General features: G+C 41.5%; 6 protein-coding genes across 13 annotated transcripts; 3 read left to right on the top strand and 3 right to left on the bottom strand.

The window, feature by feature from the left end:
• Nucleotides 1-20165: 20165 nt before the first annotated feature.
• Nucleotides 20166-28740, top strand: LOC105358325. Of its 5 annotated transcripts, none has more exons than XM_023966370.1 (13): nt 20166-21088; nt 23689-23811; nt 24498-24751; nt 24853-24945; nt 25199-25321; nt 25432-25509; nt 25588-25635; nt 25719-25844; nt 25932-26102; nt 26196-27650; nt 27936-28108; nt 28193-28407; nt 28562-28740. In XM_023966370.1, exons 1-10 carry the CDS (start codon nt 20941-20943, stop codon nt 26673-26675), a joined length of 1644 nt encoding a protein of 547 aa, XP_023822138.1. In that variant the 5' UTR covers nt 20166-20940; the 3' UTR covers nt 26676-27650; nt 27936-28108; nt 28193-28407; nt 28562-28740. The 5 variants fall into 5 exon arrangements, with proteins under 5 accessions (XP_023822138.1, XP_023822136.1, XP_023822135.1 ...); XM_023966368.1 differs by having other exon boundaries at nt 25932-27100; nt 27472-27650; XM_023966367.1 differs by having other exon boundaries at nt 25932-27650.
• Nucleotides 28741-29659: 919 nt separating this feature from the next.
• LOC105354335 lies at nt 29660-33148 on the bottom strand. Of its 2 annotated transcripts, none has more exons than XM_020704028.2 (4): nt 31927-33148; nt 30983-31218; nt 30695-30879; nt 29660-30547 (listed from the first exon to the last, which is right to left on the bottom strand). In XM_020704028.2, the coding sequence occupies exons 1-4, from the start codon at nt 32180-32182 to the stop codon at nt 29776-29778; spliced, it is 1449 nt and encodes a 482-aa protein (XP_020559687.1). In that variant the 5' UTR covers nt 32183-33148; the 3' UTR covers nt 29660-29775. The 2 variants fall into 2 exon arrangements, with proteins under 2 accessions (XP_020559687.1, XP_020559698.1); XM_020704039.2 differs by having other exon boundaries at nt 33024-33145.
• Nucleotides 33149-36718: 3570 nt separating this feature from the next.
• On the top strand, nt 36719-38230 carry LOC105354466 (myosin heavy chain, striated muscle-like). Its single transcript, XM_020707261.2, has one exon. It carries the CDS (start codon nt 36877-36879, stop codon nt 37966-37968), a length of 1092 nt encoding a protein of 363 aa, XP_020562920.2. The 5' UTR covers nt 36719-36876; the 3' UTR covers nt 37969-38230.
• A 10398-nt stretch (nt 38231-48628) lies between these two features.
• LOC101159074 (complement C1q subcomponent subunit C) lies at nt 48629-50468 on the top strand. The gene is made up of 3 exons (XM_004065942.3): nt 48629-48861; nt 48956-49084; nt 49252-50468. The coding sequence occupies exons 1-3, from the start codon at nt 48666-48668 to the stop codon at nt 49524-49526; spliced, it is 600 nt and encodes a 199-aa protein (XP_004065990.1). The 5' UTR covers nt 48629-48665; the 3' UTR covers nt 49527-50468.
• A 537-nt stretch (nt 50469-51005) lies between these two features.
• On the bottom strand, nt 51006-75854 carry LOC105353653 (titin-like). Of its 2 annotated transcripts, none has more exons than XM_023966359.1 (21): nt 75391-75854; nt 69872-70089; nt 69587-69783; nt 69432-69495; nt 69282-69358; nt 67548-67605; nt 67400-67476; nt 65357-67015; nt 65098-65158; nt 64947-65005; nt 64736-64867; nt 64094-64210; nt 63531-63594; nt 63420-63460; nt 62106-62198; nt 54649-54718; nt 54541-54572; nt 54388-54459; nt 54194-54286; nt 52800-52889; nt 51006-52718 (listed from the first exon to the last, which is right to left on the bottom strand). In XM_023966359.1, exons 1-21 carry the CDS (start codon nt 75522-75524, stop codon nt 52668-52670), a joined length of 3459 nt encoding a protein of 1152 aa, XP_023822127.1. In that variant the 5' UTR covers nt 75525-75854; the 3' UTR covers nt 51006-52667. The 2 variants fall into 2 exon arrangements, with proteins under 2 accessions (XP_023822127.1, XP_023822128.1); XM_023966360.1 differs by having other exon boundaries at nt 64947-65002.
• Nucleotides 75855-79378: 3524 nt separating this feature from the next.
• LOC101164100 (E3 ubiquitin-protein ligase TRIM39-like) lies at nt 79379-100402 on the bottom strand. Of its 2 annotated transcripts, XM_023966362.1 has the most exons (12): nt 100143-100402; nt 86873-87066; nt 86586-86782; nt 86433-86496; nt 86283-86359; nt 84777-84834; nt 84641-84705; nt 82230-82325; nt 81793-82026; nt 80965-81112; nt 80863-80889; nt 79379-80783 (listed from the first exon to the last, which is right to left on the bottom strand). In XM_023966362.1, exons 2-12 carry the CDS (start codon nt 87060-87062, stop codon nt 80251-80253), a joined length of 1689 nt encoding a protein of 562 aa, XP_023822130.1. In that variant the 5' UTR covers nt 87063-87066; nt 100143-100402; the 3' UTR covers nt 79379-80250. The 2 variants fall into 2 exon arrangements, with proteins under 2 accessions (XP_023822130.1, XP_023822131.1); XM_023966363.1 differs by lacking the exons at nt 84641-84705; nt 84777-84834 and having other exon boundaries at nt 100143-100397.
• Between the last annotated feature and the right edge of the window lie 28149 nt (nt 100403-128551).

The raw sequence follows: 128551 nt of genomic DNA, 5'->3' as shown, positions 1-128551 counted from the left end.
CTCGGACACAGGGTCAGGGCCGGTCTTCGTTTCCACGCGCAGATATATTATCAAAATGGAGGAACGCATCAACAAAAAAATGGTAAGTTAATGAAAAGAAAACTCTTGTTGTGATTATTGCTCGCCTTTCCACAACAATTATTCCGTTACACTGCAGATGAGGCTGTTATTTCGTATTTACAATGTTTTTTTCCTGCCGTTCTAATTACGTGGTTGAGGTTTTAGACGAAGCTAGTTTAGTTAGTTTAGCTTGCGGCTCTCAGTTTCTGTCAAGATATTTATGTCTTCCAATGTCGGTAAAACTTTTTTTGTTTGTTTATTTCACCTGTATTATTTCTGTATTTATATAGAGACACTTTACAGTTTTAGTCGACGACGACAATCCAACGCTGAAAAAACAAAACAACGTTTTCCATTGTCCATTTTTCTGTTTCAAGAACGTTGCAGAGCCCGCTGTGGCCCTACACATGGAAACCCATTCTTCCGTGAAACACAAAGGTACATCTAGGCTGTGTCCAAATTCCCACCCTAATCCCTAAAAACTTTAGTGCGGGACTATGTATATGTACTGCCCTGGATTTTGTAAATTAAAATCTAATTGTCATGAGCGTTTTGCACGACGTGGTCTTCCGATATTTCTTAAAAAACCACAAGATCTGGACTGCTCAAACCTGGATTAAATTATAATTTAGAGAGTAAATAATACATTAAACACAGTTTCTGATTTAACTTCAGTGTCGTCCTTAGTCTTATGAATGTGAAGAGTGTAAGACAGAAATAAATAATATTTTCCTATCATTCCTCATTTAGAATTCACAGTCATCAAGTGTGGCTTAGGATGCCAACGTACATCCCACTTTCACTGTTGCTATTGTCCAGCAACATTGGTCAATAGGTCACAGTTTTTAAAGCATTTGGGAGCGCCTCAAGAAGAAACACTTAGATGGAAACCAGAGGCCAGAACAGTGGCTCCATCGCAGCACCCTCTGGCACCAAAACGGCACTCAGAGCCCCCATCACTGCAAAAAAATTAAAGGAAAGCTGTAAGGCGCACACAGTTACTTGTCCTCATTGCAAAACTGATTAAAAAAATGAATAAAAAATAACCTGAAAATGCATTGCAGGAGGAAACACACAGAGCATTTTGAGTCAGTTTCCCAAGAAAGATTTTTAGCCAGTTAATGTGTGGATGTAAAAAATGGTGTTTGCTGTTGAGAAATCATTCTGTGGTCCATCAAAGCCTGTACATGTTGTGAAGAAATCCTGGGGGGTGAGTCATAAAATTGTGTGTGAGGTTGACCAGTGCCAGCTCAATAGGGACTTTCCCCACAGAAGCGGAATGCTATCCTATGAGTGCCACCATGTCAGATCTCTACAGTAATGCTCTCGAGCTGACAACCAACATGTCACTCTATCTGAGGAGACATTGGAAAGGATGGTAGAGCAGAAATGGTTTGGGGAAGAGCGGAAGGCCAGTCTGCTGAGGGTGTGCCCCTTTCGGTGCAGCTGACTGTGGGTGGTCCACCATCAAAAATTCATATCTCTGTCTTTGAGCCAAAAATCTCATATTATAGTAGATTGGGCCGATTGATAGTTGCATGTGACAGAAAACAAAACAGCTGGCATTGTTCATGCTCTAAAGCAAGACAGTCCTGCAATCATGAAGCCATTGCAAAATGGCACCTCTTTGTCACAAATGGGGAGTTGTTTCAGAAGGTGAAAAGTACTGTACTTATTTGATCATCAAATTTCCATCAACTACTTTCAATTGTGATAGTGATAAGTTTCTCTACATATTAGGAATGTTATTGTTGTTGTTTTTTTGTTTTTGTTTTTTACCTATTGAAGAAATTCCTTTGGACCACTGATGTAAACATTATATATTGGGTCTGTTGTCTTACAGGTGGATGGGCTGTGATCACATGTCCGTGTGGAGTTGTGTACTCGGTGAAGTTCAACCTTCGAGCGGAGAGTCCACGTCACGTTTGTTGACACGTTGCTGTCTTGGAAGCACTTCCCTAATGTTGTAGTCTATGACTATGCACGGGGACTGGCATTGCATGCTAACAGCAGGCAGCCAGGAATATTTGGACTGTTTCACGGAAGGTTACTGGATCCAACCCCACACAACATCCAGCGGGTCTTAGAGGGCAAGGTTCTTGTAAACATGCCGTGGCTGAGAAGTGCACAGATGCCAGCTGACAAGGATGGACACAGTCTCACTGGATCTTCACAGCACTTTGCTTTAAATTATGTTTTCCATCAAGGCAACAGCAAAGACCAAACAGACGCTCTAAGGAAACTTGAGCTTGTGCCTGAGCTTGCGGGACTTGTCAACAGCCAGTGTGTGCAGTAGCTGTTCTCAAGAATGAGGAAAAATAACTATTTTCTAAACATGACAACCCCATCAACCCATATATTTCTTCAAAGAAAATATACTACATCACTACAATATGGCAAAAAACCAAAAGGGTATGGTCCAGTACGGCTGCATTGTTCCTTTGGCAGTGAAGATGCAAACTGACATCCATGGGAGGGTTGTCTTTGGAATGCTATTTTATTAAATGTTCATGTACTTTTGTTTAAATTTTTTCCTCATCTCAATTTACACAAACATTTTTTTTAAATTTTGTAGCTCCTGCCCGGGCTGGGACGCAAAAAGGAACCTCTGGCAGTGACCAAGAGGAAGAACCACCTCAGGAGCCTCGGGAGTGTCAGTAATTGTTATTTACATATTGAACAGACAAAGATGAAATTTTATAACTAATTTCCATTTCAATGTTATTTTTAGTAAACACCATAAACGAGCAGAAGGATGTCACCAGTATCCATGGATTGTTAGCTGAGATTGCATACTGGGGTCAGAAACTTGTTGAGGAACAGGAACTAATGGTAGAGTACACCTGCGGTTAACATCCACACATGCCTCCAACACGTTGGCAAGCTTTCCAACAAATGGCCGTGTACTAATAGAGGCTTTTTATTGTAACCCTATCCTGAGTGTTTTACGGACTTCACTTTTATCGTTTTGATTATTTTTTTTATTTATTTGTTTATGTTAAAAGACATGGCGAGTTTTGCAGTGCCCTTGAAAATTTTCTTGAAATTCTCTGATAAATTAGACATCTTTAGTGCTTAAAAATTCAATTCTGGTTATACAGCGGGGAAATAAGTATTGAACACATCAACATTTCTCTCAAAAAACATATTTCTAATCGAGCTATTGACATGAAATTTTCACCAGATGTCGGCATCAACCCAAGTAATGCACACATAGAAAGAAATCCAAACATTTATGTCCATAAATGAAGTTATGTGTAATAAAGTGAAATGGCACAGGGAATAAGTATTGAACACATGAAGAAAAGGAGGGGTAAAAAGGTCTGGCAAGCCAAGAAAGCAGCTGGAGTTTGTCACTATTCAGAAGGTTAACCTGCCCCCTATCAGTGCAAAGTAATATCAGCTGCTATAGTCCTGATTGATGCCTTTTAAAAAGGCTTCTCACCAGCAAGGTGTTAGACAAGAAGCATTGCATGATGGGTAAAAGCAAAGAGCTGTCCAAAGACCTACGCAACCTTATTGTTGCAAAACACACTGAAGGCATTGGTTACAGGCACATTTCTAAACTTCTGAAAGTTCCAGTGAGTACCATCATCCGGAAGTGAAAAGAACACGGCATTACCATAAACCTGCCACGGCCAGGTGCTCCTTGCAAGATTTCAGACAGAGGAGTCAGAACAATCATCAGAAGGGTTCTCCAACAGCCCAGGACCACTCGTGGAGAGCTTCAGAAAGACCTGGAATCAGCAGGTACCATTGTTTCAAAGAAAACAATAAGTAATGCACTCAACCGCCATGGCCTCCATGCACGCACACCACGCAAGACTCCATTTTTCAAGAAGAAGCATGTTGAAGCTCGTTTGGAGTTTGCGACACAACATTTGGATAAACCCATGACATTCTGGTAGAAGATACTCTGGTCAGATGAGACCAAAATTGAACTCTTCGGATGTCATAAGACACAACATGTTTGGAGGAAAAATGGCACCGCACATCACCCCCAAAACACCATACCAACAGTCATGTTTGGAGGTGGGAGCATCATGGTGTGGGGCTGTTTTCAGCATGTGGTACTGGTAGACTTCATATCATTGAAGGAATAATGACTGGAGAAAAGTATCGAGACATTCTTGATCAGAATCTGCTGTCATCTACCAGGCTGCTGAAGATGAAAAGAGGGTGGATGTTTTCAGCAAGACAACAATCCCAAGCACACAGCCAAGGTAACACTCAACTGGTTGAAGAAAAAGAAAATAAAGCTGCTAGAATGGCCCAGTCAATCACCAGACTTGAATCCAATTGAAAATCTTTGGAAAGAACTGAAGATCCGTGTTCACAGAAGAGACCCCCGGAACCTTGAAGATTTGAAGGCAGTTTGTGTGGATGAATGGGCCCAAATCACACCTGAGCAATGTATTCCACTGGTTTCTCCATGCAGGAGGCATCTTGAGGCTGTAATCACCAACAAAGGTTTTTGCACTAAGTATTAAATAAATTTCAGTAAGCGTGTTCAATACTTATTCCCTGTGCCATTTCACTTTATTACACATAACTTCATTTATGGACATAAATGTTTGGATTTCTTTCTATGTGTGCATTACTTGGGTTGATGCCGACATCTGGTGAAAATTTCATGTCAATAGCTCGATTATAAATTTGTTTTTTGAGAGAAATGTTGACGTGTTCAATACTTATTTTCCCTGCTGTAACTTACACAGGTTATAGCTTTTAAAGAGTTTTCTTTTTTTTCCTCCACTAGTTGAACCAGGTCCTGGATAAGAACAAGAGTCCAAGAGACCACATTGCAATGGTGGACAACACGATTTTGACTCATTCTGACTTTTGGAGTCTGGGATTAGAACAGGATGTTGATGGGATGGTAGGCATAGAGAATACGGTGTCATAATTATTCATAAAAAATATTACAGTGTTTTAAATTACAACCCCTGTGTAATGTGCTCTACTAGATCCTCAACAGTTGTCTCAAGGTCATTGAGAAGGTACTTAAGCTCTTTCACGAATTTAAATTATTATCATTGATTGTAGCTGTGAAGATGAAAATCACTATTTGTCCATTACAGAGAGTGGAGCATGTTTTTGCTGCTTACAGTCATGTCACTGCCACTTGGTTCCCAACAATATCAGCAAACCCGATGGAGAACCTTCCAGTAAAACTCTTGTTTTTGTAAGTCAATACTGAATTGGATATTTTAACAATGTTTTGCTATTGTTGTTTTTTTACAGGACAATGCAGCCAGTCTCCAGTGGATCATCATCCCTGTCTTTGTTCCTGGGCACTGGATCCTCTGTATAAGCACATTTGTAATTTTTTTACTTATTGATCCAAACAATATAAAAGAAATAGGTATGCTTTTAACATTTAAAAGCTACTGAGGCCACAGGCAAGAGAGATTTTCTATCTAGATCCCCTAAGTTGCAGCGGTTGGAGAGATGAGAGTAGAGCACATCCAATCAGGTTTCTGGAGCGCCGGGCAATTTCTGTTCTGGACAGTGGTAGTTCAGTTTTAAACCACTTGCCTTTTTTTTTTTAAGATTTATGGTTCTGTGTTAATTGTTTAATATAAATATATATATTTATTAGGCATGCACAATAAAGTGTAAATTGTTTTTGCGAAAACAGGATTTGCAACACGCATATTGCAAAGTCGTTAGATATTGCAATAAATGGTTCCTTAAATGTGCTAAAACTATCTTATGGCAGCTTGAAGTATTTAATGAATATCGTGCATATTGTGAAGCCCTACTAATAATTTTTACTCATTGAATCGATTGAAGCAGAACCATAGATCCCGTTTGAGTTGGGCAGTTCTGATTAGGGGTGTGTATTGGCAAGAGTCTGACGCCCTGCGATACGATACGTATCCCGATATTTTACCAAAACGTGTTTTCTGTTTTTTTAAATATGACTTTGAAAAAACTCAACCTGAATTTTAATGTCTTCCACTGTAATAACATGGTCAAATTGGGTTTAATGATCACAATGTTAAGCACTGCAATTGTATCTCATATATAAGTTGCGTTTACCAAAGCAAATTCATAGTGCTTTTATTTTGGTAAGTTAAAATATAGAAAGGGAACAGTCAACATTGTCTGATTTAAAAAGATATATATATATTTTTTCAGTGTAAGAAAAAACAAAGAATGAATGAGTCTTAACCAATAAGTTTCTATTGGGGAAATAAAATGCTGTTTATTTTCAGCATTAATGTAGCTTTTCTAGTGCTTTTAAACGGTTCAGGAGCCTGAATGGTGCTTTAAAAATAAAGGGTGGGGGACACACTGATTCTTTCCAGAAACAATAAACTGTGATGATGAGGCAGCATGACAGAACGAAGGAAAGTTGCTTTTAATGTGACAAAAAAGGGGCTTTGTTTACATATCTGCTCTGTTGCACCTGCAGCCACGCTTCTCACACACGGAAGTAAACTGGTAAAGCTGATCACCACAACGTCAGCCTTTTTCAGAGCATTGTACACATCCCTCTGATCCATCAGGTCCCTAAACTAGAATCCATTGCTTTGAGGTTCTGCAGAACTTAAGCCCGCTTTGCTAGCATGTTAGCAGATGCTAAGCGCATTAGCCTATTAGCTGCTGCCGTCCTTCATTGTCTATCTTATTTATCTGAGCTGCTAAAAAGCACAGAAATCCACGGTTTCATATCTTACTGGCAGCAACATGGCCCAGAGTTTCTGTTTGGTATCCATTCAAGTAAAAACGAAGTAGTTCATGTCTCATAACAACAAAACTGCCTCTGGCTGCCGTCTTCCTGTTGTTTAGTGCAGAGTAGAGCTGCTCAAAGAGGCTCCGTGTGCTCTGCTGCCAACTAGCGGTCGGAGGGTGAAGTGGACAACTACAGTCAGACACTGAAGGACGCTCAGAAATAATTAAATGCATATCGATCTGGGAGCATTTTGAATCGATACAAGTATTGCCAAATGACGTATTGCGATATATTGCTGAATCGATTTTTTCTTACACCCCTTGTTCTGATTGAGCCCGATTAAATAAATGACTTCAGTTCCCACCTTTTCCTGAGTTCGCTTCAATTGCAGTTCTTGTGTAAATATATGAAAATGCTGCACCTTTATTTTCTTATGTTACACTGTGCTTTTTTCCAGACACATTGCACACCTCCTCTCCCCTGGACCCTGGAGGACACTTCTGGAGGCAGAAATGATGTTCCAGTTTGATTTGTCATTGCATTAGCTAAAATTTTCTATTTGCTTACTATCCTTTAATCAAAACTTTTGTTCCCACACCCCCAGGGTCTGGCAAATCAAGGGTGCTCAAATAACCTTGTCGTGTTTGTCATAATGGTCAGACCATGTCTGTTCAAAAACAAATAAATGTTTAGAAATGACCATGGTCATTAAATGTTCCCCTCAATAAAGATCAATTCAACATATACCTAACTTTATTACAATGTCAATAATCAAGTTGCATATGTTGCTCTTACCAGTGCTTCCTCTCCTTGAGAAGCATTAAAAAGTGAAAACAAGAATTAAGGTTAACATTTATTTATTTTGTAAGTGACCATGGTATATAAAGATAACATTGAGAAATGTCACATGGATTCTACACTGACCAAATATATAAACGCAACACTTTTGTTATTGCTCCCATTTTTTTATGGTATGAACTCAAAGATGTGAAACATTTTCCACATACACAAAATAACCAGTTACCTGAAATATTGTTCACAAATCTGTCTAAATCTGTGATAGTGAGCACTTCTCCTTTCCCAAGACAATCCATCCGACCTCGCAGGTGAGCCATATCAAGATGCTGATTAGACAGCATGGTTATTGCACAGGTGTGCCTTAGACTGGCCACAAGAATAGGCCACTCTGAAATCTTCTATGCATGCTTTCATTGTCTGATAGATTATTTAGGTTACCTGAGATGCCCCTTCAAATATAGTATAATATTGTATTTATTATAAATGTTTAGGAGATGGGATGTCCAGGATCTTTCTTTAGTGTCATTTTTATCTTTTCATTGTCATTCTATTCTCTTTGTAGGGGAATGTGACATGACAACTAGCAGTGGGACAGGAAGGAATGTATGGATCCTTCTGAACTCACCGTTTGTGCATCTCCAGTATCTACTCTAAGAATTACTTTTTTTTCTGTGCAGGAAGAAGATGCCTTGCAACACGGCACCATTGAGGCAGGCAAATGGTGCAAGTTGCAGACCTTTAAAGGAAGATGTTCCCTCCCTGATGTTTTGAAGGTGGATGAAGGAGAACAGGAGATACTTAAAGAGCACAAAACCTGCTCCCTCATGAGGGAAGATGACGAGAGAATGATGGAACTGATGGAGCTTTTTGTTTTTTCTTTTCAGTTTTTCTGTGACTTTGAAGCATTTTGTGCAGAAATCATGGACAATCAAAAATTAAAGGTTTGTGTGTGTTTTGAAGAACACTAAATCAGTGTCTGCTGTTTTTAAAAAAATTTTTTTTGGTCTATATTTGTATATGTATAATGCTATAATGACTGTAGCATTACATTCATTCATCTTATATTCCGTTTCATTCCTTTTGGGGTCACCGGGCTGCTGGAGCGTATCCTGGCCACTACCTGGTGAAGGCAGGGGAAATCCTGGACAGCTCGCCAGCCTGTCGCATTACCACAATCACACACCCGCACACACTCACATCACACCTATGAACACTTTACAGTGACCAATTTACCTATTAAGAGGGTTTTTGGACGGTGGGAGGAAGGCCCGGAGAAAACCCACAAATGCATGTCTAGCAAGAGGTCAGGGGTTTTACTTTCCATGTTTAACCCACCTGAGACTATACACTCCTTGAGTTGTGTGAGACTGAGCATAAATACACAACAGTTATTACACAATGTCTGTGGGTTAACATTCCACAGCATGTTCACATTCCACAGCGTTTCAGCATTCCGCGATGTTGAGCAATTCTGCAGGCTGCTGCCAGGGATATGCAGGCTGATGACAACATCTATTTAGAGAATTAAGTGTGAATAGTCAATTTGAAATTAACTAACCTCCCAAAAAAGAAAATAAAAAAGTACATGTTGAGCCTTAATTGAATTAACTCCCTAATCTGGTATGAGGCATATTGCACATGGAACAGGCATAGAGTGGGCTGAGCTCAACGTGGGCAGAGTAAAATGTTGAGCTCCGCCCGTTCCGCAGGCTGCAGCCAGGGATAGTTGCCAAAGACTACTACAGAGAGGGCGCAAGTTTCAGTGTCGTGCAGCAGAGGGCGCCGTGTAACATTTAAAATGAAACCTTCAGATGTAGTGGCGGTCACGTGCACGTTGGGTCTGCTGTCGGAGCCGGCAGAGCGGGGAATTGTGGGATACAATCCCCTTTGCCTTCTCTGGTCAAAATGGGGTTGAGCACAGGTTTTTCTTTTGCCCATGTGCCCTTTCATGTGGCTGTTTTATGTTGTTTCACCCTTAGTTATTTCATCCTGTTGTGTTTACTTCTTTTTTTCCACCATAAGTGTGGGGAGCAAAGGATGATCACTATGGTGCAATCTACAATGTTATGTGGTTCAAAATAAAAGCTCAACATTTTATCTTGTTTCTCTGCTAATGCAATGTAGCATTGACTGCCTGAAAAAATACCCCGTTGGGTAACGGCCCATATTGTCTATACGAAAAATCGCATCTGTTAACAACTATGCAATAATTCATAATATGGCACATGAATATTAGGCGTATGATAATGTTAATTCCTCAAAAAAGAAAAAAGAAACAAAGCTGTATTGTGATCCATCCACTCATCTCTGAGTATTCCTCTAAAAACCTGTGCTCTGAGCACCAGCCCCTCCCAATCCCAGAAAATGAAAAGGTTATCACATTGTGACATCACAAAATTGGGAAACCGCTCCTTCCAGGAGGAGTCTGCACTGCCAGCACCACCTCTAGGCTAAAACAAATTGATGGGTGTTCATGATTAAAAAGTTATTTATAATTGACTTTACATATTAAAATTGCATTATTTTTTGTGTGGAAGATTTGTTCTTTGTTAATTACTAATTAAGTTTTAAAAAGAGAAGAAAAACAACAAGAGGTAAATGTACATTTCTAAAGTTACCAGGAATAGAATCAGGGTTTACTGATGTCATAGATATCAAATGACATTGGTGATCTTATGTAATGATGATGTCAGAGCACATGATGCTAGTTTATGTCATCATGTAATCATATGACATCAGTGATCTTATGTAATGATGATGTCAGAGCACATGATGCTATTTATGTCATCATATGACTTCATACGACATCAAATGATTTCATATGACATCATGCAGATTGGGCACTCTAGTCCAGAAATACATCTCAGACTTCTAGTCAAAACATTCGCTGTGGTCGAAGACATCAAAGGTCATTGCTTTAGAAAGAGTAGTTTGAAAACGCACTTGGAGCACATTCTTTGCAGGGACTAAAAGCTTTTGTTTCGGAAACTTTCTGTAAACTCAGTCATTTCACAGTTATTTTAAACCGAACGAGTGGTAAAAATGCCCCGTGAAACCAAGGCAAACAGGCGCAAAAATCCAAGCCCAAAACTCAGTGAGGTTCTGGAGGAACTCAACACGCTGAAAAAGGCCCACGAAAACCTCATCCAGGACAAAAAAGTCCAGGGTCTTTCTACCAAGGTGGTAGCTCTTGAGCGTGAAAATGCTCAATTGAAGAAAGAACTGGAAGAACTTGCTGTTCCAACTGACACCAAAGAGTTGAGAGAGAAATTCAAAAACTTAAAAGAAGAGAAAGATCAGACGAGTGAAGAACACTTGACCCTGAAACAGGCCAACCTTGACATGGTCTGGGAACTTGAAGAGTGCAAGGCCGTGTTGGTCCAACAAATGGACATCAATGACAAAAATGAAGCCTGCATCAAAAAGCTGAAACAGCAGATTAAAGATTTCAAAGAGCAGAAGGTTGCAAAGGGAGGAAAAGGACCCAAACCAGACAACAATCAAGCCTTTGAGGACCTTAAAAGAAAATATCAAGAGTCTCAAGAAGAAAATGAAGAATTAAAGGCAGAATATCAAGTTCTGGTTGATGAATTTGGAGATTTGGAGAAAGAAAAGGCTGACTTAAACAAGAAACTGGAGGTCTCTGCTCAGCATGAATCCACTATCGCTGAGCTAAAACAGCAACTGAAGACACATGAGGAGGAGAAAAAGGCACTCCTTGAATTGGTCAAACTAAAGGAAAAAGAAACTGAAGATGCAAAAGGGGAGTTGGAAGAACTGAAGGCAAACAAAGAGAAGACATCAGCCTCTGTACAGACTGACTCTGATGCTGAAGAGAAGAAAACAGTCTCTGTACAGACTGATCCTCAAGAAATCCAAGAGGAACTTTCTGTCGAGATCCTTGAAAGCAGGGAGAAAAAAGAACAACAGGCTGAAGTAGAAGTGAAACCAAAGAAAGGAAAGAAGGTCAAGAGGTTTTCCTTCACCAAATTTTGCCGCAGATTGTTTTGCTTGAAAAAGTAAAGCAAGCGACTGCGCAGAATTCAAAAAAGGGGCTGCATGGTTAAATTGGCATTTTCTTTCCATGCAAGTGGGGTTTTCTCTGGGTGCTCTAGTTTCCCCCCACAATCAAAAAAATACATTAGGACTGTACAACAATCACTGCTAAAAGGACTTCAACATCTGCTACATCCTCTTCTAGATCAAATAAACGGACTTGAACCATTTCCAAAAAAAACGGGCTGCATGGTTACATTGGCGTTTTCTTTCCATGCATGCGTGGGGTTTTCTCTGGGTGCTCTAGTTTCCCCCCACACACACACACAAAAAGTGAAAATCAAGATTCTTAGACGTAATGACACAAGACACTGGTAATATCCAGGAAAACATTAAAACAGATTTTAATAACGTTTATTTTTTGAATAACAAAAGTGTTTATTTCAAGTCATTTATTAAAACTGTATTAGGTTTTCCATGTATGTATAAAAATGTATATAATGTGCAATAACTAGATAGTTTTTAGTTTGTAATAAAAAAAAATTCAAAAAAATAAAATAAAATAAAAAACAAAAAAACATATATATAATCCAGCCTCAGAGAGTCACAAACCTGTGTACTTTCTGTGATGGTCCCAAGCCCATAGAAATGGAGAGGGTATATATGCTGGTTGGACTACAGGCTTTGTGTTGCCTTCCATGTTCAGTCAAAAGGCACTGGTAGACGGTACTTTGGCTTCAGCTAGACAGGGTTCAACTCCCTGCAGTGTCCTTGAAAATTCTTTGACTTTGCCATGAAACATCAAAGTAAGTAGTCCTCCAAAAAAGATTATTCTAAAGTTTTAAACATTATTATATGTTTATAAAGAATTGTTTAGGGATTGAAGGATATGGCAATTTTAAATGTATATCATGTAAATGTATTCTTTTTTTTAACTCAATTGCTTGCATTGGTTTGTATTATGATTGTACCAACGTGACACTTTTTTCCCCCTCAAGTGTCAGAAATGAGGATGCAGCTGCTGTTCCTGGAATTGCCTTGTCATGTGAAACCAGATTGTGCTCCAGTTGAAAAATGCTTTAACCATTAACAGGCTGATGACAACATCTATTTAGAAAATTAAGTGTGAATAGTCAATTTGAATCTAACTAATCTTCCAAAATAAAAAATAAAAAAATTACATGTTAAGCCCTAATTGAATTAACTCCCTAATCTAGTATGAGGCAAGATTGCACATGGAACAGGCATAGAGTGGGCTGAGCTCAACGTGGGCAGGGTTAAATGTTGAGCTCCGCCCGATCCGCAGGCTGCAGCCAGGGATAGTGATTAAGCCGCTCAACGTCGTAGAATGCTTGAACGCTGTGGAATGTGAACACGCTGTGGAATGTTAACCCCGCCCACATTGAGCCCGTGCATTCCTCGTCGTCAGTGCAGTTGTGATTGCAGAAAAGGGGAGGAATCAGTGGAGCATATTTTGTGTCATTGTGAATTGTATGGTGAATAAAGAAGACAGCTTTCTCAGTGGTTGAACGGCTGAGTTTGAAGAAGTTCTTTGAATAGTGCAATGGTAGGTTTTTTGAGCAGAACAGATTATTAAGGAGAATATTCTAGTTTTTTTTGTTTTTATTTTGCTAGGTAGTCCCCCACTTCGACCCATACTCCAACACAATGGGTGGCGGTAATGCAACTCGTCGTTGTTGCCGCCCGCCATTTTAACTACAAGAAGAAGAAGCTTAATTCGGACACAGGGTCAGGGCCGGTCTTCGTTTCCACGCGCAGAGATATTATCAAAATGGAGGAACGCATCAACAAAAAAACGGTAAGTTAATGAAAAGAAAACTCTTGTTGTGATTATTGCTCGCCTTTCCACCACAATGATTCCGTTACACTGCAGATGAGGCTGTTATTTCGTATTTACAATGTTTTTTTCCTGCCGTTCTAATTACGTGGTTGAGGTTTTAGACGAAGCTAGTTTAGATAGTTTAGCTTGCGGCTCTCAGTTTCTGTCAAGATATTTGTGTCTTCCAATGTCGGTAAAACTTTGTTTATTTCACCTGTATTATTTCTGTATTTATATAGAGACACTTTACAGTTTTAGTCGACGACGACAATCCAACGCCGAAAAAACAAAACAACGTTTTCCATTGTCCATTTTTCTGTTTCAAGAACGATGCAGAGCCCGCTGTGGCCCTACACATGGAAACCCATTCTTCCGTGAAACACAAAGGTACATCTAGGCTGTGTCCAAATTCCCACCCTAATCCCTAAAAACTTTAGTGCGGGACTATGTATATGTACTGCCCTGGATTTTGTAAATTAAAATCTAATTGTTATGAGCGTTTTCCACGACGTTGTCTTCCGATATTTCTTAAAAAACCACAAGATCTGGACTGCTCAAACCTGGATTAAATTATAATTTAGATAGTAAATAATACATTAAACACCTTAGTCTATAGACTAGTCCTTAGTCTTATGAATGTGAAGAGTGTAAGACAGAAATAAATAATATTTTCCTATCATTCCTCATTTAGAATTCAGTCATCAAGTGTGGCTTAGGATGCCAACTTACATCCCACTTTCACTGTTGCTATTGTCCAGCAACATTGGTCGATAGGTCCAGTTTTTAAAGCATTTGGGAGCGCCTCAAGAAGAAACACTTAGATGGAAACCAGAGGCCAGAACAGTGGCTCCATCGCAGCACCCTCTGGCACCAAAACGGCACTCAGAGCCCCCATCACTGCAAAAAAATTAAAGGAAAGCTGTAAGGCGCAAACAGTTACTTTTCCTCATTGCAAATCTGATTAAAAAATAAATAAAAAATAACGTCAAAATGCATTGCAGGAGGAAACACACAGCATTTTGAGTCAGTTTCCCAAGAAAGATTTTTAGCCAGTCAATGTGTGGATGTAAAAAATGTTGTGTTTTCTGTTGAGAAATCATTCTGTGATCCATCAAAGCCTGTACATGTTGTGAAGAAATCCTGGGGGGTGAGTCATAAACTTGTGTGTGAGGTTTACCAGTGCCAGCTCAATAGGGACTTTGCCCACAGAAGCGGAATGCTATCCTATGAGTGCCACCATGTCAGATCTCTACAGTACTGCCCACGAGCCGACAACCAACATGTCACTCTGAGGAGAAATTGGAAAGGATGGTAGAGCAGAAATGGTTTGGGGAAGAGCGGAAGGCCAGTCTGCTGAGGGTGTGCCCCTTTCGGTGCAGCTGACTGTGGGTGGTCCACCATTAAAAATTCATATCTCTGTCTTTGAGCCAAAATCACATATTATAGTAGATTGGGCCGATTGATAGTTGCATATGACAGAAAACAAAACAGCTGGCATTGTTCATGCTCTAAAGCAAGACAGTCCTGCAATCATGAAGCCATTGTATATGGCACCTCTTTGTCACAAATGGGGAGTTGTTTCAGAAGGTGAAAAGTACTGAGGCAGAGTTACCTGACCAATCTCAGGATTCCAGCGAAAATTCAAGCTGCAGCACATTCAGTTATCCACCAAATGACAAGTCCATCTTAAAAATGCTCAATTACCTTTTGACAAACAAAAAGTTGGTGGGAAGAACCCTTTCATTGTGCCCCCAAGCTATCATCACTGGTCACCATGGATTGGCCCACACACCAGACAGTCTAATTCAGTCCTAAACACTGAATATGAAAAAATTAAAATAGCCAAGGATTCCAACTAAGAGGAATATGACCTTATTAACGAAGAGCGTCTATCTGATGAACCTTTAAACTTAAAGGTAAATTAATATCTGTGAAATCCACCTGCTGACCAAAAATTATTATGATGTGTTTACCAGATTCTTGACAATAACTACTGTCTTTTCAACACAGGTTCAGGAAGTGAGGGCACTTTGTAAACAGTGTGGTGTAGACAGCAAAGGCTCCAAAATGGATCTTGTCCTTAGACTGTGGGAGAAGATGTCTAATAGGTCCAACTACAACAAAGTGTTTGAGAAGGTGCCTCTGGTATGTTGAAGAAAAGCTTATTTGATCATCAAATTTCCATCAACTACTTTCAATTGTGATAGTGATAAGTTTCTCTACATATTAGGAATGTTATTGTTGTTGTTTTTTTTTACCTATTGAAGAAATTCCTTTGGACCACTGATGTAAACATTATATATTGGGTCTGTTGTCTTACAGGTGGATGGGCTGTGATCACATGTCCGTGTGGAGTTGTGTACTCGGTGAAGTTCAACCTTCGAGCGGAGAGTCCACGTCACGTTTGTTGACACGTTGCTGTCTTGGAAGCACTTCCCTAATGTTGTAGTCTATGACTATGCACGGGGACTGGCATTGCATGCTAACAGCAGGCAGCCAGGAATATTTGGACTGTTTCATGGAAGGTTACTGGATCCAACCCCACACAACATCCAGCGGGTCTTAGAGGGCAAGGTTCTTGTAAACATGCCGTGGCTGAGAAGTGCACAGATGCCAGCTGACAAGGATGGACACAGTCTCACTGGATCCTCACAGCACTTTGCTTTAAATTATGTTTTCCATTAAGGCAACAGCAAAGACCAAACAGACGCTCTAAGGAAACTTGAGCTTGTGCCTGAGCTTGCTGGACTTGTCAACAGCCAGTGTGTGGAGCAGCTGTTCTCAAGAATGAGGAAAAATAACTATTTTCTAAACATGACAACCCCATCAACCCATATATTTCTTCAAAGAAAATATACTACATCACTACAATATGGCAAAAAACCAAAAGGCTATGGTCCAGTACGGCCTCATTGTTCCTTTGGCTGTGAAGATGCAAACTGACATCCATGGGAGGGTTGTCTTTGGAATGCTTTTTTATTAAATGTTCATGTACTTTTGTTTAAATTTTTCCTCATCTCAATTTACACAAACATTTTTTTTACATTTTTGTAGCTCCTGCCCGGGCTGGGACGCAAAAAGGAACCTCTGGCAGTGACCAAGAGGAAGAACCACCTCAGGAGCCTCGGGAGTGTCAGTAATTGTTATTTACTGTACAGACAAAGATGAAATTTTATAACTAATTTCCATTTCATTGTTATTTTTAGTAAACACCATAAACGAGCAGAAGGATGTCACCAGTATCCATGGATTGTTACCTGACATTGCATACTGGGGTCAGAAACTTGTTGAGGAACAGGAACTAATGGTAGAGTACACCTGCGGTTAACATCCACACACGCCTCCAACACGTAGGCAAGCTTTCCAACAAATGGCCGTGTACTAATAGAGGCTTTTTATTGTAACCATATCCTGAGTGTTTTGCGGACTTCACTTTTATCGTTTTGATTATTTTTTTTATTTATTTGTTTGTGTTAAAAGACATGGCGAGTTTTGCAGTGCCCTTGAAAATTTTCTTGTAATTCTCTGATAAATTAGACATCTTTAGTGCTTAAAAATTCAATTCTGGTTATACAGCGGTGAAAATAAGTATTGAACACGTCAACATTTCTCTCAAAAAACATATTTCTAATCGAGCTATTGACACGAAATTTTCACCAGATGTCGGCATCAACCCAAGTAATGCACACATAGAAAGAAATCCAAACATTTATGTCCATAAATGAAGTTATGTGTAATAAAGTGAAATGGCACAGGGAATAAGTATTGAACACATGAAGAAAAGGAGGGGTAAAAAGGTCTGGCAAGCCAAGAAAGCAGCTGGAGTTTGTCAGTATTCAGAAGGTTAACCTGCCCCGTATCAGTGCAAAGTAATATCTACTGCTATAGTCCTGATTGATGCCTTTTAAAAAGGCTTCTCACCAGCAAGGTGTTAGACAAGAAGCATTGCATGATGGGTAAAAGCAAAGAGCTGTCCAAAGACCTACGCAACCTTATTGTTGCAAACGCACTAAAGGCATTGGTTACAGGCGCATTTCCAAACTTCTGAAAATTCCAGTGAGTACCATTGGGGCCATCATCCGGAAGTGGAAAGAACACGGCATTACCATAAACCTGCCACGGCCAGGTGCTCCTTGCAATATTTCAGACAGAGGAGTCAGAAAAATCATCAGAAGGGTTCTCCAACAGCCCAGGACCACTCGTGGAGAGCTTCAGAAAGACCTGGAATCAGCAGGTACCATTGTTTCAAAGAAAACAATAAGTAATGCACTCAACCGCCATGGCCTCCATGCAGGCACACCAAGCAAGACTCCATTTTTCAAGAAGAAGCATGTTGAAGCTCGTTTGGAGTTTGCGACACAACATTTGGATAAACCCATGACATTCTGGGAGAAGATACTCTGGTCAGATGAGACCAAAATTGAACTCTTCGGATGTCATAAGACACAACATGTTTGGAGGAAAAATGGCACCGCACATCACCCCCAAAATACCACATCAACAGTCAAGTTTGGAGGTGGGAGCATCATGGTGTGGGGCTGTTTTCAGCATGTGGTACTGGTAGACTTCACATCATTGAAGGAATAATGACTGGAGAAAAGTATCGAGACATTCTTGATCAGAATCTGCTGTCATCTACCAGGCTGCTGAAGATGAAAAGAGGGTGGATGTTTTCAGCAAGACAACGATCCCAAGCACACAGCCAAGGTAACACTCAACTGGTTGAAGAAAAAGAAAATAGAGCTGCTAGAATGGCCCAGTCAATCACCAGACTTGAATCCAATTGAAAATCTTTGGAAAGAACTGAAGATCCGTGTTCACAGAAGAGACCCCCGGAACCTTGAAGATTTGAAGGCAGTTTGTGTGGATGAATGGGCCCAAATCACACCTGAGCAATGTATTCCACTGGTTTCTCCATGCAGGAGGCATCTTGAGGCTGTAATCACCAACAAAGGTTTTTGCACTAAGTATTAAATAAATTTCAGTAAGCGTGTTCAATACTTATTCCCTGTGCCATTTCACTTTATTACACATAACTTCATTTATGGACATAAATGTTTGGATTTCTTTCTATGTGTGCATTACTTGGGTTGATGCCGACATCTGGTGAAAATTTCATGTCAATAGCTCGATTATAAATTTGTTTTTTGAGAGAAATGTTGATGTGTTCAATACTTATTTTCCCTGCTGTAACTTACACAGGTTATAGCTTTTAAAGAGTTTTCTTTTTTTTCCTCCACTAGTTGAACCAGGTCCTGGATAAGAACAAGAGTCCAAGAGACCACATTGCAATGGTGGACAACACGATTTTGACTCATTCTGACTTTTGGAGTCTGGGATTAGAACAGGATGTTGATGGGATGGTAGGCATAGAGAATACGGTGTCATAATTATTCATAAAAAATATTACAGTGTTTTAAATTACAACCCCTGTGTAATGTGCTCTACTAGATCCTCAACAGTTGTCTCAAGGTCATTGAGAAGGTACTTAAGCTCTTTCACGAATTTAAATTATTATCATTGATTGTAGCTGTGAAGATGAAAATCACTCTTTGTCCATTACAGAGAGTGGAGCATGTTTTTGCTGCTTACAGTCATGTCACTGCCACTTGGTTCCCAACAATATCAGCAAACCCGATGGAGAACCTTCCAGTAAAACTCTTGTTTTTGTAAGTCAATACTGAATTGGATATTTTAACAATGTTTTGCTATTGTTGTTTTTTTACAGGACAATGCAGCCAGTCTCCAGTGGATCATCATCCCTGTCTTTGTTCCTGGGCACTGGATCCTCTGTATAAGCACATTTGTAATTTCTTTACTTATTAATCCAAACAATATAAAAGAAATAGGTATGCTTTTAACATTTAAAAGCTACTGAGGCCACAGGCAAGAGAGATTTTCTATCTAGATCCCCTAAGTTGCAGCGGTTGGAGAGATGAGAGTAGAGCACATCCAATCAGGTTTCTGGAGCGCCGGGCAATTTCTGTTCTGGACAGTGGTAGTTCAGTTTGAAACCACTTGCCTTTTTTTTTTTAAGATTTATGGTTCTGTGTTAATTGTTTAATATAAATATATATATTTATTAGGCATGCACAATAAAGTGTAAATTGTTTTTGCGAAAACAGGATTTGCAACACGCATATTGCAAAGTCGTTAGATATTGCAATAAATGGTTCCTTAAATGTGCTAAAACTATCTTATGGCAGCTTGAAGTATTTAATGAATATCGTGCATATTGTGAAGCCCTACTAATAATTTTTACTCATTGAATCGATTGAAGCAGAACCATAGATCCCGTTTGAGTTGGGCAGTTCTGATTAGGGGTGTGTATTGGCAAGAGTCTGACGCCCTGCGATACGATACGTATCCCGATATTTTACCAAAACGTGTTTTCTGTTTTTTTAAATATGACTTTGAAAAAACTCAACCTGAATTTTAATGTCTTCCACTGTAATAACATGGTCAAATTGGGTTTAATGATCACAATGTTAAGCACTGCAATTGTATCTCATATATAAGTTGCGTTTACCAAAGCAAATTCATAGTGCTTTTATTTTGGTAAGTTAAAATATAGAAAGGGAACAGTCAACATTGTCTGATTTAAAAAGATATATATATATTTTTTCAGTGTAAGAAAAAACAAAGAATGAATGAGTCTTAACCAATAAGTTTCTATTGGGGAAATAAAATGCTGTTTATTTTCAGCATTAATGTAGCTTTTCTAGTGCTTTTAAACGGTTCAGGAGCCTGAATGGTGCTTTAAAAATAAAGGGTGGGGGACACACTGATTCTATGGCAGGCCATTTTAACATTAAAAGGCTAGACTGGATGTGTGTTGCAGATATCTTTATTTGAGTTTTGCCTAGTCAAAAAGAACATTTCAGATATCCGCAACTACATTCTTCCTATCCGTAATCGTAATTTTAGATATCCTCAAAGATATTATTCCTAGGACAAATGACATCACTTTCACCATTCATTTGTATGGGGTTTACAATTACAGATATCTACAATTCAGTTGCAGATATCCACTTCATGAATTACGGATATCTGTAACTGAATTGTAGATATCTGTAATTCAAGTTTCAGATATCTACATTTTCATTCTTACTAGTCAAAACTCAAGTTAAAGATATCTTTAATTCAAGTCAATTTCAGATATCTACATGTTCCTTTTCAGATATCTTAAATTAAGTTTTGACTAGGCGAAATGACGTTGTAGATATCTGTAACTGGAATTATGACTAGTCAAAATGACGTTGTAGATATCTCAAACTGGAGTTAGGGATAGTCATAATTTAATTGTAGATATCTATAATCAAGTTACAGATATCTTGAAATGAAATTTGAATAGAGATATCTGAAACTTGAGATATCTGTAATGTTCATTTAGGATAGTCAAAATGTAATTACAGATATCTTGAATTAGAGTTTTGACTAGGCGAAATGACGTCACAGATATCTGTATGCAAATTAGGTCCGCATCGCACTTTAGGGGAGGAGCAGAGCGTGTTGTTGTAATCATTCAAATCGCACCTGCTTGTAGTTAGCACTGATTAGCACCATGTCGGAGCAGCCAGCAGTCGAAACTGTTTTTAATCGTCTTTTCAATGCTGCAGCACGTGCTAGACAGGAGCTGGCGGCAAGTAATGATTCAACCTTACTTTCCACAACAAGACGACTATTTCGCCGGCGAATACATCTTGTTCGAGGTAATTTTCTTTTCACATCATTTGCTAATGTGCTATATCCGAAGTTCGGGGAAACGTTACTTGTTTAATAACTTAGCAAAGCAGTTGTCAAAATGCTTATAGGGTCTCTTTGTGAATGTACTGGAGTCAGACGTTCATTTAAAATGATATTATTATTCATTGACGACAAAAACTGTTAGACTGTCTTCACGGTGACGGTCTATGGCGATTTCTTTTCAACGTACGTTCGCAAAACAAATGTTGGAGGTGAGTACAATTGTTGTTCAGAATTTCTCTCCGTTCAAAAACAATTAGTTATGGTGGAAATTATGCAGCGATTAAGTAAGGGTAATGGCTGACGAAGTGTGCGTTATTACTTTTTTCGCGTCGGACGGTTGCCTCCGCGAAGTGCGTTAAAAAAGTAATAACGCACACTTACGCCATTAACCCACTTACCATGGTCATACATTTCTCTATCTAATTTATTTGTATTTATGCCTAATTACCATTATTTAGTTCAGTTTTGCTCAAACATATTATTGACATTAATTAAGTATTTGACGACGCTGAATTTGGCTTCCGATTCACAGCTTCCGATTCGCGAGGGCACTAAAGGAACATTCCGCTGCAGTTTTCGCACTAAAACCACCCTAAAACCGGGTCCTGTTCAAAAACCACTGGACCTGGACTGCTCAAACCTGGATTAAATTATGCATTAGATACTAAGGAATACATTAAATACAGTTTCTGATTTGTGAAACCTTCCTCTGATTTGTGAAAATCTGAAATAGATTGATTTTTATCGCATTTTACGCACTGAGTCCACCTTAGACCAGGTCCTGTTCAAAAACCGCAGGACCTGGACTGCTCAAATCTGGATTAAATAATAATTTAGATAGTAAAGAACACGTTAAACCCAGTTTCTGATTTGTGAAACCTTCCTCTGATTTGTGAAAATGTGAAATAGGTTGATTTTTAATCGCATTTTCCGCACTGAGTCCACTTCAGGCCGGGTCCTGTTCAAACACCGCTGTGGGAAATAGTATCATTTCATCGAATTTTATGCAATGTAAGGATATTGGGGACAAGGGAAGGACAACTTTAAGCAAAACACCATAACAGGAACTTTAAAGTAAATCAGAAAACAAACCAAGAAATATTGAACAAAAAAACAAAACTTAAGTCAGGGGTACATGCTAACCATGACCATATATTTGTCCAATCTGACATCTGTTTCCCAGTTTCTTTTGTATGTTGAGATTTTGAGACTCAGTGCGTAAAATGCTATAAAAATCAACCTATTTCACATTTTCACAAATCAGAGGAAGGTTTCACAAATCAGAAACTGTGTTTAATGTGTTCTTTACTATCTTAATTATAATTTAATCCAGGTTTGAGCAGTCCAGGTCCAGTGGTTTTTGAACAGGACCTAGTCTAAGGTGGACTCTGGGCGTAAAATGCTGTAAAAATCAATCTATTTCACATTTTCACAAATCAGAGGAAGGTTTCACAAATCAGAAACTGTATTTAATGTATTCCTTAGTATCTAATGCATAATTTAATCCAGGTTTGAGCAGTCCAGGTCCAGTGGTTTTTGAACAGGACCTAGTCCGAAGTGGACTCAGTGCGTAAAATGCGATAAAAAATCAACCTATTTCAGATTTTCACAAATCAGAGGAAGGTTTCACAAATCAGAAACTGTGTTTAATGTGTTCTTTAGTATCTAATGTATAATTTAATCCAGGTTTGAGCAGTCCAGGTCCAGCGGTTTTTGAACAGGACCCGGTTTTGGGTGATCTTAATGCGAAAAATGCAGCGGAATGTTTCTTTAGTGCCTTCGCGAATCGGAAGCTGTGAATCGGAAGCCAACTTCAGCGTCGTAAGTATTTGGTGGTTTGGACCCACACTCCCTTAAAAAATGTTTACAATGTTTAATTTCGTGTGTGTTTTTAATATTTCCCAGATTACTAAGTATTGGTGTTAAATATTGATGTATTATGTTATAGAAAGATAGTTTAAAGCAGATCCCATATTTTGATATAATGATGGTTTGAGAAAACCGTGTTTCTAAAGCAGAAATCGTTCAAATAAATGAGGTACTTTCATAGAATATCAGTTATTGGTGTTCTTTTTGCTATTTGGGGCTTTGATGTAATAATATTTGAGCAATTGTATGTTTTGCAGCTTTTAGGAAAAGCTTAGATTGAAGGATTGTGTTACTTAAATTCTCTTTTAAGAAGTCAAACTAGGGGTTTGAATGACAAATCATGATGCTCCAATTAGTCTTAGTTTCTTGATTAAGAAGTGAATAACTAGCTGCCAGAATGTAACAGAATGCATCTACGACCATGTATTTTTAAAAAATTTCGCTCCACGCCCGTCATATTGCTCAAAGAAAAGTTCAGGGATTTTTTTTCCTTGCCTGACTTTCATCACTGTTAAAGATCAGCTTCCATGACAAAATAAAATGGAAAGTTTCATAGTCTCGTACATTTAAAATAACAAGAATATCGTGCATGTCAGCATCATTAATAAAGTGTATTAGTGTGAATCTCTCTCATAGACGCACAGGCACAATTTATCCAAGAATCACTGCTGACCATTATGTATTTGTTTTACAGAAGGATCTGGTGGCCGCAGGGAAAACCCTATTTGGCAGGCAAAACTTTTCCTCCTTCCAGGGCCAGATAATGGTTTTCTGCCCCCCACAACAGTACTTGAGGAACTGGCAAAACATGGATTAGGTAAACATGAGATTGAAGCAGATTAGAATTATTTACTTTTACACCTTATTATCTAACCATCTTGCAAAGAAAGCTATAGAATGAGCTGCTTTGGATTTTATGTTCGCTTGAGCCTGTATGGTCCGATTTGTTATACTGTATATATTGGCAAACATTTGAATATATTAATACACTTAGCATTTGTTTTAAAGAAATATTGCAGAGAAGTTTACTTTTTGATGCATTTCCATAAGTTTCCATGTAGCCATTTTAATAGTTACACCTATGCAATACTTTCTCATGCCAAGGCATCACTTTGAAAGTGTCCAGGAATACTTCCATATGAATCCTTTTGCATCATCTATCGGAAGTTAGTCAATGGTGGTTACGGTTAGTGTGAGGATCTGGGCGGTGCATTCAGACACTAAGCTACACCATATATTGTATGTTAATGTTCTTTCACATATGGTCAAATGTGTGATGGGTGTGTGAGTGAGACCAGGTTCTTTCTTCTGTCATATGTTATGCAATTTTCTTTGGAGTGTAGGGTTAATTTAGTTTCAAAGCTGTAAACTTGGTAGAAACACAAATGATTTTAGGTTAACTGTAGAAGTCACTCAGCTCTACTTTTGGGGTTTGGCAACACTGTGATTTGTTACTTTGCCACTAGGAACTGATTATACTGATGTTTACACTTCCATTTTTAGGAAAACCTGTGCACGAGTCAATGGAGGCCGGACGCACCAACTCAAAGATTGGGTTAAACTGGAGTTTATCTGAATTAAACAACTTTGTTTGCCAAAGCTACCCTCGCATCAGTTTAAATTTGGTAGGCTTTGAATTGGCAAGGACCGGCAAAGGACGCAAGATCCAGAAATTGCAAGTTAGTTCTGTGAAGGAACTTAAAGCTGTTGTTGGCAAAAGCAGGCTTTACATCGTGCCACGAGCCACTGTGTTGCAGGTATGGAAGTATACACAGGGATTTAAATCACACTGCAATCATATAAATGTGTTCTCTGTAATGTCTATACCTATAACTGAAGTTACCCTCTCTATGCTCAGGTAACATCACCACCCTCTGCCATGTCCCTGAAGTCATTCGCACCACTCGCAGCTCCAGCAGTAGATGAGACCTCTCAAGTGGTTTCAGATCAGGTCCATATTAAAATGATTGCATATCTAATGGATTTTATGTCTACTATGCATAGATATAGATATAGATATAAATATAGATATAGATATAGATATATATACACACACATATATATACACATACATGTATGTATGTATGTATATATATATATGTTTACTACTTATAGATATTTTCTAATGATTTATTTTGTTGCCACTATGAGTGTGTGTTCTCTGGCTGAAGGTGAAAACATTTGGATTTTCTGTGTACAACCAGGTGGCATCCACATCCTCTGCCATATCCATAAATTCATTCCCACCACTCTCAATTGCTCTGGTACAAGATGAGACCGGGCCTGTGGCTGAGAGTACCCAAGCTCAAAGTGTGGTTGCAAATCAGGTAACCGATTTTGTCACTGTATAGAATGAATAGTATTTATCCATTTTATGTGCCTGTAGCCTACTATTTAATGGTGATTTCTGAGCGATGCCTTTTTTTTTCTACTTTAGGCTCTCCAAGAATGGCGAGCAATACGTGCACAGCAAGACCAAGACTATAATACAAGTTTGTTGGTGGATGAGGAGAAGGTAATGCTTCCAAGTTTTACGTATGATTTATATTCTCGTACATAATGTATGCATACCTTTAATGTGGTATTTTAATAGGAGAGGAAGAAACTAGTCTATCAGGCTTGTGAGGAAAGACGTCAAAAGGTTTGTCTATAATAAATTAGTTTGATAAACTAGAGGAAGGGTGGGTTTTTTTTGTTTGTTTTTTAAATGAGATCGCATTTCAGGCTATTGAGGCAAGACGTCAGCGAATGTCTGCATGTGAGGAACCCTCAGATGGGGTGTTGATCAAATTTAAATATCCAAATGGACACACCAATATGAGGAAATTTCGTTTGTCAGAGCCAATCCAGGTGATGTGTGTTCAGCTTAAGAAAATATCTAGTGTCTTCTCAGTGGTTCAATGGGTTATAAAACTTGACTGTTTCACATCTTTTTAGATCTTGTTTGACTTTGTGGGACAAGATGATATTGCCAGTGAAATCTTTGTGGTGCAAGAAGCTGCATCATCAAGATCAGTTGGGAGCAGTTCCTCTGGGTCAATAATGGATTATGGTATTACAGCATCCTCAACTCTATATGTGCTTTGGTTTTCAAATAAGGATGTACAGGTAAATGTGTTGCATTTTTATTTCCTGACTCAAATGAAAACTGAATGTGTTTTCATTTGTGCAAGCTCATGTATTCTGCATGTTTGTCTTCAGGAAATTCTCTCAGATCAACAAACTGGAGCTTATGCCCTACACCCTACATCTCACAGTCAGTCATCACTCCCTGAGACCTCCACCCAGCCAAGTCTCTCTGAGCCCTGCGACCGCTCTCTGCTGCCTGAGCCCTGCGACCGCTCTCTGCTGCCTGAGCCCTCCACCCAGCCAAGTCTCTCTGAGCCCTTCGACCGCTCTCTGCTGCCTGAGCCCTGCGACCGCTCTCTGCTGCCTGAGCCCTGCGACCGCTCTCTGCTGCCTGAGCCCTGCGACCGCTCTCTGCTGCCTGAGCCCTCCACCCAGCCACTGCTCACTCTGTTCTCACAACCACCAGAAATCCTGACTCTTTATGATGAACCATCACCTTCTCCTTCTTCTGTCCAAGAACCAATCATTATTCTTGATGAGCAAGATGAGTCTGTTTCACAAAATCAATCACGTGTATCAACACATCACATCGGAGGACCTGTGGATGAGTGAGTTTTTCTCATTAAGTTGATTTTATATTTTTCTAGTGTATGTAGATGTTTTTTCTATATCATTTTACATTTAATCAGGTGGTAAAATAAAATGCATTAACTTCTTTGTTTGCAGAATTGATCTACAGACCATATTGAAAAAAATGGTCAGCAAAGTTGATGAGAGATTCTGTCCAACAAGCAACCAAATAAATGTGTGCAGGGATAATGTTTTACTTTGTAGCCTGCGGGCATTCAAGCGTAGGTTCTTCAACCCTGAAGCAAAATTGGATGTTGTGTTTGTGGATGAAGATGACAATGGTGAAGGGGCAGTTGATGAAGGTGGCCCGACTAGAGAGTACCTAAGGCTGTTGATGAGGGCCGTCCACCAGTCAAATATTTTTGAGGGACACGAGAAAGACCGGCAGTTGTCTCTTGATACTCAAGGTAGGGAAGCCCAAATTCTTAGGACTGTACTCCTTCAACTGGCACAATTCTAGAAATGTATATCACTGAAACATGATTGCTCCTTTATTTCTCCTCTGATTTGTTTGTTCTGATTGTTTTTTTATGTATTGGGCAGGTTTCTTCATTTGTTTATTGTCTTTTTAGTTATTTTGCCATGAATTTGTTAACTCTTGGTTAGGATTTTTCCATGATTCTTCATTTCTTTAATGTACTGAATCACCTTTTTGAAGCATGGTTTGAAAGGTGCAATAAAGTTGTAGTAGCACTATTATTAATCAGAGCATTTGAAGGTGTTAAATGAACAAGCATTACAGCAGAGCAAGATTTGACTGTTCTTTCTTTCATTTTAGCTTTGCAGACTAAACTGTACATGTGGGTGGCAAAAATGATTGCTGTGTGTGTGGTCCATGGAGGAGTCGGTCCACATTTCTTTTCCGAAAGACTTTTCAATCAAATCTGTGGGATACCAACCCCCCCGGCCACGGTGGATGAAGTTGGTGACCATGCTTTCAGGGAACAGTTAATAAAAGTAAGCAGGGAAAAGTTGTTATACATTGAATAGACAGTACAGTGAAACAGCCTTATTTTCTATGATTTATGAATGGCTTCAAACGTGTGCAGGTTACCTGCACCACTTGGCCTTCAGCCTCATGGCTGTGGCCGAACCATAGCCGTTAGGATATCCATGAACATTCTCATGAACACCAGTGCTTTATTGCTTAAACATCTCATTTATAGAGGGAAGGTATCTTTACAAGCCACTCACTATCTTTTTTCTCTTTTTTTTTTGTTTTCCCTGCGTCTTTCTTTTTAGATACAGGAAGCAACAACAGTCCGAGAGGCGAACGGTGCAATTGCAGAGGCAGCAGATAGTCTCAGCATTATAGGTGCCTTAAGACATGTGTCCAGCATGGAGGAGAAGGACTCCCTTGTCCAGTCAGCTGCAGACTTCTTCGTCAATGGAAGATTGGCGACTGCCCTGGACCAGTAAGTGCCTCACCTGTCTTACCTGTCTGAAAAATTAAACTCATTTGTACAGGACGATTCACACATTCTAAAATGTTTGTATAGGTTTGTTGAGGGGTTAAAAACACTTGGTTTACTGGACGAGCTGAGGAAGAATCCGGCAGTGTTCTACAATATGTTTGTCAGTGAGGAGATTCCACTGCAGGCGAAGGACCTATGCACTTTATTTGATGTGGACTTCTCTGTGCAAGGCAGCAACAGGAGAGACCGAGAAAACATGACAATATGCTTTTGGCGTGACTGGTTAATTGATATTGAAGGTATGCTATTTATTATTTGTTATAATAACACTGAGGCTTTTGTGGTCCCCTGTCAGTGTGCCCATTGCTCCAAAGTAACGCATACCAAAGGTTAGGGCTAGACGTTGTGGCCTAAACATAAAATCCGGTTTCTCACCACTTTCTTGTGTTACAGAAGGAGAATGCAGTCCAGTCACCCTAGAGAAGGTATTGGAGTTTACATCTGGAGCTTCAACAGTGCCTCCACTGGGATTTCCACACCGTCCACAAATTCAGTTCCTTCATGAGGGCAACAGAATCTTCCCAGAAGCAAATACTTGTATTATTGTACTCCGCCTGCCACTGCACTCTTCCTATGAAGCCTTCAAACAACACATGATTGAGGGAATTTTGCAAGCTCCAACCTTTGGACTTGCATGATGTCACAGTGTGTAAAACATAGATCCACAACTTGGATCTGTTTTTGTCTGTTGAAGCAGGTCACTTCAACAAAAATGTAGGAACAGTAATCCTGTTCATTTTCCATGAGTAACAGTTCAATTCAGTTGATTGAATATTGAGCTTTTTGAGCTAGCTCAAACTTGTCTAGTTTTTTTTGTCTTTAAATTATTTTTAAGTTATGTTTATATATCTTATTTTTTTTGAAGATGTATTTTTTCTTTAGATTATACGAGACACATATTGGGCTTATGGTTCATGGTTACTATGAGAACACTGAGGTTGATCTAACGAATTAGATATCCTTTATTAACAAACTGTAATTATTTGGCTTATAATTTGGTAAGTTTGAAATCACTCATAACAGCCAGTATGTTTGGTTAATGTACAACGGTGAGTACAGAGAAGGCAAACAAAGTCTGGCTGGATGTCAACCTCAACTGTTGTCACAGTAACCTGTCCCCATCTCCACTCAGTCTGTTCCCACTTGTGGATTGAAGTTAGGGTGTTTTTGGCAGTTAAACCTCTCTCCTCAACTGTTAATCTAAAATTCTCATTCAAACCATTAAACATTGTTCTTCATACATTACCAGTTTATTCATCTTTTTTATTAATCTTTTCAATCCAATTTTTCATATATAAAGTTTTGTTCAATTTCAATCTCATTGAAAAGGAGATGAGATGCTTTTCCACTTTTTCTACAAATTGGAAAACAATGGAAGTAGAAAGGAATCATACAAATATTGTCAGCCAACAGTACTACAAAAAAAACAAACACAAAACATAATACAGCACCAAAAGTGTGCTAAATTTAGCACACCTAGCATTAGCTCCATCAGCTGCACTGCCTATACCACCTTATTTTAACAGAAAATCAAACTTCAAAGCAGTCTTTCACTCCTGGATCACATATGCAGCCAATGAACTTTTGTCTCTGGGCTTGGAATTCAACTATACCTGTGTTTGCAAAATACTGATAATAGCAGTACAGCAAGCCTGATATTTTAACTTTAGATCCGAAAGGTGTTGGATTGCATTGTGTACAGATGTCTGTTGTTGCTGAGTGAGGATGAGTTGAGGTGGCTCTACATGAACAGCTGGGAACTCTTCCTCAAGTGGAGGCAGTGTTTGAATTCCATACTGCGCTAGGATGGCATCAATGTTTTGGTCGCTGTAAGGATTTTCCCCAAACACATTGTTGACAGCTGTGCTGTCTGTTGCAATGTTTTTGAGCATGCCCTCTGTCCAGAGTTGAGATGGTGTGCGATTATTTTCTGTTCGCAACGGGTGGAAGTTCCAGGCCTGTCTAAACTGCTCCAGTCTTTTTTGAATTTCAGGAAGATAAACAATCTGCAGTGAAAGTCTGTGGACATTATCATCTGGGTTTAGAACCTCTGAATCCTCTAAGGAGTAGAACATGAGGTAAAAGTGCTGCAACACATGCAGAAATACATCACGCCAAAGGCGTTCAATTCTCTGGTTGTGAACTGATCGTCCGGTTATGAACCCTCTGTGTTCAAGTCCTTGAACTAGATGCATGAAAAAAGCAACGAGGACGTTTTCACCACCATGGTCAGATCTGACTCTTGATGGTAGGGCATAGAGGCATGTTGCTTTCAAAAACTGGGAAAGCACTGTTGTGGCACGATTGTCTGTGCTGCAGTTGAGGTAAGTAATCAGACGGGAGTATCCATCAATTGCACCATGAATCACAAAACCCCATCTAGAAAGAAAGGTTACAAAACATATATTACTAGAAGATTATAATACTATTGACAGTAGTCTGGAAACAATATAGCTGTAAACTTTTTCTACTTGCTGAAGGTATTTTCAAAATATAAAAAAATATGACAAGTATAGTAATAATAACCTTATGAGACGCATGTTCCCATCAATGTGCCACAAACTATTGGGGTAAGGTACATGATAAACACGTCTTGCAACTGTCTGGCTCCATCTCCTTGCAGCAGCAGTAGGATTGACCCGTGTCAACATCTCACGCACCCTGGACCGTGTAACAAGCACACCCTGTGCACGCAACAGGGCTCTGATCATCTGCAACAGATTTGTCAAAATATCTAAATTGGCATGATATTCCCAGAACAATAGCACACAAATGTGAATGAAATACAGCCTAAAGATGAAGACCTCCAATTACCTCATTTCCAGAATTAGGATATTGGCTCTGAAGTTGCCTAACATGTTGTTCTAGTTCCCCATCATTTATTGCAGACAGCATACTTCTAACAGGTAAACCCAACAACTTCGACTTCTTGTACAAAAATGATGAGGAGCATCCCAGGATTTCAGCGATTTTTGAAATTGTATGGCCTTGCTTCAGCAGAAATTCAATCTGTTCTCGGGAAACATCAATGGCTGGTCGGCCTCTTCTCCCTACAAAAAGAAAAAGTAAACTAAGTTGAAGCCTTTAAGCAGCAGTGGACTGTTTATTTTTTTAATGTATCATCATACTAATTCTCATACATGCACTAAAATAAAATATTGTTAATGAATAAAATAGATACACTGGAAATGGAGAGACTTGTGGAAATGCAAATATTTATTGCTGTGACCAGTGGACATAAGAGTGGTGTAAGACCAACACATTTAATGATTGCACATATTAATAAATCTAAATAATTATTTCTAGTTAGTATAGCCATAAATGCACGGCACTGTTGTTTTATTCATTAAGCACAAATAAAAGACTGACAATGCCAAATGTTCAGTTTTCTGATAATATCATTCACATATATAAGTGTGGCATTACATTATATAACAATTGTATTAATATTATTATAAAAATAACAATAGAGTCGCTAAATGTAAGTAAATGGTGGTCTAATTATTTTATGGTTTCTATACTGTTTTTGGCAGAAGAATATATGATAACATGGCCCATGTTAAATGATCATATATTCTTCTACATAAAAAAGTTATTAAATGGACTAAAACATAAATAAAACGTAGAGTGGTCTGGGTTGAAACATTCCGCGTAAAGTGAAACATTCACGTGTTTCGCTGAAAACCTTATTTGCTAAAAACGGCCGGACTTCCCCTTTAAATTTAATGCGTATAAAACATGAATACAGTGAGACTCACCTGAACTAACGCGCCTGACAGAGAAACTTCTGTCTTCCCCAGCATGGAAATTTGCGTCTATTATAGTTTTCAGTTGAGCCAAACTGCTTTTGAGTTCATTATTCGTGTCTGGTGACAGCAAATGTTCAATTCTTCCGAGATTTCTTTCACAGTTTTCAATAGAACGACGTTCTCTCTCTCCACAAATCCCCTGTGTGAGGGCTCGTTGAATTTCATGCCATTTTCTGGTGTTTTTTTCGATTACAGCCAACGCCATGACTGCTTCTTTCTGCCTCTGTTCATAGAAATAAGGACGTGATTATCCCCTTCCCATAAGGGAAATTGCGTATTTATGGATATCCTCAATAGAGCAACGTCATGCACAAACATTTACACTAGGGATGATGACGTTTGAGATATCTTTACTTTGCATTCTGCCTAGGCAAAACTGAATTACAGATATCTACAATTGTCATTTAAGATGTGTGACGAGTTGAATGTCGTTTTTCAATGACGTCATTGCAGATATCTGTAATTCAGTTTTGACTAGGCAAAACTGAATTATAGATATCTCTATCGGTCGTTTCGACTAGTCACAATTACGTTACAGATATCTTGAATTACAATTCCAACTATCCAAAATGTAATTACGACTAGTGAGAAATACGTTGCTGATATCTACAATGTTCATTCCGGATAGTCAAACTTAGCCTTTTAATGTTAAAATGGCCTGCCATACTGATTCTTTCCAGAAACAATAAACTGTGATGATGAGGCAGCATGACAGAACGAAGGAAAGTTGCTTTAATGTGACAAAAAAGGGGCTTTGTTTACATATCTGCTCTGTTGCACCTGCAGCCACGCTTCTCACACACGGAAGTAAACTGGTAAAGCTGATCACCACAACGTCAGCCTTTTTCAGAGCATTGTACACATCCCTCTGATCCATCAGGTCCCTAAACTAGAATCCATTGCTTTGAGGTTCTGCAGAAGCCCGCTTTGCTAGCATGTTAGCAGATGCTAAGCGCATTAGCCTATTAGCTGCTGCCGTGCTTCATTGTCTATCTTATTTATCTGAGCTGCTAAAAAGCACAGAAATCCACGGTTTCATATCTTACTGGCAGCAACATGGCCCAGAGTTTCTGTTTGGTATCCATTCAAGTAAAAACGAAGTAGTTCATGTCTCATAACAACAAAACTGCCTCTGGCTGCCGTCTTCCTGTTGTTTAGTGCAGAGTAGAGCTGCTCAAAGAGGCTCCGTGTGCTCCGCTGCCAACTAGCGGTCGGAGGGTGAAGTGGACAACTACAGTCAGACACTGAAGGACGCTCAGAAATAATTAAATGCATATCGATCTGGGAGCATTTTGAATCGATACAAGTATTGCCAAATGACGTATTGCGATATATTGCTGAATCGATTTTTTCTTACACCCCTTGTTCTGATTGAGCCCGATTAAATAAATGACTTCAGTTCCCACCTTTTCCTGAGTTCGCTTCAATTGCAGTTCTTGTGTAAATATATGAAAATGCTGCACCTTTATTTTCTTCTGTTACACTGTGCTTTTTTCCAGACACATTGCACACCTCCTCTCCCCTGGACCCTGGAGGACACTTCTGGAGACAGAAATGATGTTCCAGTTTGATTTGTCATTGCATTAGCTAAAATTTTCTATTTGCTTACTATCCTTTAATCAAAACTTTTGTTCCCACACCCCCAGGGTCTGGCATATCAAGGGTGCTCAAATAAACTTGTCGTGTTTGTCATAATGGTCAGACCATGTCTGTTCAAAAACAAATAAATGTTTAGAAATGACCATGGTCATTTAATGTTCCCCTCAATAAAGATCAATTCAACATATACCTAACTTTATTACAATGTCAATAATCAAGTTGCATATGTTGCTCTTACCAGTGCTTCCTCTCCTTGAGAAGCATTAAAAAGTGAAAACAAGAATTAAGGTTAACATTTATTTATTTTGTAAGTGACCATGGTATATAAAGATAACATTGAGAAATGTCACATGGATTCTACACTGACCAAATATATAAACGCAACACTTTTGTTATTGCTCCCATTTTTTTATGGTATGAACTCAAAGATGTGAAACATTTTCCACATACACAAAATAACCAGTTACCTGAAATATTGTTCACAAATCTGTCTAAATCTTTGATAGTGAGCACTTCTCCTTTCCCAAGACAATCCATCCGACCTCGCAGGTGAGCCATATCAAGATGCTGATTAGACAGCATGGTTATTGCACAGGTGTGCCTTAGACTGGCCACAAGAATAGGCCACTCTGAAATCTTCTCTGCATGCTTTCATTGTCTGATAGATTATTTAGGTTACTTGAGATGCCCCTTCAAATATAGTATAATATTGTATTTATTATAAAAGTTTAGGAGATGGGATTTCCAGGATCTTTCTTTAGTGTCATTTTTATCTTTTCATTGTCATTCTATTCTCTTTGTAGGGGAAGGTGACATGACAACTATAGTTGTCATGTCACCTTCCCCTAGCAGTGGGGACAGGAAGGAAAGTATGGATCTTTTTGAACTCACCGTTTGTGCATCTTCAGTATCTACTCTAAGAATTACGGTACCTTTTTTTCTGTGCAAGAAGAAGATGCCTTGCAACACGGCACCATTGAGGCAGGCAAATGGTGCAAGTTGCAGACCTTTAAAGGAAGATGTTCCCTCCCTGATGTTTTGAAGGTGGATGAAGGAGAACAGGAGATACTTAAAGAGCACAAAACCTGCTCCCTCATGAGGGAAGATGACGAGAGAATGATGGAACTGATGGAGCTTTTTGTTTTTTCTTTTCAGTTTTTCTGTGACTTTGAAGCATTTTGTTCAAAAAATCATGGACAATCAAAAATTAAAGGTTTGTGTGTGTTTTGAAGAACACTAAATCAGTGTCTGCTGTTTTAAAAAAAATGTTTTTTGGTCTATATTTGTATATGTATAATGCTATAATGACTGTAGCATTACATTCATTCATCTTATATTCCGTTTCATTCCTTTTGGGGTCACCGGGCTGCTGGAGCGTATCCTGGCCACTACCTGGTGAAGGCAGGAGAAATCCTGGACAGCTCGCCAGCCTGTCGCATTACCACAATCATACACACATTCACATCACACCTATGAACACTTTACAGTGACCAATTTACCTATTAAGAGTGTTTTTGGACGGTGGGAGGAAGGCCCGGATAAAACCCACACATGCATGTCTAGCAAGAGGTCAGGGGTTTTACTTTCCATGTTTAACCCACCTGAGACATTACACTCCTTGAGTTGTGTGAGACTGAGCATAAATACACAACAGTTATTACACAATGTCTGTGGGTTAACTTCCACAGCATGTTCACATTCCACAGCGTTTCAGCATTCCGCGATGTTGAGCAATTCTGCAGGCTGCTGCCAGGGATATGCAGGCTGATGACAACATCTATTTAGAGAATTAAGTGTGAATAGTCAATTTGAAATTAACTAACCTCCCAAAAAAGAAAATAAAAAAGTACATGTTGAGCCTTAATTGAATTAACTCCCTAATCTGGTATGAGGCATATTGCACATGGAACAGGCATAGAGTGGGCTGAGCTCAACGTGGGCAGAGTAAAATGTTGAGCTCCGCCCGTTCCGCAGGCTGCAGCCAGGGATAGTTGCCAAAGAGTACTGACGAGAGGGCGCAAGTTTCAGTGTCGTGCAGCAGAGGGCGCCGTGTAACATTTAAAATGAAACCTTCAGATGTAGTGGCGGTCACGTGCACGTTGGGTCTGCTGTCGGAGCCGGCAGAGCGGGGAATTGTGGGATACAATCCCCTTTGCCTTCTCTGGTCAAAATGGGGTTGAGCACAGGTTTTTCTTTTGCCCATGTGCCCTTTCATGTGGCTGTTTTATGTTGTTTCACCCTTAGTTATTTCATCCTGTTGTGTTTACTTCTTTTTTTCCACCATAAGTGTGGGGAGCAAAGGATGATCACTATGGTGCAATCTACAATGTTATGTGGTTCAAAATAAAAGCTCAACATTTTATCTTGTTTCTCTGCTTATGCAATGTAGCATTGACTGCCTGAAAAAATACCCCGTTGGGTAACGGCCCATATTGTCTATACGAAAAATCGCATCTGTTAACAACTATGCAATAATTCATAATATGGCACATGAATATTAGGCGTATGATAATGTTAATTCCTCAAAAAACAAAAAAAAAACAAAGCTGTATTGTGATCCATCCACTCATCTCTGAGTATTCCTCTAAAAACCTGTGCTCTGAGCACCAGCCCCTCCCAATCCCAGAAAATGAAAAGGTTCTCACATTGTGACATCACAAAATTGGGAAACCGCTCCTTGCAGGAGGAGTCTGCACTGCCAGCACCACCTCCAGGCTAAAACAAATTTATGGGTGTTCATGATTAAAAACTTATTCATAATTGACTTTACATATTAAAATTGCATTATTTTTTGTAAGGAAGATTTGTTCTATGTTAATTACTAATTAAGTTTTAAAAAAAGAAGAAAAACAACAAGAGGTAAATGTATACAATTCTAAAGTTACCACGAATAGAATCAGGGTTTACTGATGTCATAGATTTCAAATGACATCAGTGATCTTATGTAATGATGATGTCAGAGCAAATGATGCTAGTTTAGGTCATCATGTAATCATATGACATCAGTGATCTTATGTAATGATGATGTCAGAGCACATGATACTAGTTTATGCCATCATACGACATCAAATGATTTCATATGACATCATGCAGATTGGGCACTCTAGTCCAGAAATACATCTCAGACTTCTAGTCAAAACATTCGCTGTGGTCGAAGAGATCAAAGGTCATTGCTCTCGAAAGAGTAGTTTGAAAACGCACTTGGAGCACATTCTTCGCAGGGACAAAAAGCTTTTGTTTCTGAAACTTTCTGTAAACTCTGTCATTTCACAGTTATTTTAAACCGAACGACTGGTAAAAATGCCCCGTGAAACCAAGGCAAACAGGCGCAAAAATCCAAGCCCAAAACTCAGTGAGGTTCTGGAGGAGCTCAACACGCTGAAAAAGGCCCACGAAAACCTCATCCAGGACAAAAAAGGCCAGGGTCTTTCTACCAAGGTGGTAGCTCTTGAGCGTGAAAATGCTCAATTGAAGAAAGAACTGGAAGAACTTGCTGTTTCAACTGACACCAAAGAGTTGAGAGAGAAATTCAAAAACTTAAAAGAAGAGAAATATCAGACGAGTGAAGAACACTTGACCCTGAAACAGGCCAACCTTGACATGGTCTGGGAACTTGAAGAGTGCAAGGCCGTGTTGGTCCAACAAATGGACATCAATGACAAAAATGAAGCTTGCATCAAAAAGCTGAAACAGCAGCTTAAAGATTTCAAAGAGCAGAAGGCTGCAAAGGGAGGCAAAGGACCCAAACCAGACAACAATCAAGCCTTTGAGGACCTTAAAAGAAAATATCAAGAGTCTCAAGAAGAAAATGAAGAATTAAAGGCAGAATATCAAGTTCTGGTTGATGAATTTGGAGATTTGGAGAAAGAAAAGGCTGACTTAAACAAGAAACTGGAGGTCTCTGCTCAGCATGAATCCACTATCGCTGAGCTGAAACAGCAACTGAAGACACATGAGGAGGAAAAAAAGGCACTCCTTGAATTGGTCAAACTAAAGGAAAAAGAAACTGAAGATGCAAAAGGGGAGTTGGAAGAACTGAAGGCAAACAAAGAGAAGACATCAGCCTCTGTACAGACTGACTCTGTGAATCAGGAATGCATCACCAAAGAGGGAGAAACCACAAATCCCATAGATCAGACTGTGAAAAAGACAACAGAGGTTGAAAAAACAAACTCTCCTGACACAGAAAATGATGGAAGGGCTGAAAAGGAGAGTGATGGAATAAAGGAAGATCCTCAAGAAATCCAAGAGGAACTTTCTGTCAAGAACCTTGAAAGCAGGGAGAAAACAGAACAACAGGTTGAAGTAGAAGTGAAATCAAAGAAAGGAAAGAAGGTCAAGAGGTTTTCCTTCACCAAATTCTGCCGCAGATTGTTTTGCTTGAAAAAGTAAAGCAAGCGACTGCGCAGAATTCAAAAAAGGGGCTGCATGGTTAAATTGGCGTTTTCTTTCCATGCATGCGTGGGGTTTTCTCTGGGTGCTCTAGTTTCCCCCCACAATCAAAAAAATACATTAGGACTGTACAACAATCACTGCTAAAAGGACTTCAACATCTGCTACATCCTCTTCTAGATCAAATAAACGGACTTGAACCATTTCCAAAAAAAACGGGCTGCATGGTTAAATTGGCGTTTTCTTTCCATGCATGCGTGGGGTTTTCTCTGGGTGCTCCAGTCCCCCCCCCCCCCCCCCCCCCACACACACACACACACAAAAAGGGAAAATCAAGATTCTTAGACGTAATGACACAAGACACTGGTAATATCCAGGAAAACATTAAAACAGATTTTAATAACATGTATTTTTTGAATAAATTCTACAAAAGTGTTTATTTCAAGTCATTTATTAAAACTGTATTAGGTTTTATTTCCATGTATGTATAAAAATGTATATAATGTTCAATAACTAGATAGTTTTTAGTTTGTAATAAAAAATGTGTTTTCAAAAAAATAAAAAAACAAAAATAAAAAAAAAAAACTAAAAAAAAAACATATATATAACCCAGCCTCAGATAGTCACAAACTTGTGTACTTTCTGTGATGGTCCCAAGCCCATAGAAATGGAGAGGGGATATATGCTGGTTGGACTACAGGCTTTTTGTTGCCTTCCATGTTCAGTCAAAAAAGCAAAGGCAATGGTAGATGGTACTCTGGCTTCAGCTAGACGGGGTTCAACTCCCTGCAGTGTCCTTGAAAATTCTTTGACTTTGACATGAAACATTAAAGTAAATATTACTCCAAAAAGATTATTCTAAAGTTTTAAATGTTATTATACGTTGATAAAGAATTGTTTAGGGATTGAAGAATATAGCAATTTTAAATGTATATCTTGTAAATGTATTCTTTTTTGTTTTACTCAATTGCTTGAATTGGTTTTCAATATGATTGTACCAACGTGACACTTTTTTCCCCCTCAAGTGTCAGAAATGAGGATGCAGCTGCTGTTCCTGGAATTGTCTTTTCATGTGAAACCAGATTGTGCTCCAGTTGAAAAATGCTTTAACCACTAACAGGCTGATGACAACATCTATTTAGAAAATTAAGTATGAATTGTCAATTTGAATCAAACTAACCTCCCAAAAAAGAAAACAAATCCCATACGAGCCATATTTATAAATGGCTTGTGAATATGAACCCCTATTTGGTCACGCTCTAGATTGGGGCGCTCCAAAATACTCAAACTGTGAACAAGAACACAATTATTACATGTATTATTATCTTATAAGGTATTTGTATAAAATTGCAAATGCTAACAAATACTTTATAAAGGATTAACAAATACTAGTAAATGTCTTTATAATCTGATTAATACCACATTACTCATGCTAATTAATGTCTAAATGACTAAAATGACAATTATTACGTTCGGGTCGGGTCGGGCTGGGCTTCTCTCTCGCTGACTTTTTAAATAAATATATGTTTATCAAAATGTATACTAGAACGATGTGTGGATACTAAACTAAGGAATACTTGTTATAAATAAATAATTTGGTAAAAACAGAGAAGGCGCTGTAAAGTAATTGCTATATAACTACTACTAAACAGGAAGCGCAGAGGCAGAGCTAAGGCGCACTTTGCGCACGTGTCGTGAATGTAATCTTCACTCCGCAAGTCCGCATCTATTTTGTTTAGGTATCCCCGACATGGAGCAGCAAGAAGTCAAGGATAAACTTAAGACAGGGGAACGGAAAAGGCAAACACGCACTGCCGCAGTTGCAGGATTTCTCCGCGTAATTAAGCGAGTGCGCATCAAGATCTCTCTTTCACTCTCTTTTTCTGGCCTGTTATTCTGTGTTCCAGCGTTATTTCGTTGTGCAAATGCAATTATCATGATCATAAAAATATGTAGATTATTTTAAGAAATCTTGTGTTTTTTTTCTGCCAAAAATACTATGGGATTAATTGAAATTTCGGGTTTGCTTCGAGCTCAGGCCTGCAAATCAATTTAATTGGTCGGGTTCAGGCTGGGTTCGGCTTTAATGCCCGCTGGCCTGTGTCGGGTCGGGCTGGATTTTTTAGCCCCGATCTTACCTCTACTATGGGCCACAGTATCAAAGGCTTTAGAGAGGTCGATGAAGAGGGCGGCACAGTGGTGTTTGTCATCCAGGGATTCAGATATGTCATTTAAAACTTTAAGAGCTGCGGTTGGCTGGCTTAAAATATTATTTGAAATGAGAAATTCTTTTAATTGTACACTTATAAGACCTTCCAAAACTTTTGCCAAAATGGGTAACTTGGAAATTGGTCTATAGTTATTCAAATTTGTTGGGTCACCGCCTTTAAGTAGCGGTAACACATAAGCCGATTTCCATACATGCGGAATGGTGTTCGTGGACAAAGACAAATTAAATAAATAGCTCAGTGGAAGTGCAATAGAGTCTGCTGCAGCTTTTATAAAATATGGTTCTAGATCATCAGGACCAGCAGATTTAGTAGGATCAAGGAGTTTAAAGGCTTTTGAGACTTCTAAAGATGTGAAGGGGGAAAATGAGAAATTATGTGTTAAGTCTTTGTGATTCACAGGGAGGGAGTACTCAGATGAGTGTTTTATAGAATTAAATAATGATCCAGAAGAAACAAAATGCTCATTAAAACATGAAAGCATCTCTGTCTTGTCTATTATATTACAAGTGTTTTTCATTATACTTGAAGGGAGCTCAACACCTGAATTATTTTCTTTTAGGGCCTTAACTATCTTCCAAAACTTTGAGGGATTATTTAAATTTTCTGTGGTATTTTTAAAAAAATGGTCAGATTTCACATTTCGAATTGCAGTAGTGCAAGCATTACTTAGTTTTCTGAATGCCAGCCAGTTAGATGCATTATCAAAATGTCTTGCTTTTGCCTATGGTACATTCCTTTCATGTAGCTGGTTAGCCAGATCTGAGCTAAACCACGGATTATTACGACCTTTCACTTTATAGTGCCGGATAGGAGCATGTTTATCAAGATTTTTGTAAATTCATTATGGAAATAACTTCAGGCCATTTCAACATTATCAATTTCCATCATCGTTTGCCAGTTAAATTCATTTAGATCCTGACAAAAGGATTGTTCACAAAATTGCTAGACAGTGCGCTTTATGATAATGTGTGGTTTGGTTTTGGGCATTTTTGTGTTTCTCGAAGTAGCAATGATACAGTAATCACTTATATCATTTGCAAATACAGCAGCAGTTGAATACTTTTAGGGAGAATTTGTAAGAATCAAATCAATTAGCAAGGATTTCTCCGGAAATTTGGGGTTAGGTCAAGTAGGATCATTTACTAATTGAAACAGGTTCAAAGAATCACAGTAAGATTTAAAATCATCAGAAACAGGTTGCAACCAGTTCCAGTTTAAATCCCCAATTATCACAACTTCATTATATTTTAAGGAAGACAGCAGTTCCATTAAAGAGGGAAGAGCGGAGCTATCAGCAGAGGGTGCTCTATAGCAACCAACTAAGGTAATATGCAGAGAATCAGAGATCTCTTGATCAAGAGCTAAAAGTTAGAATTTCTTTGACATTGATGTTTGCATAAGAACTTTTGTATTAAGTCTAGTTTTGATATATATGGCTATACCTCCACCTCTTTTGGTATGGTCAGCCCTAAAAACATTATAACCAATGATATGTATGTCAAAGTCAGTTATTGACTTGTTTAACCATGGTTCAGGAAACAACACTTACATCTGTTTCAGTTGATATTGCCCAAATGCGTATCATATCCATTTTAGGCAATAAACTCCTTACATTGAGATGAATGAATCCAAGACCATTACGAGATTTAAAATCTTCAGGAGTACTAAAAATAGGACTATCTGGTCCAGGGTTTGGTGGAATATTCTCGGAGATTAACAACAATAAAAAGATGAGGCGTCTTTGAAGTTGTGGTTTCTTAGATACTGAATTTGAAGGTCCTAGAGAGGGGAACATTTTTAAGAAGGCTATAGAGTTTATAGTAAAATTCTTCTGGAGAGCCAATACACAGCTGAAGTGCAGTAGTTCATTTGGATTGTCTGAGAGACACACAGGCGAGTAAGCATTATAACATTCATGAATAAAAGTTTTTGTTCCAGCATGAAATATGTAACGGGGTGATTCTTTTTTCCTACCTTTACAATTTGGTTTTTTAAATCTTTTTTGTTTTATTGATCCTGGTTGTGCAACCTAAAACTCCAAGGGCCCTTGAATGGCTCATGGCAAATCTGGTGATGAGTCACAGGTGTGTGTGATCAAGGTGGGTTGGAGTTTTGATCCTTTAAAAAGGATGAACAGCTGGACTTGGGGCGGAAAAAAAGAGGCGCACCACAAGAGCTGCACAAGCAGTGTTGGAATACCAGCGATGGGAGCCACACGCGTGGTGTTTTGGAGCACCAGGACGGAGGCTGCACGTGTGGTGTTTTGCAGCAGCAGCAGCAGCAGCAGCAGCAGCACACTGCAAAAACTGAAATCTAAGTGAGATAAAATATCTTGAATCAAGCATATACATGCTTATTTTTTAATGATAAGATAATTCTTCTCAATCAGTAGCTTTCATACTAGATAAGTTTTCTTATTTTAAGAGTTATGATACTTGATTATCTCAATAAGATATTAAATCTTGTTACTAAGATTTCATCACCTATTATGAGTAAAAAACACGAAACTAGAATCTCAATAGCGAGATTTATTTATTAGATGGGGTTTGGACTGCATGCTTCTCTAATCATCCTGGAGCATTTGGACTGCTGGAGGCCGGACACTATAGGACTGGACACAATAAACATTTTGAAAACTTGCATCTGGTTGTTCAGCTCCTTACACAGAATCTGATCCACTAGAATCTACCTGTGTCACAAATACACAATACAGTGGATTAACTGGACGGTTGTCAGATGACTCCCGTCCAGTTAAGAACTATGGCAATGCCAAAGTCTCCAATGAAAAATAAGGCCAATGTTAGCAGGAAGAATAGTTTAGCCCTTGATATTATTTTTTGGGGGCTTCGAAGGAAGGTGTTTAAATGGCACCATTCAGTCCAGATTTCTGCCAGAATCCAGTTCAGGATACACCAAGAACTGTTTTTTTTTTTTTTGTCAGACGTTCTCCCGTGACGTGCCTCACAAACAGGAAGTAACACGGAACTTGAAAGCTGCGGGCAAAAAGAGCGAATTGTTGCCCAATCTTGTTCAACTTTAAATGTGTATAGATCACACGATCCGAGGGTTGAATCAAGAACTTTCCTTCCCACAAAGATAGCAAGCTCATCAACCAGCCAAGCGCTCCTGAGTCCGCTTTAGATTAGGGGCATAACACACAGGTGCTACAGGAAAGCAGCATCTCAACGTTGGCAAAAAAAATATATATTAGTGCGCCAGCTTTGAAAGAAAGTAAATTGCGACTTCCCTTTATTGATGAAGTATAAGGCCCGTCAAAGGTTCGTCACGCCAGGAAAATCAGATAACCGCAGATTGCATACAGTTCATGATCGTTGAATAAAAATGGAACGTTCCTTCGTAAATCACAGGGACCCAACCCTGGGTTTGGGTCTTAATGAATCAAATTTGCTTTGACTTACACAGTTTCTGAGCAAGCCTTTCTAAAAATAGCCTTACTAAAAACGAGAACGGTAGTTGAAAAACAAATTCAACAAAATATCATTCTAAAAAGGCCCAAAACAAAAACTATAAATATGAAATCTAAAATAGCTTAAAAGTCGTAAAAACTCATTCATTCACAGTACGCTGACAGACAGACAGAGTGCATGCTGCCATCTTGGTATTGACTTTTGGGCGAAGGCAGGGGACACCCTGGACAGGTTGCCTCTCATATCACACACCCATGTACACTCACATTCCCAGCTATAGACAATTTAGATTAACCAATTAACCTATGAAGCATGTTTTTTGGATGGTGGGAGGAAGCCGGAGTCGTGTTCATAATAAAATAAATAAATAAAGATATGCCCTTGTGCAAATACATAACCAACCAATAAATCTAAACTTTTTCTGCCGATAAAACTTATGAAATAAATAAGTCATTCTGAAAAACAGAAACATGAAATATAAACAAAGCTAATTTGGAAAATATTGATTTTGAAATCCGAGTTTCTGAAAAAAGACATTGAATTATAGTAATATTCAACATGATTAAAAATGAATATTTTAAAATGCTGTTTTAAAATGATGAACAGGTTTTTAAAGCAAAAATGAAATATATTGAAAAATATAATGGCTAGTTTAAAATCTGTGTGCAGGTTTTTCACAATTTCATTTCAGAGATTTATTGGTTGATTGTGTATTTGCATGAAGTTGTATTTATTTATTTAATTATGAACATTATAGGACTCCATACTACCAGGGTAAAATTACAAATAATTTAGTCAAAAATTATTCCTGAAAACTAACTTAACTTTTTTTACATCTTTAAGAACAGGGGTGTCTGATCTCAAGTGGGCCAAACCAGTAACAAAAAGGCAAAATAACATCTTTGTTTTTGTTAATTTTCTCAATTGGATAAAATTTCTCAACCAACATATTAGCCTTCTTCTTTCTCTTTCGGCTTTTCCCATCAGGGGTTGCCACAGCGAAGCAACCTCTCCTTCGAGGATGAGTCGCATGGTTAACTTGGCAATGTTTTATGCCGGATGCCCTTCCTGACGCAACCCTCTCAATTTATCCGGGCTTGGGAGCGGCACAGAAGCAGAAAAGGGAATAGGGCGGAACCCGGATTCGAACCCTGGTTACACGGACGGAAGGCGCCGCATACCAGCACGAGCTAAACCGGCTCCTTAATTTGTCAACTAACACATTAGCCTAATCACTTATTATTACACATTCATTCACAGAAGCCAATGGATCTTAAATACAATTAATTTCACTTAAAAAAAAGGTCTTGCAAACATTTGTGAACTTAAGAATTTGGAGTTAACCTCATTCCTCTCCTGAAACTTCACCCGTCCATCAATATCAGACTTCAGATCCTGTGCAGAAACACATTTACTGTCATTCATGTGTGAAAAACACAATGAAATGTCCAGAAATCTTTTCCTGGTTGGCTGCCTGAATTTTATGACAACACCTGCCTTCTTCCTGACCTTTAATGGGGCGCCATCAGTGACCAGACTGACCAGGCAAGCTCGTTGGTGTCTCTTTTTTGATCGATTCCGTTTTACTATCACTTACAGACCAGGAACCCGCAATATAAAACCGGATGCCCCCTCACGCAAATACAGTCCCACGGAACGTGCCACCACCATTCTACCCTCCACCTGTATAGTTGGAAATCTCACGTGGGACGTGGAAACCAAGGTCCAGCAAGCCTAAGGTGAGGAACCTGATCATCCACCTTGTCCTAGGGGCACCCTGTTCGTACCATCATCAATCAGGTACGATGTCATGTCATGGGGACACTCATCCTGGGTGGCGTGTCATGGAGGTGTGCACCGGACTCTAAATCTCATCCGGAGGAGGTCCTTCTGGCCCTCTATGGAGAAGGACGTCCAAGAATACGTCTCCGCCTGTGCCCGTTCCAAATCGTCATCCTCTGCCCCAGCTGGACTCCTTCATCACCTATCAACTCCTAACCGTCCCTGGTCTCACCTGGCTATAAACTGTTACTGGTTTACCTCCTTCTCAAGGTAATACTGTCATTTTTACCATATTCTATCGCTTCGCCAAGATGGATCATTTAATCCCATTACTCCAACTACCCACTGTCGCAGAAACTCCTGATATCATTGTAAATCACATCTTCCGAAATCATGGCATCCCCTCTGACATTGTCTCTGACCGTGGCCCTCAGTTTGTTTCCCAAGTCTGGAAGGCATTCTGCGCTGCCTTGGGGGGCCACGGTCAGCCTCACTTCCGGATAACACCTGCAATCCAATGGCCAAGCGGAGAGAGCGAACCAGGAATTGGAGGCAGCTCTTCGCTGTCTGGCGGCACAGAACCAACAGGACTGGTCCCAGTTTCTGGTGTGGTTCGAGTATGCTCACAATACTCATCCTTCCACAGCTACTGGGGTGTCCCCGTTCGAGGCCGCCCTAGGGGACTCACCACCTTTGTTTCCATCGCAGGAACTCGATCTGGTGGTGCCCTCAGTCCAACATCACTGTCACATCCCACCCCAAGGGAGGGAGAAAATAGGTAACATAAAGAAATAAGTTTAAGCCGGTAAGGGTTAAAGGCTGTCAGTGCAGCCGTTTATTTGACTGACAGCTGCAAAAGTAAAGAAGGTAACAAACTTAAATGCTCAGGCACTAATGCAATAAATAACAAAACCAAAGTGAAACTTAAACTAGATGGACGTCACCAAGACACAAAACAGAAAGCATAAGCCGAAAACAAAGATCACAAGCAGAGGTGAAAACCAGGCAGTTTCCACAGGCTCTAATGCCAAGTCCAACAACAGGGCCCAGCTGATTAAACGGATTCCTCCCAGGAATTCAGCTGCCATTGGAACAAGAGATGCTTGAGGCTTTTATGCTCCCCGCCCAGCATGGTGATTGGAGGAGGGAAGGAGGCCGCAGTCATCTCCTGCAGGAGGTGAAGTCAAGTGGTGTGGTGGGGGCTTCTGCAAAGGACACACACAACCACACACACACAAACATACAACACACACATATACACACCAAAAGACCTACGGTGCTGTCAACGCGTTTGGCATCAGACTAGGACTGCTCTCCTCCACACCAAGGAAAACAACCGCCGCCTCGTAGGGTGGTGGGACCCGATTACCAACCAGGACAGAGGGTCTGGCTCTCGACTCAGAACATCCAAGAACATCCATCCTATCCAAGCAACCTCTCGGAAACTGGCTCCTCGGTTTATTGGACCTTACCTCATTGACAAGGTCATCAACCCTACCTGTCTCTGTCTTCGTCTGCCCAAGGCGCTCAAGTTACACCCATCCTTCCATGTTTCCCAGATTAAGCCAGTTCTGGACAGTCCTCTGTGCCCACTGTCCCCTTCCCCGCCGCCCAGCTGTATCATCGACAGCACCCCTGCCTTCACGGTCAGCTGGGTTTTGGATGTCCGGCGTAGGGGTCGTGGATTCAAGTTCCTGGTCGACTGGGAGAGTTACGGTCTGGAGGAGCGGTCCTGGATCTCCCGCTCTCTCATTTTGGATCCATCGCTCATTGAGGATTTCTACCGGGCCCACCCAGATCACCGCCCTGGACCGCCTTTGCACGTTCACTGAAGCTTTTTACCTGGGACACGACGAGAACACTGTGAAGGCTAAAGTGACAAACTTCTATGGTTTCTTGCTTTCCACCTGTGGCCTTAAAGGGGCTTTGACTCTACTCCTGTCTTCAACAACGCCCCGAGCCTATTCAACCATGCCACTTTTTGGACCATTATCTTAGAATAACTTGTTGGCGGATTCTCATCGAAATCCTCTTAGGATCACGTTCTGCAGGGAACTTCCTCACTTCATTCCTGAACATCACCTTCGTTCCAAGCTTCAGCACTCTCTTCTGGAGAGATGAAGTAAGAATAATCTCCTTTCACCTTGTTTCATTTGCAATAAGCCACATCACATGTGGCTGACAGTCCCATGACTCTAAAAGGGATTCAGGAGGTGCAAAGGATAGATGGGGGACATTTTCTATTCTTGCCAGATGTTTCTGGGTTTTTATCTTATATGAGCATTCTGACACTCCGCTGTCCTCCTGAAAGGGGCTAACTGAGGCCTCTAACTGAGGTCAGCGGATCCTGTGTGGCAGCCCAACACTGCTGATTTCTTCTGATACAGATTTAGAGTTTATTTGGTTAGACAAGTGGTTTAGTTGTTATGTACAATTCGGCTTGAGAGCTGTTGGCCTTAGAAATCTGACCGTCCTGGGTTTGATTGATATTCATTCATGTAATGTGATTTGGGAGAACTGATTTTCGTTATTCCCAGTGTTTATGTTGTCTGTTTACTGAACCTGTTCACTGGTGCTGCAACAATCAAATTTCCCAGACTGGGATCAATAAAGTATCTTTATCTAATCTTATCTTATATTGGTACAATAAAAAAACATAGGTTGTTACAGAGTTAGAAAATCTTTGTTTCAATGTACTGTATGGTTGTGATTATTATGTTTTATCAAGTTTTTACTAATATTTTTTGATTAGTGCAATCAAAAAAGTACTCTAGGTTTAACCAACTACCTCGTTTTGGAGACTTTTTCACTATCAGACGGAGACCAGGATGAGAAGTGAGTATAGTTTGCAACTAAAGGCTTTTTTTTTTCTCTTTTAGTCTGATAGAGTGAGCCAAATTGTGGCTTAATGGTCAATTTGCTCATCATTATTTGCTCTAAACTCCGAGGATTAGAAAAGAGAAAAACGCTGGAACATGTTTAGAAATTCTGAGCTGAATTTTCTGCAAGAACCTAAAGATTCATCAATTCAAATGTAAGTATTCATCATGAAGTATAAAACGGAATAAAAATGGATAGGTTGTGTAGAAATCGTGTGTGTTTGAAGGCTTCTGGGTCGATTGTCCTGTATGTAGAAATTCCTCTCCTCTTTCGTCTTGCACCATCCTGTTAACTCCCTGTCAAACATTAACAAACTTGAGACAACATAAAAGCAGCTGGAACATGAGATCAGGACTGCAGAAGCCTGAGCTCCACCATGTTGTTGTTGACGTTGTTGCTTTGTGGCGCTCATTTTGTCCACGGTGTTGCAGCAGAGGTCAACAAAGCCTCTTCCTCCTGTGCAGATGTATGCAGACTGCAGAATGAGCTTGCTGCTTTGACCGACAGGCAAAGATCTCTGGAAACCGGACTGACAGAGGCCAAAAGCCAGATCGCAGAACTGATGAGTAAAGGTGGCTGAAACATCTGCGCTCCTCTTAATGCCGGCACATTTTCAATCGGAACAGAGAAATGTTTTATTCAGTTTGGTTGATGTGTTTTTTGTAGCACCAACCAGAGTAGTTTTTACTGCTACAACTGCTGAGAGTGGAGCCATCGGACCCTTCAGCACCAACACAAACATCCTCTTTAAAACGGCCATAACAAATGTGGGCCAGGCCTACAACCCATCTACAGGTAAGCACAGATGCTTTCATATGCCATGATGCAGGTATAACTACTCTGTCACAGAAGAGAAAATGATGTGGGAAATCAAAAAAATGATACAAATTCTTAGTAAGAAATGTTTTTCCTATTTTCTGGTTTCATCGCCTATAATCCTGGATTAAACATTGTCTCCACAGGAATCTTCACTGCGCCTGTTAATGGCATTTACTACTTCAGTTTCTTCTGTCACTCTGGAGGAAATCGCCTCACAAGTCTCAGACTCATGAAGAATGAGGAATATATTGTAGGAATTTATGACCACCAGACATCACACGATGGAGCAGATAATGGAGGCAATGCTGCATTTCTGCAGCTGCAGCAAGGAGATCGAGTTTCTGTGAATTTAGCTGCAAACACGCATGTTTGGGGCTATGGCTCTGTGACCACCTTCAGTGGTTTCCTGCTCAGCTAAGAATGACAGATTAAATTAAATGAGATTTTACTGAAAATTATCTGTTCTCTGTCAGACATAAGCCTGCCCCCCTTTTAAGCCTGCATTTTCTCTGCACCGGGGTAGCAGAACATGTTGGCTTTGCCCTATTCCTATATACTAAATCCTTGCCAATATTCCAGAATGTGACTTTCCCATTTAATCCAGGCAATTCTGAAAAGATCAGTGTCTTAGCTGTAAAGCAATTGAGCCTCAATGGCAGATTGCATGGAAAGTCTTTCAGTGATCCCAGTGTTGAGTCTGCAGACTCTTTAACTGAGGAAGTTTGTTTAATTCCAAAGGTCAGTATGGCTGCTGTGATTTGTCCTGATATTTATATGACATATTGCAGTTTATTTAATTATAATGAAGTAGTTTAACTCTGACCAAAAAAAAAAAGATAACTTTGATATATTATACACAGATATATAAAAAACAAGACACCGCCGGACACAAAAATGCGTTTTATACTTTTAGTATAGCAGTGATATTTGGGGAAATTTATACTAAGCAAATATTGATCCTATAATTAAACTACCAAAATACCACTTAGAGCCATAAATAAAGTAGTTTTTTGTGAATCTATGAACATTTATAAATGAATATGTAATTTGATCGTATACATTAGGGAAAGAGGAAAATCAACTCGGTGATATATCGAGCTATTTCAACTGACGATACTTGCATCGATTTATTTGCTGTCAAGACATTATTTATTTAATTATTTATCAGCTTCCGTCAGCGTCAGTTGTTACAAAGACGTACATGGATCTAATCTTCAACCAGCGGATGGATCAGAATGAAGAGGAGCAGGGAGTTTGCCCACAAATTGTAGATTTTATGTAACCACCGAGCGTTTTCACTCTGCACATTTTTGTCTGCTCCAGATTTATGATTTGAATAAAGAAATACTCAGAAACGCAATTTTAATCTTAACTTTCTTTATAGGTGTCATCCATCATGAGAAAAATGCTACAAAAAACAAAATTTTCATTGGGTTGGGTCCGTAACAGAATATAGCTTGGCGTGTTTTTTTTTTTTTAATTAAATGCATTTTTGAGAAGCACTTGTTTATAGATCATTGAATTCCTGTTGTGGGGCTTGTTTTTTTTTCTGCAGTTTTATGCCAGAAGAAACAATAAAAAATACGATTAATAATTGTTCAAGTTTGATTTAAGATATTATATATAATTGTGGGGCTGCATGATAATGTAGTGGTTAGCGCTCTCACCTCACAGCGAGACGACCCTGGTTCAAATCCTAGCGGGGTTCTTCCTGTGCAAGTTTGTGTTTTCACCAACTTCTTCCCACAGTCCAAAAAAAAAAAAAAAAGAGCCTTCATAGGTTAATTAGTGACTTTAAATTTGTCCCTAGGTGTGCATGTGAGTACCCAGCTGGGTTGGCTCCAGCAACCCCATGACACCAAAAGGGATTTAGCAGGTTCAAAAAATGGATGGATGTATTTTCCCAATGTATATTTTATTTAGGAATCCAGGAAATGAAAAAACATAGCTTTAGTTTTCAAAACCATCAAATCAGGTTTTTATTCCTTTGATTTTTTTTTTACATTTCATAAGATCTTTGGTGTGATTAATTTTGTTAGATGTCATAAAATAATGGTTAGCTCTGCATGCAGTATAATATAGAAACTCCTTGAAATGGGACAGGCTTCCGACGGCTCACATGGAGCAAACACACAGAGCCTTTATTTAGGGCAGATAAAAAACCAGAGGAAGGAGCAAAAATAAACACGAGCAGTGAAAGCCAGCAGCGGTCCAGCCGCACAGCAGCCAGGAAAAGAAAAACAGATCACAGGGAACTTCCAAACTGTAATACATTCCACATGACTTCTTATTATTGTTCAAAAGTAATTCCTTAAAATAAAATTCAAAGTCCTGCACCTTCTTTCAAGTAGCTTTCTATACATTAGTCTAAAATGACAAACATACCATGTAGAGTTTTACATTAAGATGAAGGTTTATGGTAAACGTATTACTATTAAAATCCCCCTTTTCTTTAAAGTAAATAAAAAAAATATAAAGTTAAAAAAAATCCTCTTTTTTAGTCAAATGAAAGCAGTTTAGTCCACACGAATGAAAATAAAGGCTATTTGCTTGAAGAACAATTTTTGATCTTGAATCTTTAGATAAAAAGATCAAATAAAGAAGTACAGGCATGGATAAAGCAGAAAGATACAAACAGAAATGGATACATTTATTAGGAACACAAACATTTTTGGATTATTGAAGCCTAAACAGCCTGAGCATGATCTTTAAACAGATTCGGTTTGTGTCATTTCTTCTTTAGGAAATGCCTCTTTGTCTCTTTTTTTAAAACTTTAAGCGACTGGTCTGATGTAAAAAGTCAAAAATTCTTTGGAAGAATATTGCACTAATTCCTTCCTGTACTTTATCAAAGCAAAAAGTTGTGTGTTTTTGTGATTCGGTCCTTTAGTAATGAGTTACTCCCAGCAGAAAGGCTGCTCACAGCAAAAGTCCTGCTCCTTCAGGCTTTCAGGCTGGCGCTCAGCCAACAAGGTTCTGAAGAAGTGATGGGAACAGACACACACAGACTCTCAGAACCGCTGATGGATCTCCATCAGAGTTCGGAAAGGACTAGATTTGGAGCTTTGCAGCATCTTCAGAACTATGAACAATTCATTTCCTTCTTTTTTATTTCCTGTTTTTGAGTTCCTGATAAATAGATGTACAAAATGAATTAATCACTAACTGGTTTGATATTTTATGTTCTCCATTATCCTTAAGGTAAACTGATGTTTTCTTATCTGACATTTTCTGGACAAGTAACCTCTTCTGAATAAAAGTCTCCACTTTAAAATCAAACAGCTTAAAGCACGCATTAATCTCTAACTTCTGCATGTTTAAGCTGTGCCGGCAGAAACCTGAGGGTGAAGCAGTTGAGGAACATCAGCAAAGGTTTCATGGCTGAGACATATCCTAAAGTTACATACATGCAGCTGAACTGCTGCTGCTCTAAACACATTTTGTGAAGCGTTCGCATTAGGACCACAGCAGAGGACTTTCACTTCCTGTCTCCCCTCACAGCTGTAGGTTCAGGGCGGGTTATCGTGTGCGCTGCTGGTTTCCTGCTTCCTTCCAGCCTCTACTTTGGTGGAACTGATAAAGCAGAAAACATCTGCACGAGGTCCTTCACCTGAGACATTTAAGAGCATAGGAGGTTCAAACCCTGACAGAAGCTCTGTGGAGAGCATGCAAACATGAAGCCACTCCATACCTTCAGGCTTGTTGTGGCTTTCCTCCCCGCTGTGGGTTTGACTGCAGATAAATTCTGTTTGCTGACAGCAGTGACGAGATTTCCAAACGTCTGTCAAGAAAGAAGACCAGACATGCACAGCTGAAACCCCTTAAACACTGATTCCTTTAGCACTTGTCTACATTTATCCATCATTTGTTTTGATTATGCTTCAAAAGAACCAAACTTTATTGAAACAAATGTGCAGCAGTTGTTCTCCAGACTTTCTAATCTCCTTAAATTGTTTTTATTTTGCAAACCTGCAGCTTTCTCACTTATTTTTTGTCCTAAAAAAGGAGCAGTGTGTGTGTACAGGTGTGTGTGTTTTTGAGGCCATTCACCCACAAAGATCAATCCATTTAAACATCGCTCCTATTTCTGTCCTGTTGCGCTCCTTTGCAAAGGCAATGAGTTAATAATAATAATAATAATAATAATAATAATAAATTTTATTTCAAGCGCCTTTCAGGTCACCCAAGGTCGCTGTACAAGGTTAAAATAAGAAAAACAGAATAAAACGTCAATAAGAAATTATCAGAGTAAAACATGAGTAAACATAAAGACATAGTAAGAAAAAAAAAAAAAAAAAAAAGGGTTCAGGTTAGTGGAGGGAATTTCGGAACCTCTGTAACTCATTTACTTATAAATTATAAAAACATTTGACCTCAAATCACAGTAAATAGGTCATGGATAAATGCTGTAGAAAACCTGTAGCAAATCACAAGTTTACACAGTTGGGCAGCTTGGTTTGTGATTTTCTGACGCTTTTACTGTTTCCCACGTTAGTTAATGTTGAGGCTGGTTCCTTTTCAAACACAGCAAAATAAGTATTTACAAGGAAATCTAAAAAAAAAAAAAAATGAAAAAAACATAATTTAAAGCTGCATTTCTTCCTGCTGCGTTTTCCAAAGAAAATTCAAAATAAAGCAGATTTAGATACTTTAGAAATAAGATTGGGTGACTAATCGATCATTTTAGTCACTCAGTCTTATTTCTAAAGCATCTAATTCCAGAAATCCTGCTTTATGTTTTAAAAAATACATGTTTTTAAATCAATAATTCATTTTTACATTTATTAGTGAATAATAAGAAAGAGTTCCATATGGTCATCCAGGTCAACTAGTCATCTAGAGGAGGGCGGGGCTTCCACAGCGTACAGACATCACACCTTATGACCTTCTTAACTCTGGCTTTGAAACCCAGCTTTTACTTACTTTTTATTAGTTTATAGATTCATGCAAACTTGAATGTGTTTACTTTACATACTTGTATTGTCCTGTCTGTTATATAACGATTGGTCAGTATTTATAGCTGCTTGTCTTTAAGTCTGTGCAGCTGCATGAAGAGATGAAAGTAGAACAGCAGATTATGACCACCTTCACTCCTTTTTGCTCCTCTCTGTTTGTCTTTTTCGCCAGCATTGTTTCCTCCTTAGTGGCAAATGAAATTCCACGAGCATGAGTCTTTACCTGAACAACAGGAGGCAGGAAATAATCATGTCAAATTATATAAAAGCAAGAATGTTTTAAAAGATCCAAAAGACAACAGGAACATTTTCAGTCTCCATCACCTGGAAGAGTTGCTGCTTCTTTTTAGGAGTTTTGCTTTCCAGACTTTTAAACATCTGAAGCCGCTCCTTCACCTGAAACAAGTTTACCGTTTCAGTCAGTCTGTGGAAAATTCAGTTTTCATTTTTAAGAATGTCTTTATGTATCTGCTTTACCTTCATGTCAGTAATGAGAGTGGGTGGTTCAGCTTCAAATGGAAAAAAAGACAACCATATTACTGTCAATTTCTTCAGAATTAAAAGAAAAGTAGTTTTCAAACATACATAATAATGGAACCTCCTGAGAGACTTCAGTCTGGGAGGACTCCGCTGTGCTTGTGGTTTCTTTGACACTCTGACAAAGAAAAGATGAAAGTAGTCATCTAACATGGTACAAAATGTCAGACATACATAGAACAGAAGGTGCTGGGATGTTTTTTGGTGAATGAGACTGGGAAGTCATAAACAAGTTTTTCATAAACAAATCAACATCATTTTGAAGGGAAAGGAGAGTCACTGATAACTGGAAAGTTACCAAACACGACTTTATGAAAATAAACTCAACAATGAATAAAAAAATAGAGAGAAATACACTTATACATTGTAAAAAAAAAACAAGAGTGATCAAACCAAATCAAGGAGAGCAAAACATAATTCAGTCCAATCCAATTTAATCTATATAGCACTTTAACAATTTCCATAAACCTTAATATCTGTATCATCACAAGGGGTTATATACAAATACATATAGTATGCTAAAACTACATAAAGTAACTACAGACGTGTTGGTGTTAAAATAAGATATGATAGAAAAATTGGTCAAAGTCCTCTTTACTATTAAGTCAATTTAAAAATAAGTTTTGGCGGTGAGGGACCTCTGATTCCCAGTGACACGGGGCAAAAAGGCCACTTACACTCACTGGCCAATTTCCTACAGGCCAAGCTCTCCAACCGCTCATATTGCAAATGGAGCCGACAGGTCTAATAGTAGGGGTGTAAAAAAAATGCATTTGGCGATACTTGTATCGATTCAAAATGCGGTCAGGAAGATATCTAATTATTTATGAGAGTCCTTCAGCGTCTGACTCTTGTTTTCCAATCTTATCTCCGACAGCTAGTTGGCAGCAGAGCACACGGAGCCTCTCTGAGCAGCTCTACACCGCACCAAACAACAACAAGATCTCAGTAAGGCGCAGCTTGTTTTGTTGTTATGAGACATGAACTACTTAGTTTTTACTTAGGATGGAAACCGAACCGAAACTCTGAGCCATGTTGCTGCCAGTATCATATAAAAGCACAGATTGCAGTGCTTTTTAGCGGACTCAGATAAGAACGAGTGAAGCACTGCAGCTGCACAGCGGCTAATGCACGTAGCACCAGCCAAAATGCTATCAGCAAAGTGGGCCACAGTTCTGCAGAACCTTCCAGCAATAGATTTTAGTTCAGCGACCTGATGGATCAGAGTGATGTGTACAACGCTCTAAAAAAAGACCACCATTGTCAGGCGTCGGGGTCGTCCCCGCACACCTGCGTGATGATCCGGTCTCGCACACCTGCTCAACATCCAATCAGGGACCCTATTTAGTCCATCTGGCCCTCCAGCCATTGTCGGTTCGTCTGCCCTAATGAAGGACTCGCCGATCCAAGCCAAAGCCAAACTAAAGCCTACGCCAAAGCCCTCGCCAAGGCCAAAGCCGAAGTCTACGCTCAAACCTACGCCGAAACCCAAGCCAAATCCAAAGCCAAGCCAAGTCAAGCCAAAGCTAACGCCCACAGTCCACACCAAGCCAAGCCGACGCCCAAGCCAACGCCAAAGCCAACGTCCACTCCAAAGCCACCAGAACCGAAGCCACAAGAACCCAAGCCTCCAGATCAAAATTTCGCAAGAAACTCTGAATCCTCCTCCAAAGAACAAAAACCCAAAAGAACCAAGACCAACACCAAAAATCCAACGCCCAACATCATCTGTTTCATCCTACAATAAAACTCACTAAATCAAACCAAGTCCTCGTCTGCCTTTTTGGGTCCAGCAACTCCAAACCTAACAGAACGAACCGACCAACATGGACCCAGCAGGCCCGGACCCCGTGAACCAGACTTTGTCCTCCCACGCCTCCACCATGGACAGACATGAACAAATGCTTCACAGCCTTTCGGGAAATCAACAAGCCATCTCACAGCAGTTGTCCCAGCTCCACTCATTGCTCCAAACCATTGCCGATTCACGCTCACCTGACTCCGCCGGCGTGGCTCCTATGCCGCAGACTCCGCCACCTCATGCTTCACCTGTCCTGGAAGCTCGCATCCCCAATCCGGATCCTTTTTCGGGAACATCCGACCATTGTAGGGGATTCCTCCTCCAGTCTTCGCAGGTGTTCTCACAACAAGGCAGCATGTATTCCTCCGACGCAGCCAAGATAGCCTATGTTACCGGACTGTTACGCGGTCGAGCTCTTGAATGGGCCGAAGCGTTCTTAGCGAACCACAACATGACGGCGTTATCATTTCAAGATTTTATGGGCCACTTTAAACAAGTATTCGAGACACCAGAAAGATACCACGACGCCTCCCGCAAACTGCTGACCCTGCGCAAAGACAAACGCTCCGTGGCCGAATACTCAGTTGACTTCCGCATCCTGGCCACGGAGGTGGGTTGGGACACTAGAGCGCTTCTAGAAGTGTTTTACAACGGTTTATCCGATTCCATAAAGGACGAGCTTTTGCATTACGACAAACCTGACTCCCTGGAATCTCTTATTTCTCTCTCCATTAGAATTGACAACCGCCTTCGAGAGCGCCGCTCATCCCGGAACTACAAATCCCAGCAGACCTTTCCGAAACCTACGTCACGGCAGGTAACGCCCCCTCCCAGTTTTTTTGAATCCTCAGCTCCCACGTCATCAACAGAGGAACCGATGCAGTTGGGGAGGACTCGTTTGACTCCAAAGGAAAGACAGGATCGATGGACAAGAGGTGAATGCTTCTATTGTGGCAGTAATACACACAGGGTGGCGGTCTGTCCTGTAAAACCAAAAGACAGAGCCCCTCAGTGATAATGGGGTCACTGAGGGGCAAAGACTCTCAAAGCCTCACCCCATCAAGTTCAGAATTCCTGGTTTCTCTTTCCTCTGGTTCGTGGTCTGGTTCTGTTTCGGCCCTGATTGACTCTGGTGCGGAAGGAAACTTCCTCAATGAGGACCTGGCTCTCGAGGCTGGTTTATCACTCGTTCCGTTAGACCCTCCTCTAAGAGTAAGTGCGGCAGATGGGCAACCCCTCACAGTTATTAATAACCAAACTGCTCCAGTTCTCCTTTGTGTTTCGGGCAACCATGTGGAAACCCTGCAGTTTTATGTTTTCCAGGCGCCTTCCAGACAAATAATCTTGGGTCGCCCCTGGCTGTGTCAACACAATCCCCATATCGACTGGCAGTCTAACAGCATTATGAGCTGGAGTCCATATTGTCATTCCACCTGTCTTCGCTCTGCATATCCAGATTTACCCATGACCACACCTCCTCCAGAGGTCCCAGATCTGTCCGGCGTCCCTCCCATCTACATTGACCTGGCGGCTGTCTTTAGTAAAATAAAAGCATCTACTCTTCCTCCTCACAGACCATATGACTGTCCCATAGAGTTGATCCCGGGGGCCACCTTGCCCACTTCTCGCCTCTACCGCCTTTCGAAACCAGAGCTCCAAGCCATGGAACTTTATATCAAGGAATCGCTGGCGGCTGGGATCATCCGACCATCTTCCTCCCCCCTGGCAGCGGGTTTTTTCTTTGTCGAGAAAAAGGACAAAACACTTCGTCCCTGTATTGACTACAGCCAGTTAAATAAAATCACTGTCAAAAATAAATACCCCCTGCCCTTGTTGAACTCTGCTTTCGAATACCTCCAGGGTGCTTCAGTATTCAGTAAGTTAGACTTACGAAACGCCTATCACCTGGTGCGAATTCGGGAAGGGGATGAATGGAAAACAGCTTTCAACACCCCATTGGGCCATTTTGAATATCTAGTTATGCCCTTTGGTTTAACCAACGCCCCTGCTGTGTTCCAGGCTCTTGTTAACGATGTCCTACGTGATTTCCTGAACCGCTTTGTTTTTGTCTATCTTGATGACATACTCATCTATTCACCCTCACTCGAGACCCACTGTCAACATGTCCGCTTGGTCCTGCAGAGATTACTCGAAAACAAACTTTTTGTCAAGGCGGAGAAATGTGACTTTCATGTTCCCAGAGTCTCTTTCCTGGGTTTCATTATCGAAAGGGGGAAAATGAATATGGACCCAACTAAAGTCTCCGCAATCAAGGACTGGCCCAAACCAACTACACGAAAAGACCTACAGCGCTTCCTAGGTTTTGCAAACTTTTATCGCCGTTTCATACGCAACTATAGCAGTTTAGTAAATCACCTGACCAACCTAACATCCACCAAAAGGCCTTTTCTGTGGCACCAGGGGGCGGAGGAGGCCTTCAAACATCTCAAGGAGCTTTTTACCTCAGCCCCAGTTTTGGCCCAAGCCGACCCCACCCGTCAGTTCGTTGTGGAAGTTGACGCCTCAGATACCGGGGTGGGAGCCGTTCTCTCCCAACGCGCGGAGGACGGCAAACTCCATCCATGTGCTTTCTTCTCCCGTAAGCTTTCAGCCTCCGAACGAAACTACGACGTGGGAAATCGGGAATTATTGGCCATTAAACTGGCCCTCGAAGAGTGGCGCCACTGGTTGGAGGGGGCTGAACATCCCTTCTTAGTTTGGACCGACCACAAAAATTTGGAGTATCTGAGCTCGGCCAAGAGACTTAACCCTCGCCAAGCTCGATGAGCCTTGTTCTTCAATTTCACAGTTTCCTTCCGTCCTGGATCTCGCAACCTCAAGCCCGACGCACTTTCGCGTTTACACCGCCCTAATGACCCTGACCTCTCGGCAAATCCAATTCTCCCTTCTTCGTGTGTGGTGGCCAGCCTAACTTGGGAGATAGAGACGGCCATTAATGATGCTCTGACCACCGACCCCGACCCAGGAGGGGGACCGACCAACCGCCAATTTGTTCCTGCAGCTGTTCGGTCTCAAGTGCTGTCTTGGATCCATGCTTCTCGTTTTTCTTGCCACCCGGGTCTCCGTCGTACTCTGTCTTTGATTCAACGGCGTTTCTGGTGGCCAACTATAGTCAGGGACACCAGGTCGTTCGTGGCGGCGTGCACTGTGTGTGCTACCAGCAAGTCCACCCATCAAGCACCCGCCGGGCTCCTCCAGCCTCTACCTATCCCCTCCCGGCCGTGGTCTCACATCGCTGTCGACTTTGTCACCGGTCTCCCCGCTTCTAAGGGGAACACAGTCATACTCACCATAGTCGACCGTTTTTCCAAGGCTGCTCACTTCGTGGCTATGCCCAAGCTTCCCACCGCCGCTGACACTGCCAGTGCTCTCTCCATCCATGTGTTCCGCCTTCATGGTATTCCTTCGGACATAGTCTCGGATCGGGGGCCCCAGTTCACATCCCAGGTCTGGAAATGTTTTTGCCAAGCTCTGGGAGCCACGGCCAGTCTGTCCTCTGGCTTCCATCCTCAAACCAATGGTCAGACAGAGCGCACCAACCAGGACTTGGAGTCCGCTCTCCGCTGTGTCTGCTCCCAGAACCCCTCGTCTTGGTCTGATTACCTGGCCTGGGTGGAATACTCTCATAATTCTCTGGTTTCTTCTCCCACTGGCCTTTCTCCTTTTGAAGCATCACTGGGATACCAGCCTCCTCTTTTTCCTTCTGAGGAGTTGGATTTGGCAGTGCCATCGGTGACAGCCCATATCCGTCGTTGTCGTAAGATCTGGACAGCAACCAAATAGTCTCTCCTCCGCACTTCTCACCGCACTAAGACGGTTGCGGACAGGCGTCGCACTGCTGCCCCTGCTTATACACCTGGGCAACAGGTATGGCTGTCAACCAGGGATCTGCCATTGCTCACAGAGTCCAGGAAGTTGTCTCCCCGTTATGTTGGCCCTTTTGAGATTGACTCCATCATCAATCCGGCGTCTGTCAAGCTCCGTCTTCCCCGCTCCATGAGAGTCCACCCAGTGTTCCACGTGTCCCGCCTCAAGCCAGTGGTGACCAGTCCGCTGTGCCCTCCGTCCGTGCCCCCTCCGCCCGCCCGGCTCATGGATGGCCATCCTGCTTTTTCGGTTCGTCGCATCCTGGATGTGCGCCGTCGGGGTCGTGGGTTTCAGTATCTTGTTGATTGGGAGGGCTATGGCCCGGAGGAGCGGTGTTGGGTGCCTCGCTCCTTAATTTTGGATGATGGTCTTGTGCGTGATTTCCGTCTTCTGCACCCTGACCGTTTTCGGCCGCCAGGTGGCGTCCCTTGTGGAGGGGGTACTGTCAGGCGTCGGGGTCGTCCCCGCACACCTGCGTGATGATCCGGTCTCGCACACCTGCTCAACATCCAATCAGGGACCCTATTTAGTCCATCTGGCCCTCCAGCCATTGTCGGTTCGTCTGCCCTAATGAAGGACTCGCCGATCCAAGCCAAAGCCAAACTAAAGCCTACGCCAAAGCCCTCACCAAGGCCAAAGCCGAAGTCTACGCTCAAACCTACGCCGAAACCCAAGCCAAATCCAAAGCCAAGCCAAGTCAAGCCAAAGCTAACGCCCACAGTCCACACCAAGCCAAGCCGACGCCCAAGCCAACGCCAAAGCCAACGTCCACTCCAAAGCCACCAGAACCGAAGCCACAAGAACCCAAGCCTCCAGATCAAAATTTCGCAAGAAACTCTGAATCCTCCTCCAAAGAACAAAAACCCAAAAGAACCAAGACCAACACCAAAAATCCAACGCCCAACATCATCTGTTTCATCCTACAATAAAACTCACTAAATCAAACCAAGTCCTCGTCTGCCTTTTTGGGTCCAGCAACTCCAAACCTAACAACCATTGCAGTGATGAGCGGTAAAATATGTGTTTACTTCCATGTGTGAGAAAGCGGAGCTGCAGCTTATACTGAAAAATATTTGTTGTAAAAATCAGACAATGTTGACTGTTCCGTTTAAGAACAAATATATATTACGTTTCCAAAATAAAAGCACTATGAATTTGCTTACATAGGTAAAAGCAACTTGTATATGAGATACAGTTGCAGTGCTTAACATTATGATCATTACATACAATAAATTTGACCATTTTATTACATTGAAAGGCGTATTAATATTCAGGCAGAGTTTTTCCAAGTCATACTCTTGAATAAATAGAATATGTCTTCTGGAACAATTTCGGTATATGTGTCTTATCATGGGATATGAATATGCCCTGAATCTATAGCTAAAAATTAATTAAAAATTAATAACTATTACCACATCTGATTCTGGACTGTGAAAATCTTTAAACCCAGACAGAAAAACCTCAAGGATAGTGTACTCTTCTAAAAAGACCATCAGTTGACTATAAAATACCTTTTTAAGAACTTCTGAAACAAAAAGAAATGTCAAATTTCTAACTGGTGATAAATCCAAAGTAGGCTTTTTAACTAAAGGAGAACAACAGCACTTCTAAAAACATGATGGGATGACACGTGAGTTAAAACTGCTATTGATAACTGTGAGAACAGCTGGACTCATTGAGGTAAAGAGGTTCCACTTATAAACCCAAAAGCAGAAAATAAAAGAAGGAAAGTGAATTTCTTCTTCTGAGTTTATAACAAGGCTGTTTAATCTGGTCTTAAATTAGGATTACATCTGGATTTTAGAGGATCTGCTACCTGTGAGAGCTGGTGTACTTCTTTGGGTTCCCTCTTCTTGTTTGATCCAATTTTGGCTGACATTCCTGAAAACATCTGCGCCAGATCCTTCACCTGAAAGAGGCCAAGATGCAGTTAAACCAGCATAAGGAGCCGACACGTTCTCACCCAATTTGTGAAATATTGACGCGTGGACAGGGATCTCCCTCCATGTCACATATTGATGCTTTGGGTGATCACTACTTGTTGTTTTTTGACGTACTGAAAATAAGAGATCGTGAAACGCTGGTGATTGATTAACGTTTTCAACCATAAAAACAGGAAGTCGAGGGTAAAGCACCAACAGTGGGGATTTAACCACTTGACGACTATTGATGCAAATGCGCATCAAACCACTTCAGCTTCAAAATTCAAGGTAGTTAAAGATAAACCATTTCTCCTTTAACACAACAATCTGGGCCGTATGATAGGATGATCCTGTTACTTGTTAGCTTCTATGAAAATAGAAGAAAATAGATCCTATAAGTAAAACAACTGCAAATATCCTTGAAAATATAAAGGTCTGAGATGCTGAAGAAGACATTTTTTTTCTTTAAATAAAGAAAACAAACAGAAGCACCTCATCCTGAATATGTAATCAATTAAAGAGGAACAGGACTATAACAGATGGTGGGTGCACTGATAGTGGTAATGAGTTTGGTCTAGGGCATGGCAGGACAATTTATAAGGCTTTTACTTCTTCTAACTGCCTTTTGAATATTTTATCCAGTATTAGTTTTCCTTTAAATTAATGTCTGAACTCAATAATGCAGTTCTTCAGTTCTTGTGAAAAAGTACAGCTTTTTATCACATCTTTGGAACTTTGGGAATTAGACCAAAGTATCACTGGAGAACGTCTACAAAATATTACAATAAGCTAAGTTCTTTCTCTGTGTTTTGTGGAGGATAAATGTAAGTTTATGTTGGAGAAATGTGTAGAGAAGTTTATGATTACAGTAATGAAAAGGGTAATGTTAAAGTTGGATGTCCTGTATGTGTGAGGAGCTCAGCAGTGTCCACAAACACAGTGACAGCCGTAACTCTTGTGCTATCCTAGGCACTTTACCATTGGGATTTGGGTCATCTAGACCCACTAGACAGTGCTCTGAACCTCTTTTCTTCAATGATTTGTGAACCTCACTGGTGTCCATGGATTACATGAAATCTTTCCACCTTTATCCACCTTTGTCATGGTAGGGAGAACACTTCAATGTGAGGGTGGGGTCATCTAAGATAGCACAAGGGTTAAGCAGCTCCTGCCAGCATGAACTTCTGTTCTTCTGAAATCAGTTTTACCTTCATGCCAGCAGAGAAATCCCCCGGTGCAGCTTCAGAAACTATGAAGAAAAGGACAAGGCTGTCATTTTTGTCCTCATTCGGAAAGAATTGAAACATGCTGCTACGTACGTGATGCTGGATCCTGTGCTAAGGATGAGGAGGGTGTGGTAGCACGTCTGACGCCAGTGACACTCTGACAAAACAACCAGACGTCAGTTCAGCTCCTCAGGTTTCACAGTTGGTGAAAGTAAAGATTTGTTAGACAGGCGTTTGGTCCTCAAAATTTAAACAAAACAAAAAAGACAAGTCACCAGTTCTCCAAAATCTTCCACTTCAAATGATAAGAGATGTCTAACATTTATCAGAGAAGCAATACAACTGCATGAAAACATTTCTGCTGGCTTCACAGATCTGTCTTCATCAATGATAACTTTTTTTAATAATTTTGGTAATTATCTTTGATTTGTGTAAATGAGTATGGGATTTCTCTGATACTGCAGGTGAGTTCTTAAGTGAAACTGCAGAAAGGTTTGTATGCTCCCTGATGGATTTGTTAACCTGATAAAGATGACACCCATATGATAGTAAACTAAAATAGAATAGACAATTATCAGAAAACCTAAGTAGATGCAAAAAAATAGACCTCAAGAGAGATGACTGAGTGACATTCATTTAACAGAAGAATGCTGCACCTGATTCTCTGTTTCCTCCTCATGGAACAGGACTCCTGTCTCTTCCACTGCTTGAACTGCGACCAAACAACTATGAACTTTCAGCTTCAGGGGGACCAGAGGTTTTGTTGGGCTCACCTGAAAGGATGGATAAAGCTTTAACAAGATGACAAAAGTGATGACAGGATGACTGATTCTACTCCATGAGCATCGATGGGAGGGAGTAAAGCTTATGATTCGATTTAATTTATCATTTTATTTATGTTAAACAAGTACTTTCCCAGCATTAATGTGATCCCATTGTAGATAAATAATTGACGTAAAGTCCAACAGAAAAAAATCCCAAACATTTGGCTTGGTTCAAACCATGAACTGCAGGACTTTCCTTTAGGTGGGGGGTCAGTTTTTCCTTATCTTTACAGTATTTTTATTGACAGTTTTATCTTGTTCTTTTTTTGTCTGTCAGGTGACTTTATAATGACACTGAAATTTAGATTAGAAATATCCCTAAATGAACTGCCACTTTAACATGGTGGTGGTGGTTTATCTGTAAACAAATGTTTTTAAATTAAAACATGTTAGAAATGTCCAATCAGAAACCCAAGAATTAAAAAAACACAAACAAAAGTTTGAGTATCCCCCAGACTCAATCAGATCCTGCACCTCCTTCTCCTTGACTTTGATGGTTGGCTGAGCACCTGCTCCAACCGGGATCCTCTCAAAGTCTTTCAGCTTTGTTGAGAATAAAGATGATTCCATTTCTGTCTGGATTACAGGATGGGGCGATATATTCTCCTGAAAAGTTAAAAACGTATAGTTACATCGGCAAAAGAACAGAGACACAAAGATCCACAGGTCTGGAAGAGATGTTTACCTGCCCAGAAGAGAGCTTCTTCAGGTTTGGCTGTTTCCTCTCAGAAAGTCCTGATGCTGCAAAAAGAGGCAGAGACAAATCCACATGCTCTGCTGTTTCACATCCCTGACACTTAAGGATGTAACTAAATGAAATGTCTTCCTTATAATACCTGACTTGTTTCCCACAGCAACCTTTGTTCCAGATGGGCTTAGAGCCACAGCTGATATATCCTGAATGAGAGAAAGACATTTACTTCATGGAAAGATTCTGCTTTGTAGTCAGGGCAACTTTTGGCCTGTGTCACATGCGACAGCAAAGATTCTGACTATAATGTCTCAGATCAAAATCCGTTTAAACTGTTCACAAATTTTATGTTTCATAAAGGATTCTGTACAAGCAAATCAAAATGAAATGATTCCAATATTTACTTTTGTTTCCAGTTCTTTCTCTCTTTCTTCACTGAGGGACTGTTTTCTCTGTAAAGCATTCTGGAGTTCCACCAGTACTGGATGTGGATGTTTCTCTCCCTGTACAGATGGATCTCTGTTCTTGGAGAAAGCCACAGGTGGATCTGGGTTCTTGGATAAGACTATAGGTGGATCTGTGGTCTTGGGCAGGAGCACAGATGTATCTTTGATTTTGGACAAAGATACATCTGTGTTATTGGGCAGGGCCACAAGTGGAAGTGTGTTCTTGGTCAGGACCAGAGGTGGATTTGTGTTTTGGGGCACAACCACAGGTGGATGTTTGTTCTTGGGAAGGACCTGAGGTGGATTTTTTTTCTTGGACTGGACTATAGGTGGATCTTTGGTCTCGGGCTGGTCCACAAGTTGATCTCTAATCTTGGGCTGCACCACATGTAGATTCATGGGGTGTGCCAAATGTGTATCCATGGTCTTGGGCCAGGCCATAGGTGGATATTTGTGCTTGGGCAGGGCCACAAGTGGAAGTGTGTTCTTGGTCTGGACCACAGATGGATTTGTGTTTTTGGGCACAACCACAGGTGGATGTTTGTTCATGGGAAGGACCTGGGGTGGATCTCTGTTCTTGGACTGGACTATAGGTGGATCTTTGGTCTCCGGCTGGTCCACAAATTGATCTCTAATCTTGGGCTGCACCACATGTAGATTCATGGGGTGTGCCAAAGGTGAATCTATGGTCTTGGGCCAGACCTCAGGTGGATATTTGTGCTTGGGCAGGACCACAGGCAGATCTGTGTTCTTGGTCAGTACCACAGATGGATTTGTGTTTTTGGGCACAACCACAGGTGGATGTTTGTTCCTGGGAAGGACCTGAGGTGGATCTCTGTTCTTGGACTGGACTATAGGTGGATCTTTGGTCTCCGGCTGGTCCACAAATTGATCTTTAATCTTGGGCTGCACCACATGTAGATTCATGGGCCGTACCAATTGTGTTTCTGTGGTCTTAGGCCAGACCATACGTGGATTTTTGTTCTTAGGCAGGACCACAGGCGGATCTGTGTTTTTGGGCAAAACCACAGGTGGATGTTTGTTCCTGGGAAGGACCTGAGGTGGATCTCTGTTCTTGGACTGGACTATAGGTGGATCTTTGGTCTCCGGCTGGTCGATAAATTGATCTCTAATCTTGGGCTGCACCACATGTGGATTCATGGGCCGTACCAATAGTGTTTCTGTGGTCTTAGGCCAGACCATAGGTGGATTTTTGTTCTTAGGCAGGACCACAGGCGGATCTGTGTTTTTGGGCAAAACCACAAGTGGATGTTTGTTCTTGGGAAGGACCTGAGGTGGATTTTTTTTCTTGGACTGGATTATAGGTGGTTCTTTGGTCTCGGGCTGGTCCACAAGTTGATCTATAATCTTTGGCTGCACCACATGTGGATTCATGGGCCGTACCAAAGGCGTATCTATGGTCTTGGGCCAGACCACAGGTGAAATTTTGTTCTTGGACAAAGCCACAGGTGACTCTTTGTTCTTTTGCTGAACCACAGGTTGACTTCTGTTCTTAGGGTGGAAAACAGATTGATTTTTTTTCTTGGGTCGAACCACAGATCTATGTCTCTTCTTGGACTGGCCCACAAGTGGAGGTGATTTGACAGGTCTGTCCACCTGAAAAAAGTTACAACTTTTAATACTGCAACTTCAAACATTTTTAAGTGAATGTTTTCAAACATCAGATTCTTCTGGAAACATCTGAGATCAAAGAGATCAAATCCAAAATCTGAAAAGAGTCAAATGCCTTTGGTCAGGAATGTTCAACCTTTAGCTAATTAACACATTTCAAATACAAAAAAAAAAAATAATCAGAAGATTTAAATAATGAATGAACAGGAAATGTTTGAAGGAAAACCTGTGGACTTCTGTATCTCTCCTTATATTGAGATTCTGGATTAGTCAGAGGCTCCCTGAACAGTTTCTGCACCCACGAGACAGAGCAGAAGTTTGTCACCTCACTGCAGGTGTGGTTTCCTGTTAATATCCATTTTACCTCACCTGTTCTACCTGCAGGTCAGAGCAGAAATCCTGACGCTGTAGCTCAGGAGCTTGTTCAGCAGTTCTCCAGACAGGATCTGCAATGGAAGGAGATCTTCATAAGCGGATTCCAGCAAATTCACTTATAACGAATGAACTTTTAACATACGTGATTCTGGTTCCCTCTTTATTCTGTGGTGAATCTGCATTTCTTCACTGACTGCCTTCTAACAAAACCAGACAGAACACAGAGCTGTAAAGCATCAGTAATCCATCCTGCCATCCATCAATCTATTCAGCTTTAAACCATCCATTTGTCCAAAGATTCCTCCATCATCCATTTATTTATACATCCATCAACCACTCTTTCCATTCTAGGAGGACACTGGTGTGTAGCCAGACCAGCTGATGTGTTCTCTCCTGGGTCTACTGTACCCCCATTTGGAAACGCCAGTAGTGCTTCACGGTGGTAAAAATGTCTTATCTCCTCATCTTGTTCCTCTCCATGAGGAGAAGAAGCTCATGGTCATAGGTGGGGGTTGGGAGTGGTTAATGAGTAAAACCCTATACTGAGCTTTGTTCTCAGACTTAGCTCTCCACAGCAGTGCTCTCCAATTTTTTTAGGCCACGAACATTTAATGTCAGACAATATTTTCACAGACCAGTCTGTATGAGGCTGTAGTTGGCCTTCAATTATTTAAGCTTCCGGTTTTCAAAAGTGATTGTAACACTAGAGTTAGTCTCGGCATATTATACAAAAAAGTGGTCTTGGTACGTGCAAACAACACCTGCCGCCATATATCGATCGATGTGTTGAGGAAAACTGCTGGTTTGGTCCATAAATAGCAATTTTCTTTTTCTGTGAAGTCGAAGACTCTTCCATTATTTGCTCAATGGCTCTTTTTTTCCCAAGGAAATTTGTTTGTTTGTATTATCATAACCTTTGTTAGCTTTGGGGTTTAAATTTAGTGGTCAGTGCAGCCGCTTTAAGAGGGTAGCGAATAGATTTAAGACATGTGACTGAGATGAATGACTTGCGTCAAGAGTAGGTCAAAGATAAAATCTGGTAGTATTCCACAATAGAAATTCCTTCTGAATCACAAAATAAACAAAACAGAAATTATCTAAGTTGTCAAATGTATTTTTTTTTGGTCTACAGACTGGTACCAAGTAATCCACAAACCAATATCGGTCTGCGGTCCGAGGTTAAGGACCACTGCTATACAGCACAACAGGCTGGAACAAAGTCCTCATCACTACAGACATACTAATCAGACAAGTAGTCTGAATCCGAATTCTTCCCCTATGGCTTCTCGCTACCCCTCCAATTGTAAGGGCATTTAGAGGGGTAGAGTTTTTTTACCCTTGTGCTATCTTAGATGACCCCACCCTTACATTGACGTGTTCTCCCTACCATGACAAAGGTGGATAAAGGTGGAAAATTTCATGTAATCCATGGACACCAGTGAAGATCACAAATCATTGAAGAAAAAAGGTTCAGCGCAGTGTCTAGTGGGTCTAGATGACCCAACTCCCAATGTTAAAGTGCCTGGGATAGCATAAGGGTTAAGGGCTAACCCTCCCAGCGGAGGAAAGCCGAGCCCTCCGTTATTAGTATGTTCTGCGTTGCCCTGTGCCATGGACAAGAAGCGCTTTTCCTGTTTTGACATGACCTTTATAAAGTTATAAAACCGATGTTATGTATTTCTGAGTGCTAGCAGCTACGCACTAACATAGCTGACCAGCAACTATTGATGATATGATTGAAGGAGATGCTGTAAGGGAAGAATTCGGATTTGGCCTTAAATTCATCACCTTTTCAAATATTCTCACATATTCAAATCTTCTCTCTAGAAATGATAATTCTGATGATTTCTAAAAAATTAAAAGAGCTATTCCAGACCTGGGTGAGGGCCTGCGGGGCCTCCAGGTACCGGGCTGAGTATCCTCTCTGAGTCGAGTGTGGAGGTTCTGGAGAAGCTGTTAGAAGAGCAGAAAGTCACATTTGGGCTGCAGCACAGACTTGTAGTTTCACATTTAACATGACACCTACAGTACTCCATCTTTGCTGCAGCAGAGCTCTTTCTGCAGCTTCCCCTCAGTCCTTCTGGAAACATCTGTCAAGTGAACCAGGAAAAATGAATTTTTATTCTTTTTGATGTTTAATATAAGAACCTGAGGTCTTCCACTTTAGATCTCCTTAGGTACCTCTGGAAGAGGTTTCCACTGATGTTCCTTCTCTTCTGTGTTATGTCTGGAGTCATATTTCTCTTTCTCTGGGATCATTGCTCCCTTCAAGGTACATTCCATCCTCCCCTGATGAATCAGTAACCCCTGATAGGTGGTTCTTTTGGTCCAGCCACAGTGACAGACCTGGAGGCTCGGGTCAGGAACATCTAGGCTTTCTGTTCAAAATATAAAACATGTTTTGAAACCAGTTTTCTGCTCTCATTTTTCTTTCTTGTTGAAGAATCTTCACACATTTTGACTAACCAATTTTGACAACGCAGTCAACATTCAGCGTTAGGTTCCACTGAATCTTCTGTTCACACAAGTATTGCTGCTTCTGTTCACACAAGTACTGCTGCTGGTGTTCCATCACCCTCATCCCTTTCTGAGTGCATCCCATCTTGCCCTGGTGGATCCTCAGGCCTCGATAGGAGGTGACTTTGGACCAGCCGCAGCAGGGACACACCTGGAGGCTCCTATTACTACAGAACAGAGCACAGCTATCAAACGGAGCCTCTCCTCCTCTTCCTCCTCAAACACACGAGACTCTGCTGTCTGCAGGGCAGATTGCACACATGAATCACACATGCTGATGTGCTGGACTCATCCTGATCATCACCTGCTTTCAAATCTGTTTTATATTTTACATAGTAAAACAATTAAAAATATTCCCTTGAGTAGCTGTTTGACGAAAACAAAACTTGCATAATACAGCAGCATGATTTCTTTAAATGAAATACCAACACGCTAAAAAGAAGGTTCATCAGGAATGTCTGGCTTTCTAGATATTTACCATCTGAAACAGGATTTCCATTTTTAAAGGAAATAGGAAAAAAGTGAAATGTGGTATTTCTGTTTCCTTAAAGGTCAGAGTCCTGCAAAGGTTTATGCTGAAAGCCTCTTCTGCTTTAAAGAAACATAAAGCTCGACTGAACAAGCAGATAATACAATAATTTCAGGTCTTTTCTGAGTGTTAAACTTGAGAGGCCTCATGCCTACTTTTGACTTATGTACTTCATTTTTTATTTCCTTTACATAAAAGTGACTAAATGTTTAAAAAAATATCCACTGGCAGGCTCAGTGGTGGAGGGCTGATGGTGTGGGTCTTTTAAGCAGTCTCAGTGAGAGTCTCAGTGGGAAAAGCTTGGATGAAACAGGGTCAGAAACAGAACTCAGGAAAAAGAAAACAATTAAAAATAGCATTTCCTGTGAACATGCATGTGTGTGAAGATGCTGAGATAAAGCACTAAAGGACATTTAGAGACCAATCAACCATTTTAGGTTTGCACAAACAAGATGCACTTATGTCATTCATCTTTATTTATTAAAGTAATAGCCTTGTACAAAGTATGAACATGGTTTAAGACATCACCTGGTTTTATTAGAATTCAGACAGCTGAGTGAAAAATGACACAAAAAAGAGGTTGCAAAACATGGGGTCCATGCCACTGTTCCAATGGAGATGTGAAAACAAACAGAACACCTATATTTAGTCTGAAATACATGAAAGTTTCGTGAGTCATAATTCAAAGTCATATACAATTCTCAATTGACAATGGAATTTGCAATTTAATCATAGAATTTAAAAAGGCATTTTGTAATTGACAATTCAATATACAATTCAGGCTTGGAATATGTAAAAACATTTTGCAATTTAGAATTCAATATTAAGATTTAGAATTCAATCAGACAATGAAAAATAAAATATAATATATTAAATAAAATCAAATTCAATTGCATTTTAAATTGTCATGGGTTTTTTACGTCACAATTCAAATAAAATTCACATATTAAAATTTAATATTAAAAATTGTCATTCCAATACATGGTTTGCTTTATATTAATTTCAAAGTGACTTAAAATCTATTGCATTGAAAAACACCATGCTGCTTTTGTGTCAAATTTCAAATGAAGTTGCAAAACAGCGCCCCCTTGGTGTAATGCATTTTCTTTGGCATAGCAGCTTCAAGGCCCGTACACACCGGGACGAATATTCGCCAGGCGTTATTCGCCAGCGTTTTTCGCCACGTTTTTTGTGTTCACACCCAGGCGATTTTCACTGACGATGAGCCGAGCGACCATGCAATTTCATTCCCTGACATTAGATGGCGCTTAATGTAAACAGAAATGCTCCTGTACACAAGGTGGCGCTGCGCAACTTTACGCTTCTTAAAGTCGCTTTTCACTCAGAAGAAGAGAGCAAGTATTTACGCGCTTGTCAGAATAATACAAAGAAAACGTGAATATTTCAAGCACCAGTAGCTCCAACTGGTGCTTGGTTCGGGGATATTTTAGAATGTCCGTCATTATTTCTTCGCGGCAGTGTAGACGCTATTTGGCGTCTATCTTCTTCGCTGGTATGTGTGCTCAGCAAGGCAGTTTTGTGTTTGAGCGCCCCCAAGTTGTGTTTTACTGTAACTTCAGAAGCTCCAGACACGTGTGCAAAAGCGCCATTCTCATTGGTCGAGTAGATTTCGACGCGACGCGTCGAAAAAAAAAAACGAACCAGAGGCGTTTTTTTTTTTTGACGCTTTGACGCGTGGCATTTTTTCGCATCGGTGTGCACACTCTCATTAGTGCCCTTTGTTTAGTCACAAGGCGTTAAACGTCGGCGAAATTCGTCCCGGTGTGAACAGGCCTTTATGCGTGTCAAATTGAAATGCTAACCGTCAGACTCTCATCAGCTCCTCTCAACTCCAAACATGTTTGTTGTAGAAGCCAAACAGTTTTCTTGTCTCATACGTGTCAGATTGTTAGGATGCATTTTTAAGCATATTGTAAAAATGATATTATATACAACATGTCTGCAATTGATCTATCTAGATTGAAACAGATAAATATACACACTTTTACACAGCATAATAAAAACATACATACATAAGTCTAACTGTATACAACTTAGACTTGGTGATGAAGATTTTTTCTCTAATTTCAAAGTGGATGCTAACAACCGGACTTCTACGGTGTGACGGATAAATAAGCAAAATAAAACGACACAACGATCATAAAACTGGTGTTTTATAATTGTAATATAAATGTGAGTCCACCTTGCGTGCCACTTTATTTTCTGCGTGTGTGAAACAATGGAGAGTCAGTCACCACATGTTATTACACAAACAGGCTTCAGCTATGTAAGAACATCTGTCTCAAATAATCCGGATTTGGAGGAAGAGTCCTGTTTATGTCTGTAAACAGCAGCTTTATGTTTCTTTAAAGTCAAAGGCTCTGCTTCTGTTTTCTCACTGGCTTTTTCCTCCCCAAAGAAACTTTCCAAATATGCTTTATTGTTTGGCATTTGCTAGCTTTTTAGCTTTGGGCTACTAGCTTGGCAGAGAAGCTGCTTTAAGTCACGGGACCAAGACGAATGTGATGAACAGAATCCAGGACTTTTTTTTTTCCAAAATAAAACTTAATAAAACGTAAATAACCTGTTATCGTATTTCTTTTTATTTTCTGTCTGTGGCTGGGTACCAAGTAACCCGTCCGTGGCTCGGGGTTTGGGGACCACTGTCTCAAGGACACAGCAGCCCTAAATATGTGCTCCAAAAAAACTCTTTTAGAGCTGCAACCCATCAGTTGCAGTTGTAGTCACAAACACAGAAGCTAATTCATTAGCAGATAGCGCATTCTCTTCTCTAACCTCCAACACCAAAATATTCCATTTGTTAGTCTTTTGTATTTTGGCCGACCAAAGGAAGATTTATCACATTTATGAAGCCGGCAGGTCCCGCCTGGTGAGAGTCTGACAGTTTGCATTTCAATTTGAAATTTGACACACAGGTTGTGTCTGAACTCCTTCACTACTCACTAGGGGGTGTAACGGTACATGGAGTTGCATTGAACCCTTTTGGTACGGCAATTTCGGTTCAGTTCACTTTTGTACCAGTTCGGTACTTTTTTTTTTGCTTTCCCAAATGTATTAACTTTGCACCAAGGCCGAACTAAAGTTAGCCATGTATTTCCGCCGAGATGCTATTGAGTGACGGAGGTGACAGTAAGTATGTCAACATGCGGCTAATGCAGACGCGAGGCCAGAGATGAGGACCCCCTAATCTCCTTAGGCTCTCCTGTGTGGGAACACTGGCATTGTTTTCAGCATCAATGAAGGGAAAAGACAATTGGATAAGTCTAATGCTGTGTGTGTCAACATTGTTACACAAAGATAGCGTATGCCACAGGTAACACATCTAATCTCATAATGCACTTAAACGGCATCACCCCACTGTAAGAATCGGGTCCACAAGAAAAAAAAAAGGTCCACGTTTTTTTTTTTTCAGGCCTGTGCTAGTATCAAAAGTTTTTAGTTCCTGATAGCTAATAGCTGTATTATTTTATATAGCAAATCACCTACATATGTCAATTTTATTTATTGTTATATAAAACCAATAAATGCATTTTGCAAGTAATTTTTTCTACCTTTTCTGTACCGAAAAAATACTAAAAATGTACTGAACTGAGTCCTATGAAATACTGAACCAAACCGAACAGAATTGAGATTTTAGTGTACTATTACACCCCTACTACTCATTGCATTTTGCAGTGGTGTCCAAATCTACAATTCCAAAATCCAGTGCCCTAGAAATTTCCAAGAAGTGTCTGCGAAAAACCAGTGTGCATCGATGCTCACTAGATTGGCGAAAATAGACCAAAATGCATTGCGTCTGAACAATTTTTGCCCAAAAAATGTGTTTCAATGTATTTTTTTCATATACCATTGAAGTTTTTTTCTTAACAAGACAGTGAATAAATAATTGTTGCAACACGATCATATCAATTATATTTTAACTTTGTGAAATCGATGGCATCATATCAGCCATTTAAAAAAAAAGTAGTGAGCATGGTGTCCAAATTGCTTTTAAAATTCAGGGCACTACATAGTTTTTTAGTAGTTAGGGGTTAGGGTGGGAATTCAGACACAGCCCATATAAAACCCAAATGAAAATGCATTACACCAAGGGGGCGCTGTTTTGTAATTTCATTTGAATTTTGACATAAAAACAGCATGGCGTTTTGCAATGCAATAGATTTTAACTTACTTTACAATGAATTTAAAACAAACCATGTATTGAAATGTCAAGTTTTAATACTGAATTGGAAATAGCAAAATGCATTTTAAAAATAAAAGGTCCAATTGCATATTGACTTGTGTATTGTCATTTGAATTACGAGAAACCTGTGACAATTTTAGATGTAATTGATTTTTTTTATTACTGAATTGTAAATAGCGATGATTTCACTTAAGGGTGTAACGATTAGTCTATGAATCAACTATAATCCAACCAGATCAATCAGTCTGAGGCAGAATCGAATCGACCTTTACCATAAAAAAATTGTTTGAAAATGGGATAAATCGAAAATCCAAATGTCTAGGTCAGTGAATCGAATTGAATCGGATCATTCAAGCAACTAACCATCGACAATAAATCTGACCATCAACTACCAGTTATATGAGGAGAATTGTTAATGATTTGTTTCACCCTTAAAAGCCCTAAAAAAACCCTAAAGAAAGTTTTCAACTGCTCTGTGAGTCCACAGCTACCCCCCTTCTTTATTTAATAGCCTTATTGTCTTCATATATTGCAGAAATCTATTATTTTGTATTTTAAATTCAGCATCCTGGTAACTACCGTCAGAATTCACTGGAAACATTTGTAGGATTTTTTTTTTTTTAAACATATAGTTTAAAGTTTGTTCTAAATGTTTGACTTCAGTGAGTTTCTGGCTGTGATGTTGGACTAAAATCTGTTTGACAAACGTGTCAGAGAAAAGGATGAGAGTCTCACCTCCGCGCTCTCATCCTGCAGCTGCCGCGATTCAAACGGATCTTCTTCAGCCCTGAAACAACGAGGATGCTTTCACTTTCGTTTCTGACAAAAGAATACATTCGCGCGCCTTCTCCCGCGTGCTGCTTACTCATCTTTCACGTGACTCAGAACCTGTCAATCAAAACTACCGAAAGTTTGGTTTGTGATATTTAATCGGAACTTTGGCTTTTTAAAATACAAAATAGTGAATCACTTTACTGGAAATCAATTATTTACAACTTTAAACACTGTTCTACAATGGCATTTGTTTTATCTTTATCCTCTGAATCGTTACAATTCTATAAGTAAAGTTAAGTTAAAGTTAAGTCTACCCCGCCCAAGCATATGTTTCTCATTCAAAATAAAAGTCAAAACCAGAAATGCTTTTTCCGTTTCACAATAAAGCTGCGTTCGTTGACCGTTTTTTCTTCTTCAACAGCGCTTATTCTGTCACAAAATTATAAAGAAAATGGTATTTGACATTTTTTAGCAAAAGTGTAGCTAAATAAAATTAGAAATATCTAATTTTACAATTAAAATGGATTAACAGAAATGCTTATTTATTTTCACAATGTCACTGCTTTAACTGACTCAAAAATAAAATAAAAAATCAATCCTCCAAAATGCTTTTTCATTTTGTACTTTAACACCGCTCATTCTGTGATGTAACTAAAGTGATAATGCAAAGACAGGATAGCATTTTCGTTTTCACACCCACTGCACATAAATTGTAGAATAATTCATTTCCAGTTAGCAGTTCCAGGCGGGAGGCAGGGCGATGATGTCAGTGCCCTCAGTGTGGCGCTCCAGAGAAGGCTTTGGAGCGTAAACAGGACTGGCCTGCTGCTCAATGCGATTGAACAATGTGTCTGAACAGTGCAGCCGGGTTCGTAGCTTCGTGTTTGCAGCGGGGGGGTGTGCTTTGTTATAGCGTGCGCTACTGAGGAGACTTCGGTGTGCTCTCCGTCCGGCAGCTCTGGCTGATAGAGCTGCCGGACTTATCCAAGATGCACATTGCGGCATTTGCCCGCATGGATTTTAACTACATCCAAAGCTAAATGATGTCGTTAGCACGTATAAGCCAATCCTAACCCTTCTTCCGGGTCTGTGGGTCCAAGAAGAAAGCACTGACTGCATGGATAAAAAAAAAATTATGAGCAAACAGTCACTTAATGATCATAATAATAATAATAATAATAATAATAATAATAATAATAATAATAATAATAAAAGTACAATCATCTCCTGCTGTTTCCCGCTGGTTTTGCTGTTCGAGGACAGTTGCAGCTTCCCTCAACAGCTCTAACACAGATTTCACCATGCTTAACTTTTCAGCCTCTGACAAAATTTCTGAACCTCTTGGTCCACACTCTTCTGTTCTTGCTGAGGAGCGGCCGTAGTGCAACTGTGGGGCGGTCGACCCTCTGATCGGAGCATTGCTGGTTTGATTCCTGCCTTGCACACCCATGTGTTGAAGTGTCCTTGGGCAAGACACTGAACCCCACCTTGCCTCTGGAAGTTTGGTGGTAGTGTTTTGGCAGCGGAGCCACCATCACTGTGTGTGTGAATGGGTCTGTGACTGTCAAGGGCTTTGGGCCTTCCAGGAAGGTAGAAAGCCCTATATAAGTATACGCCGTTTACCATTTTTTTCTTCTTTGAAATACATTTTATATTTATTTTTATCTGTTAAATTCAGTGAAAACTAAAGATTTAACTAGACTTCGAGTTACAAGTAATAGCACTATTTAGCTTTTATTTATTTACTTTGTGAGGTAATATTGATTTAGTCGTATTTTCCATTTCCTTAAAGTAGACATATTTGGATTCAACTCATGTCTTCAACATTTCTTCAATCAAACATGGGCCAATTTTGAATTTCACACAGTCAGAATTTCCAGTTCTTAGCTTGCTGATTGAATGTATTTTGCTTTCTCCCTGTAATCAGTTGTCATCCGTCACACCTGTAAAACCATGTGACTGCTGCTTCTGTTCACTCAGTGCCAGTTTGTTTGCTCTGTTTTCATGTTACTGTGAGTGTCTGAATGGATTCCTGGAGAGTGTTGGATTACTGTGAAGTTTTTATTTCCCTCTTTGTCAGTTTGTTTTTTTGTCTTCTTTGTGATCTGGCCTGGTTGAGATTTCAGTATTCTTGTTTTGAGGAGTTGTTCGTGAGGGATTTTGATTTATGGGACTGCTCACATCAGGACAGGATAAATGGGATCCTGTTGTTTAGAACTTGTTCGGTGGAGAAAATCTCTCCCTGTTTGGATTTTTCCCCTTTTTTACCCTGCCTGAGGATGAACTTTGAAGTCCTACGTTTGTTTCAGGCTGTAAGCATAGATTCTGCCAGGTTTTGTTTTCTTAAAGATTGCGTTATCACTTTCTTCTACATTTGGTTTGTTTGCTGTTTTCTTCTCTAATTACACCAAAAAATTTTCTTGGGCTAGGCCTTAACTTTAAGCTTTTTAAAAGACACCTCACTTCCCAGTTTTTTTAAATATATATATATATATATATATATATATATATATATATATATATATATATATATATATATATATATATATATATATATATATATATATAAAAACCTTTAAGCAAAATTATTAATTAAAAAACCGCAAAGGTTTTCCAGAATTCTCAAAATTCAAATGTAACATTATGGACTAAAACATCCAGTGTTTGAGGTGAACACAAAACTGGGGGGTATTCCAGGAAGCATGTTTAAACTAGCCTGACTTTGAGCCTGAACTCTGGCTGAAATCCGCCTGAACTTGCTTACTCTGGGTATGTCGGTTCCAAAGGACCAGATATGAGTTGGCGTAATTACGCTCAACTTGGTAACCCTGGGTTAACGCACGGTACATAAAGACATTCTCAATAGATCGCCGATTTCTGGAGTCACCATGGAAACGCGTGGAGAAAAAAAAGAAAGCGCGACACTTGAGACGGAAGTGAGACGGAGTCTGAGATTTTAATGACGGCGGATAAAGATTATAAGTCCATCAAAAAAGTAACACGGCTGAAAAATAATTTAAGTAATTTAGTTACATTTATTCAAACTCAATAATTGTTTATACAACTCAAATTTACGTATTTATCTAACTAAATGTCACATTACTCCATTAATCTTTTTTCCATCTTAATTACTTGTATTTCTTGAACTTTCATTTGTCTAAGTTTGAGCCGGCAGACATGCTCATTTTTATAAGAATAAAAAGAAGGGAAAAAAATGCACGGAGTGCAAAAACTCATTAAAGAATTTTCCATCATTATCAATCAGCTTTAAGTGGTAGGGGTGTTATATAAACTCATCAACCTCTCCTTGACTTTCACTCATGGTGCAGAGACGTAAGCATAGTAGGACAAAATAGCTCGGCAAAACACGGTGAAACACAGTAAAACAGCTAAATGACTAAACACATTTTGTAAAAAACCCACACTTAAACCCAAATCCGTCCAAACAGGCAAAGGGAATGATATCCCAGAATCCCTTGCGGTGCCGATCCAACGGCAGCACCAAAGTTACACCTACTTAATTGAATTAATTTGAACGAAAGGAAAATAATTGTCTCAAAACTACGTGTTATTTTTAAGGTGACCTAACAAAAAAATGATTTATCTTAACTGAAGCAAATAATTAAGTTAGATCAAAGTAAAAAAGTTTATCTTTCCAACATCCATATGTGGTCTTATCATCCTCTCATGGTGGAAAAAGTATTATCTGAGCTTCTTCATCCACTAAATCATCTTCAAATGGACACGCCATGCTGCTTCACCTCTCTGTAAACAAACTAAGCTTCAACTAAACCTGCTCCCGACCAGGTTATGTTCAGAGCATGAGTTGCCATGGTAACTTGACCTACCCTGAAACATATCTCCATTTCTGGAACCGAAAACTTCCTTAGCCTCAAACTTATCGTGGGAGCTAGCATAACCTGCTTTCTGGAATACCCCCCAGATTTTATTTGGAAGAAAACAAGTTTATTCATCAAAATAAATGTACCAAAAAAAGTGACATTTTTAAGGGAAAGCACCACACATAGTAAGCAGGAATAAAACCTGATCTATTCCCAATACACTTCATTAAACCAGCCTGCAAGAACATCACAAACTTCACATCAATTGATTGGTTAAGAATAACATGAAATTAGCTCTGTTCAAAAAATAAAAACGGGATGAATAAAACTCTTTTGTTAAATGCTTTCACCTCTTTGCTACCACATTCACCAAGTCATTGTCAAACCTGAGAGTGCACATTTAGCCTAACTGAGTTCATGTGAGGAGTTTATTTGTAAATTTTAAAGCAATCATCAAACATTATATCTAAGCAACTGAGCAAAAGAGTAAAACTCCTCACTACAAACTTTATTCACTTTTGTCAGACAGACGCAAACATTTTCACACTTTACTCTTTTGTTAAAAGTCTGAAAGTTTAAACCTTCATAGAAAAATAAGGCCAGTATTATAAAATAAAAACAAAGATTTCATTGTGATTGATCACGTAGTAGATTACTACGTAGATTTGGCAAACTGACCACATTCTGCACAGTAGATTGTCAACAACCAATCAGGATGAAGAAGAACACAATACATCCTTGAGAAAAAAAAACATTTAAAATTGCTGTAAAAAATAGAAAAACAGCGAGACTGTGAAAGGTAACCAGAATATTTCCAGGACCCACTGTAATGTAAAGTATATCTGCCGTAACCAGGCCTCTTTTTTACTGAAAGATGTTCTGGTCATGGATGTACCTCAATCTGACTCAATCTCATCCTCACCAACAGAAATGGAGCACCAATGTTTCCATTCAACGTGCATTTCATTTTCACATTGTTTTAACTGCAAATAATCAAAGGTTGGTTGTTTTTCTCCTCCACTCTCACATGAGGACTGAAATACGGGTAAAGCTCCTCTTTGAAAGAGCACCCAGTGAAGGAGTAGATATGAGACTGAGCTCTCACATCATAGAAGGAGAGCAGGCCTTCCTCATAGTCCACAAACAAACCCACTTTGGTGGGTTTTTCTTTCGGGAACAGACTAAGCGGCACAGCCGTCATGGCCGCATACTTCTCCTCCTCATAATGAACCAGAACCCAGTACCCCTTTTCAGGACTCAGCGTGAGTTTGCCTTTACGGCTGGCACCTCCTGTTGTCACACCCAGATCCCACCCTGTCTTGTTGCCGACCTCCACCTCCCAGTACGACCTGCCGGAGGAGAAGGCGTTGAGCCCCAGAACGCTGCCGAACAGATCAAACCTGCCGGGAGAATCAGAAATTTCCTGGTCTTCTCCTGAGTCTAACACTTCTTTCCCGTCTTCAGAGAGAACAAGACGTTTGTGAGCGGTGCTCGGATCCAGCTTTACGTCCTCTGTTGAGTCCAAACTCAGAAATTATTTACAGAAAAATCTATGCTGAACATTTTTTCCTAAATTATTTGCATAACTGACCTCTTAATGTTGAAAGTCTCTTGAGCTCTGTGAGGCAAAGAAATATGTTTAAGTACTTGAGTCAACATTTTGACTGATGACTTTTGACCTCTACAAACTCACCAATGGAGCTCAGTCGGTCCAGTTCCTGCTGAAACTTTTCTATCAGCGCCTCTGTGGTTTTTCTCAAGGAGCCGAAGGAAAGCGATGTGTTGAGCTGCACCTTCGTCCAGTCCTTCATGTCATCCTGGTTGGAGAGTGAAGGGTATCTCTGACAAACAGAAGCAGAGGAACAGCCTCACGCCACTGCTGGAAACAGCCGGCAGCATTACAGATCTAAAAATCCACCAGTCAAATTCAGTCCTACAACAAATTACATCATATCATTCATCAACAAGGAAGTCATCCTAAGCAGGAGCAGACGAACCATTTGATGCAGGTTAATTACTGATGTGAATAGGGACTGGAAATTGACCATGCTGTCTCACAGCTTGGTCTGCCTAATGATGGTAGATTAGAAGGACAACAAAGAGAAACAATATGCACCAGAAAAGCACTAAAGCAGCAGGAAAAAATTATTATGTGATGGAGAACAAAAAGAGGTCCTGCAACAGACAAGCAACATATTCAGGGTGTACCCCGCCTTCACTTAACAGTATGTGGGCTGGCTCCAGCAACCCTGCACGAATTGTAAAGCTGCTCCAAAATTAGTGGTTCTACATATGTTCAAATGTCACCTGACCTATTATGATGTTTTTAATTGGAATAGCTTTTGATTTCAGTAAATATGAAATGCAGCAAATTTAATAAAAGACCATTTTCAGTTCTTTAGAATCTATCAAATGTTGTGGAACTTTGCCATGTGTAATGTTCATCTAATCAGGTGATAAGGGCGTTATTCTACACTCAATATCGTTACACTGATTGAGACTAGAAGACTAAAAAAATCACCTGGAGGAAAAGGATGTGATCATGAAGCGCTGAAATGTTTTCCAGTTCAGAGACTGCAACCTGGAGTTTGTTGATCTCTGAGTCTAGCTCATCCTTTAACTCCTTTGCTTCTTTTTTCAGCAGGTGCCTCCGTTCTTTCAGTGGCTTCAACATTGCTGCCTGGGCGGTCTCCAGGATTTTAGACAGTCTTGTGTAGATGGCTTCCACATCACACAACTCGTTCTCCAACTGGTCCTGTAGAAGGGAAAATAATCCAAAATGTATGTGCCAATGCCTGACAGAAATTAAAAGCTGCCCAGGACTGACAGAAAAGACCATATATGAACAAATTATTGATTAATGATTCTAAACCCTGCACAGCATCAAATCATTCTTTTTATCAGTGTGTAAATGCTGCATTGTGTTGAGTTTTCTTATTTCCCCCTTTTGCAGCTCACCATGCAAACTTTGAGAGCTGCATCAACTTCATCCACCTTTGCTCTTCTCATTGCAATCTTCTGTTCCAACTCTGCTTTGGTGCTTTGAAGTTGAGCCTGTGGAAGGAAAAGCATTTCTTCGAAAGATTTAACAAAGTTTTGGGGGTGTTACAGTAAGTGTATTGCATTTAACTTGATCCCTTTAGTCATGAGGTTGCTGGAACCTATTCCAATTACTGTTACCTACTTTACAGACTACTTTTTATTGTTGAACTTTTGTAACTTTTAATGAATGTTTTTTTATTTAAAAGAGTGGAATCTGCTGCTTTATTGAGTATGTACCTTCTTATTGTGCCCACCAGGCCAAGTGGCAGTAGAAACATTAAACTTAATGTCTTCTACATCACCCAGACTGACATGAGAATAAGCAGAGGGTTGTGGTCTGCAGCTTAGCACCTGGTGTCCTAGTCTGGTGCCAGGAAAGACCACAAGGGCCAGACACGGTCTCCTCCAACGGGACCCGGCCAGGACCAGGAGGAGCAGGGTTGTGAGATTTGGGAGGTAGTTAAGGGTGGGTGCCTCGACAGCCCAGAGATAGACTGTAACCATCTGGACTTGGAACATCAACTCACTGAATGGGAAGGACCTTAAATGTGTTTAAGAGGCTTATTGGTGCCAACCAGAGATATTTGTTTTCACCTCCATGCAAAATGTAGGCTGTCAACCAGACTACATGCGATGAGTTGGAGTCTTTTCAATGGTGGACTTAACGATGATGAGAGGCAGCTTAGTTGTCGTTGGGCGTTCGAGGACCCACTGTAGTTGTTCTGAAGAGTGGACTGAGGCGTTGTTCTAAAGTTTGCCACTAGAGGGCACAGCTGTTTTCTGAGTTGATAGAATCATAATTTGTAAACAGAGGCGCAAATAGCGATGTTTCCAGTGCAGTTCAGTTTTATTAGCTTGAGTGTGCGTCCATGAGAGCGGTGAGCCCATTTTTTGTCTTTATATTTGGGAAAAATATGTTTGTTTATTGGTGTGGACATTTTCTGCTAACTTAACAAGTTAAGCTAATTTTGGTTAGAAGTTTCTTTGATTTATTTCCTCCAGTTAATATAATACGTTTTATGGGTATAATATTTTTGAATATTAATGCTATAGAGGTTTGTGGAATGTTTGTAATGTGCATATATAACAGGCTAAGTTGTTATTAGCTCAGTGGCCTTGTGGTAGAGTGTCTCCCCTGTGACTGGAATGTCATGAGTTCAAATCCAGGCCAAGTCATACCAAATACTTAAAAAAAGGGACCTAATGCCTCCCTGCTTGACACTGAGCATTAAGGGGTTGGATTGGTGGGTTAATCCAACAAATGGTTCCTGAGCGTGACTGTGTCTGCAGATCACTGCTCCCCCAGGGGATGGGTCAAATGCAGAGAACAAATTTGGCACACCTAGATGTGTGACAGATTGTGGGAGTTTAACTATATCAAGACTTATTATTTTGGATTTGGTTCATTATAATTGTATTATTAGTTTTCTTTTTTCTGTTTTAGAACCACACACAAACAGAAATACACATATGCAAGTCTGTAAATCCGAATCCAGATTAAAGAACAAACAGGAAATGGTCATCATCTGGTCTGTCATTGCTTGGAGAGTTATCACATACTTGACCAGTGTGCTCTCTGCGATCATCCACATCCAGAACCCATGGTGGAGACTGATGTCTTCAGTACAGGAGGGATTAAGTCTCTCAGGTAATATTTTTCTTTAGATTTTTTTTTTTTAACATTTTGATAAAGTCCAGAGTATTTTTTAAATCAAGCTTGGTTTGGTTTTACACTTCTTTTATGCTGAACTCCAGGTAAACATTCTGTACTTTAATCTGCTGTCCTACAGCCTGTTCTCAACTTTTAAACTTAAAATCGTTTAAACTGTTCACAGATTTCATGTTTCATAAAGGATTCTGTACAAGCAAATCAAAATGAAATGATTCCAATGTTTACTTTTGTTTCCAGTTCTCTTTTTCTTCTCTAAGCGACTGTTTTATCTACAAAGCATTCTGGAGTTCCACCAGAACTCCCCCTGTAAGGATGGATCTCTGTTCTTGGACAAAGCTACAGATGGATCTGAGTTCTTGAATAACACTATAGGTGGATCTGTGGTCTTGGGCAGGAGCACAGATGTATCTTTGTTTTTGGACAAGACCACAGGTGGACATCTGCTCTTGGGCAGGGCCACCTGTGGATTCATGGGGCATACCAAAGGTGTATATATAGTCTTGAGACAGACCATAGGTGGATTTTTGTTCATAGGCATAACCACAGGTGGATTTTTGTTCATGGACTGGACTATAGGTGGATCTTTGGTCTCCCGCTGGTCCACAAATTGATCTCTAATTTTGGGCTGCACCACATATGGATTCGTGGGCCATACCACAGGCGGATCTGTGTTTTTGGGCAAAAGCTCAGGAGCTTGTTCAGCAGTTCTCCAGACAGGAGCTGCAATGGAAGGAGATCTTCATAAGCGGATTCCAGCAAATTCACTTATATTGAATGAACTTTTAGCATACGTGATTCTGGTTCCCTCTTTATTCTGTGGTGGATCTGCATTTCTTCACTGACTGCCTTCTAACAAAACCAGACAGAACACAGAGTTGTAAAGCATCAGTAATCCATCCTCCCATCCATCAATCTATTCAGCTTTAAACCATCCATTTGTCCAAAGATTCTTCCATCATCCATTTATCTATACATCCATCAACCACTCTTTTCATTCTAGGAGGACACTGGTGTGTAGCCAGACCAGCTGACGTGTTCTCTCCTGGGTCTACTGTACCCCCATTTAGAAACGCCAGTAGTGCTTCATGGTGGTAAAAATGTCTTATCTCCTCATCTGGTTCCTCTCCATGAGGAGAAGAAGCTCATGGTCATAGGTGGGGGTTGGGAGTGATTAATGAGTAAAACCCTATACTGAGCTTTGTTCTCAGACTTAGCTCTCCACAGCAGTGCTCTCCAACTTTTTTTAGGCCACGAACATTTAATGTCAGACAATATTTTCACAGACCAGTCTGTATGAGGCTGTAGTTGGCCTTCAATTATTTAAGCTTCCGGTTTTCAAAAGTGAGTATAACACATAAGTAAGTCTCCACATATTATGCAAAGTGGTCGTGGAAACAACACCTGCCGCCATAAATCGATAAGGACAACTACTGGTTTGGTCCATAAATAACAATTTTCTTTTTCTTTGAAGTTGAAGACTCTTCCTCCATTTGCTCAATGGCTCTTTTCTTCCCAAAGAAACTTTACAAAGAAGCTTGTTTTTTCACAAACTTTGTTAGCTTTGGGGTTTAAATTTAGTGGTCAGTGAAGCCGCTTCAAGAAGGTAGCGAATAGATTTAAGACATGTGACTGAGATAAATGACTTGATATGCGATAAGAGTAGGTCAAAGATAGAATCTGGTAGTATTCCAAAATAAAAATTCCTTCTGAATCCCAAAATAAACAAAATGGATATTATCTAAGGTACCGTGTGTTTTTTTTTGGTCTACAGACTGCAAGTAACCCATGGATCGATATCGGTCTGCGGTCCGAGGTTAGGGACCACTGCTATACAGCACAACAGGCCTGATTAAAGTCCTCATCACTACAGACGTATTAATCAGACACTTAGGCGGAATCAATTCTTCCCCTACGGCTTCTCCCTACCCCTCCAACTGTAAGGGCATTTGAAGGGGTAGAGTTTTATAAGGGCTAACCCAGCAGAGGAATGCCGAGCCCTCCGTCATTAGTGTGTTCGGTGTCGCTCTGTGCCGTGGAGAAGAAGCGCTTTTCCTGTTTTGACATGACCTTTATAAAGTTATAAAACCGATGTTATGTATTTCTGAGTGCTAGCAGCTCCGCACTAACGTAGCTGACAAGCAACTATTGATGATATGATTGAAGGAGATGCTGTAAGGAAAGAATTCGGATTTGGCCTTAAATTCATCACCTTTTCAAATATTCTCACATATTCAAATCTTCTCTCTAGAAATGATAATTCTGATGATTTCTAAAAAATGAAAAGAGCTTTTCCTGACCTGGGCGAGGGCCTGCGGGGGCTGCAGGTACCGAGCTGAGTATTCTCTCTGGGTTGAGTGTGGAGGTTCTGGAGAAGCTGTTAGAAGAGCAGAAAGTCACATTTGGGCTGCAGCACAGACTTGTGGTTTCACATTTAACATGACACCTACAGTATTCAATCTTTGCTGCAGCAGAGCTCTTTCTGCAGCTTCCCCTCAGTCCTTCTGGAAAAATCTGTCAAGATACCAGAAAAATTATTTTTTTATTTTGTTGATGTCTAATATAAGAACCTGAGGTCTTCCACTTTAGATCTCCTTAGGTACCTCTGGAAGAGGTTTCCACTGATGTTCCTTCTCTTCTGTGTTATGTCTGGAGTCATATTTCTCTTTCTCTGGGATCATTGCTCCCTTCAAGGTGCATCCCATCCTCCCCTGATGAATCAGTAACCCCTGATAGGTGGTTATTTTGGTCCACCCACAGTGACAGACCTGGAGGCTCGGGTCAGGAACATCTAGGCTTTCTGTTCAAAATATAAAACATGTTTTCAAAACCAGTTCCCTGCTTTGATTTTTTTTTCCTTGTTGAAAAATCTTCACACATTTTAACTAACCAATTTTGACAACGCAGTCAACATCCAGTGTTGAGTTCCACTGAATCTTCTTTTCACACAAGTACTGCTGCTGGTGTTCCATCACCCTCATCCCTTTCGGAGTGCATCCCATCTTGCCCTGGTGGATCCTCAGGCCTCGATAGGAGGTGACTTTGGACCAGCCGCAGCAGGGACACACCTGGAGGCTCATATTACTACAGAAAAAAGCACAGCTATCAAACGGAGCCTCACCTCCTCTTCCTCCTCAAACACACAAGACTCTCCTGTCTGCATGGCAGATTGCACACATGAATCACACATGCTGATGTGCTGGACTCATCCTGATCATCACCTGCTTTCAAAAGTCAGTAAAACAAACATGAAAATACTTTAAAATGACACAAATATGTTTCACATTTTACATAGTAAAACAATTAAGACATTCCATTAAGTAGCTATTTGACAAAAACAAATCTTGCATAATACAGCAGCACAATGTATTTAAATGAAATAGCAAGACGCTAAAAAGAAGGTTATTCAGCAATTTCTAGCTGGGAAATAAAAACGTTTTTTCTAGATATTTACCATCTGAAACAGGATTTCCATTTTTAACGGAAATGGGAAAAAATCAAATGTGGTATTTCTGTTTCCTTAAAGGTCAGACTCCTGCAAAGGTTTATGCTGAAAGCCTCTTCTGCTTTAAAGAAACATAAAGCTCGACTGAACAAGCAGCTAATACAATAATTTCAGGTCTTTTTTGAGTGTTAAACTTGAGAGGCCTCATGCGTACTTTTGACTTAAGAATTTCATAGTTTATTTCCTTTACAGAAAAGTGACTGTTTAAAAAAATATCCACTGGCAGGCACAGTGGTGGAGGGCTGATGGTGTGGGTCTTTTAAGCAGTCTCAGTGACAGGGAAAAGCTTGGATGAAACAGGGTCCAAAACAGAACTCAGTTAGTGGGTCAGGAAAAGAAAACAATTAAAAATAGCATTTCCTGTGAACATGCATGTGTGTGAAGATTATTATGGAATATATAAGGCGGAGTTGTACGCTTACAACCAGATCTTATGCAGAACAAGGGAAAGGTACTTCTCTGAAATAATTGGAAGTTGCAGCAGCAACTCTCGTATCCTGTTCACAACAGTTAACAGATTAACTAACCCTCCAACCCAGCTACCAATAGAACTGGTTTGTACACCCAAATGTAATGAGTTTGCTGTATTTTTCAATGACAAGGTTCAGAGCATTAAAAAAGCCATCAACTCCACAACACATAAAACTATCCAACGGCCACCTACTCACTCTAAGCTGACTCACTTTGTACCTGTCACTGACCAAATTGTCCAAGAGACCATCACCCGTCTGAGCTCGTCTACATGCTGCCTTGATGTGTTACCCACTAGATTTCTAAAGTCTGTCTTGAACAGTGTGTTGCCATCAATTACTCAAATAGTTAACATCTCTTCAATCTGGAATATTTCCAGAGGCCTTAAAAACCGCAGTCATTAAACCCCTCCTGAAAAAGAGCGGTCTTGATCCCACTGTACTGAATAATTACAGACCTATCTCTAATCTGCCATTTTTAGGAAAAGTCCTTGAAAAAGTTGTCTACCAACAGCTCACTGACTTTCTCTTATTAAACAATTCGTTTGTTGTTTTCCAGTCAGGTTTTAGACCCCATCATAGCACAGAAACTGCTCTTATCAAGGTAACCAATGACATCCGCCTGAACACTGATGATGGAAAAGTCTCTGTCTTAATCCTGCTAGACCTGAGCGCTGCCTTTGATACTGTTGATCATGGGATCCTTTTGCACAGACTCCAAGACTGGGTTGGCATCTCTGGATCTGCCCTAAGTTGGCTCAAGTCTTATCTGGAAGACAGGAAATATTTTGTTGAAATTGGGAGTTGTGTCTCAGACTACATGGGCTTGAATTGTGGTGTGCCCCAGGGATCGATCCTGGGACCCCTTCTGTTCAACCTCTACATGCTGCCACTAGGGCAGTTAATACGCAGTAATAACATATCTTATCACAACTATGCAGATGATACTCAGATCTATGTGTCACTGACAACAGGTGAATATGGGCCGGTGGATTCACTCAGCCACTGCCTCCAACAGATCAGTGCGTGGATGCAGAACAACTTTCTCCAGCTAAACTCAGACAAGACCGAAGTTATTGTTTTTGGCCCACAGAAACAAAGAGAAATTGTCAGCAGCTACCTTCATTCTCTGTCTCTTAAACCTTCAAATCAAGTCAGAAATCTAGGGGTAATCATGGACTCAGACCTGAACTTTAGCAGCCATATCAAGTCAGTAACATCAGCGGCATTTTACCACCTGAAAAACATTGCCAAAATCAAAAACATAGTGTCAAAGCCAGACCTGGAGATACTTATTCATGCATTTGTCTCCAGTAGGTTAGACTACTGTAACGGCCTACTCACCGGCCTCTCCAAACGAGCTGTAAAACAGCTTCAGTACATCCAGAATGCTGCTGCTCGAGTCCTGACCAAAACCAGGAAGTATGATCACATTAGTCCTGTGCTCAGGTCTTTGCACTGGCTCCCTGTACCTCAAAGAATAGACTTCAAAGCAGCTCTGCTTGTGTACAAGTCTCTCCATGGCCACGCACCAAAATACATCTCTGACATGTTAGTGCCATATGAACCATCTCGTACTCTGAGGACCTCAGGGGCCGGCCTCCTGTTGATACCCAGAGTCAGAACTAAACAAGGGGAATCAGCGTTTCAATATTCTGCAGCTAAAATCTGGAACAGCCTCCCTGAAGGCGTAAGACAGGCCTCTTCTGTGTTCATGTTCAAATCTAGACTTAAAACATTTCTGTTTAGCCGTGTATATGACTGAAAGGTCCTATCTGCACTTTTCTTTCCTTCCTTTATTTTTAAATATTTTTTTTTTCTTTTCTTTTAAAGTAAATTTTATGTTGATTATTTCTATGATGTATTGTGATTTTAATGCATTTTTCTGCTTTGTGAAGCACCTTGAATTACTTTGTGTACGAATTGTGCTATACAAATAAACTTGCCTTGCCTTGCCTTGCCTTGAAGATGCTGAGATAAAGCACTAAAGGACATTTTGAGACCAATCAAACATTTTAGCTTTGCACAAACAAGATGCATATTTCATTCAATTTTATTTATTAAAATAATAACCTTGTATAGTATGAACATGGTTCAACACATTACCTGCTTTCATTAGAATAGAGACAGCAGAATGAAAAATGACACAAAAAAAGTTGCAACATATGGGGTCTATGCCACTGTTCAAATGGAGATGTGAAAAAACTAACAGAACGCCTATATTTAGTCTAAATTACATGGGAGTTTTTGGGAGTCATAATTGAAAGTCATATGCTATTCTCAATTGACAATGCAATTTGCAATTTGATTATGCAATTTAAAAATGCATTTTGTATTTGACAATTCAATATGCAATTCAGGCTTGGAATATAAAAAAAAAACATTTTGCAATTTAGAGTTCAATATCAATATTTACAATTCAATCTGACAATTAAGAAAAGAAAATATTAAATAAAAACAAAATCGTTTGCATTTTAAATTGTTCAATAATTCAAATAATTTACAATTCACAAGTCAATATTTTGCTTTTTACAAGTCAATATTAAAAATTGTCATTTCAATACATGGTTTACTTAAAATTTATTTAAAGTGACTTAAAATCTATTGCATTGTAAAACGCCATGCTGCTTTTGTGTCAAAATTCAAATGACATTGCAAAACAGCGCCCCATTGGTGTAATGCATTTTCATTTGCCTCGCTTTGCGCTTTATGTGTGTCAAATTGAAATGCTAACCATCAGACTCTCATCAGCTCCTCTCAACTCCAAACATGTTTGTTGTAGAAGCCAAACAGTTTTCTTGTCTCATACGTGTCAGATTGTTAGGATGCATTTTTAAGCATATTGTACAGGGATATTTTATACAACATGTCTGGAATTTATCTATCTAGATTAAAACAGATGTATACATACACATACAAAGTTGCTAAGTACATAAAGACCAGTTGCCATCATTACTTTGAAAAATGGTCAGTCAGTTCAAAAAAATGGGAAAACTTGTAAACTGTCCCCAAGTGCAGTCACAAAAATCATCAAGCTAGGGTTGGGCGATATGGCCTAAAAATAAAATCTCAGATCTTATTTTTTTATTTTGATTTATGATTTTTCCCCCCTTCTTAAGAAAAGCAATAAGTACAAATGGCAGACAAGTTAAAGCAAATTTTGCCTGTATTTAATCAATTGCAAGACAAATGTAACCCCAATTTCTGGGATGAATAATAAATAAATAAACACACTCTTGGAATTAAAGTCCTGGCTGTGTTTTGAGTCACACTTTGTAGTCTAGACTAAAAGGAGACAAAAACATTCACCTTCACCATTTTCTAAAGGATTAACAATACAGCTCATATCGGGGGGCTAAGGTTTTAATTAAATTAATTAACCCTGTCTTCTCCACGATATATATGGGTACCATGTCTTTGGCTATAGGCAAAGCTTTACAGCTTTAATTACAACGCACTATTCTTTATTAACAAGTAACATTAAAAACTAGCTACTAACTATCTAACTAAGTAACTAACTATATAGGTGTTGTAGAATGAGTATGTGTATGTGTCTCAGCGCGCTGCGTGTGAGGAAAAAGCGCGTGCCTACGCGAGAGTGAGTGAGAGCCTGCACAAATGTTGCAGGGTGGCGTCTTTTCCTCCACGTCTGTCGCAGCAAACCCATACCAGTTCCAAGCAACAGATTATTTTATTCCTTTCTTGAGAACAAACTTCCCACTCTCCCCGGTAGCCATGTTATCGCTTGCTGTTTCGTGTGTGCTATGATCTTGTTGTTTGTCGCTTGCCATACTGCCGTGTGAAACTAGCACTACGGAAGCTCTGGGGAGCCAAAAATGCGCCATTACACAAAAACTCGATTTAGTTATTTTTTAAATTGCCGCAACAAAAAATTCGAAATAATTCATTCAATCAATTTTTTGCCCAGGCCTACATTAAGACCTACAAAGAAACTGACTCACATGTGGACCGCCCCAGGAAAGGAAGACCAAGAGTCACCCCTGCTGCGGAGGATAAATTCATCTGAGTCACCAGCCTCAGAAATCGCAGGATAACAGCAGCTCAGATTAGAGAGCAGGTCAATGGCACGCAGAGTTCAAGCAGCAGACACATCTCTACAACAACTGTTAAAAGGAGACTGTGTGAATCACACCTTCATGGTAGAATATCTGCTAGGAAACTACTGCTATAGAAAGGCAACAAGCAGAAGAGACTTTTTTGGGCTAAATAACACAAGGAATGGACATCAGACCATGGAAATCTGTGCTTTGGTCTGATGAGTCCAAATTTGAGATTTTTGGTTCCAACCACCGTGTCTTTGTGTGACGCTGAAAAGGTGAACAGATGGACTCTACATTCCTAGTTACCACCGTGAAGCATGGAGGAGGAGGTGTGATGGTGTGGGGGTGCTTTGCTGGTGACACTGTTGGGGATTTATTCAAAATTGAAGGCATACTGAACCAGCATGGCTAGCACAGCGTCTTGCAGTGGCATGCTATTCCATCCCGTTTGCGTATAGTTTGACCATCTTCTATTTTTCAACAGGACAATGACTCCAAACACACCTCCAGGCAGTTTACGGGCTATTTGACCAAGAAGGAGAGTGATGGGGTGATGCGCCAGATGACCTGGCCTCCAGTCACCGGACCTGAACCCAATGGAGATGGTTTGGGGTGAGCTGGACTGCAGAGTGAAGGCAAAAGGGCCAACAAGTTTTAAGCATCTCTGGGACTCCTTCAGGACTGTTGGAAGACCATTTTAGGTGACTACCTCTTGAAGCTCATCAAGAGAATGCCAAGAGTGTGCAAAGCAGTAATCAAAAGCAAAAGGTGGCTACTTTGAAGAACCTAGAATATGACATCTTTTCAGTTGTTTATCACTATTTTGTTTTGTATATGATTCCATATGTGTTAATTCATAGTTTTGATGCCTTCAGTATGACTCTACAATTTTCATAGTCATGAAAATAAAGAAAACTCTTTTTGTAAAAAAAGAAAATGCCCCTCTCACCCTTCCGCAGGTGGTTTCTCACCCAAGCTTGGGTCCTCTACCAGAGGCCTGGGAGCTTGAGGGTCCTGCAGTATCTTAGCTGTTCCTAGCACTGCGCTTTTCTGGACTGAGAAGTCTGAGGTCTTTCCAGGTATCTGTTGCAGCCACTCCTCCAGCTTGGGGGTTTCTGCCCTGAATGCTCTAATTACCACGGGCACCACTGTCACCTTTACTTTCGTTCGTTCTTCTCTGAGTCCCTGGGATTTTTTCAGTTTGTTATGTTCCTTCTTCCTGATGTTCCCATCGCATGGCAATGCCGCATCCACCACGACGGCTTTCCTCTGTTCTTTATCCACCACTACAATGTCTGGTTGTTCGCCATTAGCATTCTATCAGTCTGGATCTGGAAGTCCCACAGGATCTTTGCCCTCTCATTCTCTACCTATTTTGACCTTGGGGTTTCCAGTCCATATTCTGCACACATGTTCCTGTATATTATTCCAGCCACTTGATTGTGGCGCTCCATGTATGCTTTCCCTGCCAGCATCTTACACCCTGAAGTTATGTGCTGGATTGTTTCAGGCACCTCTTTGCACAGCCTACACCTTGGGTCTTGTCTGGTGTGGTAGATCTGAGCCTCTATGGTTCTGGTGCTCAGGGCTTGTTCCTGAGCTGCCAGGATGAGTGCTTCAGTGCTGACATGTAGTCCAGCCCTTTCTAGCCATTGGTAGGACTTCTTGATATCAGCCACTTCAGTTATGGTCCGTTGGTACATCCCATGCAGAGGTTTGTCCTCCCATAAGGATATGTCCTCCAGCACTGTAGCCTCTGCTCGCCATAGCCTGAAACATTCACTGAGCATCCCGTCAGTTGGGGCATTGAGCTTGATGTATTCATACATCTTGGATGTTTCATCCAGGATAGTGGCTTCCACGCTCACTAGTCCTCGGCCTCCTTCCTTGCGGCTAGCATACAGTTTCAGGATGCTGGATTTGGGATGGAACCATCCATGCATGGTGAGGAGCTTTCATGTCTAAACATCCGTGCTCTGTATCTCTTCCTTTGGCCATCTTATTATTCCTGCAGGATATCTGATAACTGGCAGTGCGTAGCTGTTTATTGTCCAGGTCTTGTTTCTTGCCATTGAGCTGGCTTCTCAGGACATGCCTTACTCGTTTGAGGTATTTAGCTGTTGCAGCTTTCTGTGTTGCCTGCTCCAGGTTGCCATTTGCCTGCGGAATTCCAAGGTACTTGTAACTGTCCTCAATGTCTGCTATTGTTCCTTCTGGGAGTGAGACCTCTCCTGTGTGGATTACCTTGCCTCTCTTAGTCACCATCCGGCTGCATTTCTCGAGCCCGAATGACATCCCAATGTAAGTACTGTAGATCCTGGTGGTGTGGATCAGGGAGTCAATGTAACGTTCTCTCTTGGCATATAGCTTGATGTCATCCCTGTAGGTGACTGAAGTTGGCCCCATTTCTGAGTCAGTATCCATAGCCAGTCTTGTTGATTATTTGGCTGAGGGGGTTTAGACCTATGCAGAACAGCAGTGGGGACAGAGCATCACCTTGGTAGATCCCACATTTGATGGAAACTTGTGCAAGTGACTTCCCATTGGCTTCAAGGGTGGTTTTCCACAGCTTCATTGAGTTTCCTATGAAAGCTCTTAGAGTCCTGTTGATGTTGTACAGCTCCAAGCATTCAGTGATCCATGTGTGTGGCATTGAGTCACAGGCCCTCTTGGAATCAATCCAGGCTGTGCACAGGTTGGTGTGTCGTGACTTACAGTCTTGAGCGACTGTTCTGTCGACCAGGAGTTGGTGTTTGGCTCCTCTGGAGTCTCTACCTTCTGTGTGTTATTCATGAATTGATCCATGTACCTATTTATCTTGGTTGCAATGATGCCTGACATGAGCTTCCATGTTGTGGAGAGACAGGTTATTGGCCGGTAGTTGGATGGGACTGCACCCTTTGAAGGATCCTTCTGGATCAGGATCGTTCGCCCTTCCGTTAGCCATTCGGGGTGAGTCCCATCTCTTAGCAGCTGGTTCATTTGTGCTGCCAGGAGCTCATGTAGTGCGGTGAGTTTCTTTGGCCAGTAGGCATGTATCATGTCAGGGCCCGGTGCTGTCCAGTTCTTCCTACCTGAGACTCTTTCTTGGATGTCTGCCACTGTGATGGTTACTGGATTCTGATCATGGAGGTTGCTATGTTCTTTTCTCAGAGACCAGCCAATGGGCATTGCTGTTATGTGCTGTCTCTTTCTCCCATATACTTTTCCAGTACTGTTCAGTTTCTAGCCTTGGTGGGTCTGCTCGGCTGTTTTGACCCTGCCACTGAGCGTACAGTTTTGCAGGTTGAGTTGCGAAGAGCCTGTTTATTCGTCTGGCTTCATTGTCTCTTGTGTACCTCTTTAGGCGGCTGCTCAAGGCTAGAAGCCTTTGTTTGGCAGTTTCCAGTGCTTCAGGTATGGGCATCTGGCTGTATCTCTTAGGTACTTGCTTTCTCATTTGGTCTCTTTGAGCCTCTGTCAGCTTACTCACATCCTTCCGAGTTGCCTTGATTTTGGCCTCTAACCGTTGCTTCCATTGTGGGTACTGTTTTCTTCCATGGTTGCTCTTGTAGCCAAGCATCTCAAAGATCACTGCTGCTGAAGTGTAAACCAGTTCATTGGTTTCTGTGATGATTGTAGTAGGAATTGCCCTCAATGCTTCATTCACAGTTTCCAGTAGACTTTCAGGCGGTACATCACTTAACCGTTGTAGCTGGTGTCGGGGTTGCCTAGTGTTCATTGTAAACATGATCTTGCCTTTTAGGTCAGTTGCTGCCTTGCTCAGCGTAATTGTGGTTGTTGGGGCTGTGTACCCAATCTCAGGGTGGGAGTGTGGTATAACCTCCTCTTTGACTCTCTCCCGTGGCATTGTATTGTATCGTTTCAATCTCAAGTTGTGATAGGAGTTGCCGTTTGTGTATGTTAGAGCACTGGGCTACCAGTTGTTTGGCAGTTAGCCTTGATTGTGGGTTTCGAAGCATCCATTCCACATTCTCTGCATGTGGAATGCAACCCCTCTGGGTGGAATTACTTGAGTAGTAGCATTCTAACAGAACCTCTAGTCCATTTCCATCTTGTTCCAGAAGCCCACTTTCCATCAGGGTGCTCTGGTCCCTCAGCACCTGACGCAGAGCTTGTTTGGCCGGGCGACGTCTGAGCCGGCATGACATGTGGTTAATTGTCTCTCATGTTGTGAGGTAGGAATTAGCGTTAAGGCTCTTGCCCAAGGACCCTCACTGGGTGATGTTAATTGCCCGTCATTGTTATGGTAATTGCCCCATTTCCATGGTAATAGCCCCATTTCATTGCCATTATTTCCATTACCATTAATTGTTCGTTCCGTTCCATTAATTGTTCTGGGAATCGAACCCGGGTTTCCTGCATGACAGTCCTGCACCTTACCAACCGAGCTACCCAGGTACATATATATATATATATATATATATATATATATATATATAGAGAGAGAGAGAGAGAGAGAATCTAGCCACAGGGGTTGCAAGCCAGTAACTTCTGTGCCGGTCCCAAGCCCGGATAAATAGAGAGGGTTGCGTCAGGAAGGGCATCCGGCGTAAAAATTGCCAAAATAACCATGCGAATCATCCACGAGAAAGATTTAGACATACCGGATCGGTCGAGGCCCGGGTTAACAACGACCGCCACCGATGCTGTTAACCTACAGGGTGTCGGTGGAAATTTGACTACTGTTGGTCGAAGAAAGAGGGGAGGCAGAAGGGTCCGTGGCCAGAGAGAGAAGGGAAAAGGCAGGAACATAGGTTTGAGAATAGGGACTCTTAACGTTGGCACAATGACAGGGAAAGGCAGAGAGCTGGCAGACATGATGGAGAGAAGGAAGGTAGATGTACTGTGTGTGCAGGAGACAAGGTGGAAGGGCAGCAAGGCACGTAGTATTGGAGGAGGATACAAACTGTTCTATCATGGTGTTGATAGGAAGAGAAACGGGGTAGGAGTGATCCTGAAGGGGGAGTTTGTAAACAGTGTTCTAGAGGTGAAAAGAGTCTCAGACAGGATGATGAGCCTAAAGTTAGAAATTGAAGGGGTGATGGTGAATGTAGTCAGTGGGTATGCGCCACAGGTTGGCTGTGAGTTAGAAGTGAAGGAGAGATTCTGGAGTGAGTTGGATGAGGTCATAGAGAGTATCCCCAGAGGAGAGAGAGTTGTTATTGGAGCAGACTTTAATGGGCATGTTGGTGAGGGCAACAGAGGTGATGAGGAGGTGATGGGCAGGTTTGGTGTGAAGGAAAGGAATCTGGAGGGACAGATGGTGGTGGACTTTGCGAAGAGGATGGAAATGGCTGTAGTCAACACTTACTTCCAGAAGAGAGAGAAACATAGAGTGACATACAGAAGTGGAGGTAGGAGTACTCAGGTGGACTACATCCTATGTAGACGAGGTCATTTGAGAGAGGTTAATGACTGCAAAGTGGTGGTAGGAGAGAGTGTAGCCAGACAGCACCGCATGGTGGTGTGTAAGATGACTCTGGAGGTCAGGAAGAAGAAGAGAGGGAAAACAGAAAAGAAGACCAAGTGGTGGAAGCTACAGAATGAAGAAACTTGTGAGGAATTTAGGCAGAAGTTGAGGCAGGTCCTGGGTGGTCAGGATGAGCTTCCAGAGGACTGGGAAACTACAGCAGAGATTATCAGGGAAACAGGTAGGAAGGTGCTAGGTGTGTCATCTGGAAAGAGGAAAGACGGTAAAGAGACTTGGTGGTGGAATGAGGAAATACAGGACTGCGTCCAGAGGAAGAGGTTGGCTAAAAGGAAGTGGGATGTAAAAAGGACTGAGGAAGGTAGACAGGAGTACAAGGAAGCGCAGCGTAGAGTGAAGAGAGAGGTGGCAAAGGCCAAACAGAAAGCTTACGATGAGCTTTATGACAGGTTAGACACAAAGGAAGGAGAGAAGGACTTGTACAGGCTAGCCAGACAGAGAGACAGAGATGGGAAGGACGTGCAACAGATAAGGGTGATTAAGGACAGAGATGGAAAGGTGCTAACAACCCAGGAGAGTGTACAGAAAAGATGGAAGGAGTATTTTGAGGAGCTGATGAACGAGGAAAATGACAGGGAAAGAAGGGAGGAAGATGTGGTTGTTGTGGAGCAGGAAGTAGCAGAGATTGGAAAGGATGAGGTTAGGAAGGCTCTGAAAAGGATGAAGAGCGGAAAGGCCGTTGGTCCTGATGACGTACCTGTGGAGGTATGGAAGTGCCTAGGAGAGACAGCAGTGGAATTTCTAACAAGGTTGTTCAATAGGATTTTAGAGAGTGAGAAGATGCCTGAGGAATGGAGGAGAAGCGTTCTGGTCCCGATCTTTAAGAACAAGGGTGACACGCAAAACTGCAGCAACTATAGAGGAATAAAGTTGATGAGCCACACAATGAAGCTGTGGGAAAGAGTAGTGGAAGCCAGGCTTAGGAAGAAGGTGGAGATCTGTGAGCAGCAGTATGGTTTCATGCCCCGTAAGAGCACCACTGATGCCATTTTTGCTTTGAGAATGTTGATGGAAAAGTACAGAGAAGGTCAGAAGGAGCTGCATTGTGTGTTCGTAGATTTAGAGAAGGCGTATGACAGGGTGCCGAGGGAGGAGCTGTGGTACTGTATGAGGTCGTCTGGAGTGGCAGAGAAGTATGTCAGAGTAGTTCAGGACATGTATGAGAGAAGTATGACGGTGGTGAGATGTGCTGTAGGTCAGACAGAGGAGTTCAAGGTGGAGATGGGACTACACCAAGGATCAGCTTTGAGTCCTTTTTGTTTGCTATGCTGATGGACAGGCTGACAGACGAGGTAAGACAGGAATCTCCCTGGACAATGATGTTTGCGGATGACATCGTAATTTGCAGTGAGAGTAGAGAGCAGGTGGAGGAACAGCTAGAGAGGTGGAGGTTTGCTCTGGAAAGAAGAGGCATGAAGGTCAGTCGTAGTAAGACAGAATACATGTGTCTGAACGAGAGGGATCAAGGTAGAAGCGTTAGGTTACAGGGGACTGAGGTGAAGAAGGTGCAGGAGTTTAAGTACTTGGGGTCAACAGTTCAGTGTGATGGGGATTGTGGAAAAGAGGTGAAGAGGCGAGTGCAGGCAGGTTGGAGCGGTTGGAGGAAAGTGTCAGGAGTGTTGTGTGACAGAAGAGTGCCAGCAAGACTCAAAGGAAAGGTGTACAAGACAGTGGTGAGACCAGCTCTGCTCTATGGGTTAGAGACGGTAGCAGTGAGACAGAGACAAGAGGCTGAGATGGAGGTAGCGGAGATGAAGATGTTGAGGTTCTCCTTAGGAGTGACCAGGTTAGACAGGATAAGGAACGAGTACATCAGAGGGACGGCTCATGTTGCCTGTGTTAGCGACAAAGTCAGAGAAGCCAGACTGAGATGGTTTGGACATGTTCAGAGGAGGGATAGTGGATATATTGGTAGAAGGATGTTGGAGATGGAGCTGCCTGGCAGGAGGGCAAGAGGACGGCCAAAGAGGAGATACATGGATGTCTTAACAGAGGACATGAAGTTGGCTAACGTTAGGGTAGAAGATGTTCATGATAGAGTGAGGTGGAAGAGGATGATTCGCTGTGGCGACCCCTGATGGGAAAAGCCGAAAGAGAAAGAAGAAGATATAGAGAGAGAGAGAGAGAGAGAGAGAGAGAGAGAGAGAGAGAGAGAGAGATTTTTCAAGACATAGTCGTCTCAAAAGTAGCTTACATGCCTTACATACACACCAAAATGTCGGAACTATAGCTGTGTTATCATGAAAAATAATATTGCTTACTGTTTAGACTGACAAATTAGAACTTTTGCCACAGTTTTACAATTTAATAGACATTTTTAATTAGTTTTTTTTTTATTTAATTTTTTTTAGATTTGCACAGGATTTACATAGAAATACATCTTTTGTCTAAAAAAAAATCTTGAAAGATCAAAGTCTTGCATTTTCAGATTTTACCTGCACACTTTTTTAACACCAACATGTTACCAACTGAATTACAGCCTGATTTTGACCTCAACACCAGGAAGACATGATCTTTATCTATCACCCGTGACAGACTGAACAATCCCCAAACTGCAGTTTGAATAATTACCAACGTCTGAAAGCTGTGTTGAGCTTTCATCTAAAAAACCTGCATGTAGAGTAAATATTTACCTCTTGTCAGTTGGCTGTGTGTCCTGTTCGCTGTGGGGTTAGTGTCCTTTCTAACTTCCTCCCCGCACAGAGTTTCATTTTTCCTAAAAACCTCAGTCAGTCACCTCCTTCATTCAAAGGAGGAAGCTGCGAGTCAAATGAGCAGCTGACTGTGGGCGTGGAGCAACTGATCAGACACAGCTTTTGTCAGGATTCCAGGAGTGTTTTCATGTTGCTGCCAGGACTGTTTCACAACTTCTTAGAAACCAAGAAAACAGGCTCTCTGGAGGTTTCAACTGGAGAACCAAACAGCTGCCTGGAGAAAGGCATAAAAAATGGATGGACAAAAGTTCATCATTAGCGGGTGTTACTGTACTAGAAACTCATATTCAAACATAACTGTAGCACACACAACACTCCCATATGGAACTGTTGGTATATTTTTTGAAGGAGCAAATCAATATTTTACAAAAACTGCATTGATAATGGCATTTGGTCGTTTTTACACATTATGAACGATAATGGAAACATTATTGTATTCTTCATTTTTGTGAAATAATTTTATTATTCTATTATTTCTGTGAAATTATTTTCTTATGCATTTTAGCACTGAATAGTGAGTGGCTTTTTTTCATTTCATTGTATACGCGTATGATGTAAATTGTACATGTGCACAGTCACAATAAAGGCATTCTATTCTATTCTATCTAGTTTGAAACTTTCTAGTGTGTTTAAAATAAATGATAGAAAACAATATAACAATGTGATAAAAGCAGTCCCTCAGCCTTTGATTTGAATGTCCTCCAGCCTTGTACATAATATTCAAGTTCAACTTCCATCTCTGTTACTTGATGGTCAATCGGTTAATTCAAAACTTTCAAACGATCTTTGTCTGTTAGAAAACTGTTTCCCACATCTTCCAAAAGCAATTCAATGTCACAGTATTACGCAAAAGAATAAAAGTATGCAAGTTAAGATGACAGTTTGTCAAATATCATCAATCATTAATGCTGTTCACCACTGCAAGGAAATGTTACACGAACGTTTTGGTTTTCAAGAAAATAATTGCTCTTTTTGTGAGACCAATAAAGAAGAAAATGATCATTTTTTTTAGTTGTTTATATGTTAATAGTTTTTGTGAAGGTTTTTTTGTTGGTGCTGCTCAAAGTTCCCTATTCTCATTCAATTACAAAAACACATAGTAATCCCCTTTGTGAGTATTAGTTTCAGTTTCTTTGCTTTTGTGTTTGCAACATCATAGCACCCACGAAACAGCAAGCGATAACATGGCTACCGGTGAGAGTGGAAAGTTTGCTGCCCTCAACAAAACAAACTTTATTTTTTTTATTTTCATCTTTTTTCTTCCTGTTTGATTCATGTGGATATGCATTTGATAAAAAAAAACTAACTTAGCAGAGAAGCCGCTTTAACCCCAACTTTAAGCTTTCTAAGACATCTCACTTCCCAGTTTTTATCTATCTCTCTATCTATCTCTATCTATCTCAGTGGTGGACTGTGTATTACACAACTAGGTAGTGCTATTTATGAATCACTCAACCCCTCATTGTCAAGTAATTATGCCCCACTTGAAAGAGGAAAGCATCCACGGAGTTTTCCAAGCAGGAATTCACACACCATCCAGACACAATTCTCTGTATTGTTCTGTTTATTCAATTTCTTGAGAGGTTTAAATAGTGATGGCAAGGTGCTGGTTATGTAAAACCTATACAAGACATAATATTTTATCAATTTACCACAATAAATACAACAATAAATAAATAATATTAATCAACAATTAAATTCATGGCTCCATAATTAACTCAACTTACAAAATTAATTCATTAAAAGTTAACTTCATAACTACAAGAATTCATTGAAAATACACCAATAAATAAATATATTTCTTAAATAGTAGTGCTCTAGTAAATTACATTCAATAGAAGACTAAACAAACATTTGCGCTAACGTGGCACATTACGCAGAAGCGCGCAGCCGGCGTTTAAGCGCACAGTGGATCACTATAATTATGCTCTGCGCCATGATCGAATCTTACCAGCTGCCTCCGTGGTTTTGATGCTTTTTAACTAGATTTTCAAACATGATTGTTGAGATGGATCTCAATGTTTCCGATTGAAGAATATATAACACATACAACTTAAACAATATATAACCCATAGAACTGGTTCAGAATCATTTTCAGCAGGTCGTAGATGCCATACATGTGAGAGGCCCCCACTGCAGTTTAGAGGAGCAGACAAATGGGAGGTCAGGTTGAGGAGGTGGGTGCCAGGCACTCATGGTTTGGGGGTAAGGCTCTTTGTAGTTTGTGTTCTGGATTCTCTCTGTGCAGATGGTTACGTGACAGCTAATGGCCTTGGGAGCGGTGGAGACCACTGACCAGGCGGATTCTGCACCCTCCTCTCTGCATTTACATAATCATCCATAAATTGTATAAATCCCTGGGCAGGGAGAGAAACAGTGCTCTTTTCTTTGTGTTTCTGTTGTGAGCCCTGTTTAAATAAAAGGCATTCAGGGAAATTGATTGAGCCTGGATATCTGTAAAAGAAATATTGTAAGGGGAATAAATATTTGGCTTGAATTGGAAACCCCGTCTGTGCGTGTTCATTCCAACAGAATCTCCACGCTTCACGATTGCACCTCATCCAAAAAGCTCCGGCTCTGGTGCACACAGCTGGGACTTTGACACCGCGCCAACTACCGCCGTGCACTTCCCTTTTTCCTTCTCTTAATTTTTTATTTACTTACCTTAATTCATTTTTTCTCAAATTTAACAGGATGTACTTTAATAATTTTTACTTTAGAATTTTTATTTTTTACTTTTGTGTTTTTTTTTCTTTTTCTAATTTTATTTGTTTCAAAATAAAATCACTTGAAACATCAATTTGTGTCATGACGTCGATTACTAGGCAGACCCAGTTGCTGAAACCCGGAAGAAGACTCAGACTGATAATAAAGTTGATAATTTAATAATAAGAATAGAGTCCAAGAGCTGATGTTCCGTGGCTGATTGCAGGTGAGAATAAGACGTAGATTCGGTGGGAGTCCGGATGAGCGTCTTGGGAATACACCGAGCTGCCAAGGAGCGAGGGAGGACACTGCAGCTAGCGATCCAGAAAACAGCGAAGAGAACTGCGTGGCCTGAGCAGCGAGAGGCGTGGAGGAACCAGCGGCACCCGTGGAGGAGAGGACCTGAAGGCATATGACAAGAGGAGGTAAGTACGAAGCTTTGACTAGGAAAGCCGTGACTTAGCTTGAGGCCAGGCATAAGCACCGGAGAGTGTAACGGACTGGCGTAGAATGCTGGAGTGGATCTCCTTATGAAGGTCTGCAGGTGACGAGGTGATGAAGGGCAGCTGGTTCCAATCAGCAGAGCAGGGAGGAGGGGCGAGTTAGGCTGACAGAGGCACCGTGACAGTTTGACCTAACACTCATTAAACATTTTTATGCCTCCAAATAAACTGAATAAAAAAAACAGTAAACAAATATATACAACCACAGCCTGCAAAAACATGGAAACAAACAACCACATACATTTGGGATATTATTTATTATGATATTTATCATGTCACTCATCAAAAAACTCACTATTTAAAGACAAAATCCATCCTCCTCTCTTTCCTCAAAAACAGTTCTATCCCCCTGTCATGTAGATTATCACACTTCAGTTCCGTCAAGAAGTCCTTTTCTCTTCCATCAAGGCCAGTGCTGAGAACCAAGTCTGTCCAGTTGTGTTTCTGCGTAGATTTTAATTCGGTTTAGAGACGAAAATGTCCGCTCCAAAGACGCAGTGAACACGGGGACGGTCAGCGCCAAACAAACAAATCTGTACAGCTGCTTCATGCACTCAGGGGTGCCCACATGAAGGAGGGATCCTCCCCCAGGATGGACAGGCGATTTACCAGAACTCTTAGAGAAGAATTAACTTATCTAACACTACAACTACATATATAAAGTCCAGCAGACGAGCTTCATCCAGCTGTGGTTGGGGGGACAGTCAAAGGCGCGAGTCGAGCCGGAGACAGGAACCACAGCCAGGTGTAGGAGCTGGAGCAGAGACGAGGTACTCGGTCAGGTACAGAGCAGAGATGAGCCAGAGGCAGGATCCACAGCCAAGTGTAGGAGCAGGAGCAAAGGCGAGGTAAACGGTCAGGAACTGGAGCACGGATGAGCCAACTGGAGTCTGGAAGCACTCCCACTCCCCAGGAGGGGAGAGGGAAAGAGGGACAATACATGAATCACACTCCACCAAACAGAGGCATGGAGACCTAAATGATAAATAATGATCAAGAATAAAGAAGAGATGGAGGGTAGAAGTAGATGAGAAAAGACAGAACCCCGGAGCACCATAGTTACCCCAGCTTCAACTTCTAGCAGCCTTTTAAAACAAATAGTTATTGTTATTAAGTTTAATTTAAACACATTAACATTAAGTTAAATAATCTCTGAATACTAACTAGTCTGACAATAAGCCTGTCCAAAGTGGAATGTTTTCAGTCTAACTTTGAATGTAGAAACTGAATCAGCCTCTCCTACATGAGCTGGGAGCTTATTCCACAAGACAGGGGCTTGGTGGCTAAACGCTCTACCTCCAACCGTACTTTTACTAATTCTAGGAACCACAAGCAGTCCTGCATTTTGCGAGCGAAGTGTTCTTATTGGATGGTAAGGGACTATGGCTATGCCATCGAGATGACTGTTGTTGTGATTTTGGGCTATACAAATAAAATTGAAAAAAAAATTGAATGCACTCATTCAGATTTTTCTGATGAAGGAGATCAGTGGGAGATTTTCCTGCAGAATCATCCATGGCGTACATTTGTCAGCTCTATATTTAACTGAGACAGATCAAAAAGTGTTGTGTGGCTTTGTGTCAAACTGGGCAAGGCTGCATATGATTTTCTGAAACTATTGTCCAATCAGAAGATCTGAATACAGTTACACTGCATAAGCCTGCTAGAAGGACCTGCCGAAACCAACTCAAAATCTGATTGGTTTGAAGAAATGAAATTTGGTTGGTTGGAAATTTGGTTCTGAGTTAAAGACATTTTTTTCTGCATTCCTGTATCCTGCGTTTGTGTCCGCAACGGGATTCTGACAAAAATATGTCTGTCTGATAGCAGCATAATCATCACAAACACAATAAAATGGAATGGACAGACCATTTGGAAAGATTTAATGAGTATGCATGAACACAATATAATTAACACTTGATTCAGATATTCTTTTAGGCCAGGGGTGTCACAATCCAGGCCTCGAGGGCCGGTGTTTTACATGTTTCCAACTAACCTGCCATTGAAGCTTCTTTTTGGCTAAACACACCTGATCCAGGCAATCAGCCGATAAGGCAAGGCTTCTGGAAAACCAGCAGGAAGCCGTCCCAGAGTCTTACACTTCAGGTATAGGTCTTCAGAGAAGGCCTTGAAGGCACCCTGAAAGTGCAGGACTAGCACGCAGGAAACCAGGATTTAATTCCCATAGGAGGAATGAACCATCAATGGAAATGGGATAATTACCATAACAATGGCTATCAATAAACATAACCCAGTGAGGGCTCTTGGGCAACACCTTTAACGCTACTGCCTACCTCACAATCCATGAGAGACAATGAATCGCATGCCATGCTGGCTCAGACGTCGCCCAGCCAAACAAGGTCTGCGTCAGGTGCTGAGGGACCAGAGCCCCCTGATGGAAAGTGGGCTACTGGAACAAAATGGAAATGGACTAGATGTGAGAACAAGGTTCTGTTAGATTGCTACTACTCAACCAATCCCACCCATTACCCGGTACATCATGAGGGAAACAAAGTTTGCTCCCAATTATGGTCCTCATGTTAAAACATGTCATTCAAGCAATATTTCACAGAGGGTCTTCACAGTGGTGCAGTGCTTAACGCTTTCACCTCACAGTAAGAATAATCTAGTTCAAATCCCAGCTCCTGTCTGTCAGAGTTAGTGTAAATGTCAGTGTGTGTGTGTGATGGTGTAAGGCCTGCAAAGGCATGGTGACTTATCAAGGTAGGTAACAGTAACCAGAATAGGCTCCAGCAACCTTATGTCTGTCATGGCAGGCTAAGCTTAGGCAGACCCAGATGCTGGAACCCAGAAGGATGACAGGAGGTGAGTTATGGTAAGAATAGGGATTATTGATACGGCTGGTGACGGAGTCTTGGTATGGCAGGGAGGCGACGTGGCTGGAGGGAGAGCGTGAATCCGAGACCGGACGAGGGCAGGAGGCACCGCTTGAGGAACCAGACCGTGACTTGAGAGGAGCCGGGAAAATCCAACAGCGTTCCACTGCAGACGGTGAGTGTGGTTGGGAGTTTGCTTGACTCGTCCGCTTGACCGCTCACTCGTGGATGTGAGTATTCCTGGAACAGGACAGAAAACATGAGACGAGGGGCCGAGGCTAGTTTAAACAAGATTTCACTTGAGGCTTGAACATGCACCATTAGGGGCAACGAACTCGCGTTGAATGATGGTCCTGGAGCTCCTTATGAAGGTCAGGCAGTCTGATGAGATGAGTCGCGGCAGCTGCGGAGAATTAGGCCAAGCAGAGAGGGGAGGGGGGAGGAACCTGACAGAGGCACCGTGACAGTACCCCCCCCTCAACGACCGCCTCCAGGCGGTCCAGGACGGCGATCAGGATGGAGCCGGAAGAAACCCTCGATGAGGGACGGGTCCAGGATGAGAGAGCGCGAGATCCAAGACCGCTCCTCAGGACCGTAACCCTCCCAGTCAACCAGGAACTGGTGCCCGCGACCCCGACGACGGATGTCCAGAATCCGGCTCACAGTATAGGCGGGGGCGCCGTCGATGACCCGGGCGGGTGGCGGGGAAGCGGACGGCGGGCACAGAGGACTGTCCTGAACGGGTTTAATCTGCGAGATGTGAAATGAGGGGTGTACCTTGAGAGCTCGAGGGAGGCGTAGACGGACACAGGTAGGATTGATGACTTTCTCAATGGTATAAGGTCCAATGAACCGGGGAGCCAACTTGCGGGAGTGAGCTTGAATAGGAATATTGCGGGCGGAGAGCCAAACCTTCTGCCCAGGCTGGTACTCGGGACCCACCACCCTGTGGCGATTGGCGATGCGACAGTTACTCTCCTTGGTGCGGAGGAGAGCTTCTGTGGTCTGGCGCCAGACGCGTTGACAACGCTGGAGATGTTCCTGGACCGACGGCACCGCCAAATCTAGTTCCTGGGATGGAAACAGAGGTGGTGAGTACCCGAGGGCGGCTTCAAAAGGTGACACCCCAGTGGCAGAGGATATATGAGTATTGTGGGCATACTCTATCCAAACGATATACTGGGACCAGTCCTTATCGTTCTGTGCCGCCAGGCAGCGTAGAGCTGCCTCCAGTTCCTGGTTGGCCCTCTCTGCTTGACCGTTGGACTGGGGGTGATATCCAGAGGAGAGGCTGACCGTGGCCCCCAAGGCGGAACAGAACGCCTTCCACACTTGGGAGATGAACTGAGGGCCACGGTCAGATACAATGTCCGAGGGAATACCATGATGTCGGAACACCTGATTGACTAGGACTTGGGCCGTCTCGGTGGCTGAGGGTAACTGGGTGAGCGGGATAAAGTGAGCCATTTTGGTGAACCGATCTATGACGGTGAGTATTACAGTGTTACCCTGAGAAGGAGGTAGTCCGGTGATGAAGTCCAAGGCTATATGTGACCAGGGACGGCTGGGAGTGGGTAGTGGATGAAGGAGTCCAGCGGGCGGAGAGTTCGCCGATTTGGAACGGGCGCAGGTGGAACAGGCGGCCACATATTCCCGAACATCCTTCTCCATGGACGGCCAAAAAAATCGGCGTTTGATTAAATTAAGAGTGCGTTGGACCCCTCCATGACATGACACCTTGGAAGCATGCCCCCATGACAGTACGTCAGACCTGAGAGAGTTGGGGACAAACAGGGTTCCGTTAGGGCAAGGGGCGTGACCGGGTTCCTCACCTTGGGCCTGGATGACACGGTTCTCGATATCCCAGGTGAGGGCTCCCACGATGCAGGTGGGGGGAATGATGTTGGCAGTGGTAGGATCTGAAGAACTGAACTTGCGGGACAGAGCATCGGGTTTGACATTACGGCTGCCAGGTCTATAAGTTATTGTGAATCGGAACCGGTCAAAAAACAAACACCATCTTGCCTGCCTGGAGTTCAGTCTCTTGGCCGTCCTCAGGTATTCCAAATTTTTATGGTCCGTCCAAACCACGAAAGGGTGTTCCGCTCCCTCCAGCCAGTGCCTCCACTCTTCCAGGGCCAGCTTGATGGCCAGCAGTTCCCGGTTGCCCACGTCGTAGTTTTGCTCTGCGGGAGAAAGTTTTTTAGAGAAAAAGGCGCACGGCTTGAGCTTACCGGAGTGGAGTTCTTTCTGGGAAAGAACGGCTCCGACCCCTGAATCCGAGGCATCCACTTCTACCACAAACTGACGGGATGGGTCCGGTTGGATCAGAATGGGAGCAGAGACGAACAGACCCTTTAGCCGGTCAAAAGCTTCTTGAGCCTCTTGGGTCCAGGAAAAATTTCGGGATGTGGACGTGAGACGTGTCAGTGGGGCGGCGATGCTACTGTAGTTCCTGATGAACCGCCGATAGAAGTTTGCAAAGCCCAGGAACTGCTGAAGCTTTTTTCGGCTGCTGGGAGGCTCCCAATTGGTTACGGCCTCGATCTTTGCCGGATCGGGTCTAATGAGACCCGGCTCGATTATGTATCCCAGGAATTGAACTTGGTCGACGTGAAATTCGCATTTCTCCAATTTGACGAATAATTGATTTTCCAGAAGACGAGAGAGGACTTGACGGACGTGCAGTTCATGTTGGGTGAGGTTCTTGGAGTAAATCAGGATATCGTCTAGGTAGACGAAAACAAACCGGTTCAAAAAGTCCCGAAGGACATCATTTACTAGTCTCTGGAAGACAGCGGGGACGTTGGTAAGCCCAAAAGGCATTACCAAATACTCGTAATGTCCAAGAGGAGTATGAAACGCCGTCTTCCATTCGTCCCCTTCCTTCATCCTGACGAGGTGATAGGCGTTTCGGAGATCCAGCTTCGTGAAGATGCGAGCTTCCTGCACGGAGTCAAAAACAGTGGAAATTAGAGGTAGAGCGTACTTATCCTTGATCGTGATTTGGTTGAGTTCTCTGTAGTCGACGCAGGGGCGTAGAGTCTTGTCTTTCTTTTCTACGAAGAAAAATCCTGCGCCGACGGGTGATGATGAGGGCCGTATATGTCCCAGAGAAAGCGCCTCCTGAACGTAGCTTTCCATAGCGAGTCTTTCAGGTCTGGAAAGATTGAACAGCCTACCCTTAGGGAGGGTGGAACCAGGTTGTAGATTGATTTCACAGTCGTACGGACGATGAGGTGGCAGAGCACAGGCCTTGGTTTTGCTGAAGACCTCATGGAGGTCATGGTAACAGGCAGGGATGTTGTCCAGATTTAAGTTAGATGAGGGTTCAGAGGACGGACGAGAAGTGGAGGGAATGGCAGAGGCAAGACAGTTGGCCAGGCAGTAAGGACTCCAATTGGTAATATGACCGAGACACCAGTTAAATTGAGGATTGTGGAGCTTTAGCCAGGAATACCCCAGGATGATGGGGGTGTGTTTAGAGCGAGTGATGAAGAACTGAATGTTTTCACGATGATTTCCAGAGATTAGAATTTGGACGGGTTTAGTTCGATGAGTAATGCGTGAAAGGGGTTGACCCCCTAAACCAGAAGCTTCTACAGGGTGTTCGAGAGGTTCTGTGGGTAGACAAAGACTAGTGACGAGATCTGAATCAATGAGGCTCTGTTCAGCTCCTGAATCTATGAGAGCCTTGGTACTGTGAATGTCAGTGCTAGTGCAGATTTTGACAGGTAAATAAAGAAAAGTAGTAGGAGTCCGAGCTGAAACATACTCCCCCCGTGGCCTGTCACTCAACGGGGGTTCTGGGAGTTTAAACGCCGTTTACACTGAGAAACTAAATGACCCTGAACGCCGCAGTAAAAGCATGAACCCTCCATGCGACGTCTCTGTCGTTCCTCAGCGGATAATTTAGAGTGCCCCACCTGCATAGGTTCTTCCAGAGGGTTGGGGCAAGGAACCGGATCTATTGTGGACTGTGTTTGAGCGGGGGTGATCGATACCGGGTGATTATTTAAGGTTTTGCGATGGTTGACTGGGCGGTCATGATGTCTTTCCCGTAGACGGATGTCTGATCGGAGAGCAGCTGTGACTAGGTCCTCAAATGTGTTAGCCTCTGGCTGTGTGCATAAATGATCCTTAATGGATTCATTCAGAGACTGGTAAAAAATGCCCTTCAGCGCAATGTCTGGCCACCCCGCTTCAACTGCCAAAATACGGAAATCGATCAGATGATCACTAACTGACCGACCCCGCTGTTTTAAATTTAAAAGGCGCCTGGTGGCTTCTTCTTGCCGGCGTGGCTGATCAAAGATGAGCCGAAATTCATTGATGAAATGTTCATATAGAAGATGGGTAATAGGATTTGCAGAAATAAAGGCTTGGGCCCACTGGAGAGCTTTATCGCGTAAGGAATTAACAATGAGCGTGATTTTGCTATGATCGGACTGGTAGTACCTTGGGGCTTGACGTAAAATGAGCTGGCACTGTAAGAGGAAGCCGCTGCAGGCCTTTACGTCACCAAAAAAGGGCTCCGGCTGCAACCGGAAGTTCTCCGCCGGCTGGAAGGATCCGGAAGCGGAAGTGGGAGCAGTGTTGTTGTCGGAAGTAGCAATAGCTGGTCCTGTAGCAGGGTTAGCAAATTGTCCGGTTAGATCAACGAGGGTTTGAGACATACCGTCTATTCGGCGGAATAACTCCTGTTGTGCCGAGGCCATTTGGGCGAGAGCATCTGCCTGACGTCCGAGCATGATGCCCTGTTGGGTTACGGCAAGACGAAGGCCCTCCGGGTCAGCTGGGTCGGGGCTTTGGCGAGTTCGTTCTGTCATGGCAGGCTAAGCTTAGGCAGACCCAGATGCTGGAACCCAGAAGGATGACAGGAGGTGAGTTATGGTAAGAATAGGGTTTATTGATACGGCTGGTGACGGAGTCTTGGTATGGCAGGGAGGCGACGTGGCTGGAGGGAGAGCGTGAATCCGAGACCGGACGAGGGCAGGAGGCACCGCTTGAGGAACCAGACCGTGACTTGAGAGGAGCCGGGAAAATGCGTTCCACTGCAGACGGTGAGTGTGGTTGGGAGTTTGCTTGACTCGTCCGCTTGACCGCTCACTCGTGGATGTGAGTATTCCTGGAACAGGACAGAAAACATGAGACGAGGGGCCGAGGCTAGTTTAAACAAGATTTCACTTGAGGCTTGAACATGCACCATTAGGGGCAACGAACTCGCGTTGAATGATGGTCCTGGAGCTCCTTATGAAGGTCAGGCAGTCTGATGAGATGAGTGGCGGCAGCTGCGGAGAATTAGGCCAAGCAGAGAGGGGAGGGGGGGGAGGAACCTGACAGAGGCACCGTGACAATGACTCCTAAATGGATTTAGATGGTTTGGATGACTGGACGAGGCTGCACGGTGGCGCAGTGGTTAGCGCTCTTGCCTGACAGCAAGAAGGCCTCTGGTTCAAGTCCCGGCTGGGGGACGTGAAAAACAACATCAATGGGGGACCTTTCTGGGTGGAGTTTGCATGTTCTCCCCGTGCATGCGTGGGTTTTCTCCGGGATCTCCGGCTTCCTCCCACCGTCCAAAAATTCATACGTTGATTGGCAACTCTAAATTGTCCATAGGTGTGAGTGTGAGAGCGAATGGATGTGTGATTGAGGATATTCTACCCTGCGACAGACTGGCGACCAGTCCAGGGCATCCCTTGCCTACGCCCAAGTGGCAGGGATAGGCTCCGGCAACCCCGTGACCCCGAAAGGGAATAAACGGTTAAGAAGATGAATGAATGAATGGATGAATGGACAGATGGAGTTGTCCCAAGGAGCTGCGCCAAACTTCCAATCCAATTAAATACAGTACACTTACTGTAATACAGGTCAATTCAGATCATTCTAACAGTAAAGGTGATTATAATATACTACTATCTCACATAACAATTCAACAGGTTACATGGAAGGGTTTTTGCACAACATCTTCTACACATAAAGAATACCTTTTTGAAGTGGGAATGAAATGCAGTAGGAGTAGCTTCTGTTCTGTTTGAAGGGTTGATTGTCATGACTTGCTAGGCGAGACAGACCCAAACGCTGGAACTCGGAAGGAAAACACAGGTGTGTTATGAGGTAAGTAATAACGTTTATTTGATCCGCCAAGGCTTGGAGTTGTGGTAAAGCAGGAGACTGGATAATGGCTCGTGGCGTGACTGTAGGTTGAGAAATGGCTCGTGGCTTGACAGGATGAAACCGTGAGGAGCTTCTTTTCAGGAAGGGTGGAGACTCAGGTGACCACTCGTGGTAATAATGTCCTGAGAACGAGGCATAAAACAAAGTTAGGCGAGAGCATAAACACATGATCTAAGGGTAACATGACGACCAGACTATGCACCATCAGGGGTAACGAACTGGCGAAGAATACTGGTTCTGGATCTCCTTAAGTAAGTCTGGAGGCATGATAAGTTGAGTGGTCACAGCTGGGTCGAGTCAGGAGCAGAGCAGAGAGGGGAGGGGGAGACTAGCTGCCAGAGGCACCATGACATTGATGGGATAAAGTTTTGCAAAACAAATGCTCAGAGAAAAAAGGGAAAGCTGTATAATAGCAAGAAGCAGCACATATGGAAACATTTACAAACGCAAAAAAAGGAACACGGATGGAAATGCAATGCAAATTCAATTACATCAAAAAAGCTCAGAGATGAAAGGTAAATGCTGTGTAAGCCAAAGATGGTCTAAACTCTTTTGAAAATACCACAAAATGATACAATACAAATGTGTAAAAATTATTGCATCTCTATGAGCAATTTTGAACGGACTAAAGCTTTTATCTATTCAGTAAACAAAAGATCAACATATTTGAAATTAACATATTTGAAATTAAATAATGATTATATTAAATTACACATGCAATACTGGAATAAAGTTTTTGTCGGCAGGCATTGGTTGAAACTCCACCGATGTGGTTATGTGCTTATTTTTCACGCAAGTTGAGCCCTGCTGAGAGGAACTATGACGTGGGCAACCGCAAACTTTTGGCTATCAAATTAGCCTTAGAAGAGTGGCGTCACTGGCTGGAGGGGGCAGAACTACCCTTTATAGTTTGGACTGATCACAAAAATCTAGCATACTTACGCAGTGCAAAACGCCTTAATTCCCGTCAAGCTCGCTGGTTTTTGTTTTTCGATCGTTTTAACTTCAATATCATCTACCGTCCAGGCAGCCGCAACATCAAGCCGGACGCCTTATCCAGGAAATATACCATTGTCGAACCCACCACTGACTCTACCATCATTCCCACCTCCTGTTTTGTAGGTACTCTCACCTGGGAAATCGAGAGCAAGGTCCAACAGGCCCAGGGTGAGATACCTGATCATGTTTCCTGTCCACCTGGTACTCTGTATGTTCCCGATTCTCTCAGGTCCGAAGTACTCACATGGGGGCATGCATCACGGATAGCCTGTCATGGAGGGGTACGCAGGACTATCAACCTACTACGTCGTCGGTTTTACTGGCCCTCTCTTGAGAAGGACGTCCGTGAGTACGTAGCTGCTTGTACCATCTGTGCCCGCTCCAAGAACTCAAATTCACCTCCCTCTGGTCATCTGTTGCCTCTGACTGTACCTAGTCGCCCATGGTCACACATCGCTATGGATTTCGTTACAGGGCTGCCCCCCTCCCAGGGGCACACCGTAATACTAACAGTCATTGATCATTTCTCCAAAGGTGTTCACTTTATCCCTTTGGCTCAACTCCCCTCTGCCTCAGACACTGCTGAACTTCTTGTCAATCATGTGTTTCGCTACCATGGCATACCATGCGACATCGTGTCTGACCGTGGACCCCAATTCACGTCTCAGGTGTGGAACTCGTTCTGCTCCGCCCTCGGGGCCATGGTCAGTCTAAGCTCAGGATACCACCCCCAGTCTAACGGACAAGCCGAAAGAGCAAACCAAGAGTTGGAGGCGGCTCTCAGATGCCTGGCAGCTCAAAATGAATCTGACTGGTCCAAGTATCTCATCTGGGTGGAATATGCTCACAACACTCATCCCTCCTCTGCTACAGGCATATCCCCCTTCGAAGCCTCTTTGGGGTACTCACCGCCTCTGTTTCCTTCTCAGGAACTCGATCTGGCAGTGCCCTCGGTCCAGCTTCATCTACAACGTTGCCAGGACATTTGGCGTCAGACCAGGGCTGCTCTCCTGCGCACCAGGGAGAGCAACTGTCAGATCGCTAACCGTCACAGGGTGGTGAGTCCCGATTACCGTCCTGGGCAGAAGGTATGGTTATCATCACGCAACATCCCCGTTCAGGCATCATCACGTAAGCTGGCTCCCAGATACATCGGCCCTTACGTGATTGATCGCATCATTAACCCCTCCTGTGTCCGTCTACGCCTGCCTGCTGCTCTGAGGGTTCACCCCTCGTTCCACGTCTCCCAGATTAAGCCTGTCAGCGAAAGCCCTTTGTGCCCGCCGTCCACTTCCCCGCCACCCGCCCGGACCATTGACGGCGCGCCTGCCTTTAGCGTCAGTCGGATATTGGACGTTCGACGCCGTGGTCGAGGGTTCCAGTTTTTGGTGGACTGGGAGGGGTACGGTCCTGAGGAGCGGTCATGGATCTCCCGCTCCCTTGCCTCTGTCAATTACCTTCCTCCTCCCCCGTTCCTGCTCTGCCCTGGACGCAACCAGCTGGGTTCACTTACCTCATCTCCATCCCCGCCTACTTAAGGAGATCCAGGACCTGTTTTCGACGCCAGTCCGTTGTTCCTTCCTCGGTGCTTACGTCTGGCCAGCTCACGTTGTGTGCCTTGTCTAAATCCAAGCTTCGTTAACGTTTTCTCTCTTCTCCACCCTCAGGAACTGTCCGCTTCACGGGAGAACCTCAGGTCGCAGTCCACCGCTCACGCTCTCCCCCTTGGATTCTGCCTAAGTCACGCTCTCTGGACCTTCCTGCCGCAAACCTCCAGTCAGCCGCCACGCCACGTCAAGTCTCCCCTCTCACCACCCTCTGTGAATTAAACCATCTTAAACTTACCTCACGACTCCTAGTGTCCTCCTGGGTTCCAGCATTTGGGTCTGTCAGAAATCCCGCGAGATCATGACAGTCTGATGATTTTTGGTTTTAGTTTAGAGTTCATTTTGTGTTTCTGTGGTTGCAGCCCACGTCAGGGGGCCGATCCTATACTTATCTAGTAAACTAAAATACAGTGGTATGAGAAAGTTTGGGCACCCCTGATAATATTCAAGATTTTTCTTCATAAATCATTGGTTGTTCGGATCATCAATTTCAGTTAAATATATCATATAGCAAATGCACACAGTGATATTTGAGAAGTGAAATGAAGTCTACTGAATTAAAAGAAATTTTACTATAAGTAGTTAAACAAAAATAGGCAGGTGCGTAAATTTAGGCACTCCAACAGAAACATGCCATGAATATTTAGTAGATCCTCCTTTTGCAGAAATGACAGCCTCCAATTGCTTCCTATAGCTTCCAATAAGGGCCTGGATTCTGGTTGAAGGTATTTTGGACCATTCCTCTTTGCAAAACATCTCCAGTTCAGTCAGATTTGATGGCTTCTGAGCCAGGACAGCCTGCTTTAAATCACACCACAGATTTTCAATAATATTCAGGTCTGGGGACTGAGATGGCCATTCCAGAACATTGTACTTGTTCCTCTGCATGAATGCCTCTGTAGACTTAGAGCAGTGTTTAGGGTCATTGTCTTGTTGAAGTGTCCAGCCCTGGCGCAACTCCAACTTTGTCACTGATTATTGAACATTTTTTGTAAGTAACTGATGATACTTACTGGAATCCATGCGACCTTCAACTTTGACAAGATCTCCAGTACCTGCACTGGCCACACAGCCCCAAAGCATGATGAATGAAGCCCATCGAGACAACTGTTGTTGTGTATTTTGGCTATACAAATAAAATGGAATTGAAATTGAATCAAATTGGAACTGTGTTTATCTTGAAATGCTGTGTTCTATGTTCGCCAAGCATACAGCGGTATCCTTGTTAAGTCCAAATAACTCCATTTTAGTTTCATCAGTCCACAGCACCTTATTCTAAAATGAAGCTGGCTTATCCAAATGTGCTTTAGCGTACCTCAAGCGACTCTGTTTGTAGCATGTGCGCAGTAAATGCTTCTTCCGCATTACTCTTCCATATAGCATCTCCTTGTGCAAAGTGCGCTGAATGTTTGAACGATGCACAGTGACACCGTTTGCAGCCAGATCACGTTGTAGGTCTTTGGAGCTGCTCTGTGGGTTGAGTTGGATTGTTCTCACCATCCTTCGCCTCTGCCTATCTGAGGTTTTTCTGGGATGGCCACTCCAGGCCTTTGCTCGAACTGTGCCTGTGGTCTTCCATTTTCTCACTATATTCCTCACAGTGGAAATTGACAGCTGAAATCTCTTAGCAAGCTTTTTGTAGCCTTCACCTGAACTATGATGTTGAAGAATCTTCTATGATGTTGAAGAATCTTTTTTTTTCAAGGCATCTGACAGCTGTTTTGAGGTTCCCATGTTGACATTCTTCAGAGAAGATGCAAAAAGGAGAAAAACTTGCTCTTTGCCTCCTTAAATGCCTCTTCTCATGATTGGCTTTATTCTTGACCTCATGTGTATGTAGGTCAAGGGTCATTATTGCTAAAGGTAGTCAGATCAATATAACAACAGGGGTGCCCAAATTTATACACCTGCCTATTTTCGTTTAATTAATTATTGCACAGTTTCTTTAAATTCAATAAACTTCATTTTACTTCTCAAATATCACTGTGTTCATCTGCTATATGATATATTTAACTGAAATTGATGATCCGAACAACCAATAATCAATGAAGAAAAATCTGGAAAATTATCAGGGGTGCCCAAAGTTTCTCTTACCACTGTAGTGGTAGTAAAAACACAAATTGTTTAAGGAATGTGAATAAAATATTTTTGACTTCTATTAAAAAATTTAATTTGTTGAGTTTTCTAAATTGATCTCAAGGCGACACTCAAAAAAAAAAAAAAAAGACAACCTAACTTAAGTTCTAATCGACCTGTTCAGATAACAAGTTGGAAAATTGACAAGACCACAGAATGGAGAGAACTCAGATGCAGAGTTCTTGGAATTATTTTAATCCTGAGAACTTGATAAAGGCGTTGTCTTGGCAAGGGAATACACAAGATAATCAGGCAGAGGACAGAGGGAAACGCAGACCATAAATACATATGAGGTTGGACAGCACAGGTGAGAACGATCAGGGATGATTAGGTAGACACAGCTATGGGGGGAAACAGACATAGGCAGGAAAAGGTGGATGGAACTTTCAAAATAAAACAGGAAGCGACACACGAGAACACAAATGACAGACAGGAACTTGACGAAACATGACAGAAAACTGTTCTATGACGACTGAAGATCACTGAGGGAGGCTCCCATCATCCTGCTTGCACCCTGCTGGACTGTTCAACTTTCTAGTGATCTCCGGAGGTTTATCACGTCTGGTTGTGAGCAGCATTTCTTTTTTTCTCATCTGTTTCTGTTTTGATGGTATTATAATTTAAGGGTGACATCACACCTTTAAATATAATACCATCACAACAGAAACAGACAGACAGTAATCAAGATGTTCAGAAAACTCAAAAACCATAAGCTTTAATTAGAAAGCAGGTTTCACAACAGAATGTTTTTGAGAGAAGAGAATACACAGTGAAACACGGAAATGCAAAGCATTAAGGAAACAGCTCCATGATTTAAAATTAGGATTCCTCTTTTGCAGATATGACAGTTTTCTTTTAGACCTCAGCTATTGGTGATTTTTCCTGAGCTCTTCCTCCAAATATTCTTATAAATAATAATATTAAAAGCACTGAAGTCAGTTCATTACTGATGACCATCCTGCCGTTTTGTCCTCTAAAAAGTCTGAACCTTTCCATTAAAATATTGGTAACGTTTTCTTTTACAGTACAGTTCTTACAGTGTAGTTAAGTGGTACTTATTGTGTAACTACTGGGTACTTTCAGGGTACTTACATGGTACTTTTTATGGAGTTTACTGGGTACTTACATGGTACTTTTTATGGAATTTACTGGGTACTTACATGGTACTTTTTTGTGTCTACTCTGTACTTGCATGGTACTTACTGTGAATTTATGTGGTACTATTTAGTTCATACCTATGTGGTACATACTGGGTATTTATAATATTCTTACTGGGTATTTACATTTTGTGCAAAGGTGCCTTTGTGGTACTTACTACATGTATGAACAAGGTAAGTACAAATAAAGAACCTTGAATTTAAGTCTGCACTCATATGTTTCATAGTATTTACCATGAATTTACCACAGAAACTACCCTTTAAGTACAATGAAACTGGACTGTAAAAGAAAGTCAGCCCTATTTCCACTCAACTACATGGTAATTTCAGTACTAAGTACTGGGTATGTGTACTTGAATTGTTCATGTATTACCTTCCCGTACAGTGTACATACACACTTGGTCTTCTAACCTCACCAAACGAGACAATGCTAACTTGTTGGTAAGGGTAAAGTAACTGCATTGTAAAAACATATTCTGGCCTGATTACTTCTTGTAACATGAGGCAAATGTAAAGAGAAACAAGACAGCAATGAAAGCAACAATCTTTAATGATACACTTCTGCAGCATACAAAATGTCATCACAATGAAATTTGTTTTAGGTTCTCAACAAAACAGTAAAAAGGAGCATTCCAAAAAACACATTGTTGGCCTGAGGGTCGTGCTTTTTGTCCTTCAAAATTCTTTCAGCAGAGTTTGGTAACAGTGCAGGACTTCTTCAGGGTTTGTAACTGCAAGAAAAATCACAATACAAGCTCAAATGAACATAAAAGCATACAGACTTCTATAAAGTACAAAGTATATTTTACTTATTTAATCATTTCTGTAATAAGTTTGATAAATCTCTGTGAATTCTTTATTACTTTAACTGCAATGCTTGAAATTAATCTATTATCCTGGCATTTTTAGTCAATAAAATGTTAATAGAATAGTACATATTTGACCATTAATTTTGTGACTTTATATATACATATATATATATATATCAGTGACGTGCAGTCAGGAGAGGCAGGTGAGGCACAGCCTCACCTGTCATTATGGGAAGAAAAGAGAAAAAATAAATTCAATTATTATATTTAATCAGTAAGTTGTGCTTTGCGGTCATTTTCCATTTAAATGTACCATTTTTGGGTGTTTTTTCTTTTCAAAATCGCTGAATTCCCGCATTTGCCGTTCAGATACTAAGTGACCTGCGATGAGGCACCAGCCCGCTGAGCCTCACCTTGGATTGCGCAATACCTATGCAGTCAGACGGTACTGCTGTCTCTCTGTATGTCGGTTCAATCACTTGTACTATATGAGCTGAGTTTAAATAATTTAGCAGATGTATATGATGCACAGTGCTTGTTTTTATAAATAACTGTATGTGAGGGACGTGTTTCTTGTGCTGAGCGCTAAACGACGGCGAAAAAGCCGCTGGGTGAGGCCAGACATTCTCGTGCCTCATGTTGCAGTTCTCGTGCCTCATGTTAGGGGGCGCCGGTGAGCCCTGAGATTATGACGCTAAAAATACTAGAAGAAGTGATAGCAAGCGGCAAGTCATTTTCTTCAGAAGGAGCGGCGTATGGACTTTATTTACAACTAAAGGTAAGACGATAATAACGTTTGTGCTTTTTTCTATGCTGCAGTTTGTATATGAAAAAAAACATGTTGAAATTATATTTTAAACAAAACGTTAACTGTTGTCAATCAAATGGTGAATAAGTTACTCAGTTATTTATACTCATGGTTCATATGTTTGTAAATCTGACTGATGACGTCAGTGCCTCACCAGCCATTAACCTCACCGCACGTCACTGATATATATATATATATATATATATATATATATATATATATATATATATATATATATATATATATATATATATATATATATATATATATATATATATATGTATGTGTGTGTGTGTCACAATGAAAATTGAAATGAGAAACTCGTGCATTTATTTTGTCCATTCTTTTCCAACTCTTTCTTTTGCTGATGCAGCCGTATTACTTTTTTGATGGACGTATAATCTTCATACGCCGTCATGAAAATCTCAGACTCTGTCTCACTGAAGTGTAGTGCTTTCTTTTTTTTACACCACCCGTTTCCATGGTGACTCCGGAAATCGGCGATCCATTGAGAATGTCTTTATGTACTTGCTGTGCACGTGCATTAACCCAGGGTTACCAAGTCGAGCTTAATAACGCTAACTCATATCCCGACTTTTGTAACTGACATACCCAGAGTTAACAGTTTCTGGCGATTTCAGCCAGAGTTCAGGGTTAAAGTCAGGGTAGTTTAAACATGCTTTCTGGATACCCCCTAAAGAGTACCACTGTGTTGGATTACTGAAAAGTTTTTATTTTTTTTTCATTTTGGCTTTTTTCTTCTTTGTTATGTGGCCTGATGGGATTTCTGTTTTCTTGTTTTGGTAAGTTGTTCTTGGAGGGTTTGGATTTATGGGACTGCTCACATCAGGACAGGATGAAGGGGATGCTGTTGTGTAGAAGTAGTTCTTGGGAGAATATCTCTCCCTGTTTGGAGTTTTCCCCTTTGCACCCCGCCCCTGAGGATGAACCTTGAAGACCTACATTTGTTTCAGGCTGTATGCATTTATTCTCTTAAGCTTTGTTTTCTTAAAGATTGCGTTATCACTTTCCTCTATGTCCGCATTGTTTTGTGTTGTCCTATCTAATTAAACGGAAAAATTGGCAGTTTGAACTGAAATGTGTCTTTCAAACTGTTCCACAAACTGCACATGGACTGGGTCGCAGCAGAGAGACTCTACTCAAATGCAGCTGTTTTATTAAGCTGAGCCCTAACTTTAAGCTTTTTAAAAGACCAGTTTTTTTAAATATATATATTAAACCTTTGAATATATATATTAATTAAAAAAAAAAAAAAAGTTTTCCAAAATTCTTAAAATTCAAATGTAACATAAGAGACTGAAAAATAAACAGTGTTTGAGGTGAACACAAAACTGATTTTATTTGGAAGAAAACAAGTTTATTCATCAAAATAAATTTAACAAAAAAAGTGACACATTTTAAGTGAAAACACAGCACATAGTAAGCAGGAATAAAACTGTATCTATTCCCAATACATCTCATTAAACCAGCCTGCAAGAACATCACAAACTTCACATCAGTTCATTGGTTAACCCTTGTGCTATCTTAGGTGACCCCACCCTTACATTGACGTGTTCTCCCTACCATGACAAAGGTGGATGTAACCCCCGTTACAAATACACTCAGTAATGATATAAAAAGGTCAATAAATATTAATAAACAACATGATAAAAACAGCTAAAAGTTGTGAGGATAAAAATATAAATAGTATTCACATTAATAATTTATAGGTTTTATTACTATTTTTGTTTAAAAAGAGAAATTGTTTTTGTTTTCGATAAAGTTTAAAGTTTTTTCAAGAGCCCTCCCCAACCTGTGCGGCGCGTAGCGGAGAGATAGGCCTGTTTAGGGCAGAGACAGCAAGCACGCGCAGCAGAGTAGCCATTAGCTGAAAAACTACGGTGAAAAACTAAAATAACGGTGCAAACCTGTTGTCTAGCCAGACCGGAAGAGGGGTGTGAGCCAAATAAGATTTTATGCCATTACGAGACGAGTTTTGGCCAGGTTTTTGAGTCCCCCCGAGAGTAATTGGGAGACGGTTCCGGACCGGATCGTTCTGGACTTCTCCTGATCCATGGATGGCGAGCCTACCCAAGGAGCACGATAATCCGGACTGCCTGTAGAGCATCACGTGGTCCTTTACTTTTCCTCACTACTACAAAATCTCTGCCAAGGTCGCGGTAGGAGATTGAACACTAACTGTGGATCCAATATACTTTAAAGGAGCACTACCAAAACTGGATACGTCTGCTAACAAACTTTAAAGGATTTTGCTAAGCAATTGGACATTTAGAAAAACAGTTCTTTGTTTGCTTTGCATATTGAATTGTCTTTTGTTTGATATCTGATATTTTGTAACTTTAAAGGATACTTTTGGTGTAAATTTAAAGTGACAAAACTGATTTACAAAAAAGTGAAAAGGGTAAATATAGTGAACTCAAAAGAAAGCTTAAACTAAATTTAAGTTAAATAAATTTAGTTCTGTAACTAAAATCCCTTTAAACCAAATGACCGGTCATCTTTAATTAAAATAGATTGAAACTGAAATTAACTTGAACAAAACCTTTTATTTGAACTTTAACAGAAAAAGTAAAGGAAAAAACAACATAAAGGGTGTTGAAAAGGTGTCTTAACATTACTTAAGAACCAAATTTGTATGTTTATTGTTGTTTGTCAATTGTTCAGTAAACTGCCGGCTTTTTCCATTCTACCTTTTTATTGACTCTTGGCTCTTTTATTCAATACACACCACTCCGTGCGAACCTATATTTGGTCCAGTAGCCTGACTACCTCTGCCTAATAGCATAGGTGCTACAAATTCTTGGCGAGCCAGCCAGGAGTGGTTCGTAAATAATTTTCAGAGCTCAAATTTGACTAAGAACTGAACAAAAAATGGAAGCCGTGCAACGAAGTAATGTTAAGATACCGAACTCACTTCTTATTACTGGTTTAACTGACACTGAATCTGATGAAGAGCTTTTTGACTTCCTCAAACAATATGGGTCCATTCAGACAATGGTACCTGTAGATCCCCCGTGTCCAGAAAAGGGCAAGCAGTCCTTTCTTGAGTACGCGTCCAGTGCACCAGTCCAGGCATTATCTAGCTTACTGCCATACAGATTCTCACCCAAGAACAAACCTGACATACTTTACCTTGTCGAAGCATTAAGCTCAGTTTACAGCCCCGTAGTTAGCAAGACAGCTACTCAGACTTACCTGACTGAACTGAGAGACATTGCAAGACTGACAGGTAAAGACTTTGCAGACTTACTGAGAGACGAACTTTCCTCTATAAGCCAAGTAGTTAACCCTGACGAAAATGACTCAGGTGACCGCCAGGACTCACCCCAAGTCCCTGACACGAATGCTCCTCTCAGTCCTCTGCAAGAGAACCCACCAACTCTTGAACCAGTCCACCCACTGATCCAAGCTCCAGTTGAGAATCCCCCACGAGTGCAGGTCAGTGTTAAGACACCCACTCTCAAACCTTCTGAAGTAAACCCACCAGAGCTTCAGAAAGTAATAGTGGAACATGTGCTGAGAACTGAAGACTTCAATGCTCAGATGAACACTCCTTTCAGATTGAGACCCTTTTCAGGGCGCTGTCCCCACCCAAACAACGAAGTCGACTATGAGAGCTGGCGCTCGAGTGTGGAACTCCTTTTAAAAGACCCCAGACAGCCTGATTCATGCAAATCCAGGAGGCTCTTGGAAAGTCTCTCTTCACCTGCTGTCGATCTGGTAAAGCACATACCTACAGAGTCACCTCCTTCCACCTACTTGAAAATACTCGACTCTGCCTTCGGTACGGTTGAAGATGGAGACGACCTCTTTGCCAAATACTTGAACACTGTGCAGAATAATGGTGAGGCACCATCGTCTTACCTCCAGCGTCTTCAAGTCATGCTGAACACCACGTTCATAAGAGGTGGTGTTCCTGCTGGTGAACTAGACAAACAGCTGTTAAAGCAGTTCATAAGAGGCTGTTGGGACAATGAGCTAATAGCAGAGCTCCAACTCGAACAGAAAAGGCAAATTCCACCTAACTTTTCCGAACTCCTTCTCATGCTCCGGACTGCTGAGAAAAGGCGCACAGCGAAAATGTCGCGCATGAAACAGCACTTGAATACAACAAAACCAAAAGTGTTTTCCAACTACCAAGGCGCTCAGTCCCAAAGTCCAGAGCGAGATACATCAAAAACTGTTGACCCCCTTTCTGAAATACAAGACCTCAAGAAGCAGATCGCCAATCTGCAGTCCCATCTTGCATCTCTAAAGAACAAAAAAGACTCAAACAGTAAAGTCAAGTCAAAATCCACAAACTCGACCAAGACAAAAGTCCCCCCTGAAAGTTTCAAAACTCCAAAGCCACAGCCTTCAGAACAAAAATCAGAACCTCATCCAAGAAATCGTCCAAAGCCCTGGTACTGCTTCAGATGTGGGGAGGACGGGCACATCAAGCCCCAGTGTGAAAATGAGCCAAACTCTCCCCTAGTTGCTGAAAAAAGGAAACTCTTAAGAGACAAGCAGATGGCATGGGACAAAGTGAATGGACAAGAACCTACTTTTTTAAACTAAAGAGGGCTCCAGTTGTGGGACAAATTGGAGCTGAGCCAAAGACAAAGAGTCCCAAGGAAAAGAAACGCGTCTTGAACTTCCACACACAAGCTGAAATGTCACTTTCTCTTCCAAAAGGTCTTGTTGGAGCGAAGTGCACTGCCCAAGTAGCCATTGACGATCATGTGTGCAGCTGTCTATTAGACACGGGCTCGCAAGTAACGACGATCTCCCAATCCTTCTACGAAGAAAAACTGTCTCACTTACCTGTCCACAGCTTAAACGACCTGCTGGAGGTAGAAGGAGCGAACGGCCAGAATGTCCCCTACCTTGGCTTTATCGAAACTGCCATCACGTTCCCCAAGAGTTCATTGGGTGCGGACATTGAAGTGCCAACACTAGCCCTGATCGTTCCCAACTTAAGCTCCAACTCACCTTCGCTGCTGATAGGTACTAACACCTTGGACATCTTGTATGAGCAGTACGGATTGGTTGTAGATTCCAAAGAAAAACATTCAGTTCCATATGGGTACAAAGTCGTTCTCAAAACACTTGCAGCCAGAAAAAAACACTCCGTTAATTCAGGCTTGGGTGAAGTCAGACTCCACAGTACTGATTGTGAAACTATTGGAGCTGGACAAACAAAAGTTTTGGAAGGATCGATAACTCGCAGAGTACCAGAAACTGGAAAATGGGTGACTGTTGAGGCGCCAACAACCACCTCTTTACCTGGTGGCCTTTTTGTCGAAGATGGGTTAGCAACCCTCCCATCCAAGTTCCCTCGCTGCATACCAGTCATCCTCAAGAACGAATCTGATCATGCCATCACACTCACCCCAAAGACAATCATTGCAGAGATTCATGCTATCCAAAGTGTCCAGCCTGCAAACAATAAAACAGTGAATCCAAAATCTGAGAACAAGTCAAATCTCCAGTTTGATTTTGGTGATTCCCCCATCTCTAGTGAGTGGAAACAAAGAATAACAGACAAGTTAAACTCAATGCCAGAGGTATTTGCCCAACACGAGCTTGACTTTGGTCGTACTGGAAAAATCAAGCACCACATCACTCTCAGCGACCCTACACCTTTCAAACACAGGGCCAGGCCGATACATCCGCAAGACTTGGAGGCAGTACGCAACCACTTGCAACAGCTCCTCGATGCCGGAGTCATTCGCGAGTCTGAATCTCCCTTTTCGTCCCCGATTGTAGTCGTTCGCAAGAAAAATGGAGATGTCAGATTATGCATTGACTACAGAAAGTTAAATCTGCAGACTGTAAAAGACTCGTACGCCTTACCCAATCTCGAGGAGTCTTTCTCGGCTTTAAGTGGATCACACTGGTTTTCGGTCTTAGACCTAAAATCAGGCTTCTATCAGATAGAAATGGAGGAGGCCGATAAACAGAAAACTGCCTTCGTCTGCCCCCTCGGTTTCTTTGAGTTTAATAGAATGCCTCAAGGAATCACAAATGCCCCCAGCACGTTCCAGAGGCTCATGGAGCGTTGCGTGGGAGAGCTCAACCTGAAACAAGCCCTTGTGTTCCTTGACGACCTAATAGTGTTCTCTTCAACCTTGGAGGAACACGAAGAACGCCTCTTGCAAGTCCTGGGTCGTTTGAAAGAGTATGGTCTAAAACTGTCGCCACAAAAGTGCAGGTTTTTCCAGAGCTCCGTAAAGTACCTTGGCCACATCATCTCAGAAAAAGGAATCGAGACTGATCCTGAGAAAATCTCGTCACTCAAAACCTGGCCAAAACCAAACACTTTGAAGGAATTGCGGACATTCTTAGGATTCTGTGGATACTATCGCAGATTCATAAAGGATTATTCAAAGATCATGCGACCTCTCAACCAACTCACAAGCGGATATCCACCTCTGCATAAAAAGACAAGTGCCAAAGCCGGCACAGCCCAATATCATAACCCCAAAGATCCTTTTGGAGCAAGATGGAATGTGGACTGTCAAACAGCATTTGACGAAATCATCGAAAAATTGACAAGTGCCCCAGTGCTCGGGTTTGCCGACCCTACTCTTCCCTTTACCTTGCACACAGACGCAAGCACTTCAGGGTTGGGGGCAGCCCTCTACCAAACACAAGAAGGTCAGAAACGTGTGATCGCCTTCGCAAGCCGCGGGTTGTCAAAGTGTGAAGCTAAGTACCCTGCACACAAGTTAGAATTTCTCGCGCTAAAATGGGCAGTTACCGAAAAATTCTAAGATTACCTTTACGGACGCCCTTTCCTTGTGATCACTGACAGCAACCCCTTAACGTACGTCTTGACCACCGCAAAACTTGACGCTACAAGTTACAGATGGTTAGCTGCGCTGTCCACCTTTGACTTCCAACTGCAATACAGGGCAGGAAAACAAAATCAGGACGCGGACGGACTATCCCGACGCCCACATAGCGCACAACCAGACGACATGCTGTCCAAGAAAGAACTGGAAAGAATCCAACAGTTCACACAAAGGCACCTACCTGACACACCCCATTCAAACCTTGTTGACCAGAGCATAATAAAAGCCATCTGTGAAAAGCACTTTGTCCACCAGTCCACAGACGAACTAGCAGTGTCCATCACTGACAATCCTTTGGTTCTGTCTTTTGCTCTCACTCCCCAAGCCGTCCCCCAAAGCTATGAAGAGGAGGACCAGCTTGGTGGTTTGCCAGTCATTCCTCACTTTACGACATCAGACTTGAAAGAAAAACAACATGCTGATACAAGCATCAGAGAAATAGTCAACCAGATAACGTTGGGAGAAAAACCCTCACCAACTGCAAAAAATGAGCTTCCTGAACTTGGCTTGTTGCTAAGAGAGTGGAACAAGTTAGTCCTTAAAGACGGAGTCCTCTATCGTACCAGACAAGAAAGTGCACAAACGCAGTATCAACTCGTGCTACCACAAGAGTTGAGACCCCTTGTCCTGAAAAGTTTACACGACGACATGGGACACTTAGGTGTCGAAAGGACATGGGACCTGGTGAGAAAGCGATTCTATTGGCCCAAAATGGCCACAGACATTGAGCTCAAGGTCAAGACTTGCGAACGTTGCACACGTCGCAAAGCCCGACCAGAAAAAGCCGCACCTCTCGTGAACATTGTCGTCACCCGTCCACTAGAGTTGGTGTGCATCGACTTTCTAAGTCTAGAGCCAGATTCGAGCAACACGAAGGATGTGTTAGTGATTACAGACCACTTCACGAAGTATGCGCTCGCCTTGCCAACTCCAAACCAAAAGGCGCGCACAGTGGCTCGATTCCTCTGGGAAAACTTCATCTCTCACTATGGTTTTCCCGAGAGACTTCATAGTGACCAGGGTCCGGACTTCGAGTCTCGCACGATAAAGGAGCTCTGTCAGCTGGCTGGTATTCGAAAAGTACGAACTACTCCTTACCATCCGAGAGGGAACCCTGTTGAACGGTTCAACAGGACCCTCCTCGGCATGCTTGGCACACTGGAGAATCACAAGAAAACACACTGGCGCGAACACGTCCGACCCTTAGTACATGCTTATAATTGTACAAAGAATGAGGTGACGGGGTTTACCCCATATGAACTAATGTTTGGCCGACAGCCCCGGCTACCCGTCGACCTCGCGTTCGGTCTGCCAGTTGACCATCAGCCAAGTTCCCACTCAGAGTACGTTCGCAACCTCAAGTCAAGCCTCGAATCCAGCTACAAAATAGCAACTGAAATGGCAAAGAAATCGGCCAGTCGCAACAAAGCAAGATTTGATAAATGCATTGTTGAGTCCACCTTGAAGGAAGGCGACAGAGTGCTCGTGAGAAACCTTCGTATGCGAGGCAAGCATAAGTTAGCCGACCGCTGGGAACCTGAAGTTTACATCATTGTGAAACAATCAAACAACCTCCCTGTCTATGTTGTTAAACCAGAGACAAGAGACGGTCCTCAAAGAACCCTTCATCGTGACCTGTTATTGCCATGCGGTTTCCTTCCTGCTAGCCCAGAGGAAGCAGAACAAATTGTGAAAGACAAACCAAGGCGACCCAAAACACGCCAACAAACAG

Source organism: Oryzias latipes, chromosome 18, assembly GCF_002234675.1.
Source record: "Oryzias latipes chromosome 18, ASM223467v1".
Taxonomy (NCBI): domain Eukaryota; kingdom Metazoa; phylum Chordata; class Actinopteri; order Beloniformes; family Adrianichthyidae; genus Oryzias; species Oryzias latipes.
This window is presented reverse-complemented; position numbering and strand designations above follow the sequence as displayed.

What these genes read in the sequence shown, in the direction of transcription:
- LOC105358325 (XM_023966368.1), top strand. Translation starts at nt 20,941, where the DNA reads ATGTCGGAGCAGCCAGCAGTCGAAACTGTTTTTAATCGTCTTTTCAAT. An exon ending in CTCAAGTGGTTTCAGATCAG is followed by an intron (nt 24,946 to 25,198) that starts GTCCATATTAAA and finishes GTGTACAACCAG; the next exon opens with GTGGCATCCACATCCTCTGC. An exon ending in AAAGTGTGGTTGCAAATCAG is followed by an intron (nt 25,322 to 25,431) that starts GTAACCGATTTT and finishes TTTCTACTTTAG; the next exon opens with GCTCTCCAAGAATGGCGAGC.
- LOC105354335 (XM_020704028.2), bottom strand. Translation starts at nt 32,182, where the DNA reads ATGGCGTTGGCTGTAATCGAAAAAAACACCAGAAAATGGCATGAAATT. An exon ending in TGTCAGGCGCGTTAGTTCAG is followed by an intron (nt 31,219 to 31,926) that starts GTGAGTCTCACT and finishes TTCTTTTTGTAG; the next exon opens with GGAGAAGAGGCCGACCAGCC. An exon ending in ATCCTAATTCTGGAAATGAG is followed by an intron (nt 30,880 to 30,982) that starts GTAATTGGAGGT and finishes AATCTGTTGCAG; the next exon opens with ATGATCAGAGCCCTGTTGCG.
- LOC105354466 (XM_020707261.2), top strand. Translation starts at nt 36,877, where the DNA reads ATGCCCCGTGAAACCAAGGCAAACAGGCGCAAAAATCCAAGCCCAAAA.
- LOC101159074 (XM_004065942.3), top strand. Translation starts at nt 48,666, where the DNA reads ATGTTGTTGTTGACGTTGTTGCTTTGTGGCGCTCATTTTGTCCACGGT. An exon ending in CGCAGAACTGATGAGTAAAG is followed by an intron (nt 48,862 to 48,955) that starts GTGGCTGAAACA and finishes TGTTTTTTGTAG; the next exon opens with CACCAACCAGAGTAGTTTTT. An exon ending in GGCCTACAACCCATCTACAG is followed by an intron (nt 49,085 to 49,251) that starts GTAAGCACAGAT and finishes TTGTCTCCACAG; the next exon opens with GAATCTTCACTGCGCCTGTT.
- LOC105353653 (XM_023966359.1), bottom strand. Translation starts at nt 75,524, where the DNA reads ATGAGTAAGCAGCACGCGGGAGAAGGCGCGCGAATGTATTCTTTTGTC. An exon ending in AGAAGCTCTCTTCTGGGCAG is followed by an intron (nt 64,868 to 64,946) that starts GTAAACATCTCT and finishes TTAACTTTTCAG; the next exon opens with GAGAATATATCGCCCCATCC. An exon ending in AGGAGCAAAAAGGAGTGAAG is followed by an intron (nt 52,890 to 54,193) that starts GTGGTCATAATC and finishes CTTTCTTGACAG; the next exon opens with ACGTTTGGAAATCTCGTCAC.
- LOC101164100 (XM_023966362.1), bottom strand. Translation starts at nt 87,062, where the DNA reads ATGAGCCTCCAGGTGTGTCCCTGCTGCGGCTGGTCCAAAGTCACCTCC. An exon ending in TGACTGCGTTGTCAAAATTG is followed by an intron (nt 86,783 to 86,872) that starts GTTAGTTAAAAT and finishes TATTTTGAACAG; the next exon opens with AAAGCCTAGATGTTCCTGAC. An exon ending in ATCACATCCTTTTCCTCCAG is followed by an intron (nt 81,113 to 81,792) that starts GTGATTTTTTTA and finishes TCTGTTTGTCAG; the next exon opens with AGATACCCTTCACTCTCCAA.